This window comes from Vulpes lagopus, chromosome 6, assembly GCF_018345385.1.
Source record: "Vulpes lagopus strain Blue_001 chromosome 6, ASM1834538v1, whole genome shotgun sequence".
NCBI classification, from domain to species: Eukaryota; Metazoa; Chordata; class Mammalia; order Carnivora; family Canidae; genus Vulpes; species Vulpes lagopus.
Genome location: NC_054829.1, coordinates 16,062,983 through 16,207,161, shown reverse-complemented (window position 1 = coordinate 16,207,161; position 144,179 = coordinate 16,062,983). Strand labels below are relative to the sequence as shown.

The window sequence follows — 144,179 nt, the reverse complement described above, 5'->3', positions numbered from 1 at the left end:
GAACTATGTAATTTTGGGGGGAAATGGCTATTTTGTGCAATATTTTAATATCAAACTAATATCAAAACTGTAAACAGTAGAGGCTTTCAATAAATAAAATGGTATCATACACTCAAACACTGTATTTATTTATTTATTTATTTATTTATTTATTTATTTATTTATTTATTCATGAGAGACACAGAGAGAGAGGCAGAGGGAGAAGCAGGCTCCCTGCAGGGAGCCTGATGTGGGACTCCATCCCAGGATCCTGGGATCATGATCTGAGTCAAAGGCAGATGCTCAACCTCTGAGGCACTCAGGTGTCCCACACTTTGTTATTTCTTGTGTGTTACATCAGCATCCCCTGTAGCCTGTAGATGACAAGCTTCTTTGAGGACGGAAACATGCCTTACAGATCTTGGGTCTTCCAGAAAGCACTGCATAGGATAGTGACACGGTAAATACAATACAATAAAGTGTGTTTTAGGTTCAAGCAGTTTTACCTAGACTGACATAATAAGGAACTCTTGAGAGGGACTGTGAGTGGGTACTCAAGGGCCTGAGAAGGTGGCAGAAAGCAAAGAAGCACTTTGTCTTAGTCACTAGAACCATGTGCTGTCCAGTTCTCTCCTTCTATCTGAAAATGTGCTTTTGGGCTGACAGCACTCTTATTTGGAGAATGAAGAAGTTGAACAAAAGGATCCTAGAGAAGCATTGAAGATTCACGGAAAGAGCAAAGCTCTGCCCGGCTAAGCATGGGCCATGTGACTTTGGTTGAGTCATTTGTTTCTCTTTTATAAAGGCTTTGCTTTTCTTGTCTGGCAATAATGATAATCACTCCTGCAGTCCAGAGTCGTTAAGATGAAATGGTTTCTTCATTTCATTCAACAAATATATATTGAGTCTGTGGCATAGTCCACTGTTCTAGGGGGTACAGCACTGAACACCTCTACTTACAAAAATTTCTAGCCCTTATGGATTAAAGTTGGGGGAGGGACTACAATAACCAAAATAAGGAAGCTATCCAGAATAGCAGATGCTGGTATGTTTGGGTGAACCCAAGAACAGAGTAGGTGGATAAGAAGTACCCAGAACTAGAAAGATTCCATTTTATTTTTTTATAATAAATTATTTTTTTTTTCTTTTTTTTTTTTTTTAATTAACTTTTATTGGTGTTTAATTTACCAACATACAGAAAAACACCCAGTGCTCATCCCGTCAAGTGCCCCCCTCAGTGCCTGTCACCCATTCACCCTCACCCCCCGCCCTCCTCCTCTTCCACCACCCCTAGTTCGTTTCCCAGAGTTAGGAGTCTTTATGTTCTGTCTCACTTTCTGATATTTCCCACAAATTTCTTCTCCCTTCCCTTATATTCCATTTTAAACAGGATTGCTGGGAAAAGCCTGGCTGAGAACTTAAAGAGAGATCTGGAGAAAGTAAGGGAGCAAGCTGAGCAGACCAGGATGAGAAGGGCAGTCAGGCTTGGGGACCAGGAGGTGGAAGCTGGTCTGACACGTCCAGGAAGAGCAGAGGAGCAGTGTAATGGGAGAGTAAGGGGCAAAGGGCAAGCAGCAGAGGATGGGGGCTGGAGTTCACAGAGTCCAGAACACAAGGGTCTTGTGGGCCATTGTAATGACTTTGACCTCTGCTGGCTGGCGAGACAGGAAGCCCCTGAAGGGATATGAGCAGTGAGGGATATGACTTAACTTACTCTAAAAGAAAACATTCTCTCTGCTGTGTTGACACATACTGAAGTAGAGCAAGGATGGAAGACAGAGACCAGCTAGAAGGCGTTGCGGCTCTTGCAACAGGACATGGTGGTGGCTTGGCCTGATTTGTGGAGTGGAAAGAGCTGAAAGAGTCCAACTCGGGATCTGCTTTGAATATACTGACAGATCTGGATGTGGAAAAAATATCCAGAAGAGTGTGCACAAGTCATCTGGTTCAACAGCATCCAAAAGTCACCTCAAACGTTAGTTAACACCAGAACTCCGGGAGGGACTTGAAAAAGTGGAGACCTCATTCATTTGGGGAATATAAAAAATAGTGAAAGGGAAAGGTTAAAAAATGAGTGGGAAATATCAGAAAGGGAGACAGAACATGAGAGACTCCTCACTCTGGGAAACGAACTAGGGGTGGTGGAAGGGGAGCTGGGCGGAGGGTGGGGATGACAGGGTGATGGGCACTGAGGGGGGCACTTGATGGGATGAGCACTGGGTGTTATTCTATATGTTGGCAAATTGAAAACCAATAAAAAAATAAATTTATAAAAAAAAGAAAAGAAAAAGCAGGCACCTGATATCTATGCACAGAGATTTTCATGCAGTGTATTTGGGATGAGCCTTCTCTGAAATTTATATTTTTGGTAGGCATTTTAGATAATTCTGGCCCAAATGGTCAATACAACCATCCTTCAAGAAATCCTGATCCAGAAGGTGAATATTTTCAAAATTGTTAGCATTCTTGGAAGAAATGCAATTAAACTAGAAAAAGCCAATGAAAATCTTGAGGCAAATATTGCATTTTAATTGTAAGATGGGGAAAAATATGCAGTGACAACCATGGAGTGATTACAAGTCATGCTTTCTTCTTCTAGCGAATATAAGAGACAAAAGGACTGGGATGCCTAGGAAAATATATTTATTTGTCTTTATAAAAGGAATTAAAGGACAATATAAAAATTGAGGTAAAAGCAGAAACAAGACAAGGGGAGGGAGAAACTGACTCTTTGCCTATTCTCTTGCCATTATTTTGGGTTTAGGTTAAAATTACATCTGTATATCTGCTAAGTCAAAGTCAGATAAAATAAAAAGTGCCTGCTGAGGATTGTGAACTTGGAGAGTCAAGTTAGAAGGATAGAATATATTTTTGGAACTCTTTATTTCCTTTTAACTGATTTTAATTTTTCTTTTAAAAGTGCAAACTATTTAATACCTCCTGACCAAGGTCCCCTCATTTGCAGATTGAAGACTCTCAAGTGGATCCTCAATTAAGATTCTTTCTGGGTCCAAAGGGTATGTCATGGCTAAACAAAGCCAAGTGATAAAGTGTCTGTTGTAATTTTAATCAAATACCAGAGGCTGATGTACAGAATTTCTGTGCAGGTACCGATTCTCTCTGAATTAGCCAGTTTTCTTGAAACTAGGAAGCCTAGCGAGAGAGGTTGCTAATTTCTCAGAAATTCAGAAATTCAGGGTTTTAGAAAGCCCAGATCATTCAGATAAGGTTTAGATAAAGATCCTAACATATGGATGCAGTTGAGCCTTTAAAAGTCATCCTCTTGGGAGATGCCTGGGTGGCTAAGTGGTTGAGTGTCTCCCTTCGGGTCAGGGAGTGATCCCAGTCCGGGGAATCGAGTCCCACTAGGAGCGTGTTTCTCCCTCTGTCTAATTCTCTGCCTTTCTTTCTTTTTTTTTTTTTTTAAGATTTTATTTATTTATTCATGAGAAACACAGGGAGAGAGAGGCAGAGACAGTCAGAGGGAGAAACAGGCTCCACGCAGGGTGCCCAATGTGGGACTCGATCCCAGACTCTGGGATCATGCTCTGAGCCAAAGGCAGAGGTTCAACCACTGAGCCACCCAGACGTCCCAATTCTCTGCCTTTCTCTGTGTGTCTCTCATTGATAAATAAATAAATAAAATCTTAAAATAAATAAAGATAAAAATCATCCTCTCCACCTAAGTAGGAGTTGGGTATTTGTGAATAAAGCATAGAAATTGCCAGTGCAGATGGAGTATGTAGACAAACATCAAGGTTGATGACAAACAATATCTTTTAGCAATTTTTATAAATAAAATTTCAAATAGCATCTTTATAATTTTAGCCTAGGGACACAGCTAGGAGATTATAAACAACTTTGTTATGTAGCCAGGAAAAATTAAAGGCAGAGAGTGCCAAAGGTATCTTTTACTCACTAACAAATCATCTCAGATTGGTAAGTAACTTGGAAAAATGTGGTACCAATGCAGAAAGATGTGTGCCAGGCTCAAACGCTTACAGATGACAGACAGTTCAATGCAGACAAATGAAATGTAATTATGACTTTGATGAGTCTTCATGCCACAAGACAACTCTTTGTAAGAAATAAAATATGAGATTTTTTTTCCTAAAGGATAAAAAATAAAAGTCTCTGGAGACAAATCGCTATGTTTCATTAATGAAAGAGAAACAGAAAGAAAAAGACAAATCAATGCAGTTAATGAGTCTTAATGGCTCGATTGTGCATTCACTTCACCAAAACTGAATACTTGAGAGAGCACAAAACAAAAGATGGATTTTGAATAACAAAATCCTAGAAATGAGAAGCAGACTTCAAAAGTCTAGCTACTCTTTGAATGTGGAGAATAGGTCCTGCTAAATGGGGAACCCCTAAAATCAGGTTCAATTCTGAGAGACCCCAAACTAGAAACTAACAATGCTCACAAGATTCCCAAATGATGGCGTTTTTGGAATATCTTATTTCCTTTTCTTCTCTCCTTGTCAACTACAATTAAATCCTAAAGGGATATGAACATTCAATGATGTTGAATTCAGTGGCTATTTGATACGCAGAAGACTAAGCTAAAGAGATACACAAGTTTAGTCTAGAACAGTAGTTCCTAATTGTGGCAATTTTGCACACACACACACACACACACACACACACACACACACCCAGGAGACATTTGGCAACATCTCAGGAGATGGGTGCTACTGGTATCTGGTACGTAGAGGCCAGGGATTGCCTTAAATACACTGTTTATATACCATCCACACAACGGTTCTACACAATACAAAGTTATTCAGTGTAAAATGGCAAGAGTGCAAAGACTGAGATGTCTTGGACCAGTCCTTTAAAGAAGTTTCCATCAGGGATGTCTGGGTGGCTCAGTGGTTGAGCATCTGCCTTTGGCTCAGGTCATGATCCTGGGGTCCTGGGATTGAGTTCTGCATTGTGCTCCCTGCCTGGAGCCTGTTTCTCCCTCTGCCTGTGTCTCTACCTCTTCTCTCTCTGTGTGTCTCATGAATAAGTAAATAAAATATTTTTACAAAGTAAAGAAAGAAGTTTCCATCTACGTACAAGGAGTAAAACAGGGGAAGAAAGATAAAGTATGATGAGACTATATCTAACATTGTGACTAGTTTCTTTAGGGATATGGAGAAAGCAAAGGAAATTCTTCAAACCCACGGCGTTCATTAAGATGTGTATTAAAGAATTTTGGTTGACAGAGAAAAGGATATTCCAAAAGAGGGAATGAACTGATCCAAAGCAGAAAGGCATAAAAGTGAGTGAGAATGCTGATGCCTGCTGAATGGCAATCAGAAGGCCTGGAGCTGAAGAGAGGTAGATCCATTCATAAAGCACCTATCAGTGTTCAAAGAATTGTTGCCTACCTTGTCATTACAGCTGATAGAGATGAATTGCAGAAGAAACCTCGAGTCTTGAACACCATAATCAAGAGTTTGAATTTATTCTATCACTACTGTGAAGCCAGTAAAAGTCTTTGAACACAGGGATGATATGATCAGAGATGTAACGATAGAAAGATAATTATGGTGGCAGAAGTAAGATGGATTGAAGGGAGAAGTTTGAATAAAGAAACTGGTCAAGTTATTAGAGCACTTTTCAAAATGTGTTCCTGGACTTGTTAAAAACTGTCATTAAATAAAAGTTTTCTGTGGTCAAATAAGTTTGGGAAATTCTTGGTTAAACTAAATCAGACAGGTTTCTCCAATACAGTCCTCCTTGGACTCTTTCCTTAACTTTTATACATTGTTACTCTTCACAAGGGGTTATAGTATGTAACATTTTCCAAGTGTATTTGCCTCAGGAATATTTTTCATGGCATATACAATAGGAATCCTGTTCCAAAGAACACTTCTTAAGAAATGTAAGTTAATATTCAGAAAAAAAAAATTGTTGAGACTGGGTTAACATAAGAGCTATTGAGCTAGTGGAACTGACTTTCAGACTTGCAGTTTGAGACATTGGGCAGACAGTGATATCCTAAGGAAGAGTTTTAGGCAAGAAGATATTCTTGCACACAAATCATGATAGACCTGGAGCTGGAAGTAAGAAATTCTAAGAAAGGGCTAGAAGAGAGATGATGCACTGGATTAAACTAATGTGCTGATTACTAACCAATTATTGTAGCTATCTGATGTGCCAGTTGAGAAGGATCCTCAGGCTTTGTAGGGAATCAGTGAGGGGTTGCATGAGTACAGTGAAGCCTTCCATGGGACCAAGGAACATACTATGTAGTACTTATGTCATAGGTTGGCCATACGTGGACCAGAAAGTAGCTAGTTCAATGTGGCTTAAGAAATGGTTTTAAATATTCTTAGTTCATGACAATTTTCTTCAAAGGGAACCTCTTCTAGAAATGTAAGATGAACAGATAAAAGCAATACTGAATAAGGTCTAGAAACTCTACTATTCCCCCTATCGGTCTTCCTCCTCATGGACATAACTAGCCAGGATAGCTTCTAGAGCTAACTAACCAGTTGAACAGAGTAAGGCTCACAGGTACTAAGGGAAGCTAGCATCTTTTATCTCCTTGCGGGAGGGACTTCCTGTTTTCTTTTATTATCTAATTTAGTTCCAATTTGTTCTCCACTAATATTCAGGAAAGATTTAAGAACTTCCAAATTAATTCAGTTTTACCAACAGACAATCAAAGGGAGGGCTTTTCAGTTCACAAGTACCCATTAAGGGAAAAGGTTGGAGTTTACAGCTGAGGGACCCAATTGATGCTGGGGAGTACATTGGCAGCAGTAATGGAAAGTGAGAGAAGCCTATGAGAAAGATATCTCTTGACAGACAGAGTCCACCATCTCTTCCTGGCAATCACCCTTGCTTGATTTTAGAGGTTTTGAGATTTATTTAGTTACCAGAGAATGATTTCTTTGCAGTCCCAGTTGTTAACCTCATGGTTTTGTCCTGTAAACTCACAGCAGAGTGCAGAGCAAGGAAACATATTTTAAGACAATATTCTATCTTGGAATCAACAGAGAAGTACTGCAAGAATAATTTGTCACTTTGACAAGCTACAGATAGCCAATGAAATTACTAGATACCTCTTTATGACATATTAGATCTGGAACAAAAGCAAACCAATACTCTGTAGTTAGACGATAATTGATGGGTTTTATCTGATACATACACACGAGTCTTGTCAACTAAAGCAACTTCATGTCCTCTCTCTCCTCCAGTTTCAATCAAATAAACCCTGAAGGATCACAGCTAGGAGAACTTCCTATTCAGTTTTGCATCCCCAATACCTAATAGAGAAGTGTGGCACATTTGTGCTAAGTTCCCAGGTATTATTTGCTGACCAAAAGGTATGCTTTCTGAGTATCTCTCTAGATCATGTGCATGTTATTGGGAGACACTTGAACAAAAGGAGGCTAAAAAAATTCTAGTCTTCATTTTGGAGGCCTTGTAAATACCTCTGAGGGCATAAGATGTATGTACGAGTAGATGCAAAGTTGGAGGCACATGTGGATTCCTCTTTCTGCCAGTTTTTCAGCAATGAGCCTTCCCTTTGATTGTTGGTAAAATTGAATTAATTTGGAAGTTCTCAAATCTTTCCTGAATATTAGTAGAGAACAAATGGGAGCTATATTAGAAAATAAAACTGGAAGCCCCCCCCCCCCAAAGATAAAAGATGCTAGCTTCCCTTAGCACCTGCCAGCCTTACCCTGTTCAACTGGTTAATTAGCTCTAGAAGCTATCATGGCTAGTTATGTCCGTGAGGAGGAAGACCAATAAGGAGAATAGTGGAGTTTCTAGACCTTATTCAGTATTGCTTTTATCTGTTCATCTTACATTTCTAAAAGAGGTTCCCTTTGAAGAAAATTGTCATGAACTAAGAATGTGTTTCCATCAATACACTGGTCTACTTAGCAAACTTGACTGGGATGGAGTAATCCTGATACATTAAAAATCGCAACGTACAGGTTAGAAACGTCTTCATAAGCGTATTTCAACCAGTGAATCTCTGAACATTCCCCAATGACATGGGTAGTTACTTCCTGAGACAAGACTTTAAAGTGTTCTATCTTTTTTTAAGCTTTGTGTTTTGAATTATCTAAAATATATTCCTTGCACTGTGGCTATGAAATGTTGACGAGTTGCAATCTGGATCACCTTCTCTGGATTTGTTTCAGCCAAAGTAATAAGTTTTTACAACTAATTGTAAATATCACCTTTCAGTGGTTTTAATGAACCTAATAAAGAGATATGGTAATTTGCCTGCTCTCTGCAGGCACTTAGCTGTGAGAAAATTAAATTAGGATTAAGCCATATTAACCCTCATTACTTAGTTAGAGTAATGGATATATTAACATAACTTAAGACAATAAAACATTGTTATATATGAATCTTCAGAATTTTTCAAAAGAAACATACATTCATATATATGTGTATATGTGTGTATATATATATATCATATATATGATATATATATATATATATATATATATGAGATTTTTTTAAGCTGTTTTAGGTGTGGTAGAATGGAAATTTTCCTTACACTTTGAATACAGTGAACCACTTTCATGGGTACTTATAGTTACACCTGGATAGTCTCTGCCTCATACCAACAATATACTTGAATTGAAAGCTAGCATCATTTTTTTTCCTTTTCTTTATTTTTTATTTGTTTAAAGATTTTATTTATTTATTCATGAGAGACACAGACGGAGGGAGAAGCAGGCTCTCTGTGGGGAGCTGATATGGGACTCGATCCTAGGACCCAGGGATCATGCCCTGAGCCAAAGGCAGACACTCAACCACTGAGCTACCCATGTGCCCCTTTTCTTTTCTTTTTATTTTTAACCTATACGCTCTTTTATTAAAATGAACCACTTCCTTAAAGACAAATGCACAAGGATTTGTTGTTAGATGTGTTCTTATTTCCACATGACAGTGTAACCTAACCAAGAGGATTTTTCAAAGTTAATGAGAGTTTTTAAAATAGTAAACCTTAGGATCTGCTTCTGGAATTAAAGAATCCATGCATTTTAGTTTACCTTCTGGACAATGGATTTTTTTCCCTTCTGGAAACGTATACCATTATATATATAGAAAGTATATATATATAAACTCTAAATAAACAGCCTTCAATTGTATTCTTCCAAGTTCTTTTTTCTAAGTCAGTTAAACGAAACCTTATCCTCTTACATCTGGACATACTCAGGGCTTGTCATGTTGGGATTAAGAACTTGGGATGGCATCAACCTTGCTGTCATTGGTTTTTGACATTTGTATCCATGCCCTCCTTTAAAATGGGACATTTAGACAGTTCTGGGAGGGGTTCTTGAGATCTAAAGCACATTGACGTGACTCAATGTACATGAAAAGGAAATGTTTCATTGTTTGGTGGTGGTTTCCATGCCAAAAGTTTCCAGACACTGAAGACACTGACACCATGTTTTCAGAGAATGGGGATTGGCCAAGTGGCAAGAAGGAGGAGCGTGGGCAGGATATCTGGATTTTAGATGCTAAAACCAATGAAAAGTTGAAGTTCCAAGTTATATTTGCCAAGCATTTAAAAGCTACATCTTCTCCCATTGATGGCCTAACTGTGATAGCCCAAGAGAAGCATGCCAAAAAGGAGGGGTGAAGGGATTTCCTTTACTCATAGTATATAATATCTCCCAAATGTCTTGCAGAAACCAATAATTAGGAGTTGCCAAAATACTTTAACATCAAATTATGGTGCGACCTCACTGACTTCATGTTCATCTGCAGAATAGGAAGGATGGGAGTAAATATGGACATGGAGAAAGTAAGAAAAAAAATATAGCATGAGAAGCCTAGATCTTTAACATGACAGCAGTGACATTATACGGGAAATTGGTAAAATTCCCATCTTGAATAAAGATAAATTATGGATGAAACCACTCCCAAAAGGAAAGAAACGGAATACAAAATATAACCAATGTAACTTTTTGAGGAGAAAAGGCAGATTCTTCACTAGTCTTATCTCTTAAGAATGAGATATTGCACCATCTGCTCCCCAAACAGTTATTCCATTTCACTCTGGATTTCTCCTTGGTCTCCTCCCTATATTTCTCCTGCATTTTCAGATTGGCTCTCTTCCTGTGAGTCACATCCTTTCTTTAAATGTTTCCATATTTACCTTCTCTCTCTGCAGCTTATGTGTGACTCTTTGTTAAGTATTTCAAAATATTACATGTTACTGCATCGTAATACATTGCCTGTATCTAGCACCTTTTATTCTTAGAACTCAGTGGTGTTCAAACAAATAGTGTCTTCCTAATTACTATGTTTTGAAAAGTGATTATTCATTTTAGAGGTATAAAGCCATGTCATAATTTGTAAAAAAGAGAGAATGACTAGCTCACACAGATTCTACAGTGCTTCACCTAACTTGTGTTGGAACAGCCACTGAAAGATCTGCTCCAGGTTATAGTCACTCTTCTTACTGTGTCATTGCCTTCTTCAACACTATTCTACATGATACGTGAACACGTACACCTTTAACTTGGGGTCATCCATTGTAATTACCTCTCTCAAACTGACTGAGCCAGAAACTTGACATTTTCCTCTTTCTCCCTTCTAGTCAGTGACCAGACCCTTGCAATTTTACCTCATCATCAGCTTTGTAGTTTTGAAAACTGGCCTGGGGGTCAACTCCTGCCAGTTCTCTTGTTTTCTAAATGGAGTTTTATTGGAACACATCCACACTCATTTGTTTGTAGATTGTCTATGGCAGAGATAAGTAGCAAAAGCATTAATTGGTTCTTATCACTCCCCCATTTTAAAAACCTTCAGAGATTCCTTTCTTTGAGGATAAAGCTCAACTTCCTAACTACAACTTTCAAGTGCTATTACTATCTATGTCTCTTCTTTTTAGCCCTTCCTCAACAATAAATATTCCATCCAAAAGGAGCTTTAAGTTTCTGTAATATTCCATACCCAACCAGAAAGGACTCCTGATTCCAAAAGACTGAGTTAGTTGCCTCTTCTGTTTCGTAATAAAATGTTATATTTCTCCTAATCTAGCACTTGCTACAATCTTACTGTAGTTTCATTTACTTATCTGAATACTCTGCAATAATCTACTTCTTGCTGACACATTTACTAGCATAAATTACAGTGTCTTATGGAGTGTCAGAAATATTTAATTATGCAAAAAATAAAACATGGATGCCATGCACATGCTAAGGGAAAAAGAAACTTACCATGTGAAATTTGTAAAAGTACAAAGAGAACAACCAAATTTAGAGAGGCAGACAAGGCCCAAGAGTGGTAGAAAGAATATGGGTTTGTTGGGAAATTAGCTGAATTTGAGTTGGAAATATGGTATAACTATGAGAAAGCACGAGGCGATAACCAGACATATTTACTGGATTTTGATATGCAAGCACCAGGAAACAGTTTCATAGCTGTAGTTCACACTGCTTAGTCCATTGTTACAAGCATGTCGACATTATCACATCCATATGACCGTGTTATTAATGATTCTAACTTACTCGCTGCAATTATTTAGATACGCATTTTGATTAATTATTATTATTCTTAGTAATTGCTCAATTTGAATCACACTTATTTTGAAACATGTGTAAAATACTAGTATGAGAAAAGTAAACTTTTAGAAGATAAAAAGAGAAACAATAGGATCAACTTTGAATCTGAGGAAAAGTATTGCTATAGGTATAGGAAATACATGCTTCATTATCCATAAACATTGTATTAATTGTCACCCATCATCAGTATGTTCTATGACTTGAGTTGTTTATGTATAGATGGTTAAGGATTGTCTCTTATCCAGCCATATGTTCTTTTTCTGTGTATAAATGTCATCCTGCTGCGAGACTCATAAAGTTTTCCATTCTGTCTATACAGAAGAAAGATAGCTTGCTTTCATATAAACTTCAACATTTGCCTCATTAGATCACTGTCTAACCATCAAAGCCAGGGCTTTTCCTGAGGTGTAAAAGAATGGGAGGGGTCAAAAGGAAGAAAAGTGGCCAAAAAAATAATGTTTTTATTGTTTACTGTACCTATAACCTCCCAAAAAACTTTGAAACTGGGAATTAGTATTATCTTCTTCAACTAAATTATAAAATTAGTAATATGTGGCTTATGTATACAATGGAATATTACTCAGCAATTAGAAACGACAAATACCCACCATTTGCTTCAACGTGGATGGAACTGGAGGGTATTATGCTGAGTGAAATAAGTCAATAGGAGAAGGACAAACAGTGTATGTTCTCATTCATTTGGGGAATATGAATAATAGTGAAAGGGAATATAAAGGAAGGGAAAAGAAATGTTGGGAAATATCAGGAAGGGAGACAGAACATAAAGACTCCTAACTCGGGGGAAACGAACTAGGGGTGGTGGAAGGGGAGGAGGGCGGGTGTTGGAGGGGAATGGTTGACGGGCACTGAGGTGGACACTTGACGGGATGAGCACTGGGTGTTTTTCTGTATGTTGGTAAATGAACACCAATAAAAATTAATTAAAAAAAAATAAAATAAAATATACTTTGTTTCTGCACAAATTTCACCCAACAGCTATTTAAATGGTTTTGTTCGCATTAATTCTGTTGTGATCTTCCCTGTTACAGCTAAAAAGAACTACATTCCAACTGATAGATATGCTTTAAAACATTTCCATGAAGGAAACTATTAATAAATAAATAATAAAATATTTATAAATGAGAGGATTTTACAGACCTTGGAAGCTAAATGTAACCAAAATATCTAGAGGAACCTTGAGCAGATTAGTCCTTGTGGATACCAAACATACTCTGATCTATATCCCAAAGGTGGCCTGACTTCTTAACTGTCTCAAGTGGCCCATTCATACATAAAAAGACTTTGCCAACAGGACGTACAAATCTGTAAGCAATAACACTAGCCTTCTCATCTGCCTAAAGTATCCATAGGAAGTATTGTTAGTATTCTTTTTCTAACTATAAATTTATAGCATTAGTTTCCAAAGGCAAAAAAAAAAAAAAGGAATATTATGGGATTCACATAAATGATTTGACTTATCCTGAGAAAGGAAATCCCCCCTACTGTTCTTAATGGTTATGTGACTGGGACAAGCCATGTTTGTACTGTTTGAATACATATCCCCTTACTCCTCCCTGGTGGGATTCAGAGTCACCCACTAAGCAGGGTTAACTAATGACTGAAATGAAATCCAGTCAGTTAAGAAAATCTCAAAGGCTTCCTGGAGTTAGGTTGGAAAGATGTCACTAATAGAAGGGCTGTACTTTATGTTTTTGCAATGTTTACAGAACCTCTAACACAATGGAACGTGATTAATGAGGCTCTCCAAACTCTAGCGCAAGCATGGAACTTTGTACTTGTCATATCTAAAGATCAGCCTTTATCACCCTCATCAGAGAAGCAATGTAAACCAGAACCTGATCATTTCCTAGAGGAGTTACCCTGGTTTTCATCCTCAAGTAAGCTAAGGGGTTAAGGAGGAGACATTCACATTTTTTAAATAAGAATGACACTTTTGCTTAGGGAAATGTTTTTCTCATAGATAAAGAGATATTTCTACATTTACCATTTTATTCTATGCTTACAAAACGATGCAAAGCAAGTTTGCCAGAAATTATTATCACCTCTGAGAAGAGACATCTGGGGCCTAAGAAAATTGAGTGGCTTTCCTATATCTTCAGCTAGTTGGGAACATATTTGATAGCAGAACTCTGTCTGTTTCTATTCCAAATAGACTTCAACGTGCTCTTATACTTAAACACATCCTATAAGGCATTGATGAAGAAATTGGCCAATTAGCAAATTTCCTTAATATCTTCAAACTTAGTCTCTACTCTTTTTCTAAAGCCTGAGAGCAATGTTAAAAATGAAAAAAAAAATGTGATTTTTCTATGATAAAAGATTTTTCATTGTGTCAGTTCAAGACATTGATCTCAAAACCTTCAAAATTGTGTTTTTCTGACCATTCCAAGCTCACACCTCATTAAATGTGCTCCCCCTCATCTCTCTTCCATCTGGGATGCTGCTGTGAATGCATGATGGACAGCTCACAAGTCCAGTAGACCCAGCCCCACTTCCAACCTCCTTTATTCTATCACCAATTTCTGGAGGCCTGAAAAACAAGAACTTCCTGGATGTAGAAAAGTTATTAAAGAGTACATAAACTCGATTTCACCATGTGTAGTGGGCAAGCTCCTGTTGAAGAAAAATGAATGCTGAATACCAACCAGGGTCCATTTTCAACTGAGAACAGCTCTGTCAGTTGTCCTGAAGCTCCTCATGTAAGGATTATAAATCTGTACTTTGGATCCTTTTATACTGTTGAAGGTAGATGTAGATTATTCTTCCTAGACATTTTCATCAGCAGTACCCAGAAAAGCATGATACAGTTTCATCCCTTGGTAATAGACATGACATGGCCTTATTCTATTTTCTCCTTTTTTCTGGTCGGCTTTAGCCAATTTTTTTTTCAGATAATTCTCCTAGTAAAATGACATGTTTGTCTATTCTAGGCATTACAGTGGAAACCATGGAGAAACACCTTTGGTGGTTTTTGCTTTATTTATTTTCTGGTTGCTCATAGCTCTGGAGCTGTCATCGTTTGAGAAAAGAAAGACTCTTGATCTGAGCTCCTTGATGGACAAGATGTTGTCTTTATTTTTTTTCCTTTGGCAACTGATACTGTGTCTGACTTTCTTCTTAACCCATCTGTCTTACGCTTTCTTGTTTTGCCAGAAAAAAAGAAAAATGTGACATCCTCACAAAATGATAATTATATTGCCCTAACTGGACAGAAAGAAAGAAGATTCCTGATTGATGAGTATCTAAAGGAATGAAACTGTTCAAAGGATATATTAAAATAATTGATCATTTTGTTATCAAAGATAGATTTTTATTAGTAAAACATTATGTTTCCTTGAGCCATAGTAAACAAATGTACCATGTGTTGTAAAAATAGAAGAATCTTTTTTGGCAGAGGAGTCTGGTGAGCAGAGAACTTAATACAAAAGCAGACAATTTGTTTTCCCTCATTGACTCATGAACATTTTTTAGATATTACTTTTTTTTTTTCTTCAGAGAATGGAGTGGAAAGGATGGGTCCCCTGTATTCTGTTTATTATACTTTTGAATTTTTACAGATCACTTGGGTGGATTTAATCAGATTGCAAATGATCTGCTCTTTTGAAAGAGTAGAGAATATGAAGAATGTTTAGACTCATATATTAGTTATTATTTCTACTACTCTCTATATTCTTTATTTATTAGTCTTAAGATACTTCAAGTCCTATTTATTGATGATGTAAGAGGATCTAGCAAGACTATTACCAATATTAAATATTCATAGATGCTGACAATCCTCTTAGTTTCTAAAAATAATTTTATTTAGATATATTTTGCATATCATATAATTCACTCCTTTTGAGTGTAAAATTTAATTCTTATTTTTGGTAAATTTGCCAAGTTATGCATACATCACCATGAATCAGTTTTAAAACATTTTAATCACTGCATTATGATCTCTTATGCACATCTCTGTTCTTTCTTCTCCTGGCAGCTACTGATTTGCTGTCTTCAAAAACTTTGCTTTTCCTTAAGATTCTATAAATTAAGTCATGCAATATGTGATCTCTCGAGCTTTGCTTTTTTTTATGGAGCAAAATCATTTTGAGGTTCACCTATGCTTTACCATGAATCCCTGTTTTGTTCAAATAGTAGTCCATTGCATGAATACACCACAGTTTATCTACACATTCAGCAGCTGATAGACACTTAGGCTGTTTACAAGTCAAAAATACTGCTAAGAGCATTCATGTAGAAGTGTTTGTGTGGATGTATGTTTCCATTTTCTTGGGTAGATATACCTGAGAGTGTAATTTCTGGGTTATAGGGTAAATTTATGTTTAACTTTTTAAGAAATCTTCATACCAAAGTGGCTGAACTATTTTTTGATGCCAGCATTAATGTATGTGGATTCCAATTTCTCTGCTTTTTTACCAAGACTGGTTATTTGCTTCGGTCTTTTTTATTATACCCATTCTAGCAGGAGTGAACTGGTTTCACTGTGGTTTTGTTTCCCTAATGATGTTGAGGCTTCCTTAGCTTTCACAGGCTTACTTCTGTAATTTTTAAGTCTGGCTGCTTAGGCTAGAGATGAGAAAAACACGATCTTTTGAGGAAACTGTCTTAATTTATAGAGATTTAGAAGTAAATATAATTAACTTTGGTTTTATTCATAATGATAAGAAAAAAATATTTCCTGCTAATGAGGGAGTAAAATGGGCAGCCAGTTAGTGGCTAACTTCTGGACAGGTTTCTGGAAATTTGGCATATACTACTAGCTGGTTCACTGCTTTTGTGACCTGGACATGTGGGTGGAGGGTAGGGAGCTCTCAGATACAGTTATCCATTTGGGAATGGTCTAAGGGACAAACCACTCTACAAATAGAGGTATTCTGAAGGTTAAGTTCTTGTCTTTCTACTAACTCTGATCCGTAACCCATATTCTTGTATCTGTTACACTTAATCATCTAGCATGATTCCATTTATAAAGCATTAAAGTAAAAGGAAGAGGAAACTATAGTATTTAAACTCCAAACTGCAGCAGAATCCCTAGAAACAAAAATAAATACATAACCCAAGAACAGAATGATTCCGATATTTTCATGGTTTTATATTATGTTTGAGATTCATTAGCTACCTCTTCAAAACATCAAGGAAAGTGGGAAAGCCTTTGAAAATCAAGCTTTTGATGCCTTCTTCAGAGAAAGGAATGTCATGGCCTTTGTCAACCTAGAAACCAGACTGTGATCAACAACGGCCTTTCAGTGTTTAGGAAGAAGAATTTAATGTACGCCCTTTCACTATTGATAAAGAGTAGAAATCAAATGCAAATAAGCTCACTTAATTCATAGCATATGACTTTGTAATGTGTCAACAAAGTATGGTACTAATGGAAACTTTTGAAGGTAAGACAAAGACAGAGGAAGAGACATTACCTATGAGAAGCTACCTCTCTAGAATTTTTACTATTAAGTTTTAAAAACAACTTAATTTTTAAAAAATGTTTCAAGTGGAGAGAGGGAAAACATGAAATCCAGGTTGTTCTAACCGAGTAAGCAAATGAGATGACTAGATCCAGAAAATTCAAGCATGAAAATAATCTAACAATAAAATTAAATTAGATTTTAAAAACACAATAAAAGAATCACTTGGAAAACTTTAGTTGCTTCTAGTAGCTAAGTGGAGGAACTACAGAACAAAATTGGCCAATAGGAATTTATATGAGATTTTCAATGATACAGTGAGAAGAGATCTAAGAATTCCCTATGTTGGGGACATTTATTGTTTAGATAGTTCAAAACTTAGTTGAAGGGTTGGCACCTGAAACTTTGCAAGAACGAAGCAACTTTGTATCTTTGAGGCTCTGAAACTCTGTGTACAGCAGGTTCTCAGAAAAGCCAGGAATGGCAACACAAATAAAACCCATGTCTTAAGATTCTACAGAGTAAAATAGATCTCACATGAAATTATGTTCTGTAAACCACAGTAAGTAGATAACTAATAATGGTTTGTTCTTATTTTGAGCTTCAAAATAACCCATTTCACTTACTGTTTATATATTTACCCTGGCAGTAGTTTTGTTTCTCTTTTTTGGATAAAAGAGAAACTGAGGCCTTGGGCTGTTAAGAGATTTCTCTGATAAAGTGCAGAGTCTTGAAGTACCACCATTCAAGGCCAATTTCAGGCCCTTTGCAACTACACGTAGCTAAACTGATGGAGTATTTGTTCTTATGAAAGAGAGTTTTCAGGCTTGAAAACTCTCTCTGACCTTTTAAAGAATGCAATTTTATTTTTCTAATATATCAATAAACAGTAGGAATTGCATATGTACACACACACATATATATATACATAAATGTTTGTGCATATGTATGTATGTAATATAGTGGGAAATTATATATATGTATTAGATATATATTCTAATTCGGAATATTTTATACTCAATTAAGTATGTTTTCTCAGATTAAATGGCACTTCCTTCTTCATCAGAACTACAGTCAGGCTCAGAAACATGTACTACAATTGTAGCACCCAGATTCCAAAGATCTACTCTCTGGGTAGATCCTTCATCTCTTCTTAAAATGGCTTACATCTTTACATCAACCATATACCCTTTTTGAAAAGGGCATTTCCCTCACTTACTCTTCCCCAGTGCTGTTGGAGAATGTTCACTTCGAGTTTTTGCCAGCTTCCCTTTGGAACAGAGAGCAAGTGCTTGACAAATGGCAGGTTTATGTATGAGGAAATCTCCATGGTTTAACGTGCTTTTGTTTCCTGTCAGTGTGTACCTTCTGTTTTTGTTCACGCATAAGCGTCTTGTAACCAGCATGGAGAGGCAAAGTAACCAAGGCTTAAGGGAAATGGATATGCAAGCAATTACTTCTAACTGATTTTCCAATTCTTGGCCCAAAGAGATTTCCCTGAGACAGAGGTCTCAGGTTGGTTCCTGGGGTTGCTGTATGCAGAAGGCTGGAAGTAAAAATAATGTCACAATTCCCCTATAAAAATCAGTACATTATCAAGAAAGCCTCCTCATCACTTGGGAGAGATTTTCCCTCTATAGAGAATCTGTTTTAGGATACTAACGTGCTTTGCATGTATCCAAGGTGTTCAATTTACCTAATGAGTGTAAATTATTTAACAGTGTTTCTCTACTACACTGAGAGTTTTGATAGAATAGGGACTAAGTCTATTTATCAAGATTCTGCTACATATTTTGTGTTTCCTCAAACGTTTGTTGGATAAACTGTATCTTATGTCTCAAAACCAGAAGAGTATGTATTTCAGTGTCACAGAGTCACATGAATCACACCACACTCAGAAAAAAAAAGCATAAGGAATATTTTACACTCGTGAGAGAAATGAATAGCTGTCTATGCAGAGTGTCTTAACCGTGGATTTTCTTACAGTGGCTCTCATCTTAGAAGAAAGGTTGGGTTTCTAGTTGCTACAGAAGCTTATTAATGAAGTCAACTTGCATGCTTCAAATGTTTACCTAAAAGAAAGACAAGACCAACTAAATTATTTGAGACCCTTAGACTAATCCAGAGACAAACTAGTAGATCACTATTTTCCCTTAGAAGGCGAATGAAATGAACTCCAAACTATTAGAAAACTATGAAAAGGAGGAAAGGATCAGAAGTCATGGATGTCATCTTTTTGTAGGAAAGTTGGAATTCTAAACCAATCAGATGTGACAATGAGAACTAGAAAGATAGGGGACATCTCAGAAAAGAGTCAACAGGATTTGGAGACTGGGTTTGGGGACTGTAAGCATGGAGTAGTCAAGATGGGTTCATAATACACAGCCAGGAGGAGATGAACAATTTTCTAAGGTTATAGAATACGGAGGAATTTCCTGGGAGATTATTCCTGGGTGAGTTCAATATTTGGGCTGTTAATGAGTTGCACTAAGGGCTTATTCTGTGCATTTGAAAATCTAAATTCATAAGGGTCAGCAGGACTCAGTGACTCACTTCCAAAGAACAGAGTATGGAAAAGGACAGATAACTTTATAGTGGAGAAATCTTGCACACAATTCCTTAGAGAGTGATGATGTTTTAATCAGTGACATCATGCCAATATCATGCACCACCTGCTATGATGAGATGAGAACAGCACTCCACTTCCCTGGTATTTTTTCCCCAAGCCCGGAACTAGAGTCAAATCAGACAAACCCAAATGGAAAGACAAAATACATGACCATTATTCTTCAAAACTCCCAGGGTCATTAAAAACAAGGAAAGGTTGAGGAATCATCACAGAGCACAGGAGATATGATGACTAAAGGCAATGTGGTATCCTAGATGGGATCCTGAAACAGAAGAGGGATATTAGTGGAAAAACTGATGATATACCAATAAAGCCTAGAGTTTGGCTAATAGCCACGTAGCAATGTTGGTTTCTTTGTTTTGATAAATGTTCCAAGGCATTGTAAGATGATAGCATTAGGGGAAACTGTTCAGGTTGATGTAACTTTCCAATGTTTTGAAGGCTGGGACCGTGTGATGCAATGATAATATTGTTAGCAATAACTGAATAACAACTGAAATTTCTAAAGCACTTTCCCATGCACTGACTCATGATGTGACAATATTATGAGGCTGGTAGAACAGGTATTTTTATGCCCATTTTATTAACGAGTAAACAGTGGCTCAGAGCCAAACTTCCCCAAGATCAAAATTTTCAGGGCCTTGGGCTTAAGCCACGATCTTAAAAATCCAAATCCTGTGTTATCTTTACTTCCAAACAGTATTAGAAACACAGGCCAACGTACATGCCATGTATAGATGGGGGGAGTGTAAAAAAACATGGATAGGAGGCCCTAAAAGATTTGAGATGGCAGCCAAATTTCAGCTGACGTGAGAACTCTATAGAAGAATGAAGTCCAAAGAATAACAAAGGAACTAACTTCCTGTTTGTTTGTTTTTTAACTTTCTGGTATTTATGTATGTATGTATGTATCTATGTATGTATGTATTTATTTATTTATTTATTTATTTATTTATGTGAGAGAGAGAGAGCATGCACAAGTGGGGCAGGGGCTGAGGGAGAGAGAGTGAGTACCTCAAGCAGACTCCGCACTGAGCATGGAACCCCACAGGGGACCGTTTCTCAGGACCCTGAGATGATGGCCTGAGTGGAAATTAAGAGTCAGACACACAACTTGACTGAGCCATCCAGGTGCCTCATGACGTTCCATTTTCTGAAGGTCACAGATTTGCTTTTCATTTCTCTACTCTTCTAGCCTTTTGTCTTAGCGGTGGTGTCTTAATAAAAATAAAATAACAGTTTTGTGAATCTGCCAAATTCTTACACTCTGGAGCCCCTGTACCACATTTACTCCTTTTTTGCTTCCTAGGGCTACGCCATCCCACATTTCTAAAGCTGACTTACCCGTCATGTGGCTAAGAAAATTGTTACAGTTATTCTGTTCATACGTTTGATGTGATGTTTTTCTGTACTTAATTTTCCTTGTCCTGATTACAGTCATCCCATCACACACGGGAGTGTGTCCTTCTAATTTATAGACAGCAATAATCTAAAACACAAATTGTGTACATCTGCAGCCACCTCATCTCACTTTCTCAATCTCACTCACTTTCTGGTAGCATAAATCAGAAAGCAAAACCCGTGCAGAGTTCCATTTTCTATTAAACCGAAACGTATTCTTTCAGATGAAATCATGATACTGGCATCTCAGATCAAGATTTCAAAGAAAGAACCTCCTGTGGGTACTCAGGGACACTTACACACATGAAGATGACTATTTAAAAGCAGGTAGATGAGTGTTTGTCCTAAAATGTGGTCTTCAGTGTTTATTCTGCAGCTTGACAAGCTCTCCCTATGCTTTGCTGCCACCTTGGCAAACTAAAAGGATTTACAACGAAATTCTGCACCAGGCCGGCTGGAAACTGTTCCTACTGCCTCTGTGGACGGGCCTGGCTCGTGGAGGCGTTGGAAATGGCTTTTACAGATTCCCATTGGCTTGCGTATGCTGCAGAGAGAACTTAGAACATCTATCCCGTGGAGAAACACATTTTTTTTTTTAATAACTCAGTTTTCGCAAGATCCACGTGTTACCCTCTAAACGATTTTTAAAGACTTTTTTTTCTTTCTTTTCTTTCTTTCTTTCTTTCTTTCTTTCTTTCTTTCTTTCTTTCTTTCGTCCAGAGGGAGATGGAGGAAAAGGGAATCTGTTGAAGATTGTCTGAGTTTGCACTGTGGGCGAAGTTCTGGCTCATTAGGGTGTGACGATGACAGCAGAGGCGTCTGGCTGTCAGTTTCTCTGGTCGAAGCTTCCATTCCACGTCTACGGAGATGACTCGCCTCCAACTCCAGTTAACTTCTTGGGAGTCCTGAGCACTTCGACAAAGCTGTTTACAAAATGCAAAGCATCTGGGGAGCCAAGGCTGAGCCTTGAGCATTCACTTTCTCGTTCATTAAAAAAATTTTTTAAATCATTCATTCATCATTCATTCATTCATTCTGCTTTCAAAGGAGCTGGGGAATATTGTCGCTCAAAATCTAGGCACTTAAAGCTGACCTGCTCTTTTCAGTTTTGGGATTCAGATCTATTTTCTGCATCATCATTCTTGTCTGTGTTTCCCCTGTTTATCCCATTCTAAGGCGCTTTCTCTCTCTCTCTCTCTCTCTCTCTCTCTCTCTCTCTCCCATCTCCCCATTCACAGCTCAAACTCGCTCATAACCCGCCCCCTCCCTATCTTCCGGGCACGTCTTGGTCTTATCTGAATCTGTGGTCAATTGCCACTGCCCACACCGGGTGAGTGGGTGGGAGACAGCTTTCCCTGCGGTTTCGTCTCAATTTTGCATGGGTGGACGGGTCCCCTCCACCATCCGTCTGGCACACGCAAAAGAACGGTTATAAGCTAGATTTAGAAATGAGCCGAGAGTTCCACATCTTCAAAGCACCGCCAGGAAAGGAAATAATACCGGGGTGGGGAGGAGGGGGGGGGTAGGGGAAAGGGAGGGACGGGAGAGAGGAAGAAATAAAGGAATAGGACCCAACTTTGCTGGCAACTTCAATAAATCTGGTAACTGGAGGCAAAAAATAGATTTCGAGGGCTGGGTCTGGTCCGGATGAAACGCTAGCGAGGGCTCCTTCCCATGCCGGAGTCTGGCGCTGGAAGCCTGCCCCTGGCGTCTCGCCACGCGAATGCCCCCAGACAGCAACACGCCCGCTGGAAACGCACGTGAACAAAGCGCTCGCCCTGGGAGCCGCCGCGCGCGGTTTCCCAGCCGCTTCCAGCTTCGCCGGGGAGTGCAGGGCGCGCACAGGGTTAAATTAGTTCCCTCCCCGGTAGGAGGGAGACAAGGGGGAGGGGGCAGGCAGCTTACTGTCTGGGGCTGGGTACCTTGTAGTTAGTTGTACGTTCGAAACCTGTCGCTGTCACTTGGCGAGCTGGGCATCTCCGGTTGTGGCCGCGGAAGAAGGAGCGCTCAGAGCCCATCGGGGCCCCCGTCTCCGCGCCAAGGCGCTGCGCCGCCTCCGCCCGGGGTGTCTGAGCAGCTGCGCCCGCCGCCGTGTCCACCCAGACCCGGGATCAGGTTGGCGGTTCTCAACGATGGGCAGGAGGGACCTCGGCGGTGACCCCTAAAACAATACCATGCCCCGGGAGCCCCGCTGCTGCCGCGCCAGCTTCTTCCCTTTCCACCTCCCCGACCCGGTCGGATTCGGATGAACGCACTGCGAGGAGCCACGGCGGCCTCCAGGTAAAGGGACGGGGGTGCCAGGGGGCGTTTCCAGTAACCGCCGGGGCTGCTGCTACGCGGTTGGGGTCTGATAGACATTTTTTTTTTTTTTTTCTTGAATCAGCTTAAGGTGGTCATCGCGACGGGATGCTTTTGGCTTTTTCTTTCCTCCAGAAAGAGCATAGGCTGCTTAACTCTCCGCTGGACTTCAGGGAGGGCTGTCTGCAAGGAGAATTCACCTCTTCCCTCTAAAGAGTTTTGTGACTGAGCTCTGGGTCAAAACGCACAGTTGCCAGTCGGCTTGGGGGGGGGACGGGGGGGGATGGATCCCAAACTGGGGTTTCTTGAGCTTGCTGGTATTCAGCCTCTCACTTGCCCAGAATGAACACCGTAACTTCTAGGAGTGACACCCCCCTGTCCCCCACCCCCGCGCTCACTCCATCTGCCGATAATGTCACCGATGCTATCAAGCGGTTGCACCTAAAGCCACCAGCCCGCCTCCTGCCCGCAATCCGGGATCGATTCCTGGCTCAGGAGATGCGGGGGTGGGGGGGGATGCCCTTGCGTTTTCCTTCGAGTTGGGGAGGGGGCTACTTTTTCCAAAACCAAGTCTTTCTCCAGCCCTAGCTGGTCTTCGGGGGCCCTGCCCTGAGCCCCGGCCCGCGCGCCCTCCCCGCGCGCCCGCGGGGGCGAGGAAGGCGCAGCCGGCTCTTGGGGCTGGAGTTGGGCTGCGGCCGCGGAGCCGCGTGCGCCCGCCGCGGAGAGGGGGGCGGAAAGCTCCTGCCCCCCGCCCACCCGCGCCCCAGAGCCGGGGGCCTGGCGGCGGCGAGGAGGGCGGGAGCAGAGCTGCCATCCCGTCCCCGCGCGGGCCCCGAGTCGCCTGGAAAGATCCCTCCGCCGCGCTGACCAGTCCGGGGCTCGTCTCCGCGCCTTCAGCGCCAGCGCGGTCACTTCTCATTTCTAATCGGGCCGGAGATCAAGGTTGCGGGTCGGGGTCGGGGTGTTAACCGGGGATAATTAAGTATGGGGGGAAGAGGGTGACTGGGGCCGCCTGGACTCTCACTGGATGCCCTGGAAACTCTTGGATCGCGTGGGGCTCCGGCCAGCAGCAGCAGCTGCTGGTGGAGGTGGAGGCCACCGTGGCTGTGGTCGCTGGCGCCTCGCTCCTGGAACCTCCCAGCAAGATGGCACTGCACGTCTGTCCTAGTCCAATTAACTTCTCCCGCCGCGCGCCCCCTCCTCCTCTGGATGTCTGTTAGTCACGCACTGAGTTTGGGGGCAGGAGAGGCTCTGCATGTAGCTGTAAATCACAGTATTTTCCTGGCCACTTTGCCTAATGCACCAGGACCAGCGACCCGCGGGCACGAACCCAGGTCGTGTGTGTGTGTGTGTGCGCGCGTGTGCCAGCGCGTCCGGGCCGTGCGTCTGGGTGGATCCGTGCGTGGCTCGTGCTGGGGAGGCATCTGGGGCGTTTCTCCAAGTCGTTTTTGACACGACCAAGGCGCTCAAATACGCGAAGGTGGTAGACACAACAGGGATGCGAAGGAAATAAAAACAATTGGGAAAGTTGTGCCAAGTGACTCAGGCTTTGCACTGAGGACGGGGAAATCCTCCAGAGCCCCGTGCTGGGCACCGCCCCTGCCCAACCCTTGGACGGCGACGACGCCGCGTGTCCCCGGAGAGTTGGCCCCGGGCTGGTGTGGGGCTCGCCGTTTGCTTCTCGCGTGGCCTCGCCGACGGCGCGCCCGGGCGCAGCCTGGAGCTTGGCGCGAGCTCGCTCTCCCTCTTCTGTTCACACGCAGCCTCTCCGCAGACTTGTTAAAACATGACAGCAACTTACTGGAGGCAGGAGGCGCGGCAATGCAAGGAGAGGAGAAAACCAGAACCTCTTAAAATCTGGTTTCCAAGAAAGAGACGTGCACCTGGTTTTCTTGCATTGCTCTTTAACCTTTGCAAAGAGGTTGCGAAGTGGAAACGTTGCCTGTGTACAAACCAGCCTCCTTTGGCTGTCAAGTCTGGTTCCTGAATCTTTGAGGCTGAATTTAGTTGTTCCTTGTAATCTGGGGGGTGGGGGGGTGGGGGGGTGGTGGTGGTGGTGAACAACCTTTTCTTTCTTTTTCTTTCTTTCTTTCTTTCTTTCTTTCTTTTTTTTTTTCCAGCAGCCAGAGTGAAGGGAGAAAATAGGTGTTCAAAATAATCACGTGAAACTTCGGATTCTTTTTCCAATTAAAGTTATTTCATAAGGTCCGGGATCAGGGACTTAATGGGTGATATAGGGTGTGTGGGGAGATGCAGGGGGGGCGCAGATCACCAGGGTTGCCTCCATTTAAAATAACGCCATCTTGGGTTGAGAGACTTGCTGTATTTTGACTCTCTAAAATGCGCGTTTCGATCATTTCTCGGGGGTCTAAGTAATAGGTGCTGCGGAGCCGCGGCGGGCGGGGGGAAACCGACTTTCAGCGCTCGGCGGCGGCGCGGGCCCTAAGAGCGGGGGTGGGTGGCGCCGGCTGCAGAGGGCGGGCGCGCGCGGTCGGGGTGGCCTCCGCGGCGCTGGCCCGGGCCTCGGCAACGCCGCTCGGGGACGAGAGGGTTAAACACCGGAGTCTGACTTTGCCTCTTGGAAAGCTTAGGGTTGCAGCCGCGCCTCCCAAGCCTTCTTTAAACCAGAAATGTGGGAGGGACTCCGAGAGGGAGGGAGGGAGGGAGGGAAGGAGGGGGACAGAGAAAGAGCGCGCCAGAGCGCGGGGGACGGAGCGCGGGGAGGAGCGCGGGAGCCGCGCCGGGGACCCCGCGGATTCCTTACTGTAAACATCTCCCGGGGGTGTCAGCGGGGGTGGGGGTGGCGGTGGGGGCCGCGGCGTCTACATTAGCCCGGCCGCGTCCGACCCGGCAGCAGTGAGGTGGGAGCAGCCTCGGGACCCACGCCGGGCGGGCGCAGCCCTCGGAGCGAGCCCCGCGCCCGCCCCCGCGCACCCCCAGCGCAGCCCCCGCGCAGCCCCGCTCCGGGCTCCCGGCTCCGGGCTCCCCGCTCCGGGCTCCCCGCAGCGCCCCCGGCGCCCCAGGCGCGCCCGCCGGCCTCTCCGGCCGCCCCTCGAGGTCCTGCGCCCCTGGGGAGCCCCGGCGCTGCGGGTTCTCTCTCTCCGCTGCCTTCCCCGCTCGCTCCGCTGCTCCCGGGACTCGAGGCTCGGCGGAGGCGGAGGCGGAGGCGGAGGCGGAGGGGGAGGCAGGGGAGGCGGGCAGGCGGGGGCCGCGGGGCCGCAGCCGAGAGAGTGGCATGCCCGAGCGCTGGAGGCGGCGGTGGCGGAGGACGGGGGGGGACGATGCCGCGGCCCCGTAGCCGCCACCGGCGAGAGCGAGCTAGGCGAGCGGGGCGCAGGGGCTCCGGCCGCCCTGAGGCTCCGGCCTCCGCACCCCCGCGCCTCCACGCTGCGGGCGAGCAGCCCGGGCTCCGGCAGCCGCCACCGTCGCCGCCGCCGCCACCCGGAGGACCCGGCAAAAGTTTGGATCTGGGGGAGGACGCGGCGCTGAGCCAGAGGACCAGCGGGGCCCGGAGGAGACCTGGAGACTCTCCGCAGGTAACGCGCGCCCCCAACCCTCCGCCCCTTCCAAGCCCCGCCGCGGAGCTCCCGCGCCCCGGCGGCGCCTTCCAGCCGCTCGCCGGCTCCGAGCGAAAGTGGGAGGGAGGCGAAGTTGGGGATCCTGGGGCTGGGCACCTGGCGCGCGGAGCTCTCCAGGCAGGTCAGGGGACCCGTGGGGCGTCTCTGCTCTCGGCGGGCAGCTGGGCAGGGAGGTGGGGCTCCGCGGGGATGGAGGAGAACCCTCGGCCCCAGCTGGGGCCTCCTCCTGTAGCGGGCTGGAAACGGAGAATGTGGATTCAGGGGCTTTAGTGTTCCTCGGTGTGTGTGTGTGTGTGTGTGTGTGGGGGGGGGGGTGATGCATGGATTTCACTCACTCCCACCCTCACCTCCTCACCTTCACCCTCTCTCTCTCTCTCTCAGCCTTATTTTGCATCTTTTAAAAATGAGAGGAACTCACTCCCACTCGCCCACCTCGTTTAGGTGGTGCAGGAAAGCAAATCTGAATGTGTGTGTGTGTGTGTGAGAGAGAGAGAGAATTTCAAGTAAAGGGAAAATTTTGCCTTTCCTGCCTTTGACATCCGAAGCCTTCCCTTTCTCCCTCCTTCCTTTCACCTTCTGGCGTCATAAAATAAAAACTTTAGAAGTCACATTTTTTTTATTGCAGGATGAGATGAAATGCATTAGCCATGGGCGACGTGGATTTGCAGCGATTGTGTGTGTGTGTGTGTGTGCGTGTGTGTGTGTTAGGGGGTGGTTGGTGGTGTTGCGGAGAGAGGCCAGGTGTTCCTTGATGTTCCACCCGTGGTGTGTGTGGGGCAGTGAGTGGTCGCGTGCGTGCACTTGAGGCCAGGAGCAGCCGAGAGAGAACACGGTCACGTTTCCTAACAGCAGCCTTACTTAGGCTAACTAAGAAAATAGCTCCAGCTTTTCCCTCAGAGAGCTACAGAGAGATTCCAGCCCTAACTCTCCACGGTCCCCTGTCCCCCAGCCCAGTTTCAGAGCAGCTCAATGTTTGCTGCTGCTGTCATCATTATTAGGATCATTATTTATTCACCTGGAAGCTCATCTTGACTTCTCTAGTAAATGGAAAGCCTTCTCCAAGAGCTTTTGATTAATTTCGGTGGAGGGAATCTCTTGTAAAGCTTGCAGTAAGCTAATCAAGTGCAAGGCACAAATCCGTGTAAATGCTCGCGCAGGAGTGCAAGGTGCTGATTAGATTTCTTCACATGCTGCATTTGCTATGCAAAGCCCTATCTAAATGGGAGCTATTGCTTCCCACTCAGCTGGGAGGCTCTTAAATCACACAGGGTTTCAGGGAGCTTTGGGGCATGTCCCCTTTCGCACAGGCTTATTGCTAAATTTATTATGTCTAACTTCCCCCAGCCAAAAGCTAATATGTAGGCTAGCTTCCATATAGGAACCCCTATTGTCTGTGGATTTAAGCGATATGACCTTCCTAAGTCTCCAATGAAAGGATCCCCCAAACATTTTGAGGGAATAGAATGCAGGTTGGCATTCGTCCAGGGATGTATTTGGTTGTTGCAGTATGAATGCAAAATTTTAGGTCAGTGTCTAAAGTGTTAGAACGGGACTTTTTTTTTTTTTAATCACTAAACCATATGCACCAAGATATATAAGATCGACAGGCCACCATGATAGAAGAAAAGTTGCTTATTTCCCTGTGATGTTATTGCTCCCACAAATACAACTTTTCTTTCTCCCCTGCTCAAAACCCCCAAACAGGATAGGGTTAAACCATTTAAGAATCTGTGATAATCGCTGGTGTCGGTGTAGCGCCATACTGTCATGTTGAGTTGCAAATATCTGAGTGGAGGAGGTTGGAAGATGAAATTTTGAGCATTATTCCATGTCTCTGCCAGTAGGTACACGAAACTGTAGAAAGAATTGGGCTAGCTGTGTAGCAGAACCTATTACAAACCTAGCATGGAAAGAATGCTTTTTTTTTTTTTTTTTAAAGCCCATGTCTTAACACTTCAGTAGTTTCACTGCAGTTTTAGAAATTCCAGGGGATGCTTTTAACAGAAGAAAGTAGATTCCCAAATGACACCATGCTGGGCTGCCTTGAGGTCCCCTAGGCAGTCATGATTTTTCCCCAATATGCTAGGTTTCAGATGATGTGATCTTATCCGAGTTTGACTTTGACCGGCTGGATCTAATTTGAACCTCCTCTGATGCCCGTTACATTTATATTCTAGCCTGCTGGAGAGTTTGATTTAGGATTTAGACATATCTCCCTGAAGCAACCTTATATCATCCCAGTTTGAAGCTGTGGTTTCAAGAAAGGCTCAAGTATGTATGTCCAGAAGCCTTATCCTGTAGAGACTCAGTGCGAATATCTGATCTAGTTTGACTCCTCAGTCTCGTACCCTAAAAGGAAGAATTGCTGCTTCTGCGATCAGCAGTTTCTGAAGGAAAATTAAATAAATAATTAAATAAATAGACAAACAAACAGCAAAGGGCAGGGGGGCTCTTGGTTTTTCTCAGTGTTCAGAAGATTTAAAAAAAGGTCAAGGTGACAATTTTATTTCTATTCGGGTCAGACTTTTCTGAATAATCATCATCTTTAGGTATTTTCACTTTAATTTCAAGTTCATTTTTCTCTAGATCACTCTAATAACTTTGTGGTTGCTGCCACTGTGATTCAAATTCAGTCCATTAGTGACCTCTATCTGTGAGAAGTGGATACTCATTGTTTTTCTTTCTTCTCATCAGTTTGCAGGTTATGTGGTGAGTGTGTGTGGGGGGGGACCCCAACAGCTCTGTAGTTCTTTCTGAATATTGAGATTTTCAAACCTGATTTTTCTAATGTGGAATTCAGTATGGGTAATGATATTTAACAACAAGTAATAAAACGTTACAGGCTAATAGGCTACTAACTGGTTATTCCATAGAGCATCGACAATATGATCAATATAAATAAAATACCAGTGCTACCCACTGCCAGGAAAAGGATTGTACAGTCAGATAGACTAATGTTTTTAGACTCACAATGCTGCTGGATGTAAGTGAAATTTTATTGCCCCTAAGTGCTTACATAACAAGGGAAACGTGAGACAAGCTCAGAACATACATGTGATAACTAGACTTCATAGTAGCCGTGTGTGTATGTCTTTAAATTCAGCTGTGCTTCTGCTGTGAACTTATGGTACAGATCAAGGACGAGGTGGGATGTGAGAAGGGTGTCTATAAACAGATGGTCTTTTAAGGAGACTTTTAAAATCTGATTCCTAATCCCAGCTTTGTCTTCTGAGGGTTTTCAAATTGAAATTTCAATTTGAGTTGATTATTCTAAACGGTAATTGAAGACAAAGTTTACTGAATTTCTTAGGTGGGTGGATACCATTATCTGACGTTTTCCAGATGGTTTTTGATGTAGTGGTGTTCAGGGATGTGGAATTTTTAGGAGGTTTTCTTTCTTTTCCCTTGGGAAGGTTTTATGTAAAAGCCATTTTTAAAGACCAGTGATGATGATGATGATGATGGTGATGATGATGATTAAACAACCATTATAATACCTCAGCCAACTTTCTTTCCTTTCCCCACCTTCCAAATTGCTTGGCTTTTTAAAAATTATGTATTTTTTTTCTAGAACTACGTATTGGGGACAGGACTAAGACTGCCTGTATCTCTTTACTCTTTTTAGCAATACGAACTCCAATTAAGTATCTGTTTGTAGTAAAACGCATGCACTCACCTACACATCAAGAACCATTTTAAGACAGAGATTCTTTTCAAGATTTTAAATACGTTTCCTTTTAAAGAGCTATGACACAAATATTGTAATAAAAATATCCTGTGTTCCGATGAATACAGAGACTTATTTCAGCCACATGGAACAGTAAAACACTGTATTAGCAAAATAATCAGTGGTATTTTCAGTACATGCTCAAAATCTGTTAGAACCTTCATGTTTTTTTTTTTTTTTCTTGGCGAATTTTACATCTACTGGTCTTTTTGGTTTTCTTTGATTCCTTCTACTGAGGCTCTTTGAAGTGATTCAAAATTAAACAGTAGCTACTTTTTTTAGGGAAATTCATCATGCTATATTCAGGATTCCAGAAGAGTTAATGATGCAGAAAAAGTCCTGTAAAACATCTTTCTAAAAGAAGTCCTTCTCTTGTAGGCTTCCCACTTACTGGCCTCCTGTACCATTTGCAGTGAATTGGAACTCCGTTATTTATTTATTTTTCAAATACCACCTCTAACTTAATTTAATGTGGGATGTGTTTCTGCAGAAGCATGCAGCACCATGTGTCCCGAGTCTCCTGAACAAAGCAGTGTCGTTTTTATGGATCTGTAATAAGGGAAAGTCAAAAGAAAATATCCTTGTGTACTTTGGGAAGTCAAAAGGCCACATTCATGATCCTCAAACACTGGTCAGTTATTCTGCTGATGCCTAATAAGGCCACACATTTTCCGGCAGTTTAGTGGTTAAAGACCTCAGCCATTTTTTGAAGCATTCACAAAAATAAATCTCTGGTGCTCGTACCCATTAGGTGCTCATTAGAGCTGAGCAGTTTTTCTCACTTTCTTCCCAGGTTGCTTTTAAGGGAATGTGCAGGGAACTTGGCAAAAGGTCCCCTGTCCCCCTCAGTTCACGGGTCATGTGTTATATTTCAGTTCTTTTTATTAGAGCTTTCAAGACACAGATAAAAGCATCTTCCATCTGAACCTTTTAAGAACCTGAGGGCTTTTGGATTTAAACCCACCAAAAAGCATCAGCTCTCACAGTTCATAGATGCTATGAGGTCCTTGGAATATTGAAACCCTCTTCCACAGAGAGTGAAAGAACAGTGGCTCCCAAAGTCTGTTCACAAATATAGTGTCCCTTGAAGTCAACAGAGGTCATGAGCTGAATGGAAAACATTAGACTCATATCAATCCCGAAATAGGTCCATGTGCTGGTGTCACTCTCAGCCCCAGCTGCCTATGGGCATCACTTTTCATGAAAATCCAGTGTCAAAATAGCCTCTGTGATAGTTCCTCTCCCCCTTTGCTCCAGAACTTGGACTGAAATATTTTGAAGAAGGAAATAATGCAGGGAATTCTGATATCCCTCATAGCTAAAGAGGAATTGAAGGCAATGGGAGTAGAATGGATGGTTCTACTCCCTGGAGGTTCCAGGAAATTCTCTTTAGTCCCTGAAGGATGAAACTGATCCATACCCAGCCTTACTAGGCCTATCTCTCTTGCCTTTCCCAGTTATCATATGCAGGGTTTTATTGCTCACAACCACCTTTGTGAGTTGGTCTGAGAAAGCTTATTAGCCTAGCCTCTCATTGGATAAATAACTGGAAAACAATAATAATAACTGGAGCCAAACAAGTTGAAGGCTACCTATGGCTTTTGCTTGAGAAGTTCTCCTTGAGACCACTTGGCTTTGCACAAAATTATGAATATTATGCTTAGTCACCTAGATGTATTCTCCAGGTACAGTTTATAAGTTTCTTCTTTTACCAACCCACCCGAAATGATCAGTTGGATTTTTTTTTTATTGAGAGAGTAACAATTATTTCAATTACATAACTATGTAGTCGTAAAAAAAAATAGCATTTCATTATCCCCCCATCATTATAGTAGATACAAGTTTTCCTCTTATGGATGAGTATAATTTTCTGATGTAGGCCTTGTGATTTGGGACCTAAACTGTAGTGGGGAGTGAGCAGTAGGGAGGTTGTTTTGGAAGAAAGAAAATATGTGTTTATATAGAGAAAACTTGCATTCTCATGTCAGCACACTCCTTTGTACATTTCTGACCTTGGACAAATTACTTAATCTCCCAGAGACTTAATTTCCTTTCTGCAGGGTTCAACAGGGTCGTTGCAGGGTAAGAAGAGATTAATGTGTGGGAAAATACCTTGATAATCATACAGTGTTATATTCCTATAAAGATGCATTATTCAGATTGATAAAATTTATCCCTGCAGGACTGTCATATGCCAGGATAGTTTTAAGTCTTGTACTAAGACAGAGAGAGTGGCCTGGCCTCCAGGAACTTTGGCTTTTGTGAATACAGTGGGGTATTAGCCAAGCAGTAAAGTGTCTGGTGGCCCTCTACATCATTTCTTCCATCCATCTCATGGTGCCTTGTCTTCCTTTGTGAGTTTGCTCTGTTTTGATGAAGGTATTTTTTTCAAGGATCAAGAGTAATTAGGGTGAGATCTGTGCAGGGGCCAGACTTTCCATCCTTGACAGATTGGCTTGATGTTGGAAACTGAATTTATCACAAATGGATTCCACTGGGGCTCTTTTGAGGAGAAACCATCCACATTCCCTGCAGTAAGATTGTTTCTCTTTTTGGCTGGGTTTATACTCTAGCCATCCAAGTTACCTTTCACAAAAACACAAGCCCTTAATAGAATATAGGATGATGTTTAAAACGTTGGTTTTGCAACATGAGGCGGGCTGGTGCAAAAAACTGCCTTTTTAGTGTGGGAGACCTCCGGAGCTCATTCTTAATGAATGGAAAGCCTTGATTTATTATAAAACCGACATACCCCAAAGCTTGGCCTTATTTTGACATTGTTAGTATCACAAAACCCTTGTGGGGCCATATTTTACAACTTATTTTTCCATACTTTGTTCAGTTGCATTTTTCTAATTGTCCAATCTGAGGTGGTTTTAATTTTAAATGTTCCAAGAGTGAGCATGTTTATTTTACTTTCCTGATTTGTATACATGTAGGTCTTTGTAAAGGTTAATTTTTAATCATTTTATGGTTGCTTAAATGAAGCTTGCAGAAAACACATGCGTATGTGAAGTGTATTTATAAAATGTATGATTAGGTTGTGATTCTTGATCAGAAGGAATGTTTTTATCCGTTATTTGGATGTATGACCACGTGTATCTAATAGCATTCTTTTCCATTTCTGACTTACTATTTGCCAAAGTTCTGACACTTGCCCCCCCCCTTTTTTTAAGTTGATGAGAATTTTTGCAATACATTGTAAAGTACCTGGCCACATAACTCTATTTTTGCGTGACAAATTACTTTTGTAGTTTGGCAAAATTAATCTGAGTGCTTTTTATCCTGGCAGTGCTGAATGATACAGTAATAATACTTGAAGAAGAAAAATGCTTGCCTGAAACATACTGCTCTGAAGAGTTCTGCTAATAAAACAAGAAGAGTTTGGAGGTATATGTGTGGGGAGTCAGAAATGCACAAACAAATCTAAGTCTTGGATACCACGGGAGGGGGTACTTATTCTATTCCTAAGCTTGGTGGTGCTAATTTAGCCCATATGTTCCTAACAGAATAGAAGGATGAGATAGCCCAAGTTATTTTTAATTGGACATTTTCTTTTCCAGATAGGTCCTAAGGAAACTCTGAATAAAGAAAAGAACAAAATGCAAAGGGGGAATTTATTTTTGTGTGAATGGCTTGGAACTCATGAAGGAGACATGATTCTTTTCGAGGCAGAGGGTACACACCAGATGATAAAGTAAGCTTTTCCATTCATCCAAATCACCAAGAGGTGATTTTTAACGCTTACTGTATGCCAGGCACAGAGGGAGACTGGAGAGACAATGCAGGATCCCTCCACCTGGGATCGGTCTAGATCCTGGGATCTTTCTGGGATCTTTTCTGGGGCTGTCTAGGCTGAGAAGGAGAGAGGGAGATGCCAAACCTAACTGCATTTGGTTTGTACATGACAGAGGACGGTCAATCCTGATAAGTGTGCTGGGAATACATCGTGTTAAGGAAGAAAGTTTTATGTTTGGAGAGACTTTGTCTCAGGTTCTCGTGCTGGCTGTGTCACTTGTTAATTTGGTAAACTTCGACACATCTTTAAATGTCTTTTAATCTTTGTGTCTAGCCTAAAATGTCTGCCTGTCTGGTATACAGTAGAGGCTTAATAAATGCTGACCGCGGATCCTTCTGTCTCCGAAATGTTAATGATTCCACGATGTTACTTTCCCCTTCAGCAAACACCTTTGCCATTTCTCTGGAATCCCCAAAAAAAGGCTTTGGACCCCTTGAACCTCTTCACTAACAGGGTATAGCCTCTCCTGCTAAAGAAAATTTCGGTATTTATGCATGTAACAGAGCATGAAAAGGACAGCAAAGGAAATAAGCACCTCATACGGTGGCAGAATGAGCTCAGAGCTGGTAGTATATAGAGCAGGCTGCTGGGGTGATAGGAGATGGAAAAGGGAGTGAGAACAGAAAAGAGGACTCACTCAGTTTGGGGAAGCAGAAAGCGGTGTCAGCCGGGCCCTGTCTAAATTGTGGTTTGCTGTCGTTGTTGTCATTGTTGTTGTTCATTGAAAACATAGGCTCCGACGGTGTAGGAGTGCTTCTGCACACAATCCTGTTCACCCCTGTGCCCCTTTCCATGGGCGGCCAATGCCTGCAGCTTGCAACGAGTGCTGTGTCTACACTATGACAGGTGCACTGTGGTTATCACTGTCTTTGCCTGTGCACAGAGATTTTTATCAGAATGAATTTTAAATACTTGTTTCACGCAGTTCATCTCACACATGACTCTTGGCAGGGTCACGCAAGTATTTTACTGTAGGAGATGAACATGTAAATTATTGTCATGTTTATATAGCACTTAGTTTGCATTAGGGAATGATTGTACCTTGCTGGTACAATGCTCCATGTCTGAATCAGAATGATGCTACTGGATTATCAGTTTAATGTGGAAATACTTCTTTTTTTTAGATTTTATTTATTTATTTATTTATTTATTTATTTATTTATTTATTTATTCGTGAGAGACACACACAGAGAGAGAGAGAGTCAGAGAAGAGAGAAGCAGGCTCCCCAGGACCCTGGGATCTCCACATGAGCCAAAGGCAGACACTCAATCACGGAGCCACCCAGGTGCCCTGGAAATACTTCTTTTAGGAAGTAACTTTCAGTGAATTTAAGTAAAAGGATTTCTAACTACTTCTATGGAAGATACTCTGAACAAATGCAGCTCTCAAAGGCATTGGTCAAAATACACAGTGCTGGAATTATTTTTCCTTTATCATTGTAATTGGTTGAATACGTAGTATAATTTTTTTCCTTTGCTTTCTACTCAACAATTAAAATATAGGTTTTGCTTTCCACTATGAATCTGTACATTTTTTTGCTATTACGCAGTTATATTTAATAAGATGTTAGGCATGTCCCAGACTCCAAGTCCAGAAACACAGACAGGTTTTCCTGGTAAGATCACGTAATAGATAATGTAATATATATACATATAATTACCCAAATGGGAGCAGAGAGAAGCAGGCACTAGAGTATATTTTGTAAAGTGTTAGCATCTCAGTAAGTAGCTTCCGAACCAACATTCCACCCAGCGTAAAACAGTAAGACTTTGTTTTGCTACTTTAGAGCATGTAAGAGAGATTAAAATTCTTTGGAAAATAGTTTTTTAAAAAATTCTTTTGCTCAAATAGGTAAGGAACAAGTCCAAGAGTGCTGACAGCAGTGGAATTTAAAACTCAAGTCTAATAATCTCTGAGTCTCGAAGGAATGCACGACAGACATCCGTTCTAGTCACACGCTGGTAACCAAGGATTTGACAAAAGTTGAATCCTTACCATGTGCCAAGCACCATGCTGTTTTGGCATTTGGGATATTCTTTCAATGAAGACCACATCCTTGAGCATCAAGACATCTGATGGGTCGACCTAGAGACACCTTTGTCCAAACTTGACTCACCCGCCGAAATTAACTGGAGACGTTGGTTAAAAATCCAAGTTCCTGGGCCCTAGGCTGAGAGGTTCTGATTCCTTAAGCCCGTGATGAAGCCTGGGAAATATGGATGCACAAAACCTCCCAGGACTGGAGTTTACTGACCTCCATAATTTTTAGAAGTTTTTCTGACCCAGAGACTCTGTAGTTTTATAATCATCTCATGTATAGTCATTCATGAATTTCTGACATAATTTTTTTCTGTGTATTTTGTCACAGGAAATGTTGCTTCCTTTAGCCCAGCTGTTCTCGTAAAGAATCTTCTGAGAGGCCAGACATCAGGGCTGGCTTCTCTCTTGGTAGCCACGGTCTCCTGTGTGATGCTGCCACCATGCATCTGTGTCCTTTAAACTATTCACAATTCCTCTGCTACAAACCGAATTATACTACCGTAGTCATACCACTCAGATTCCCTGTGCCTCTGGATTATGCCCATCCAAACATGTCATCGCGACATGTGAGATCCATGACCGTCTGGGTCTCAAACCATCACTCAAGCCTCGTTCTCAAAGCACCCATCTCCTGCACCCACATTCATGACAAGGCATGGCCTCTTGATGCTTAGCTGCTTATCCTTTATGCAGAATATAACCTCTCACTCTCCATTTGGCCAACTCTTTTCCTTTAAGACCCGCACGAATGTCACCTTCTCTCCCAATGAAAATTACTCACTCCTTTCTCTGGGCTTCTACAGCATTTTGTGTACCTTTGTTATTTCTCTGCTCATGTTGTCCTATAATATGTCTATTTTAATGTCTGTCTTTTCACTGGATTCTAAGACCCGTGGCTTATTCATTCCATCTCCCTTGGGTTGACAGTAATGGCAGGTGTACTGGCTTCTGCACAAATGTAATTGAATGAATAGATGCATAATTGGGCTGGCCAATCCTGAAGACAATAAGATTCATAATCTAGTGATAGGCACTCCTTCCTCAGAAGTGTGTTTTCATTCCTATAGATTGGTTGCCCAATGGGGGGAAAATACAACCACCACCTTTCTACCTTCCTCTAAGCAGGCTTGTCAGGTCAGTGCCTGCTGGTTAACCCAATTTTGATCAGCATCAAGCACTCCAAACCACACATGAGGCAATTCAGTTGCCAAACAGGAAGATCTGTTTAGAGAAGAAATCATTCCACTTGAAGATAAATCTTCTGGCACTGAGTGGAACCATCACTTAAGTAGATGTGCGCTCAGATATGGTTAACCATAGAAGGAGACATTTAACTCATAGCATTAACTCTGTATCTTTCTTGGTATAATTAAAGAGGGCAAAGCAAAGAACGTGTGAAAATTTTGTGCGTTTGCACTTTCTTTCAGTTTTTTTTTTCTTCCCTTTGCCTTTATGCTGTTGATTTTATCTCAGGCACATTATTTCCTGATGGAGATATCTGAGGAGGCCAGGGCTCTCCAGAGAGAAGACAAGAAGACTAGAAATCAGAACTCCTTAATCCCTCTGTCTTCACAAAGTAGGATCCACCTTAGTCTTCATGATATGAGCACTGAAGAGTATTTGGAGGGTACAATGACTTCTAAACTTAGGTGGTTTCGTATGGCCATGATGGTGACAAAAGTTGGACCTTCGTCCTTCCTCTTGGCCAAAAGATGATACTAACAATACTTTGCTACTTTCATGGTGAATTATCAATGGATGGACAGGGATGACTTCATGCCTGTGGGCTGGATGTATGCAAAATTTCAGCAAAATTTCCAGTGGCTAAGTAGGTCGAAGATGGTGGAGTGTATTTTGATATGCTCCTACCTTACCCCTTGATTGCCTCTGGGCTGTCTATATGCTGGCAACACTTTCAATACCAGTAGGAGATGCATGAAATGATACCTGAGATGATTTTTGGTAAGCCACTCTGCTTTAATATAAGAGGCTTAGAACACTACCCAGAAGATCTTACAACGTTAATTTGTGGGACTGTTTAGAAACAGTGTTCTCTCCTTATTCTTGAATCACACTGAGAATCAACAAAGCCATGTTCTCATCTAGGGGATTAGCAGTAATAATGATGACAATAATAATAGTAGTAGTAAACAATAAATAAAGGTGTGGGTCATAGATAAGATTTACTTAGAGTTCTGCTTATACAATTTATATATATTTACACATTTAAATCTTCATAAAAACCTATAAGGTGGATTCTGTTTAGTAATACTGCTCATAATCCAATTGTACATACAGAGAAAAGCAGAGAGAATTGCCTCAGGTTGCTTAGCTTATTTTGTAGCTATTAATTATCTTTATAGGAGAGGTGAGCACTGGGTGATGTCCAAAATCAACTTGACATTTATGTTTCCATGCCTTGAACACTGAATTCAGAGGTGATTGCTCTTGTCCAGTAGATAATCTGTGATGCAGCATTTAGATTTAGATTTTTTTTTCTGAAGATCCCTAAGTAAGAAGTTATTATTTGCTCTTTGCCATTTTTGAGTGAAAAAGTTTCTTGGGTCTCTCAAAGTATTTCTGTAAAATGGGAAGAGGGAAGAATCACTACTTTGAAAATAAAGAATGACAACTGAGATCCTATTTTCTGTACTAATGCAAGTCTGTAGATAAGTGCCAGATTGTGAGGTACGTGTATGGCAGAGAACACTCTCCATTCTTTCCTTTACCAGCACTACTAATAAATAGTTAAATGAATTGATTTGAGGTTCACCTCTTTTTCCCTGTGGAGGTGATAATGGACAGTGGAATGACCAGAGGGCAGGTAATAGCGTAAAGCTAGTGGCCTCTGAGAGAGCCTGGGGATAATGGAGAATTGACTGTGTTATAAATAGGTCAGATTCTCTCCTTTTCCAGATCTATGTAATTGTTCGGGCAGTAGATTTTATTGGGGAAGAAGAATGACCCAGAGATGGGCTGGAAAAGGCTGTTCTACACTGATGGTTTGAAAAGAAGCATAGATATGTTTGAAAGTCTTCACCCTGTTGGCAATTACTCCTTTTTTTTTCCTTTGCCATCCCTCTCTTTGTGCCCTTTGTACCAATGCGCTCATATCTGCATATAGCAAAGTTGTGTTTTACGAATTCAGGGATTGCAGTGAAGACCTTCCAAACATCTGTCCTTCCTCATTCCATGTGAATATTATCCATGTTGCCTTAATTCCTCATTTCCCACTCCCTGATTCTCTGTTTCCCTTTAGACAGCTAGAACGGGCTATCAGTGTTTCTGTGTTCCTCTGTCCCTATATGCCCACTATCTGCCATGAGGCAACTGTGGGTGGGTGGCATTCTTGAGTCATTCTAGATGAGCTCATTGATGGAGTTGTGAAAGCAGGCTCTGCCCAGGAGTGGAAGCAGTTTGGTGGACGGCCCTATGGCCAGCCAACTCCATGACCACATGCAAACACCAGCTCTGTTTGGCCCTTCAGGGAATTCTGTGACGTTTCTATCTGTGATAGTTTGAATTTGGCTGAATTGGGTAGAACCAAACATTTGCTATCCAACTGAGAAGTTGCTATCAGGCCATGTGAACGAAATGTCAACATGCTCGTGTCGCTCCTATCAGGAATGACTGCCTGGTTTGTCCGGACCACATGCATCTGTAACACATCAGCCTATGACCCCGTGTCCCTCTTCCCTCTCCACTCGGAGTTATGAGCTGATTGGATTTTCTGCTGGACTTCAGTGTGGGGTGTGTGTCAGTGTGAACTGATTGCAACAAATTCCAACAAAAAATGTAACTCATATTTCCTTAGCACACAAGCCATGTTGTCTAGAACTGCTATTTTGAGCCATATTTGATTACTCCCTCTCATTCATTTTCAAGTATTCTGTCTCTGGCTTTATGCATCTTTTCAAAATCCTGTCCTTCTCACCTTGCACTTTGGTTTGACTGTGGCCCGTGTATGTCTTTCCTCCCCTGACTTGGCACACCGCAGTCACCTTACTCTCCCTCCTTCCAGTACTGATGACGTTACTTTCCATTGCTTCCAAGGTCAAGTCTGAACTTCTTAGCTCACTACTCAGGGCTGTTCTTTCTGCAGCTTTCCTTAATCTTCCCAAAGTAAGTTTATCTTCTCTTCTGAGCTACATTTAGAGTATGTCTTGACTTTTGTCTTTGTAGTAGTCTTATTGTGGTATGAAATTTCACCGAGTGCTTTGTCTCCACTATCTGTGAGCTCATCTAGGGCAAAAATCATGCCCAATAAATGTTTGAGGTGCTAAACTGAGCTCAGGTATCTGACCCCAACCCACCTCTGTGAAATTCCCAGACAGCACAAGTCTGTGTCTCCTTCTATCTGTACTGCTTTGCAGCAGATTTTAAATATGAGGCAAATTGATATCAGCAAAGTTTGCACAGATAACTCTTACATATTTGAGTTTTAAAAGTATTTAATGGGATAGGCTCCCTTTGTTCTGCCTGTGGAATTCTTTGTCAAAGCAGTGCACTCTTGCTTTGAAAACAGGAAGGTAGGACATTCCAACAGCATCATGAACCCTTTGTTTATATTTGTAAAACCTGTCGTCTTTCCAGCCCTCTAGGCAAGAGCAAATAGACATAATCAGAGGCATTAGAACTTGATTATGTTGAATTGGATTCTTATAACTGAGGCTTGATAGCCAAAATTAGTGGTGTGCTAGTTTATACTGAAAGAGATGCTTGCATTATTGCAAAACCATAGACTTCAGCTTGCTGGAATCTTTGACGACATCTGGATGTTTTGAAAAATACAGCAATCACATGTTTTTTATTATCTCCATAATTGTATTCTTTTTAAAAGGGAACTGCACAAAGACATAGGGTGGAGGGTAATGGAAGGCCATGGAGTTTGGATTCAGATGGATGGATTTGAATCCCGGTTCTGCCTCTGCCAGCTAGGGTAACTAGAGCATGGTGTTTTTGTTTTGTTTTTATCTTTGTATCTGCTTTCTCAATTGTTAAAGAAAGAAAAATGATATGCGTCTCATAGGATCACTGTGGCAAATAGATCAGGTGATACCTGACACACATCAAGTACTAGTAAGCGTTAGCTCCATTCCCCTTTGCCCTCCGACTTGAAATAATATGAATGCTGTGGCTTATATAAGTGGCTATTTTTTTCCTGCCCAGAGAAGACAGTTCTGTAATACTGTGTCACTTGTTCCCCAAAGGATCTCTGTAGGGACACAGTGCTTCCTACCCAGTTTCTCCATAACACTATTTATTTCCAGGGTCCAGAAGAGGATACGATACTCCAGAAATAGTCATTACTCTGTCTCAGTTAGGACACTCACTGCTGAAAAACTCTTAAAAATCACATGTTTTATGGGAAAAAAAATCCTTCCAGCAGTCTCATCGCTTCAGAAGCAGTAGGTATCATGGATTATTAGAAAGGAATTATCCAAAGAAAGTACTCTTAAAAACAACTGCCTGCAGAGGAGTCTGGCTTATCAACAGGCAAAAAATGGGATTTTTCTACTAAGTTTCAGCTTGTCTTTACAAACATGAAAATAGTAACATTCATAATATATTCTTTGGGGACAGTGCTGTGAATGTTTCCACTAGGTGAAATTCTCGACTAAGAGCTTTTAAGAATGAACATGATCTCTTCAAGAACCCCAGGGAATGTCTATTAGGAAACAGGTAAACAACAAAACGAAAGCCATGACAAAGAGGAAAGAAAGAGGCAAATTAAGTGAATAATTTCATTGTAGACCACATTGTGGAAAATATGATGTGATAGAGACACAGTTCATTTAGCCTGAATGACCAATGTAATTATAACTGGCTAATGAGTATTTTTTCTTTTTCTGCATAATATTAGTGTCATCCACAGTTATGAAGGTGTTTTTCGTATCAAAACACTACAGCCATACAAAATTTTATATTTATCAACTTCTTTCCTGGTGAAAAATCAGTATTGTTTTAGCCTTTACCTAGATTTCTATTTAGAGGCTTTTCCATAGTCTGGAAACACACTGTTAGAAGATAAAGAAAGATCTACACCATACAGCATGATTTAAAAAAAAAAAAAAAAAACCTTTAATAAACAGATATTGGAACTTACCCTTGATTTTACTTTCCTTTGTGTAGAGATATTAATCTCCTTATATAAAGCACTCTGGAAATCTGGAAGGCATCCATGGGAAAATTGTAGCATTCCCTTTATTAATCAATAGAAATAAGAATAGGGTAGCCCAAGTGGCTCAGTGGTTTAGTGCTGCCTTCAGCCCAGGCCCTGATCCTGGAGACTCGGGATCAAGTCCCATGTTGGGCTCCCTGCATGGAGCCTGCTTCTCCCACTGCCTGTGTTTCTGCCTCTCTCTCTCTCTCTCTCTCTCTGTGAGTGTCTCTCATGGATGGATAAATAAATAAATAAATAAATAAATTAATTAATTAAATAAATCTTTTTTAAACAAAGAATAATGAATCCTGATGAGTTAGCGTAGGTTTGGTCTTTTCATGATGGGCGTGGAAACAAGCTGACTTGCCATTGTTCCTCCTTTTCTGTGATTTTTTTATTTCCAAATCCTTACCAGAATTTCTATAAAAATGTATAGCTAATATCTTCCTGAAAAAAAAAAAAGAGTATCAGATACTTTGTCTTTAAATGACAGAGAGACCTGTAAATAATGAGATCCAGAGGAAATCTCTGATTTAACTGGTAGTTTAAGTTTGATTCTCACTCCACCTTCTCTCTGGAACTCCTAACAAGAGGATGAAAGGATTGGACTTCAAGCCCCATGCCCTTCCACTCTTCAAAATTAAGAGCATGTTGCACATGGAAGAGTGGTAGCTGGTTTCTGTGAACTGTGGTGAACAGGACCCTTTGGTCGTAATTGATAGAAGGAATAGGATTGTGTGGGAATGTTAGGAAATGAGGCCTGGGGGACAGAAGCTTAGAGATCCAGGCACATCACTGGTAAAGTCCCAGAACCTCTTTCTCTGCATACAGTAGCTCTTACCCTTCTCCAGTGGAGAGTTACTGGAACATTATAAAAACATGAAATGTTTGCTTTTTTCACGTCACTTCGTAATGTAACACTGTAAAGCCCAAATGACAGCAGTAGAGATTCCAGTGTTGCCCCCCCTTGTCCTGTTTAACAAGAAGGGATGGGAGGGGCAGCTCCCTGTGGTTAAGGACCCATCCAAGAACTGCCCCACACAGAGGGAATGTCAAGTATACCATGGTGGTTCCATGTGGAATCAGATGGATCTGAGTGTGAATCCAGGCTTTACTATTAACTGACTGTGAAATTGGGGGCAAATTATATATTTCATTGAGGCCTGTTCTGTAAAATGAAGATACTAATTTGTTTTTGTGTTCTTGTAAAATTTAAGTGACATAAGAGATGAAAAGCATTATACACAATAGGATCTTAGTGCATTGTTGGTTTTCTGTGTTTGACTAATTACTACTGTATCCTAAGTTCTTTAAAAAAAATGGATGAATGGATAGCTGCATGGACTGGATGGATATGTGTAGAGGTTATACCCTGAAATGTCTAAAAGATTTATTATATTTAAAATTGCAATGGACTACTGGAATACCTGAAGATTTGATTTAATCATCTCAAGAGAGAAAATATGGTATGAAGTGAGATACTTGCAGAAGGGAACCACTCTTCGTATTTCTGTCATCGTTGTAATTCATACTTCCCTTAAGTTTTAAAGTACTCAGTTTGGTCCTACTTCCCTATAGGTAGGGCATGTTTCATTATCCCTTTTTCATAGAATTGGCAAGAGGAGAATGAAATGCTGAAGGGCATGCCCCTCTCTCTTTTGTGTATCTATATGTTAGATGGTCATTCTGTCAACAGTCTGTGCTATGAGTTGAGTGGGACCGGCAGTGTGGGTTATTGAAATAACATTAGGTGGGTGGGCGGAGGGTCTGAGTTCTAGTTTTTATGCTGTCTCTAAAAATTCTTTTGATTTCTGTCAAGTTACTCAACATTCTTGAACCTCGGTTTCCTCATCTGTTTAACACTGGGTGGTTCCAGTAACTCTCTAATGGTCAGAATCTAGGAGGCTAGCATTAGTGATTAGGAGGTTGGCTCTGGATTTTGTCTGCTAGGACTTGGAGCTGCCTTCCCTACTTGACAGCTCTGGCACCTTAGCAAGAAACTTAATCTACACCAGCATCTTCTTTTTCTTCTTCTTCTTCTTCTTCTTCTTTTTTTTTTTTTTTTTTAATCAGTGCAGTGAAAAAAGCCAAATTAAAACCTCCTTAAAGAGTTGCCTTAGGATTAAATGAGGTAATACATGGAGAGCATTTAGTACCTGGTCAAATTATGTGCTCAATAAATATGGACAGGTTTTCCAACATGGCTTATTCAAAAAAAATAAATAAAGTATGGTAAATATCGCTGATATTTTCAAAAAGCAGCAGACAATAATGTGTCCCCGCATTACTGACCCAATGGCCTAGCTCATGCCCTTCCAAGCTACCAAGGCAGATGATCACAGAGGAACATCCCACTGGCCTGTGCAAAGAGAGATACAGTCCCTCTAGCTCCCTTTAGAAGCTTCGTACATGTTTGGCAGTGATAATGTTGATGACTGTCATAGCTTGGAGTTTCCTGGTGCAGACAGGTAAGACATGGGGACCTTTTGGTTTATGGCAGGATTTGGAAGGCTGATTGTGAAACCTTTGGTGTGAGGGAGCAATTTCAGTAATCGTTCCTAGAGGTCGAAACTCTACAAGTCTAACAAGTCTTGTTTTCTCTTTTATCTGATGTGTCTGCCATTCATTAAGTTCCTGGAAATTTACCAGTATAACCACCCGAATCTAGTTTGGGAGGACTACAGAGGTAAAGGCATTTTTTGATGCCAGGCTCAGGATTTGACTCTCATGTTTAATTTTTACTATGGTATTCTTTCAAATTAAAGGCGTCTAGCCTCAACACATACAGCAGATAAGGCAGAGAAAACTTAGAGAGTGGCCACCTTCCATCTGGTGGCTCTTTTCTTCTGATTCAAGTAAGCTTGTATGGGTGTCTGCCTTAGTCATTGCTATGAAATGCACACCGCTCTCCTTTGCAGCCCTCAGACAGAAAAAGAAAAAAAAAAAAAAAGGATGGAATGGATAATGAGGCTGTAAAAGTTTATTGGCCAAGAAACATGAAATCAGGACAAAATGTGATAACCAAATCGCCGTAGAATGCAAACAGTGTATTTAGTAGTGGCCAACTTTTAAATGCTTGCCCCCAATATTCCACATGTGCTCTCGCACTTGCTCACTCTGTCTGTCTGCCTCTCTTTCTCAGTGACACCAATAGGATCATCAAAGTGTCATTTCTCCTTGTTGAACCCCTTGGAACGACAACTGTCTAATTCATATTTTCACCCCAGTTCCAACACTAGTCGGCTATAAAGTTAGGGATTCAACACATTGTAGTGGAAGGCAAGAAGGAATCAGAGGAGGGGGGCGGGAAGAAAGAATGATAGAGGAAAAAGGGGGAGGGGGAAGCGAGAAGATTTTAGTTTACCTCCAACAGGTGATTATGAATAATTTTGTTGCTGGTGGTGGTTCTGCACTATAATTTTCAAAAAGGACAGAATCTTTTGTCCTATTGAAGAAGTTGTGTAGCAGATGACTTTTGGAGTGCATTGAAACTCAGCTCTACCCACGTGCTTGACGCGGTTATCCAAATTACTATACAAACAGAATAGATTCAGTTTTATATTCATCAGCTTATAGGGTAGGGCACATACTTTTCAAACATGATGTTGAGGGTTTAAATTGGAAAGAAAAGCTCATCAGAAGTAGAAAGGCCTCTCTTCTCTTTCCATTCTCATGTAGAAGAAAGGAGAACACATTTTATTTTATTCTTTTTCAAAGTACTTAACTTACCTATAAAAGGGCTTCATTTTACTCTGCAGGACACTACAAAAATTAGTTTAAAAAAGATGCATGATTGAGTCAGCAAAGAATAACTATTTTTTTGAAGTCCCAGATACCAGAAAGTTCCAAGTGCCAGTTTAGTTTGGTCTTCTTGAGGGATTTAAATAAACTGTCATCTTGCGAAAGGGAAAAAAAAATCACTGCAGAAGACAAACATTTGTCAGTGAGTGGTCACAGGCTGCAAATGCCCTTTCTACAGAATAGAAGTATTATGTGCTTCATTTCCTGAAATATTAGTGCAGCTAAGAAATACAGTCCAGGATGTACAATATTTTCATTTTTTTTCTGAAGCTTGCCGGCGGCCTACAGAGGTCTCTGAGGTCCTATCAGACTGCGTCTTTGCTGCTTGAATACCTTCTTGAATCCTCCACCCCATGCCTTAACTGAAAGCTGGCATTCCAATTAAAGCTGACAATGAATTCAGTGCATTTAATCGAGCTGAGAATCCCTCCCTTGTAAAAATTGTGGTATTTCTACTTGATCCATTATTTGTAAAATTCGACTCATTGGCTTTGACCAAAACAGTCAGCATTGTGAATAGGAGTGTCATGTTTGACCTGATCCAAGGAATGGTTATGTCTTTGTAGCCATTTCTTTCTGAATGTAAAAACAGAGAACTGCTGCTGTGAATTTCAATACATTTGGCCTGGTGAAGAGAACAGTACCGTGTCACTACAGGATGCTGGTAAGGTGATTCTGAGGTTCTTTTCCCCTGAAGGCAGCTGCCGAGCTGTATGGTGGTGTCAGAGGTGGCGCTGTCATGAGCCAGCCCCACAGGTCCTCACCCCCTGGGTATACATCACACCCTGCAGAAGGCACTGATGTAGAGTAAAGCCCTATAACATCATCTAATAATGCCTGTCTAATGGAGATAGGCATCATTCTGGTAATGTAATTGTGGTCCTTAGACACTTGCAAGTTAGAAATTTGATTTTACTCTTCGTGTAAAAGCTATCTTTATTGAAAGGGAAAGATGGAAAGTGTACAGGTGGCAAGGTATTGAAGGCTTTTCATATCGAAAGTCACAGTAGATTCAGATCCTGGTGGAGGGGTCCAAAGGAGGTGGGCAGCCCTCCTAATCTTGCTGTGCCTTCAGAAATGAACTAGTCACTGTGTGTTAGAATATGCCCAGACTCCTACAAGACACCCACAGATCGGGGACGTAACTATTTCTCCCCTAGGTGAAAATCTTAAAATGAACCTGGTAAGAAGAGGACAAAAGTGGAGGACGCCAGCTATTGAAAACTGGAAAAGAAATAGCTGTTTGAACATTTAACGATTAGAGGGAGAAAATAAGTGTTAAGATTTAGACATGTTGCTACTTTACATGTGAGATGTTAATACAATATGGATCAAAGGCATATAACTAAGAAATTGACCATGAAGTTGATAAATTCAGTCTTGTGAATATAGATACTTTGTACTTAAAAATGTCTGGAATATGCATATAATTGTCTTAAAATTAAAGCAAAAATATAGGCAGTGCTGTCTGGACATTTAAGATGTCCTCAAAGTTTGGTATTCTAGAGACATTTTTATAGATTTTATCTGCAATATTTGCCAGTTTGAGAGAAGGCCCACTGGGTTGTTGAAAATTAAGTATACAAGGGTAAGTGCAATGTGCAGAAATTTCATTGACAAGAGCTTTATTACAATAAAGCTTATTAACCTTTTGACAAGCTCTAGCCTACATCCCAAACACCCTGCTTTCTTACACTAATTTTTACCTACAAGTGGCACTCTACTCTTTGCAAAAAGCTGGTGATAAAATTCTACTGGGAAAATGTTTTAATTTAAAAATTGAATTGTAGCCTGAGCTTGGTCTGAGAACCACACGTCCTTTGGACAGAATCTTATTTTCAACCCAGTTACGTTGCACATACCTTCCTCTGCAGAGATGCCTTTCTACCTAGACAAAGGTAGTAGAAAATGGTTAAGCTAGCCCTGAGGCCAGACACCTTGGGTTCAAATCCCATCTCTTCTTTGTTACTTGATGCCTTAGACAAGCTACCATGTTGCTGTGCCTTAGTTTCCTTATGTGCAACAAGGAGATAATGTCTACCTTATAAGGTTGTTGAGGAGATGTTATGAGTTGATACTTAAAATGTGCTCAGAACGGGGCCTGGTGTGTAGTATTTGCACATTAAATATTAGCTATTTATATTACCTAAAAACAGTGCTTTACTAGTACAAATTTTGTACCAGTTGGAATCATCTAGCAAACAACTTTTTGAACTCTTATTTTCAAAGTGATAAACTTAAAAAAAAAAAAAAAAGCACAATACCCTGTTACTCAATTGGAAGCTAAAGTCATGACTAATTTACAGTGTTTTTTTTTTTTAAGCTCTTTTTAAATTAGGTAGCTATATTATTAGTTTCCAGCTACCTTGAGAGCAGTGTGTGTATCAGATTCCTCTTGAAATACCTCCATAGCTCCTAACCAAGTATTGAATGAAATCTGCTTTAGACTTACATTATGAATCTTAGGTTTTATGAGTAGAATACCTCGATTTTCTGAACAGAGATAGACTTGATCGTGTCCCTACACAGACCCAGAGATTTATAAAAACAACAGCAAACTAAAAAGAAACTTCTCTCTTTTTTTTTTTTTTTTTGTTTTGGTATAGTGCTAATTCATATTAGACGATGCTGATTGTACAAATAGTTAATCTGGGATGCGTTTTAGAAAGTTAAGCAGGTAATGGGCATCTATAAAAAAGTCTCTTGCGATGTTCTAAGCACAGAGCATAAGAATAATGAACCCTCCATGTAGTCTGTTTTGATCTTGGAATATATATGTCCTGTGCACGTATGTGTTTTCGTTTGGGTTATGAAATAGTTATTTTGCAAACAAGAGACAAAGGGTTCTCATTCCCCACGCCCCCTGAGTTATACTCAGGTTTTCCAGGGGAATTGTGTTTCCACTCTACATTATTTATCCTTGCTTAAAAAGTTAATTTTCAAAACAAGTAAATGAGAACAGGTAGAGAAAACAAAGTGGGGGATAGCCGGGGTGTGTGGAGGGGAAGTCAGAGTCATGGGCGGGTGCTTAGCTGATTTTAATGAGAAGCCAAGCAACGACCGATGTTCCTGGATAAATGTCGATATGCATTATTAAGTGAAACAGTGGTAAAATATAGACTGTCAGAAGCATTTTTCTTCTGGAGACATGGGGAGAATTGAAATGCACTTTCAAAGGAGACATCTCTTTCAGTGTTTCTTCAATCATTTTCTGTTTGAAGCTTTAATTACAGTGCTGCTTGCTACCTAATGCTTTCAGTTTAAAATCACATCACAAAAGGGGAAGATGCAACTGCTCAGAAGAACAGCAGCCATAGCAAAAGCTTCGAGGTGTTTATCCACCGGGGAGTTCCCTCTTCATGATTCCTTTAGAGATCCACATTGTGTTTTTGGAATGCTTTTGTATCCTGCATATCGGACACAAGGTTTCTTTAGAGTAATTGCTGTGATATTGCTATTGCCGGAGCAGATAATAACCTTCAGGAAATAATGTTTCCTGAAATAAAGGAACTGTTTATTCCCACACTCTCTTCTCAGGATAGGGTAATGCGGGTGGCTAGTGGCTTCCTAAGAGGGCAGTATCCTAATCAAAGGAGCCTGTATTTAAAATAGAGATCTAGACCTAGATATGGTCAGATGAATACACATAGGGGCACATACAGACACCCCGGATCTGTACTCAGACACCCGGATCTGTACTTATCTACACGTATCCCCACCTATTCGTGCATTTATAACTGTCATAATCACTCATGCTGAAGAATCTGTTATTCACCTGGTCAACTTATACTCAGAACATGTGTTCACCCTAGGGTGGCAGAGGCACAGAGGACTCAGCCTCTTCCCCAAGTTGCTCTTGGCCTGGAGGTGGACAGACAGGGGAGCAAGTATCATAACCTGAGACGGTAGGTGGGTGTAAGCAGTGGCTTAATAAGCAAGTAGAAGTGAGCTTCCTTTCCACTCTGGGTCCCTGGGAAGGCTCCAGGAGGAAGTGACCTTTGAGCTGATCCTTGATGAAAGAATATGGCTTAGCTAAGCAGATAAGCAGCAAACAGTCTAGCAGGAGCAGTGTCTAATCACTTCAGGGCTAAATTGACACCAAAATGAATATGAGCTTTTTTGTTTCCAAATAGTTCTGATGTTCTTTGAATACATCATTCTCACTGCCCAGAGGAAGGGGAGTCAGGGAGCCAGACCACCGTTGCTTGCAGTAAAGATTATAGCCAATTTGCATTATATGAAATATATATATGCCAATGACCTAAATAAAACCCTTTATAAAGCTCTTTTATGATCCCCCCCCCTTTTTTTTTTACCTCAGGGCAGTTTAGCACATTAGAGGAATCAGATCGTTATTTTTCAGGTAAAGAAAGGAAGATTCATAGTCGTGATCTCCCTTATGTGAGGTCACCTGGTTCAGTTTCCCTGCAGTGCTGTTCCTGGGACTCACAGCTGGAACCCAGGTCTGCGCTGCCCTGGCCACCCTGAGGATAGATGGCAGGTTCCAGGTTAGGTCCAAGATCCCGGGATCCCCTGCGTTGGCCGCATTTCCTCAGTGGTTTTCCTCAATCATTAGTCGCTAGTGATGAATAACAGGTTAGCATTAGTCAGCGGGCCTGTCTTGATCGCTCTCACTTCATGTAAAATTGGCAAGGCTTTCTATCTGTTTCAGGAAGCCCATAGGATTTGAGCAAAAAATGTTGACTTTCTCATAGCTCTGCCAGGTCCGGTTCCCTTCTTCCCCCAGGAATTTAAACAAATCTCTTAATACTGCATCATCATTTCCGTACTTCAAAGTATATCTGCCAGACAGACCTTGTCTGTTCTAGCTCTGACTCTTCAGGAATGGGTACGTTTCTTTCTTTCTTTCTTTCTTTCTTTCTTTCTTTCTTTCTTTCTTTCTTTCTTTCCTTCTTTCTTCTTTTATTGTTGATTGTCTACTACCTGTGGATTTACACCCACCTTGGGGGAACGATTTTGATTTTCCTCATTTGTGCAGGTGAGCCAGTGTGACTGTATAATTCATTGAAACTAAGTCTGGAATGAGAAAGTATTGAGGAAAAACAAGCAAACAACAACAACAAAAAAAACCCACCTTAACCTATAAAAATTAAAAATGATATCACACAAGAAGGGACTGCCTCCTAATAGACAGTCTTCACATGTAAAATCTGTGCTCTGGAACGAGGAATTTGTAACAGCTTAGAAAAAAAAAAAAGAGTTGCTCATAGGAAAAAAAAAAAAAAAGTTGAGAGATGCTATACGTACCAATGTGACTAGTCTCCCTGATTTTGGATTCTGTGACACTTGTGAGAAATCTTAAAAAAAAAAAAAAAAAGAATATTCTTTTCTCTCTTTTTTTCCCTACAATTAAGATCTTTTTGACTAAGAAAAAATGCAGAAGAGCAATTACTCCGTTACTTTAATTACTCTCCTAATTATAACGATAACCTTGTCACATTATCATAATTCCCCAAACAGAAAATGCAAGCTCCAAATTGCACCAATATTTGGTAATTTTACCTTGTTAACAGCTCACTGTCAGTTTGTAGAGCACTAAATTTTCCCCCATTACCTTTCAGTAGCATGGTGTCTATTTTTTCTTTCTTTTTTTTTCTTTGCCTCCGAAAATGATGTTACATTCTGTAGAGCACGTTTGTGTTCCACCACCCCATAATTTGAATGCAACTTTTTAACAGCTCCTCACAGCTTCCAAAGCTATCTCTGGAGCAGTCTGTAATTCTCCCCTGGCTGTTTGATGGTGACGGGAGCTGTGCATGTATCCGGAGAGAGGAGAGCACAGCCTGGGGTGAAAAGTAGCTATTTATCAAGGTATCTTACAATCTCGGTTTATGTTGTTATAAAACGTTACTGTGCATGTTCTATGAGATTATATCCACTAGAAATTTGTCAGCCGTTGTCAACATACTGTGAGGAATAAGGACATGCATTCTTCTAGTCGACTTAATTTTAGTCTGGGTTTCTTTGCCCTCATTTTCAAAGAGACGGACTATCAGGGACACTTGCTTGATGGGACCATCTGTTAGATTGTGAATTGTGCAGAGCAAATGCTGCAATTCTACTTGAACACTCACAGAACCCTGGCAGGTAGACAACTAGGCGTCCTGATGCATGAGTCTTGCCTGCGTGGACATTCTCCCTCCGTTATTACAGCAGGTGATATTACTGACAACCAATAAAGTAGCAGAATGGCCGCCTGGTTTATAATGATAATGTAGGGGTGAGATAAAATAGATTCATAACAGAAGTCTTTCCAAGTAGAATGGTAAATTTCCCTTATTTTAAAATGTATAATACTGTAGCCCTGAAAATCATTTGTTCTTTCAACAGCCTCAGCCTTTGGTGAAATTATGGAATCATGAGGGTGGCTGATATTGTTGTCTTTGTATTTTATTGTTGTCTGCCTTCAGTGCTCTTAAAATTCCAGAACTCCCCATTTTTACTTATCTGGGACACTTTGGTCGTCATCATTTTTTTTCCCCAGTTCTCAAGCTCCTACCAATAAAACCAGTCTTGAGATAAACTGAAAACTCATTCCCACTATAGGGAATATAACTGCCATCATTGCTAAAGGTTACTTTTTTAAAAAGTATTTACATTTTTAAAACTATGAGTAAAGCCTTGGGCTAAATATAAGTAGTTTCTGAAGTGGAATGTTTGGCAGCTTCTGAACAACTAACTGGGAAGAGGGTTCATGGGAGGAAAGGCGTTGTTTCCTATTGAAAGTTCACTGGACACCTGGTCAGCTTCTTAAATCCATCAGACTCAGGTCTTCAAAAGGATATTTCATTTCGCACAGATGTAGACATTTCTGAAATTCTAAGCCAACGTAATTGGAATGTTATGTCAAAAAAGTTAAACTTCTTTAATGATTCCTGTGTTTCCCAGGCAGTTGGTATCAAGAAAACCAGAGTTGAGTGCAATCTCTACCACTTTTTGGGTTTTGAGGATCTAATGCGGGTTATTTGGTTTTCTAGAAGTACAGTCTCCATCTCTGTTAACTGAAGTTCATAATACCCACTCATGGACTTGTTCTGAACATCAGTTGAGGTGCTATTAAGTAGTGGAGAGAGGAAGAGAATAGACGGGTATGAAACATCAGATAGTTTATAGCTGGTTACAACTTGACCCACTGTTCTTTTTTTTTTAAATCCAGATACAAGATATCTAATTTATTTCATAAATGTCTTGAAGACTATGATGCTCATGGACATCAATTATTTTCCTGTTCTTTAGGACATTTTTCAGGCAACAACAGTTCAATTACAGGAAAGAGTGGCATCACAGGATTGCATCATGTTCTTCAAAATGAAATCTATTGATGGTTGAACAGTATAAACAACAAGGAACATAAATGGTCAGAAGGACCCAAGGGAAACAGCCCAATGAAATTAAACAAAGGAAATTTTATACTGTGAGGAGAAATCAATGGGTTGCAACAGAACCCTGCATGAAGGGACAGAGCTCTTGAGTCCCAGACCTAGAGGCAGTTGAGAACCCTTGTGGACTAGAGCCTGAGCTTTTTGGTTTCCTTTTGTGAGGCTATTTTCACAGTGTTAAATATAAAAAGAAATAATAAATAAATGTATTTTAAATCTATTTTTTCTAACATAAAATTAGACATCCACTGGCATCTATACCACATCCACTCCTTAAAGAGAAGAAGCACATATCAGTTTTTGAGAATTACAGTTTTCTAGACACTGTTGCCTTACTCTATTTAATCTTTCCAGAAGGCTTATCAATTATGAATTATGATGGTTGTCCCCAATAATATCACACTGTCGCCAGGGCCACACAACGAGGAAGCGATGAGATTGGAATGGGACCAGCTGTACCTGACTCCAGAGTCTGTGCTATTTAACAAATAGCAGATGCATTGAATGCCATCTCCCCATCCAAGTCTTACTTTTTGTGACTGACGTGTTTCAGATCTTCTGTAATCTCCAGACCTCAATACTTAAATGTGACCCGAGAAAAGAAAACCAAAAAAAGAGCGGATTTCTCTTGAAAAAAAAAAAAAGTTAAATGGCTTAGGTGGAGAGTATGGATGTATCTGGTATTTATTTGTACATAACAGCTAATAATTGACTTTGAATCCCAGTAAAGACATTGGAGTTCAACTCTGCATTGGAGTTGAAAGGGAGATGGTGTAAAAATCTTAGCATAAAAAAGCCATGAAAAAAAGTAGTCCTACATGTGGTACTCAAAAGGGCAGCTGGAAGTCAGGGCACTGATACTCTTCCATAAGATGATATTTATCAGAGGAAGTAAAGGACGGGCACAAGCTTTTCGGTGACTCCATTTTCAATATTTATGTGACAGAAAACCAAAGTGGTACTTGGAAAACTACACTTCTCTGCCTGTACCTGTAGAATATTATAACCAAATGGCATTTTTTTCATGTCTCATGAATTGATTTGGTCAATGACTCTATATTAGTTGAGTTGGATGGATATATTTAGAAACTTTAGTGATTTTTTTAAAAAAAATTTACAGTGAGTAACAATTTGGCAATCTTAAAAGTGAGATGTTTTCCTCATTTAATACAAATGGATTAACTTAGAGAAATAGAGGAAAATAAAAAATTGAATAAACAATATCCATCACTGACAACCTGAGTTAGAAACATATTTAGGTAACTAGAATCCTAAATCATTACATCTCCACTGGGCCAATGAAGATCACTCCAAGTATATTTATGGAGGATCTGTGCAAAGACACTTTGTCTTTGGCAAGAAGGGCTGGGGTTCGGAGTGCACCATTGGACTCATAGATAATATAAAAATAAAGTATTTGAAAGTTGGTTTCTGTCATTTTCTCTGTCTTTTGTAGACCACAGAAAACTATTTTCTGTGTCTTTTGTAGACATAGGTAACACTATTACAGAAAAATATGACTCTACCTATCATGATGGAAACAAATGATATGTAATTTAATGTAATAGTTCTTAAACTGTGCAGCTCTGCATCATCCTGCAGATCAGCTTCTTCATCTATATGATGGGGATTATAATAGTGCTGATTTCAAAGGATTTTTTGGTAGTGATCAGATGTGAGACTATATCTAAAAGTGATTTGTAAGTTGAAGGGTACTATTCATGTGTAAGTCCTGGTGGTGATTATTATAGGGTAGTTCATACTTTAAGCGCTATTTCATGTGGCCTGTCGTGTCATAAGAAGTTTGTGCAATAATAGCAAATTTAAATGTATTTCCTCGTTTCACTAATTTCTTGTTTCATATTTCCTGTATAATCATGAGTTAGTTCTCACATGGAAACTTGGCTCTACCAAAAAGCAAACAATTTAATTTTATAATTCAGTCAAGGCTTGGAGATTTTTAAAATGTTACTTCCTCAATATTAAAGGGAATTCAAACTCCTGAATTAATGGGTACATAATTTATAGGATATTAAAAGAGAAGCTGTTGAACATACACCAGTCATTTTATAGTAAGAAGGAGAGATGAAATTAATCATAAGATCCCTGGTTTTATCTTATCTCTATCTTACCATTTATATGACAGTAAGAAGAGAGTAGTGGAGTTATTAACTATAGCAGTTAGTAGAAACACAATTAATAATATATATAAGAGTCAAGGTATAAAGCCATTGAAATCCTATAGTTTATTTTTTTTACAGTAAACTCTACCCCAACATGGGCTCGAACTCATGACTCTAAGATCGAGAGTCACATGCTCTACTGATTGAGCCAGCCAGGCACCCCTCCTGAGTTTTATTTTAAACTAGACTTCCATTTCTGTTACTTCTATCCCTTTCAGGGATCTTAGGAACATGTGAATGAAATATCCTGTTTTAAAAACTGCTTTTGTTTGTTTGTCTCTGGGGGCTTTTCTGGGGGGGATGGTACAGGATGAGGATAATGAAAATCTTCTTGACCCAAATGACATGCAGTCTGGAGTGTCCTATATTGTTTTTGCATAGAAAGAGTGATATTAATACCTCCAGTATGTATAGAGTCAAAAAATAGCTTTTGTCATAATATCTATTGCGTGCTGTTCCTTTTCTCATAAGAAATCTGTCACCTTCATTTTAAGTTACAATGTGAATATGAGACAAGTGGATTCTGCAGTTGTTTTAGTGGGCTGGATGTAAAAATAATGATCTTGATGGAGCTATTCAGAGTATTATGTAGCCTCTGGAACCCCAGTAGTTTCTTAATCCTATTAATAGGAATAGTACCAGCTCTCCAATACATACATGACCAGTGACCAAATTTCTTTATTTTTAAATTTTTCAAATGATTTCAGGAACCATGTACGTGGGGATGTATTAAGGTGTATATGCTTGAGAGTTCTTGTGCTCAGGTTATTGGTTTTAAAATACAGGTTGTTAGCTTTTTAAAAAGTTGCTATTTTGGGATTGTCATGCTTAAAAGACATTTGGAAATAGCATTAAAAAATACTCCTACATTGAAAGAGCTGTTGCAAGTCATGAGGGAAAATGTGCTTGACATGACACTGATATATTCGTACCTATTGAATCCATGGGTCCTTGGGAAGGTTTAGAGCCCATAATGGAATTTATTACAAAATACCAACCAACAAGCCATATCTTAGGGGGAAAAAATCTTTTTTTATTAGTCCTCCAGACAGAAACTTCACTGCTTGTGGAGTGCTTTTAATAGAGGATGAATAAGCAAAATGCACCAATTTGTGTAAGATTTTCTTCCACCTCCAACCATTAGAATAAGAAAGATGGGTCTTTGCCCCCTGCCAAATCTGGGCCATGCTGACAGGTGAACCAGAGTAGGAAAACCACAAATGGAGAGAAATTTGCAAATGCCACTGTGCCAATAGTTTCCTGATGAAGTATCTTGATTATTTACACGATGGAGACTGGAAGACAAGGGAGGGTATAATTGGCTAGAGATCCACTTTTATATTGGCACTTGCCTAATTCCTTCTGGTTGGAAGCCTTCAAGAGGGCGCATGAGCCAATTATAGTTTCTAGATGTGTTTGCCGCAGAGCGTTGGGGGGAGTCAGTGCTGTGGACTGAGCTCCCTGATGAGCCATGCATGGTCAGGGGAGATAGTATTCAGTGGATGATAACTGGGTAGGATTGTAGAAACTTTCAAGGGAAAGTTTCATTGAGAGATAAATGTAACAGATTCTTACTCCATTCAAGACTGAAATCAAAGTTTGCTCTCCAAGAATAAAATGGCTTTTTAAAAGAATCCAGGGATCATTATGATTTTCAACCCATAAGATAACACTTGGTAAATTCTCAAGGCGAATCCTACAGGAGTCATTCTTACCACTCTATGAATGTGTGTGTGTGTGTGTGTGTGTGTGTGTGTGTGTGTGTGTGTGTGAAAGAGAGAGAGAGTGAGAGGGGGAGAGAGAGAGAGAGAGAGAGAGAAATTTCTGGTGAAAACATTTTGGAAAATGCAGTATTTGGTATTGTTCAGTTAGCTGATCCAAATATGTAGTTAAAATACACAGGGTTTATATTCCTGGACTACTTGCATCCAAAGAAAATGTCATCTGGTGGCTGAAAAACAATCTCAGTATTGGGCCCTATCAAATCTTTGGCCTGAATAAAAAGGAACATAACCCTTCCATGTATAGGCTTCCCAGGAATGAAGCAAGTGTAAGTACTTTTCAATTAGGTAATTTGTGAATTAGTCATTATGAAACAACAACAACAACATAGTCTGTTTCTGCCAGATGAAAGGTAATCCAGTGCAGAACTTTCAAACGGTATTCATATTTGTGTTGTGACTGAAAAGTAATGAAAATAGTTTCCACAGGTCATGCAGAACTTCTCATGATTCAACCAGCATTGTTGAAAGTTGCAGGAAGGACACATTTATTGGAACCTATTTAAGTGAAAAATGTGATGAAGCCTGTGCTGAGGGGCCAATTTTTTTTCTTCCCACAGCAGCTGGGCCAGGGAAGGATTGTGCAAATACATCCAATAAATTGGGAGCAGAATTGTGGATTTGAGCTTTACAGAAGTAGTAGAACCATCCTAATTCAGCTCCCACATGGACATGTCCACTCAGAACTCTGTGGGCACCTGCACGGTGGTGTGAACATCACAGTAATCCGACCACTGGCATGGTGCCTGCACATAATAGACACTCCAAAGGTATTTAGAAGCTCTAAGTTTCCTTCTATACTGTTCCTGTTATACTAAAATGGTGGTTTCTAGGAAAACAGACACTATATGCCATGGGTGCGTTTGCCCTATTGCCATATTGTGTGGATTAAGAGTGTGAATTCTGGAGCCAGACTGTTTGGACTCAGACCTCAATTCTCTGCCACTGCAGAGAAGTATGTAGAAGACTGACTGGACAAGCTCCTTTATCACCCTGCCCCAGGATCCTGCCGTGTACAATGCACGTACTCATAGTACCTACTCATGGAGTTGCTGTTAGGATTGAATGTGTTAGTATCTGCAAAGAATGGAGCCTAGAACAAAGTAAATAACTTGTTCAGTGAATTTTGTTTTCCTCTAAAGATCAAGGGAATGCTTAGCTTTATCAACTTCTGTGAACAACGTGGGTTACCCTCCCCTCCGCCTCCCCAGCAGGTGATTAGAGAAGGCTTGAACCAGAGCTGCTATGCCAAGAGTCTTACCACTTATTTGGAAATTAGTCATCCATGTTCTCCTTGTGGTTGCTCCCTTGAGAATTTGGCCCCTTCCTCGTTTCATAATGGGATAAATAGGGATGGGATGGTGAAATCAGGACCTTGTTGACTTGGGAGAAGGAGGTGCGGGGGGAAGAACACGAGCCCGTGCGACAAGGCACACGGCTTCATTCTAGTTCCCTGCTAGGCAGGTCACTCTGTTTCTCATTGAGTAGGAAGGCCCTGCTTGGGCAATCGAAGGGGTTATGATATGCATGAGCACTGAAATTAAAAGATGATTGGAAAACCTTAATGACCGTGTGTGAGGCACTGATAGACCGAGACAACAGTCATCGCTAGGTGTATTTCCAAATTAATTTAACTTCCCTTGCCTTAGGTAATGTTAATGGGGATTTTCCTTAAACATGTGCTCATGTTCAGGAGACTTGGTGCAGCTCTGGACCAGAGGGGAGGAGCACAAAACAAAAAAAACAAAAACAAAAAACAAAAACAAAAAGGCTCTATACTCAGTTTCTTTTGTCTTTATACCCACTGTCTCCTTCGTCTTTTCTTCTTCCTTTCCATAAATCTTGTCTGGGACCCAGTGACCCTATCACGCCTCCTCTGCTCTCTGTGGAGCCCCACCTTGGCTGCTCTCACCTCTCATTCTGGGGCTACTCATCTTTCTCCTGTCAGTTACATAATCTCTTGAAACCCAGTTTCATGGTCTGTGAAATGGAGCAGAGGTCAAGGGACGTGGTATGTAAGTGCCTGGTGTACTTTAGCTGCCCCTCCCTGCCTCTTACTCTGTTAAAGATTAGCAGATCAGTCTTTTATCTTAAAAATTCCAACTATGATACCAACTGATCAGTAAACGCTTTTATGATAAATAGCTAACACTTTAACAGTAATTTCCTGGCAACTACACTCCTTCTTTGAAAAAGAGGGACTGTGTATCATGATGGGCCTGGGGGGACACTGTGGCAAATGAGTGAAGACTGTGGGGCACAGGGAGGCACTTTGGCCACTATTGGTGATGACTGTAGTGCCTTTGAGCACTGCTTTGGGATTTCTAGAAAGAGAAGAACTCTGCCCAAGGTGGCTCTGTCATGACCACGCATCCTTGGCAGCTGACTATCTTTCGTTAAGGCTACCAGTGACAGTCAGTACAGGCTTCCTTTTTCTAGTCTGGGATGGAGTGAAGGGGAGATGTGAGCCTCCCTGGTTCCCTGGGTTGACCAGAGACATAAATGACAGTAGGAGCAACAAGGAGCCCAGAACCCAGCGTGGAGTCCTCTGTGCTGGGACCATGGAACTGGGGCAGGGCAAGGACAGCACAGGCAAGAGATCATTCCCTGCACCAAACATCACACTGGAGGCATTCAGCTTGTCCCTTGGGGAGGAACGTTGGAGAGAGGGAGACATTAGGAGCCAGGCCATTGCCAGTGCGCTTGAGAGTTCTGATAAAAAAAGTCTGCAGACGGTCACAGTAGGAAATGTGTTTTAAGAATTTCAGATGAGGTTTGTTTTGTCCCCAAGCCCTCTGGTTACCATGGTTTGTTGGGGTTTTTATCAGAGCTACTGAAAAATACATTTCTGAAGTGATGTCATGAAAGCATTCTTTTTTTCTCGGCTTTTGGGGAGATTTTGCTTCAGCAATAAAAATGATCGCAAGTGCTGTCGGTACCAAGATGTTTTCTCTTAAAAGTTCTGGTCAGTTCAATTCGGGGATCGTGCTAATTAAATGTGACAGTGAATCTCTGTGGCTTTTATAAACTGCTGGGAGGTCCATCTCATCTACCACAGTATTCTTTAAACAGGTTTTCTCCACATGGGCGTATCATCTTTCAACCGAAGAGAAAAATCGAGAGCAGAAAGTGACAAGCTGCCTTCACGCCAAATAAGACACTACCTCTGCCATCCCCCTCTCTAGCTTTTGGGATTGACAGCCATCATCCAAGGGGGGCGAGTCGTCACGTTGACACATAAATGATACCTTGACTCCTTTAAAGACGTTCTCTTGTTCTTTTTGCCAACGTTGCATTGACCAGTAGAAGTGAAAGGCCTTCGTGTTCATAGGTTTCACATTTCAACTCTAGATTAGAATCTACGTGAGGCTGTTGTAAATACTCGGTAGGTACAAAAGTCGCACATGTGATAATTCAACTTCTTTTTCATTTCAGGTATTAGGACTCATGGTTGTACTTTCTTACCTCAAACTGGCCACAGTGTTGGAAGCAGCTAAATGAATTCACATTTAGAGGTCAATTATTTTTTATAGCATTGCATGGGTATGCTTTAATTTGTACTCTTGCTCAAAGAGCAAAGAGTGAAGTGTATGGTTTTAATGAATTCTTTATGTTTGTGTTTTCCCTTAAATTCTCATTATTTCTTTGAAAACAACTCCAGTAGTTTAATATATTCCATTTCACTTTTTAATTTTTTTTCATCACACTCTATACTGAGTCTAGAGTTTAGACTTTATTTATTTATTTTTTTTAAGATTTTTATTTATTTATTCATGAGAGACACAGAGAGAGAGAGAGAGAGAGAGAGAGGCAGAGACACAGGCAGAGGGAGAAGCAGGCTTCATGCAGGGAGCCCGATGCAGGACTTGATCCCGGGACTCCAGGATCACGCCCTGGGATGAAGGCAGGCGCTAAACCACTGAGCCACCCAGGGATCCCCAAGTTTAGATTTTAAAGCCTTGTTTTTTCAAGTTTTTGTAAGACGTATCTCTTGAAAGTGTGTCTGTTTAGGTTTCTCAGTGATTCTGTGTTTGGGTGGTATAAAGTAGTAACCGTGTGTCTTGGTCCCTGGTGATATCTGAAGGATTTGGAACCCAGAGCTTTCCTTCATCTATTTTGCTTTAGTCCAAAGTGGCAAAATGGATATATTTTATTTTAGTATGGGATGCTCTCTCTAATTTTTTTTTTTTTCCTTTGGACGAGTACATCATTTTAACAGTCACCGTGGTATTAGCTCAGGGTTGGCTATAATGTTTTTATATTTGGATCTGCTATAATATTTCTTATCTTCTAGAATTTCTTTTAAAATGGAGATCATCACACTCATATATTGGTTTCAGAAACTGTAACAGACTATAAGCAAAAAGAACAGTATGGGAGTATGGGATATGGAGAATGTTAAATGATTAGGGGACCAGGCAGTGCTTACTGTGACATTTTCATTTAATGGTGCCTACCTGGCAGTTGAAGAGTGTAATCCAGTGGATGGGCCGGTTGATGTAGGCATAAGAAGGAAGGAATAGTTTGCCTAAACTCTGAGCTCATCCCTTCCACTGACAGTTCCAAAAGGCTATGCCAAAGATTGATGCCAAAAAAAGGAAATCAAAGATAATTATCTGTTTGGTACTTTATTAACTTTCTTACCATGGTGGAAAGGGAAGTGAGTACCAAGATAGTGGAGTAACAAGGTGGACTGAGGCGAGTCCACTGGGGCAGAGCTATAGTGGACTCTCCTTCTCTGACTCTGCATTTGACATTTGAAGAATACAGTTAGCACCTTCTTTCTTTATCAAGTGTATCTTGATTGGGTTTGCCAAAGCTCTTCATGGCCCCTGTTTCCTATCATATAAACAGTTGATCAAGGAATACCATTGTTTTGTAGTCAGTGGAATGGAAATGCGCTGAGTGTGTGTGTGTGTGTGTGTGTGTTGGAGAAGGGACATGTTGTGCCAGTTTACTAAGACTGTATGTACTCTACAGCCAATCTTATCTAAGCAGCTCCAAAAATTTTTTGGGTGGAGTCTTGAAGATGATCCCTGTGATTATTTGACAGTTGTATGATGCTGAGACACACAGTACAATCTTGAGAACCACAGGCCTAAATAGCAATGGGCCATTTTTTGTGCCTGGCATTCAGTGCTGCAAATGACCTGGATAATGCACTATCAAAAAGTCATCACAGCCCTGTGCTTTCTCATTTCTGCAGCTTTACTTGTATCAGAGACCCAGGATTTCCTCTTTTCTGCTTATCTAAATCCCACTTCTTTTCCAAGGCCAGTTCCAAGTGGCTTATCTGCCTTGAAGAATCCAGCTGTGGTGGTTCCCTCTTCCTCTGAGCTCATAGATGTTATCAGTTATACCACTTCTCCCACTATTCATCAGCTATTCATCAACTGGCATTTGTACTTCTGTGTTGTCTTTTTGTGGTATATGACCTGTGTCACTTTTGTGTGCTTCTCAAGCAGATATGGGTCATCTCCTTAATCGAGATATGGGGAACCAGGGCAGCATGGCTTGAAATTTTTTGTATTAGCATTAATTAATCAGATCCCATGTTCACGGCAGGGGTTATGAAACATGTACTGGTTACTTGATTGTAAGACAATTATAAACGGACAGTGAGTAGATCTTGATGTTCTTTTATTGTTAATTTGTTCTGCACTTAGCCAGGCACAGAGCTGGTCCATTCCTCAGTATCAGGATGTATATGGTGACCCCATGGGCCCAGAGAACCACATACTCGTGCTTCTCATTCTTACCATTTAGTGACCCATGTGCCCTGCCCTGTGGTAGATACTTCACACATATTAATTTATTTAATCCTCATGGTAGCTTTTTCCGTTAGATGCTCTTATTTACATTTTACAGATAGATGGTGAAGGGTCTCAGAGGGTTTGAGTCACCTGCCCAAGGTCTCATGGCCCATCAGGGTGGAACTTGGATTTGAACCAAAGTCAGAATAACTCACAAGAGAGAGCTTTTATCACTCCTTTCCACTAAACCAAAGTTCTGTTGCACATAGTCCACGTTGCAGTATTAGCTCTCTAGTTTTTGGCCACTCAAAGCTGAGTAGCCACAGTTTCTATGCTACCATCTTGCCATGACTGAGTCATGTTTCTGGACATTTGAACTTCATAGTCAGCTACCTCGCATTGTCAGACATAGCCTTCATGGGAGGTAAGTTCTCATTAATTGTAAATGGGGGGATGTTGGGGAGTTGTAGCCAATGGCCAGAATATCGCAGAAAAAGAAATTCTGCCAATAGTAAGAGAAGGAAACACTTTCTCCTCCATCACTCATACCACAGACATCTCACACACACACACACACACACACACACACACACACACACTCCTCATATCCTTGGAAGCAAAAAAGTAATTGGGTTTTATATTCAGTAAAGTGCAATTAGATTTTCCTTTACTCACTTTTAATGCTATGTTAACATTTACTGATACAATGAAGAAACAGCTTACATCTGTTGAGATAATTCCTGATTCAAATGTGGATTTCTTTATGTTATATTGTGATTGGACAGTTACTTTTGTAGCTAAGGAGTTTACGCATTAGCTAAGGATAGAAAAATGTCTCAGCTCCTTCTGTTGGGTGTGCCAACTCTTTCAGCTGTTCAAGAAAGGATGTAAGGAGAAATTGTTTAGAAATGACAGCATGGGGTGAATGCTGGCATCAGGTGTCAGCGATGCTATTCTTGGTTGTGCTTCTGGATTGCTAATTTAAAGTGAATGATTTTCCCTCAGTGTCTTCAGCTGGTTAGTGAAGAAGTGCTCCATGATGATATTTTCCTAAGCAACATTTGGGTTTCCATGATCTCCTTTTGGCATTCTCAAGTTAACACTATCTTAAGATTTCAGACATCTATCTGATCCGCCTCCGAAGGCTTAATGGAGTGATTTGAACCATCAGAGAAACCAAGCTTATTGTGTCTTCATTTTTTTTTTTATTAGTCTGGATTAAAACAGTCATTCTCAAATGTATGTGTATCAGGACTCACCTGGGAGTAGATCAGTGTAGTGCTGTTTGGCCCATAGAAGGACAAATCTGTAGGGGAAAGTCTCAGGAGTCAGCATTTTCAAAGAGCTTCTTAGGAAACCACAAAGCACACTAGTGATTAATGACCTCTGGTTGCACCATTCACCAGATCAAAAACAGTTCATTCAAAAGTTGTTCATGACTGCTTGATCATATGGTTAATAGATTTAATAAATAAAAATATGAGATGCCCAGTTAAATTTGAATTCTTGATAAACAGTGATTTTTTTTTTTTTTTTTGTATACATATGTCCTATGCTCTGTTTGTATCCTATTTTATTTTACCTGGCAACTTCTCATGCTATAGAAATTCAAGGTAGTCTTGCTTGTTTCGCAACTGTTAATACTAAGAGGTCAGAAAGGGTCCTGATACAAAAAGAGGTGTGTGGAGGCTTTGGTACTGCTCGTTAACTAACATCTTAATCCTTTTGAAGGATATTAGAAGTTTCAAGATTCCTTTTTTTAAATATTTTATTCATTTTTGTGCCTTTATGCTATATTTTGCCAATGTTGCATTCACTTTTATTTCTTAAATAAATTGAAGAGTTTGTTTGTTTGTTTGTTTGTTTTTGAGTGCAAAGGAATTTAGCTACATGGCTCCTATTAAGCCATCACTTCATGTGGAAATTTGTTCCAAGGCTTCTCATGTGGGTACGACCACCTTCTCCTTAATTATAGAGCTCTATTTTGATGTGAGGCTTATGAGGAACCTGTTGAGCAATTTGTTATCTTCCCAAATCATTTTTCTTCCAAATGGAATATTTTCCACTGTTGAATTGCATCGCAATTTGGAAAAAATTCACCCAGGGCATAACTGGGTTCAACAGGCAACAAAGGCATTGGCCATCATTCAAGAGGAGACCGGGTCATTACCAACACAGCTAAGATTCATTTTCACTGAAATTGACCTCTGGATACTGCCCACCTGATTATAGACTTACTTGGCAGGAAAGGTCTTAGTCATTGGGTAAGCAAATATTTTTCCCTTTGGCTTTTATTTAATAAAGTTATCAGACATGATTTTTCATACACTTAATGGGTGCACTTGTCTTATAAATTGGGCAGATACTAGCACAGAGCCTGTAATAATAGGTGGTTGTGATTGCCAAGGGAGTGGTTCAGCTGGCTAAAACCCAAGCCTGAAGGTGGTTCATTCCCAACCTTTGCCCCTGGACTTTTACTGTCTCACTGAGATCTCAAAACCTGGACCCAGATCATCCCACACAGTCCTTATGTGTGAAACGGGCCCAGTGTTATACTGCAGGTAAATATTAATGTGTATATCTGATACTTTTGTGTGCCTTGGGGTGGAGTGTGGGTGGGTGGATCAAGGGACTTTGTGACTTACAACCCCATTTCTCATTTTCTGGAGCTGACGGCAATTTGATTAAGGGCTCACATAAATATTTCTTCAAACTCAAAAAATATTTACTAGTACCTCTGTCTGTTCCTCAAAACATTGTTTGAGAATGGGTTAAGGGCTTCTGCAGCTCAAGAAACAGAAGCTGGATGTCCCCAAATTGACTCACCACTTTTGTAAGTACAAGCTGGGTTGGAACGAGGGGAATGAGATAGTTCTCAGCTTTGGGAACAGGTGTGTGGGTCTCTCCAGAAGTAATCCCAGGCAAATGGCAGCTCACTGTCATCGGGGAGAGGAGCCTTTTGGATTCCCAAGGTCCCCAACCAACATTGCTTCCAGTGAAGCATTGAAAACCCTGCCTCGGACTGTCCTTCTCCCTTTGGGGCCATGTACTGTTGCAGGAGCGGGCTGTGGTAGCACTGTCCCTCCAGTGAGTGTATGCACAAGGGAGGACACAATGGGGCTGCCTTTGCGTCACCTCAGGCACCATCTCGCCTTCCTTCCAGTGCTTAGCGCCTTCACTGCCCAGTATCAAATTGTTCATCTGTAAAGAAGTGATAATACTACCCACTTGGCTGGGGTATCCAGCAGATTAAAGCAAGGAATATATGTTAAGTACTTAGTACCATGTCTGGGGGGACATAGCTTTTAAGGAGTTGAGTAAACCTTAATTCCTTCTTGCTGGTAAAACTCCATTTGTGAGCATATATTCTAGAATTGGACAGAATGCTTCTTGTACTAACTCTCTGAGAGATTATTCATTCAGGGCCTTGTTTATTTATCGTCTGCACTTTCTCTGACTAGTTACCTCCCATTGGGTTCACCAGTGACCAATGTTGAGATAAAATGATCCTCCTCTCTTTACAGTCTGTGCTGTTATTTGAAATTCCAGCCATCAGAGGCAGTCTCAGAAACTCACGACCAAAACCATAGTTATCTGGGTTTCTTTCAGATTCACTGCCATTTTAATTACGTGTGTTTTCTTATTTTCCTCTCAGGACAAGAGCTATGTATTTTATCACCATGGTTATCTTCTGATGCTTTAAAGTATTTGGCTGTTTTCCTCTATTTGGGCATAGAGGCAGGGATCCTGTACTTTGTTGAAAAGTATTTATATCTCCGAAGACTAGAGTGACTTACATTTATAAAGTGCTAAAACATTATCATTGTTTTGTGTTTGGTGCTTGCAAACTCAGAACTTTACATGTTGTTAAGAGTTTTCAACACCTTCTTTTCCTCCTTTGAAAAATAATCAGCAAATTGCCTCTAGCATTCTTCCAAGGAAAGCCAAAGATTTTGTTTTCCAGTTTCTCAGAGAATCTAATCTCTTAAGCAATGGCAGTACAAACTGCTTGTACCTTTTGGAGGTAAATTAATAACCCATTTGTCTTTTTTTTCTTATCAAACTCATTCAGATTTACAGCTCTCCATATTAAAACCCCTTGCTTGCTTCACGATGGTTATAGTCTATTACAGTGGAGGAAGGGCATTTGTAGACACAACTTGAAGGCATTCCAGATCCCCAAGAGCATGGACACCCTGTGCTCAGAAGGCACCAAACATTCTGATGGTCAACCCGAATCCTTGACCTGAAAGTCATAAAATGAGCACATAGTTTGTATTTCTGTTCAGAAGTGAAAAGCCAGCTCTGCCCCTGATCATAAATATTGTTATTCCTCTCTATATATAGCTCAGGACATTTGTCAGCGAACTATGACGCTCTTGTTTAAAAACAAAAAGGAAATTCAAATCTCACAATAAAGAAGGAGCGATTTGTAATGTGTTGCCACTTGAATTTTTCATTTTGGGTTGGCACATCTACAGCCCGTGGGATCCCATGGTGGGTGACCCTATTTAAATAATCATGCAAAGGCTATCAAGTCTTATCATTCTGATGCCTATGTCTGCTATTGGAGTAGAAAACTACAAAGCCGAATTGATTTTTTTAAAATGTAGTTTTATATTTTTCTCTGTATATGTGAAAATGGAGGAAGTGAAATGTGATTCATTTTAAATGACGTATGCATCCGTTTTTTTTTTTCTCCTGCAGTGCTGTTATAGAACTCCTGTTGACATTCTCCTCTTCACCAAGAGGAGAATTCTAGTCACAAGTCCACTGTTGCCGTCATTAAAAAAGAGGTGCACGGATTTTTATTAATTCCCTGCATCTGTGCTCCCCTTCAATATTCTGCTTTGTAGGCAGTATGCTTTTTATTAGTCAGCTTCTTAGCCTCCAAGGACCATCCCCTGCCTTCAATATGTGTGTTCTACTTCCTCTCCTGTCAATAGGACTTGAGCGAGGAGGTCAAGGACAGACATTGGGCCCTTTATTCAGCAAATGGCAATCACTGCCTTTGGAGAGTCTGTTAAGTTGTGAGTTGAGGGGGAAAGAGATATTTTTTTAATATTTCCTGGGGTGCTGCCTTTTTTGTTGTCAACCATGCACAAAAGGACACCCGATCTGTTGTGGTTTTTTTTTTTTTTTTGATACATTCACACACACACACACACACACACACACACACACACCCTGCATTTCCATGTGTAACTATTGAGAACGCTGCTAACCATTCCACGGCAGCAGCTTTTGTGACTTGCACCGGCAAGAAAATCACAGGCGCACTTTGTTAACTAGGCAGTGTAAAAGCATATTGCAAACATTATTATCAGATGAGAACATCTTTATAAGTCCATAACCATTTTGAATAATAATGGCAGCGGTAGCACCGCTCACTGATGGATGATAAACCAGGGCGAGATGGCTAAGTGGCTGACTCTGAGAAGTCACCTTCTAAGTCAGAGACAGAGCGGCAGGAAGGATGCGCTGGCCGGACTTCCAGGCAGTGCCTCCTACCCCTGACACCGGCAGGAAACATAGAGATGCCACCGCAGGGTAGGGCAGATGAAGATCGGGGGGGGGGGGGTGTCACAAACCTTTTGGAGGAACGTGTTGGTTGTTTCACATATTGACTTTACATAGCTCCATGTAGGAGTATTCGCTTACAAAAAAAAAAAAATGAGTATTGCTTCAAATTTAGAGACATGCACAAAGTCGCAGAGGAGATGCTCAAAAGGCACCCAAAGATGCTCGATTGCAGGGTAAAATACACCCGTCTTGTCACGGCAAAGGGGGTAAAGTCGAGTCTCGTTGAAACCTCGATGGCTGTCCCTGCTCCTTAAACCCAGACTGGCACTCAGCAACCTGCAGTCATCTTAGAAACCTCGGGAATATCAGCGCAGCAGAAACACATCCCTCCCAGTGGAAACCTCGTATCTTCTGATCCTCCCGGCAGCCCGGATAGAAACCAGCTTTTGGAAAAGACTGAATTCTTTCTTTGAGATCACTGACATCTGCAGTGAGTCTCCACTCCTTTTCTACTCTCCCCTAAGCGTGAGGTCCTTCTTCCAGCTGGCCCCGATGGATCTCATGCCCCCCTTCAGCCAAGAGCTGTCTTTGAACTGCAGTGGCTGGTGGGCGTGGGGGGCCAGCGGGGAGGAGTGGGAGTCAGTTAAAATTCGTGTGCTGCTCGGTGGGATTACAGGTTTCTCCTTCTCTCTCTCTCTCTCTCTCTCTCTCTCTCTCTCTCTTTAAATTTACTTTTATTCTGAAATATATGCCTTCTCTTGGCTGAAGTAAGAGAGAGTTGGTCTGGTTTTAAAGAACATCCCCAGAGCCATCCTGTTTATGCCTAGTTGACTGTGACAAGCAGCTGCCACCAAAGCCACCAGTGCCAGGATTTGGAAATTGGATGTAGACCCCTTTTATTTAGGCGCAGGTTATTTGAGGGGAGGGGAGGTTGGACAAGGGCTGGGAAGTGTCAGAAAATTTATAAATGCATCCTGATGCTCTCTCTTCCCCAGCGTCTCATTTTCCAGCTGCCCGGAGAAAGTTACTTTACCTCTCAGAACCTCAATATTTCTTATCTGTAGAATGGAAATCAAACTCTTTGCGCATCAGACTGTTTTGAAGATTAAAGGACACAGTCCTAAAAAAAATAATAATAATAAAAAATAAAGGACACAGTCCTTTTAAAGCAGTTTACATAGTTTCTGGTTTATATTAGGAGCTCAAGAACCTGAATCCTTTGTCATTATCAGGACCATGTTTATAGTGCAGCATATTTTTTTACTGAATATGTATAGGGATCTAGAGGGCAAGAATTGACGGGGTCTTCCTTAACAGCAACACCATTGGAATAATAATGAATACCCTTATGAATCTATGTGCCAATAGTCCAGACGGGGAGGGGATGGTCGTCCAATGCACAGGCTATTGGAATTACCTAAAATTAAGTAGTTGTCAAAAGGGGGTGCCCGGGCCGTTTGTAGATTTGTCCTTGAACGCTCAGCAGTCTGGTTTGGGTTGTCTCAATTTTGTCACTCAGATTTGCATCTTGTCTTTCTTTCTGTTTTTAGTTGTTTGGATTTCTCCCAAAGTATTTGTGGCTAAAATTCCTTTTGGACTCTGAGCTGCCTTTTTTACATAAGCCTTGGATTGGAATCAATAGAATGTCAAGATGCCAGGCACATTCAGCCTAATAGCAGGTGGGTGTCTGCTGGACAGTGTGCCTGACAGTAGCAAATTTAGGCCAGAATTAATGAGCGGGGAAGGTGCTGTTGATGTTGCAGGATTTTTGCAGAGTTTTCAGAAGTAATTTCGTTTTCTCCTTCAAACGGGATTCATGTTTGCTCAAGAAATTTGCGTTCATGTAGATGCCCATGCCTGTGTGTGTTGTGTGTGTACACGTTTACTGTGACATCAGGCTGATTTATGCTTGGAAAATAACCTTGAGACCACGCACCTAAAAATCGGGCTCATACACCTCAATACAGTTGAGTTTAAGTTAACAGTTTGTCTCAGACTGCTTAGTGTTCAAGGAGAAGAAAACAGACAAATGCTGAGTGAACCTCTGAGGCTTTTGTTTACTTATTAGGACACATTCCTGTTGTATGAAGAGCGGTGTCAGAAAACAACAGGTCAGCAGAAGGGAGGTCCCCTGGGTGAAGGCAAAGGAGCTACAGACAGGGACCACTGCGTTTCAGTCTTGCTGTTTAGAGGATGCTTAACATTGAGAAAACCACCTGTCTTTTGACTTTCTTTTCCTCTGGGTCTTTACTTATGTATCAGGGAGTAAAAAAAAAAAAAAAAAAAAAAGACTAATATGGAAATGTAAGTTAAGTAGCTGGCGTACCTCACTGCTACTGCCTCAGTGGTGGCTTTTTAGCTCATCCATAGAGAGAGAAGACCACGGCGATGGTTCTAGTTACTTCCCTGCTTATGTTTTCATTTATCTTTTTTTTGTGTGTGTGTTTGTGTGTTTTTCTTGCTCTGTATCTTGCGACAGGCTTTCTCTGGTAGGAGCTTTGGATTTCAGATGGACACTCAACTCTGGAACCTATGCTTTCTCATCCTTGACCAGGAATGCCCTTTCCATTCCTATGACCTCCCACAATGGGATGATATTAAACACCCCCCTGATCTAGATTTGGGCAGAGGATGAATAAAATGGAAATGAGGCTTATGCAAATTAGCTTTCCATTTGTTTGGAGATAGTCCTGGGGCCACGACCAGATTCTAGAATAGAGCAAGCAGTGCTCTGAATGACAAGCCTGCAGCTTCGCATGGCTCATTATAGGATGCCGCTTTCCCGAGAAGACCGGCCTCTATATTTAGTGGTCAAAGAAAGGAAAACAATGCTTTGACAGTGCCATTGAATCCTAGTTTACACGGTTTAGAAAATTCTACCACAACTCCACTTCTCGGAACAAATTGATGGTTGTTCCCTTCCTTTGGTTCAAAGCCCTGGTCCTCATGGACATTCATAGTGATGAGCGCAGTGATGTTAGCATTGGAGACTGATCCAGGATGAAGATTTGCATTTTCTTCTGGAACAAAAGGTTAAAGTCTTCCTTTGCAATGATGATAAAGTTTGTTTAATGCTATCAATTATTTTTAAGTTTATAGAAACCGATTTTATTTTTATTTTTTAAAGATCTATTTTTTTTTATTTATGAGAGAGAGAGAGAGGCAGAGGCAGAGGCAGAGGGAGAAGCAGGCTCCTTGCAAGGACCCCAATATGGGACTCGATCTCAGGTCCCAGGATCATGCCCTGAGCTGAAGGCAGACGCTCCACCACTGAGCCACCCAGGGGTCCCTAGAAACAAATTTTAGTAAGAAAATGGATTATTTTTATTCAGGAAAAAAAAGTAGTGTCTATCTAGGGGGAATAGGAAGATGGTGCCCAGAGTTCCTTTGCCACATTTCACTGGAATGGAAAAAAAAAAAAAAATCCAGTATTTGGGGTCATTGTACAGGGTTATTTCTTCGTATTACGCCATCTAGAGTTAGGATGTGTGATAAAAATAATCCTGTCATTTCATTTCAACTGGGGTTGTAGCCTTTGAAGCGATGACGCCTTGGCTGTGGATGACGGTGGTACCTGTGAGCATGGATGCAACCTGGCATTAAGTTATGTGTTTCTCTACAGTGAGGAGCATGGTTTTATTTTTGTGGAGTTCCTCATTTGTGTGGCTGTTTTTTTTTTTTCTCGGAGGGTTGGCAAATGGAGAATGTCATCAGTGCAGCAGCCTGTCAGTGGAAAGAACACAGGCTTTGGAAAGGAATAATTAATTTCATATATTTTTAATTTTTTTTAAGATTTTTATTTATTTGAGAGAGAGAGAGAAAGCATTTGAGAGCAAGCACGCACAAGCCTGGAGGAGGGGCAGAGGTAGGGGGAGAAGCAGACTCCCTGCTGTGCAGAGTCCCACAACACAGGACTCAATCTCAGGACCCTCGGATCATGACCTGAGCTGAAGGTGGACGCTTAACTGACTGAGCCATCTGGAGGCCCCAGAAGAACGAATTTTAAATATTTCTTTGACCATTATTTTTTTCTGAATCTCTCAGCTGTACATAAGAAGTCTTTCTGGAATGTTCTTAGGAAGTTTGATATTTATAGGGAACAGCACCTCTAAGGATGGAAGATATTTACTTAGTAACAGCTCCCACCTCATACTCAGTGTGATATATACCAGGCCTAAGTATAGTCAAGTCCTGCTCTTAAATGTGCTGGCTGGTGGTAAAGCAAAATGAGTGGAGGCTTGATATCATTCTATTCAATAGCTAGATCAGCATTTGTTTGATGTAATATGCCCCTACATCATATGGTGTGTGCGTGTGCGTGTGTGTGTGTGTGTGTGTGTGTGTGTGAATGTGAGGCATGAGAGGCAGGGCAGGTAATGGATTGTGTTGCTCTAGGAGCCTCTATGCGTGTCATAGAAAGCTTGAGTTTGGGAAACTAAGAAAGAAATAGAAATAATTTACTCAATTACTCTTGGAAATCTTTTTCAGCCCCACTTACCGATTTTCATTTGTATTTAGCATTTGTTTGAGACAGTAGAGCAAAGTGGTTAAGAAGTGTATGTTTGGGCCAATCCGGGTTGGAATTCCGGCATTTATTCGTGTTTATCTTGTGTAAGTTACTTATCCACTGTGGGCTCAGTTTCTTCATTGGTATAATGGTAATAACGAGAGAACTAACAATTATAATGCTATTGCACAGATTAACTGTGAAGACATTTGTAGTAAGGTGTCTGGCACATAGTTAGGCACCCAGTAAATAAATCATAGCTTCTGTTGTTGGAATCCTGAGTATGATGTGTAAAAAGGGGATGATAGTCCAATCGGATGCAGTCGTTGTGAGGATTGCATGAGATTGGTCGGTCGCGTGCAGATGTGTCCTGCAAAGAAAGTGCTGAGTAAAGTCTAGCTGTTTTTACTATTAACTCAGGATGAAAGCACCTAATTTTAAGAGATGTTAAGTAGTGGCTGTAGAAAAAAGAAAAAAAAAACATCGTTTTATATGGTTCTGTATATGTGAGATATATTTTAATTATTTGCTATAGGTTTCTACAATATTCTGCATAATTTTTCAGAATAAAAATTGCACATTGTGACACCGCACGACTTGGGAGGTTAAACTTAGGCTTCCTGCACACCCCCTTCCTCTGCACTTATCAAACACAGAAAACCATCTGAAAGAAAAGAACCTACAGACAATGCCCATTTGAGGAGTGAGATTGTCCTTGTGAAAGGTTAGGGCTCTAGCCCTTGTATGCAGAAAACCATCACATGGATGATCTCCACAAGATGCTGAAAATTACTCGGTGGTGTGGGGGTGGTGGAGGGATCGACCCTGAAGGTACGACTGCCTCTCTCAATATTTCCAGAAATAAACACTTGAGGGTCATTTGTTTGTGTGTGATTAATTTTAATTCATATAGTGTTTAAGCTATGCTATAATATTTAAAGAAACAGAGGTCATGAGAAAAAATATACCAGGTCCCCACTTTTTGTTATATTGGAAGGTAAGGCAACACTTTTAACCCTTTCAGAATCCTTGCTGTTGGTGAGCCGAAATGGGCAGATATCCCATTTCCCAAATGGTAGCAATCAAATAATTAATTATTTGAGTGACTGATGGGCACTCTTTGCTGTGAACAGAATTCAGATTGGGGTTAAAGCAATGCATTTTGGGAGCAGAACACTCCCATCTTGTCAGCAGTTACATGAGGCTCCAGATAAGCCCGGAAGAAGGGATTAGATGCCATGGGGAGGAGATCCAAGCCCATCCTAGAACTCTTCCAAGGAGGAAGTCAAGACCCAGGGTCGGCTTAAGGGATATCTCTCCAAGGCATTAGGCAAAGAAGAAAATATCACTTCCTTTATATGATATGAGCACTGCATGTTGATTGCAGCGCTCTGGAGAGAGCAAAAGTGGGAACCTCCTGACAAGTACCCAAGGAAGAGGAAGTGGACCTTTCTTCAGCTAATCAGAATCTGACAGTGGATACATGGATGTGTTAAGAATAGGCAGTGATTGCAGCAAGTGTCTTTTAGTATTGATCGACCCTTGTGGTGCACTGGACTGTCTTTATCCCTCGCAATAGGATTTATTTATTTATCCCTTTGAGAATATGGGGTCCCTGGCTCCCTGGAATCTGTGGGCGACCAATCCAGGGAGGCCTCCACAATTAAATTACTCTCTTGTCTCAACCTCTCTGTTTAAGCATCAGTGACCTTGGTCTCCTCAGCTACTTGCTTTACCAAATGCAAGAGTTGATTAGTCTTTGCACAGGACGAAGAAATGTCTTTGATGAATGGGACGTGCCCATGGCAGCTTGCACCGTACTGATTGGGGGCATTGCATTTACTTCCCTGATTAGGTAATTAGAAGAAATGACATGAACAAGAAATGCTGGAAACATAAATAAGAAAAATGTCGGGTCAGTGCAAGACATTTTTTTTTAAAGATTTTTATTTATTTATTCATGAGAGGCACACAGAGAGAGGCAGAGACATAGGCAGAGGGAGAAGCAGGCTCCCTGCGGGGAGCCTGATGTGGAACTCGATCCCAGAACCCCGGGATCATGCCCTGGGCCAAAGGCATGTGCTCAATCACTGAGTTACCCAGGTGTCCCCAAAGGCCTTTTATTATGGTGTCTTTGTTCTGTCTTTGTGTAAGGAAGTCGACATTCGAGGGCCTAGGTTGGGTCACTGGCCAGGGTGAGACTCGGAGAGTCTTCCTTCGCCCTTTCTGCAGCTCTTTGTTCCCTTCCTGTTTGGGGGGACGTGACAGTATGCCCTCCGGAGCCACAGAGGCCAGACGTTCTTCTCTGGGCTCCCGTGGCCACTCCTCTGCTCACACGGCAGGCCTGGCCGAGCAGAGAATTCCTCACTGTGCAGAGGCTGCCTGCAGATGCCCGCTCACACAGGCTTCTAAGTGGCCCTGAAAGCTGCTTTATGAGCCTCGCAGAGTCGGTGTGCATGTCTGCAGCTGCACGTCTGTGAGAACACTGGCGTGTCCGGGCATCGCTGGCCCTACCTTCCTCAGGCCCTCTGTGTGGGAGCTCTAGGAGGCCTTTGTGCCCCCACCCCTCACCTGTTACTTTTCATTGCAAATGGGGCATCATCCAAAAAGACAGGGAAGCATGGGCTGGACTTGGGGGAGGAGGAATGGGAAAGGCAATGAATAAAGCCATAAGAGGGCCGAGGAAAGGCGAGGGCCAGGAGAGGGCTTCTGTGGCATGGTGAAAGGATAGTTAACTTAGAGCCAGGAAATGGGGTTGGCCTTTGGGCGCTGCTGACTGGCCCTGTGACCTTGAACCCTCCTTTCCTTATTGGTAGAATGGTAGTCTAAACAGCTACCTGTAAGGTGGAGGTGAGATTCATGGAGATACTAGGCTTGGCAGGCCATCTGTCATCAACACCCAATAAGAGTCTCCAGCCCCTGAGCCTTCTGAAGCCATCCCTTCGCAGGTATGACTGAGTTCAGTGTCTCCCCGCTGGGTTGAAAGAGCAATACTGCTTGTTCAAATGTTTTCTTTCTCTTACTAATCTTTCTCCGATTTGGCTCATCCCAGACTATCGGTTTTCCAGGACAATATTTATATTATTGGTATGTGAATCCTGCCTTCTCCACTCAAAAGAGGCTTGATGGTGTTCGGTTATGATAGAAGTACTAAAATGATCCTTATTTTAGAAACATGAAACTTATTTATGATCACAAATATAAGACACATTTAATTGATGATAAAAAAAAACTGAAGTGAAAAAGTAAAATAACCAGCAGTTACAATCTCAGTATAGAGAATCATTCTGTGTGTGTACCTTATATATGTAGGAGACGATATGTGGTGGGCTTTTAATTACATATTGTATTACTTAATGTGTTATTTAGAGTTCTAGATTCCATAAAATATAGTTTTTTGAGATTAAGGATGGATGGATTTTATTCTCTTCATATTTAGATATATCTAAATCATAAGAGATTTGACGATGCCATCTGGTCCTGGAAGCGATGACAAGATTCAGGTGAAGAGCTGGGAAACAAAGGATGAACAGTTGAACAGTTAGTTCCCCTAACTTTACTGAGGAATAACTGACAATTACAGTTGTATATACTTTCTCCTTTCTTAAAGTTATACAGGAGTACCATTGCATCAGCAATAATAATAGCAAATATTTTTTTTATCATTTCCCTCTTTGGCATTGGTTCTACTTGTCACACACATATGAATATAATATAATATAATGTAATATAATATAATATAACATAATATAGTTAATATATATGTGTATCACACATACATATGATTTATATATAATTCTTTTTAGAGAAGACGTAAGTGAGGCACAGAGAGGTTAAGTAACTTGCCTGTAGGTCACACAGCCAGTGAAGAGAGGAGCCAGGCTTCAATCACAGGAGGTTGTGCAACTTGAGCCTTTATTAACTCCACTGACTTCACTGACAATGCTGGTATAAGAAATAATGCTTAACCAACAGGCATAACATTTACATTCTGCAAGATGAATAAGTTCTAGAGATCTGCTATATAACTTTTTGCCTATTAGTTTTATACACTAATTTTTTGTTGTTGTTAAGCGAGACCTTATTCATTGTTCTTATTGCAATACATTGAAATTTAAAAAAAGAAAAAAAAAGAAGCAATGCCCCAAATTGGTGTTTCATAATTCTGATAAAACTCACTTCCACTTAGGTGCCAATTCTTCCACAGTTTAGGAATTGAAAATAAGATGTTTTGTTCTATTTATTTCAAAGTAAAAAAGAAAAAGACATGAAGGAGTCTTTGTTTAATGTTTGTAAGCAATAAAGTTAGAACACCTGTCGGGCAAATTCTCCCGGGCATGGTAGACATGGAATCAATTTAGTAATGATCCTGTCATTTGTACAATGGGGCCATGATATTTCTCAAAGTCAGAAGGAAGAAGTTCACATCCAAAATGTCAACACAAGAAGGTAAGTTAACTGTCATGGAATTTAGGTGAATCAAAGTAATTCACAGGTAGCATGTAAATATTAAAGTTAGCAGATTTTTTTTTTTATTTTTGGAGTTGACTTTCCTCTATAAATCAGTATTCTCCAGTTTGACTATAGGGGAATCTCACTATTTATATTACCAATATCTTACTTGATATTTTGTCTTTGGTTATGTCTTAAGTAAGGTGTTATAATTTCTAGTTTTACCATCAAATAAGGGAGCTCAATATTATACTGTTTTCAAAATGATACTTAAAAAAACACATTTACATTCTTCCGGCCTTTCAGAAAATGGGAAGAAATAGATTTTAAGCTTGAAACTGCTTGGTCATCCAGTTTGTAGATGGCTAAGGAATGAAAAAAAAGGCAGAGCTCATCTTGGTCACTCTAATTGACCCAGACAGCAGATACCAGTGTGCCAACAGTTCCAAAGAATTCTAGTGGAAGAACTACTTCTGCTGTCTGAGATTTTCCTGATTTGTTTTGTTTGCTCATTTGATGTATAATCTTGTGGTTTCTGTCCCCCTTCACCATCTAAAGCAGAAAAACATACTTGCTTCTTAGGTCATTTTAATTGGAACTTGCTCTTCAAGTCCTAACTATTTCAACAAATTAAAGGACTTGACTGGATTGTGTGTGTGTGTGTGTGTGTGTGTACACTTTGCTGTTACTCAAACCCTACCACAGGTTCAGCAGTCAAATGCAAACTGTCTCTTTAGATGTGGTCACGGTTGACAGTTCAAAAGAACAAAATCAAAACACTTTGAGACTTGAAATTAAAACTCAACTTTGGAAGAAGAGCTCACATTTCAAAGATATTGAACTGATAATAATTTTTAACATCCCCTTTTACCATAAATTTTTCCTGATTAAACACTATCCACAAAGCTATATGTTGTCTTCATCATCCTTTGAGTGAGATCTCTGGAACCCTTGTGTGGTGAAGGATGAGGAAATATTTGAGGGGACTGCTTTTATTTTAGCTTCCTTTTTTATTATTGGGGAAGGGATTAGATTAAAATATTCTGGAATGAACCAAATTTGACTATTTGAGTACTGAATGTTATTTTTTAGTACTATTACAACTTGAAATGAGTGATTACTCTTGTGGCCTTTTATGTGTTCCTTTTCCTGTCTTCATGAGTTACTAAATGAAAGACACAAGCACTGTTACTAATAAAAATTAATTAAAAAAATACTTTCAATGCAGTTAACATTCCAGTACCTGGATGAAGTGCTTTGCTTGGATTATGTCTTACAATATCTTCACCCACCTTTCAAGATAGGTTCTGTTGCATTACTATTAGCTTTATGTGAATCAGATCTGGGCTTCCAGAAGGTCACTGACTTGTTCAGTGTCATATGATTAGTTCAAGATTTCTTAACAGCAGTGCAATCAACAGTTGGAATTGAATAGCTCTTTGTTGTGGAGTGTGTTGCTGTGTCCTGCAGGAGATTGAACAGCATCCATGGACCCCACCCACTAAATGCCAGTAGTACTCCCAGTCATGACTATTAAAAAGGTCTCCAACATTGCTAAATATCCTCGAGGGGAGGTGGATCAAAGTGGCCGCTGTTGAGAACCACTGCACTGGTTATGCGGCCAAGGTCGGGAATGTCTTAGGTTAATTCCCTTCCTCCTAGATCCTCCATTGTATTGCTTCTCTCTGTTCCTATAGCACATAGCTACAGCCCTCCATGCTTCTTGCCTTCTCTCTCCCCTTTCTTTTTTTCTCAACTTAACAGTTTTGGCCTTTAGTAAGTGGTCACTGACGTCTGTGTGTTCATCTCAGTGATGGGCTAAGTGCAGTGATAAACTCCTTCCTATTCTCCTTGTGGGTATAGTCCGGTAAAAATGGTGTAGGGTCTACACATCCCGAAGCAGCCTGCATGGAGAAACAGACAGTAAGCATTTTTTTTTTTTTAAGTTGCTCATGTCTCTTGCCTTGCTCAGTATGTGGTTGGGTTATGTAATCATGTGTTCACAGACTAGACTTCTAATCACTGTTTCCTATGGATTGCTGAGCGGCCTTGAGCAAGTCACTGAATCATCCATGTTTCCTCTTTTTTTGTTGTTTTGATGACATGAGAACCATCCTTCTATCACAATGCCTCTTACTTTTGACTTTGGAGAGTCATGTGCTGTTAACTGCAAAATGCTTTGAAAAGAATTCTGAGGCATCTTATTTATTGAAAACTAAGTATAATTTTTGAAAGATAGATCATTATTCCGGGGAATTGATTTTCCAAGATGAAATGGTCCATTTGTCGGCTGTCAATATATATAGTATAGAAGAAGGCCAGGAGGTAACGACACCAGGCTCTCCCAAGCTATCTTCATTTTGGTTTAGGTTTCTCTGGATTAGACACTTTTTCAGGCTTTATAGTCACTGAGGATTTGGACAAATATCATTTTGAAAAAAAGGAATGAAAGCACACGTCAGCGGTGTCTTGATGTTGGTGTCATCTGTTCATTTCACAGAAGCTGAGGACATCTCTTGCCCTCTTCCAAGTGTAGCGTATTTGAAGTGCTTTGTCCTGTGGGAATTCATTCTCTGCAGAAAGTCTGCTATCGAAAAAGAGTCTGAACTCTGAAAATCTGAAGATGCATAGGCAGGGGAAGGATCACAGCCCCACCTGTTGCTTGGTAGGTTATGAAGCAGGTTCTTAGGAGCGTTTGAAATGTAACTTAGGTGAATGCTTAGGTGATCAGCCTGCAAAATAGCCAGCACATTGTTCTTGTCAATTAGCATATAAAATAGCCTGGAATTAAAACAAATCTTCATATACCTAGGTTAGTAGGCAACTAAATGGTGCTTCTTAATTGCTTTTGATTTATTGAGTGGCAGGTGTACATGAGTACCTAATTTATAAATGAGGTTCAGTTTTGTCTACTAAATATATGGTGTTTTTATTGCTTAATAAATATTTCTTGAGCTAAGCCCTGACTCTTATGGATGTGAGGAATAAAGGGGCATTATGCTTACATAGAATGCTATATAAATTTAATGCACATTTATCTTGTAGTTTTAAACACATATAACAGTCAAGAAATGAATGACTCACTCCACTAAATTGAAATAACAAAGTAAATTACAAATTGATTTTTTAAGTGTCAAATTAAATATTTGTCTACATAGTAGTTGATTTCACCCTGCCTGAGATGGGCCATTAAAATAGATGGGACAGGAAGAAAACAAAAATCTTTTATAAGATTTTTTTTAAAAGAAAACACGTGATAGGATAAAATGGCTTTCTTATGTCTTAATGCTAATCAATATACCTGTGACAACGGAAGAGAAAATAGAAAAAGGAAATGACTCTAGAGAAGGAAGGCGGCAGCTCCTCCTTTGTTCTGCCATTTGCATCCCAGGGACCACATCCCTACTTTCTACCCCCATCTGGTAGCAGTTGGGCTGCAAATTGTGAGACACACAGTAAATAGTGACTGCCACCTTTCATTCCTTGCTTCTAATCCTCCAGATTAGAAGAATTGGTACACCCTTACCCCTTTGGTGATAAAAGTGCATCAACTCAGAATAAATGGGGTCTGGTATGTGCAAAGGAGTATTGACATTTTTTGCTCAGTCAAAAACTAACCCCGTGAATTCTGCACCTGTTCATGCAGGATGCCATGCAGAGTGCCCCGGGGGATCCAGACGTGGAGAATATGCTGCATAGCCAGTTCCATGAGCTCAGGGCTTTCTTGGTAGTCAATCCATAATATTTTAAAATCACATGAATATTTTGCATAATATTTTCAAATCAATGGATGGAAAATACACAAAATATGTCTTTGTCTACTATATACACTACCTGTTAATTCACATCTGGATACGAATAACATTTTCTTTTCCCATCCTGCTGTACAATTGCCACTGTGTTATGCTATGATTCATTAAGAACCTTGAGGTTAAAAAAAGGCAGAGGGCACCTGGGTGGCTCAGTGGTTGAGCGACTGCCTTCAACTCAGGGCATGATCCCGGGGTCCTGGGATTGAGTCCCGCATCAGAGTTCCCACAGGGAGCCTGCTTCTCCCTCTGCCTATATCTCTGCCTCTCCCTGTGTGTCTCTCATGAATAAATAAATAAAATCTAAAAAAAAAAAAAAAAACATTGAGGTTAACTTCAGAAGAAAAGTAGAAAAATGTCTATGTAAAATATCTAGATTAAGTTTTCATTTATTTGAGTTTAGCTTTCAAATGGTTAGCTAAAGAGTTTTTAGACTTTTCTCAAAACTTCTAGGTTTTGTTTTTTTTTTATGAGGTTTCTGAAGCTTTTGAGTCTGTGTTGCTTTTGAAATTCCATGAAGCTAACAGCTGCCTCTTCCTCATGATATTCAAACTCAGTTTCTCTACCTCATCTCCTGGCTGTATGTCCTGTAGGTTAATTTACGGTTTATCAAACTCTTCATATGATTTTTTTAAAAATACAATTGGGACTCTGTTGATTTGATAAGGTTGAAACATGTTGATTCAAAAATCAGTAGGTATAGTAGAATTTTAAATAGATTGTGCACTTTCTGGGGATTGGAAATATTGAAAGGATATTGTTGATTATTTATAGTCTACCTGGGAACCTATTAATAATGTTTTATAGATTTTGGTCTCTGCACCATTGGCAAACTTTAACTGTTTCTTTTGATAATTTAGCATTATTTACATGGCTCTGAGTCACCTTTCTTTCCCCTCACCCCTCTTTGAATTGAGATAATTTTATTCTTGGCTCTGAGCATTAAAGGTACTTAGCATCTGATTTTTAAAAACTGTATTTTTAAAATTCCTATTAACTGGGACACCTGGGTAGCTCAGCGGTTGAACATCTGCCTTTGGCTCAGGGTGTGATTGCAGAGTCCTGAGATCCAGTCCCATATCGGACTGCAAGCTGAGCCTTTTCCTATGGCTGAGAGCATGAAGCTCAGACTGATGGGAGGGGGCATGTAAGACTGAATAACCTGTCCCAAACCCCAGCCCCATATTGTCTAATTCCCGTTAGCATGGCTTCCTTTGGTTGGATCCCCAGCAGATAAGAATAGATTTTAAAATAAAAATTTATCGTGATTAGAAAAAGTCATCTAATACTAAAGAGCCCTTAAATTGGCTTCTAATTTAGAATAAGAATAAACTCAGGAAAGATGTCTGCAGAAAGGAGAGGCCAGTGGGAACAAACCATCTGACCCATAGGGACAGCAGTGAAAAATTAGAGAAGAAATTCCACAGACACACCCTAAGTATGTCAAGAGGCAGAGGCTTGACCCTAAGGAAAGTTGCAATTCTGTAAAGGGAAGTGACCTGTTAGCAGATGCTGTTTGAGAATGAGTGACCATATATGGTTGCAAGGGTCTTGCTCAGGTCCCATCTGTATTTTAAGTTGGCTTCAGGGAAGGGTGCAGGGCATGATACCTAACACTGAGGATGTGTGTTGTATGTAGAAGGTATGTGCATATGGGTCTTTTGCATATGATGTGTGCCTGAGCAGAGCTTCCTTGAACTGCTTCCCCTGGCATTCCTATACCCAGGTTCCCCCACCAGCGAATCTCAGCTCAGAGGTCCTCTTTAAAATGCGCACACTCAGAAAATGCACATACTCATTGACGCTAGGTGACTCAGTAGGTTGAGTGACTCTGACTCTTGGTTTTTGGCTCAGGTCATGATCTCTGTGTCCTAGGATGGAACCCTGAGGTGGGCCCCAGACTCAGCCAGGAGCTGGCTTGAGAATTCTTTCTCCCTCTGTGCCCCCCACTTCATACATGTATGTTCTCTCCCAAATAAATAAATAAATCTTAAAAAAAATAAATGCACCCACACAGCCCTTCATCACACACCCTAAATCCCTCTTACTGTAGTAGGTGCTCAATAAATAGTTGGGAATTTGCTCCCTGAGCTTTGAAAGAAGTTTGGCCTTTAGGGTTGCCCTAATTTCTGTCATTTCCAGTTGAGGAACATACCTGAGGCTTCTATGTTTTGGTACTTTTGATTCTAAGTCCCTATCCTGTTTAATTCACATAATCCTGAAAAAATTAAAGTTTTCTTTATAGTTCCTTACACATCCACACTGAATTACTTAGTAGAAGATGTGTGTGGTATGTCCAAATGACCCTGGGTTTTGGGAATCACGAAATCCTAGGTTCAAGGGTTGATGATTATAAATTCCATGAATTTGAGCACATTATTTCATTTTTCTTAAATTTAGTGAGTTTTTGTTTATTCCCAAAATTGAGTTAGTCATAATGACTTAAAAGTAATTTATGAGGATTAGTGCTAGGATGTGAAAAAAAAAATGCCTGAGAAGGTACTTGGCATTAAGAACATGCTCAGTAATTGGTAGGCACACATTTTGAATATATATATGCATGCTTATTTATTTTATGTTTGTGTATATGCACATAGCTATGAGAAATCATGGATTTCAAAGATACAGAAGAAAGAAGCCTTTGAAGTCTATATGAAAAGAGCTTAGGAATTAATGTCCTTCTTTTATCCAAGGTATAAGTGCCTACCATGTTCAAAGAGCATCAATAGGATTAATATTCAGGATTTTCTTTGAAGTCCTAATACAGAAGGGCCTGGAAATGAAACCCATAGCTATTCCTATAGGGGGATAACTTCTTAATATTAAGTAACAGGCCCAGCGGGAAAACTAGGCCATTTCTGGTTTGCTGTATTTTCCTGTCTCCACATACACATGCTCTTGGTGCCATGAAGAAGGCTCAGAGGGGTTCAGTTGACTGGCAAGAGATGAGCATGTTCCTTGCTTGGTCTGGGCTTAGAATACACTTCCACAAATCCCCCAAGGGCGGGCTTGGGGGCCTTTGAGAATTCTGTGCTTGGGATTGGGATCATTTTCATTCATCTTCAGACAGGCTTTAGGCCTGCATCTCTCAGGAAATTACAGTTCATTTTGTGATTGTTCAGGAGGGACCTCTTAAAATACCAGCGTCCAACAAACAAACCATCTCTATCTGCACAGGTCAGGGAGGCGGCATTCCCCCTCAGGGGACAGGAAGCAGGTTTCTCTGAAGTCCTGCAAAGGTTTCTTTTCACGTGCCATCTTTTCTTCCAGATCTGGAGAATGACAGAAAACCTATCCAGTTGGATTTAGGTGGGGTCAACTAAAGAATAATCACCCCCTTCACAAGACTGTTAAAATGAATCAAGCATTTCTGTAAATATTAAAACAGTCGGACACACGTTTTTCATGTAGTTTGTTGGTTCTTTTTCTTTTTGCTTTTTCCTCCTACTTTTTCAGATGCTTTAGCACATTTGCTCTCTGTCATGCTTCTGCCTAGTAGAATCAGATACCAAACAAGAGATTAGATACAAACACAAAACAGGCTTTTTTTTTTTTTTTTAAGTAACCTCTTCTTTTTCTTTCCTTTTTTATGTATTTATTTTTATTTTTTTAAGATTTTATTTTATTTATTCATGAGGGCACAGAGAGAGAGAGAGAAAGAGAAAGAGAGAGGCAGAGACACAGGCAGAGGGAGAAGCAGGCTTCATGCAGGGAGCCTGACACGGGACTCGATCCCAGGTCTCCAGGATCAGGCCCTGGGCTGAAGGCGACGCTAAACCGCTGGGCCACCAGGGCTGCCCTCTTTCCTTTTTATAATGTGGTAAAAGGACTTCAATGTGAGAATTTAGTTTTTGGATTTTTCCAGTGCACAAATAAATTTAAAAAAGAATTTCTGATTTAGAAATTCTGAAGTAACTGAACCCATCATCTTTTAGAAGGCTTATTTTTTTTAACATCTCCACTGTTTAAACTCTTTCTGCCTATCACCATGGTACCTGGGAGAATTTGGATATTTCATAGGCAAGCAGTTACCATGCAACTGCACAGATCAGAACACGCTAGCTGTGCCTTGCTTGTTATGTGATGTGTTGACTTTCAATTGATTTTAAGCACACTTTAAATGGTAATGAGAATGCTGAGCTGGGAGATAGCATATGGCTTTAACGATTTGATTCTAAGAAAGCAAGCAAACATTTAAAAATGATAGAGTTTCATGATAGCGGAAGTCAAGGTGAAATCTGAGTGTTTGAATGACAGAAACTATTTCTTCCCTCTCTATTATTTTTAGCTGGGCCTTTATTATATTTTATTGTGTTAATATGAAAAAATAAAGAGGAAAACCAGAATTTGCTATCGAACTTTGGATCAAATTAAATATGACATAAGGCTTTGCTCAAAAGGTATGACTCCTTTGGTGCTTTTGAACTCAAATCATCCTTTCAAGCAAAATTTAATATGAAAAGTCAATTAAAATATAATAAGGAAAAATGTAGTTCAAGGAGCTGGAAAATGAGAGAAAATGTGTTCAGGCCATGAAAGAAAGATGAAGAGAAATATTAGCTATTTAGGCATGAACTACATTTATATATATAGTGCTCAGTACATATTCTTTTATTAACTGAGAAAAATAAACGAGTAAATGAGAGTAGCCACTTGGAGATATTTGCTTTCCTCATGAGGAAAACCATCATGGTGGTGTCATTACTGAGGTTTTTTTCCCTTTATTTGTTCTACTGGATTTTCCTGACTGCTATTCCCAGCTAAATAGCAAAAGTCCATGAGGCTATATTCTTCTTAAACTGTTGTATTTTCATAGTCTAAACTTAATACTGGAAATGAAATGCTGTCGGTTTTTAAGAGTTTTCAGGGCTGAAACACTTTGTGAGAAATTTTGTCTGTTCACAGAGATGTGGAGGTATCGTGCTTCTACTTCTGCAGAAACCTAAAGTTACCGGTGAAATATATAGTCGGACGCGTGGCTTCAAATTATATGCTGATAGGATGTGACAGCTGAATGGGATCACAGAGAGGATATACTCTGGTGGCATTTTTGTATGCCAACAAAATTGACTTATTCACAACCATAAGTATAATTTCTGCAGTTGGGAAAGAACCCTTTGATCTCTGCTTTAGACTCATGTTGGTAGCCCTATACTTGTTAGTGTTTCACTGTAGTTGTTTCATTTGAAACTCCTAACTCTAGTTACTTCATGTAGAACAGTTTTACATCCAATGATGAAAGTCATGATAACCATTTATGGCGCCTTCAGTCCATTCAGGCCATTTGCTAAGTAAAGACTTTGTATAGATCCCCTCATTTAATCTTCACACCCATGTTGTAAGGAATTTTTGGATTAGAGGAGTTAAGTGATTTACTAAATGCCCACCGCTCATGGCAGAGCAGGTGTCTGGACATATAAGTATGTCTGATTGTATTTCATTTATCCTTGAATTGCACATATTTCTTAATTGAGTGAAGTCATTCTACTGAAATTCTCAACTTTGACTTTCAAGGGAGTTTTAGATTGCAGTGTGCAAGCCATACTTATCAACCCAGGTACTAGCAGCAGATTCAGGAAACCAAGTCTTCTCTGTCATCCTCATCAACCCATTATATTTGCTTTATTTATTGTAGGGCTTGGCTTCAGGTGGTAATATTCAGATGCTCAGTGAAATTCCTTTAAATTTCAAAGCTAATTCTCAGTTGGACCCAACAGGTGGCACTCCATCCTTGGGACTCATGGGATTTTCACGCTAATAGAGACCTTAGATTAGGCATTGTGAAAACCTTTTTTTTTTTTTCCTGTTATGGTTTTAATATTCAAGAGGAGAAATAAAATGATTCTCCTCAAGGCCACACATTTAGTTAGTGACAACACTAAGACAAAGATCCAAGTCTCTGGATTCTTTCTACTAATCAGACAGCCTTTGTTTAAAAAGTAATGTCAAGTAATAGATTTAATCTTATATGGCATATTTCATCCAGCTATACATTAGGATGAAATAGTGGAAGTGGGCTTTTTTTGTTTTAAATTCAGATGGCATATGCAAACCGCTTTTGGTCCCATGAAATACTCTTGCCTCAGTAGGCTAAAAATATTTTCCAGTATCAAAGATGACCATGTTTTGGCTGCTTCATTCCTAGACCATGAATAGTATTAATAACCACCATCAAGCTGGTAGCTATCATAAATACCCCATGTTGCTATTGCTAAATTTTAAAGTAACTCGGTAAGGCAGGTATCATTATTCCTCTTTACTGAGAGAGAACCATGACTCAGTGAAGTTAAATGATTTTTTACAATGTCATATAGCTACTTGTTAGAATATTCAGTAGTTGAACACTGGTTTCTCTAACTATAAAGCTTAAATGTTTCCCTCTGTACCACATTGGCCTAACAAAATGAAAGTTAATTAATATTGAAGAATTATCAAGTATGTCTAACAATGCCACTCACAACAAAATTAATTCCGGCTTTTTAAAAAAGATTTTATTTATTTATTCAGGAGAGACACACAGAGAGAGGCAGAGACACAGGCAGAGGGAGAAGCAGGTTCCCTCTGAGGAGCCTAATGTGGGACTCCATCCCAGAATCCCGGGATCATACCCTCAGCCAAAGGCAGATGCTCAACCACTGAGCCACCCAGGTGTCCCTAATTCCTGCTTCTTGAATTGCACCTTAGACATTCAGTTTCGTCATTCGTTCATCTATCTTTTTTCTCTCCTCAGTGAGTTAATGAAACCCTGTGCATTTTACAAGTGAGGAAATCAGGTCATAGCAAGATTAAGCAACTTGCCCAAGGTCATACAGCTAGAAAGTGGCAAATCTGGGATTTCAATCCAAGACCCAAATAAAAAAGATAGGCTATATCCAGCTCTGAAGATGTTTAAATGACAATATCCTCACAAGCAGTGGGAATAAACTTTTGAGTGGGGCAATACAATGATACTCTCAGGATATTCCTATAAGTAGAAAGTGGCTAGAGAGCCTGGGGACAAGATATGAGACAAATGTAGTTTAGCTCTGTTTGAGGGCAATAGCTAATATAGGAAGAGAAATCTGTAAAGTAAGAATTGCCCTCACTAGTGACTCATTTGGATGGTAAGTCAGGAGGAAGTAGGAAGAGTGGGTACCACTACTGTGGGTAACAGGGGATGTTGATGTCATTGGTTAAAATGAAGAAGTTGGAAGAAGAACTTAAGAGATTGAAGTTCCAGATGGATGGATGCATGACTGCTAATATCTGTGGGTTTGGGAATTAATTCAGATGTAACAATGTTGGAACTGGGTTGAAGATTTGGAATCCAGTTTTATACATTTAATCATGCATTGAAGAGGAGGCACATGGGGATAGAACTATAATGACTGTCCACATTTTGGGGTTGGGAGGAAAACAGATGTGGTCGGAAAAATAAGAGGGCTAACAGGATATCAGAGAAACTGATGGAAAGGAGAGTTTAGGGAAAGGAAACATGGTCAAGGGTAATAATCCTTGTAGAGAAGTTAAGGTGAAGGAAGATTGAAATACACCATTAGATTTTATATTTGGAAATCATACAGTGGACTTTTTAGGGAGTCATTTCAAATAGTGTAAATGGGATGAGAAGAAGCCAGAGAGTAAGACATAGAGATAATATAATTTACATAAATGCAAAGAGAAAGGCAAAGAGGGAGCTTATATTGAGACATGGGTTTTGGAATAGTGAAGATCTGATCAGCGTTGTCATCAAAGAAGACCTAGTTGGAGGTCAAGACTTTGTCTTATCCATTCCAGGTGCTTAGTAGGTAATTGTTGAGTATTGTCACTTAGCATTTTATGAAGACAGAAAGATGGGTATTACTCTCATTTTATTTATTAAGAACACCGTGGAATCAAATAAACAAATGGAAGCCATGTCCTCTGGCCTGCAGAAGGGAGAGGAGGAGGTTGGATGAAGAGCACAAGGTTAAGTTCACAAAGAAGGTTCACTTACAGCCAGTCAGGGATTACAGCTCAGGAAGATGGTGAAGATGTAGGGACAGAGGCTGATGTGATGAAAGGAGCACAGGATGAGATGTAAGGGAAGGAAAATGTGAAAGAAACCACTTAACAGAATGTGGCCCAGGGCAGGCAATAAACTGACAGTCCAAACCCATGAGGGCTGGGTTGAACGCTCCATGGATTCATAGACCATTGTCGAGCCATTTTGTCAGCATTGCTTACAAGACTCTTTGAACTTTAAATGACACAGCGTGATCCTAATAAAGAGGTCCTGGACCACAGCCAGGCTTCCAAGACTAAAATTATGCCTAACATCACCAATTCCCTAGAGAGAGTGTGGCCCTCTGGATAATGGAAGACAGCAGGCTGCCGTAGCAGCTGGTTATTGGCAAGCTGAAGTGGAGGGATGGCCTGGGGAGAAAAGCCCTAAAGATCTTTCTGCCCCAGAGTAAAGAGCGTAACCTTGGAATCAAAACACCTGGGTCTAAACCCAAACTGTACAACCCACTACCTAGATGAGATTGAACAAATTCCTGGAACTGCCTGAGCCTCAGTTTTGCCATTTATAAAATGACCCAGCCATAAGACTTGGCTTATAGAAATGGGAGGATCAAATGAGATGTATGGGGGAGTACTTTGTAAATTGCAAATTCTATGTGAATAACATTTCTTTCATAAATATCATTATTATTGGTAAAGCCACAGAGATGTGAATGGCTAACAAACAGTACTAGCAGGAGGAGTACCCTGTATCTGAGTACTGTATCTGGCATGCAGTATTTGTTTTTATGTCCACCACGGAATGTTCTGAATATGAGGCTCTACAAACAGTTGTTCCTAGAAGTCAAGTAGAAGACTTTAGTGTCTATGACGAATAGTGCTTCTTGGTCTATATGGAGGAAAATCCTTCACAATAGACATTTGATTTTTTTTAACCATATCTAAAATCTATCATTAAATACTAATTTCTAGGTGCGCCTGGCTGGTGCAGTTGGTTAAACGTCTAACTCTTGGTTTCAGCTCAGGACGTGATCTCATGGTGGTGATGCTGAGCCCTGAGTCAGGCTCTGTGCTCAGCATGGAATCTGCTTGAGATTCTCTCTCCTTCTCCTTCTGCCCCTCCCACTTGTGCACTCTCTCTCTCTCTCTCTCTCTATTTATTTATAGTAGGGGGTAGAGAAGTCTATTTTCTGGGTATAAATATATTTGCATATATATGCACACATACTGTATAAATATAAAAATTTACATGTATGCTACAGAAAATATACCTACCCGATTTTCTTTGCTCTAGCCTACAAAGCTGTCTTTTGAAGTGATGATACATTTTTTTCCAGTTTCTCAAAGTAAGCATCTTGCTATAACAACTTTGGAATAGTCCCTGTGCTCAGATTTGGAGTCACTGCTACAGAATCATTCCTGGTAGGTTCCTGGCTCTTCTCCCGCCCCAGCTCCTCTGTTGGAAGGCAAGATGGCACTCCCAATTTAATCAAAGCACCCTGTAGCTCAGAGAACAAATTGGAGAAATCAGGATTGATTACATTTCTGTGCTCTCTTTGTCTTCATCAGGAATTGTTCAAAGACAAGTTAGAGTTTTCAAAGTGAGAGTAGCTTAAGGGGGCTCTACCTTCAGCACAGAAGATTGTGATTTGATAAGAGCTGCAATTATTATGAAAAGCGAAATAGAAAAGTTGAGTGTAATTTTGCTTTAAGAACCATACCTTCACATCAATGACTTCTATTGCCCTGTGGCGGAATGCATCTGGCAATTTATTTATTAGGAAACAAGTTGCTACAGTGTCATAAATGGATGGCATACCCTTCAATGTGTGAGAATTCCGTGTAGGGAACCTTCATTCCTGTTGAAAATGAAACTAATAACCATTTGGAAGATATATATGCCATAACCCTAGATGAATGATCATCTCTGTTCTTTGGTTCATATTGAGGGGAGTCTTGAGGTGATTTTCTTCTTTACAACTAGATAGGGAGTTGGAAATGAAACTGGTCTCAAATGACACTTTCTTTCCAAGTCCTTCAGATATTCCCAAATATCCCTCTTTCTTTTCATCCTGTATATAATTTTGTTGATGTCTCTATTTACGGCAGTTATGACCTTCTGCCTTCAATTATTCATTTATCCATCTTCTCTCCTAAGTAACGTGCAGGCAAGAACTTGAACTGATTTATTTCTGAATTCCCTGAAGGCACTTAGTATAGAGCCCTCCACTTAGCTCTCGCTCACTTGGTAGCTGCTGCAGCTGTTCCAATGAGGTAAGCCCCAGAGAACAGTAGATAGAGGCCTCTTTGCTTGTGTCTGTAGGAAAGACGAAAGTCGAGGTTCTGGGCATCAATTATTATTAAGAGGAAAAAAAAGGACTTGTGTCATAATGCTTTCTAGAATAATGGCATTGACTGAATAACTGATAAGCTCAAAACCAGCATATAAAGAGTGACCCTGTCTTATTGTTCATTGATGACTGAAGCCCTCTGCTTGAGGACACGCTGTGGCCAGATAAATAACTTCTGATAGAAGATGAAGGAGTTCCTTTTTATTTTTCTTCTCTTGTCTTTTTGTCAGATCTTGGCAGGTAATTGAGACCTGGATTAAGAATGGAGAAAAGGTCAGAGATGTACATTGTACAGATTTCTGGGTAACAAAAAGAGTACCCCCACTGTTTTTGATGGGACCATTTTGACTTTGTTCTAGCCCACTGCTTTTGTTCAAGCTCACATTATTGCTTTCTTTAATATTATTTCTATGAACTCAAGAACTTTAAAAGCTATCTTACCTCAATTAATGCCACCCTGTTTTACTGGTTTAAAAAAAATTTGTGGAATTTTTGTTGTTGACTTTGAGGGGTGAAATGGGTTGAAAAAATTGTCACTTATTTTAACATTGGAAAGGAGCTTGAAGTCGAAGTGAGTCCAGTTCCTTTCATATGTGTGACACAATGTCTAGGAAAGTTAAGTGACATGCCTGTGTTAGCAGAACATGCAGAAGTAAAATCAGGATCTCCAAAAACTCTCCCAGGTCTTCCTTTAGTTTTACTTTATTTAATGTTCTCTCCACTGCGGTTTTCTGTTGCCTAGTACTCTTCTCTAACATGCATATTTATTTACCCAACCGAAAGTTGTGAACTTTTCAAGGACTCGGATCATATCTTTGACCTCTTTTGACCTTGCACAAGCAAGCCTGAGTTTTTGAACATTATTATTCACAGTAGGTCACCCTTCAAGGATTAATGGTGGCTGTGGACAGCATTTGTTTGCACAAATTGCTACGGATGAAGAAATTGAGGGAGAGTTGGAAAACAACAAAAGGGAAAAAATAATTACATGCAAGATAAAGAAACCTAAGGATTGTTAAAAAAAAAAAAACAGAGAAGGATTTCTTTTTGTTCTTATTGTTTTTGAAATTGGACTAATGGCAGAGGAAATAAAAAGATGCAGATAAAATAAATTGCTCTAAATCACTGCAGCTCAGAGCGGTGCTAGAGAAATACCTTCAAAGAGGGCTTAGTGAATGGGAACAAAATTAGTCTTTCCTGCTGTGTGTGTGTGCAGAGGGGTGGACCGTGGCGGAGAGTGGTTAGGAAAGAGAATGGGAAGACCACAGTAGCCCTCTTAGCCTAGGTCTGGCTGTCAATGCTGGTTAGCGAGGACGGGGCGCTTTGACACAGAGGGTTCAGAATCATCACAGATCACAAAAACACCAGTAAGGATTCATAGCCCTTTTGGTGCATAACTGCAGTGCACCTGATAAATAATTCAGGTAGTCAGAAGTGCTTGGTAGGGCGGACTTTAAGTGTGCTTTTTCATCTTTTCCTTTAATAACATCCCAGGTTTCCATCTGATTTAATTAAATTTACACTCCCCGCTTTCAGTTGCCTTTCTTTCTTTCTTTCTTTCTTTCTTTCTTTCTTTCTTTCTTTCTTTCTTTCTTTCTTTCTTCTTTCTTTCTTTTTCTTTTTCTTTTTCTTTTTCTTTTCCTTCCTTCCTTCCTTCCTTCCTTCCTTCCTTCCTTCCTTCCTTCCTTCCTTCCTTCCTTCCTTCCTTCCTTCTTCCTTCTTTCCTTCTTCTTCTTTTCTTTCTTTCTTTCTTTCTTTCTTTCTTTCTTTCTTTCTTTCTCTTTCTTTCTTTCTTCTTTCTTTCTTTCTTTCTTTCTTTCTTTCTTTCTTTCTTTCTTTCTTTCTTTCTTTTTCTTTCCCCTCCCTCCTTCTTCTTCTCCTTCTCTTCCTCTTCCTTCTCCCTCTCTTTCTCTTTTTTCTCTTTTTCATCAAGAAAGATCATTTAGAAAAAAAAAAAGAGGTCAAGTAGGGAACCCACTGTTTTGTTTTCTTTTAGCTACATTTGCCTTTCGAGAACTCACAACTCTAGTTGGAAATAGGGAGCAGTATTTACTTTGGCTATGGTAGCTGTCTCCATTGGATGGTGCTTATCAAGTTTGCTTAAGTTTTTGCCTCAATAATAACTTACAGGTTTCCTAGGTTTTAGGGCTGATAGAAGGATGATATGCTTTTGAAAATGTATATAGTGTACATGTTATTTATCTAAATCAGGCACAATCAGGACAGGTATTTCATTTTAATTTTAAAAATTGTAAAAATATTTAATAATAACTTATATGCACACAAAACAAAAGCATGTAAGTGGACAATAATTTGCCAAACCTTTGATGTAGGGTCCAGAGTTTCAGCTGCATATGGAACCTGATTGGATTAATATTGTTTTCTTCCCCAAATGCATCAACTCTGATTTCCAGGTTCCTTTCTTATATGGGAATTAAAGTGTTTAGGCACTAGGAGAGTAATCTGATTATGGAACCGTAACAGATTTTAAGAATTTGCTTTCTCCATTTTTGCCTTCCATAATGTGCTGACAACTTTAACTGACTTGCCATTAAAACAAACAAACAAACTAGTTTTTTCTAGACTGTTCAACCATGTTTTCATATGAGTAACTCCCTTTTTGTACTTCTGTTTTGTTGCTTTATTAAATAAAAAATATTCATTCTAACTCTATAATTACAGTACAAAAGCATAACTAACATAGTGTGGTTTGGAACTCTTGGTAGGCGTAGAACTCCTAACAAGTCAAGAGTAGGTGTAGAGGTGCTACAAGAATATCTGAGCAGCCACTAACACCCAGGATGCCACCGGTACAGTGAGTGAGGGTATGTTAACATAGTATTTTTGAGTATATTGATTAAGTGGAATATTGGTAAGGAGCTTTCTGCTATGTACATCCCAGCCATTATATATCTAAGATGTGTAACCTTCACAAAATTAAACAGTTAATGCCTCCAATCTATATCACTAGAATGGCAATAATAATAGTTCCTTCTTAGGTTGCCATGAGAACTAAATGAGTTGACAGATCTCTAGCATGTAGTGTGCATTTCACAGTTTTACATGCCACTCAGCACGTTACCTCTTATTCTTTGTACTTCCATGCTTGGTATTCTTACTTCCAGTCTATGAAAGTATCACTCAACTTTTTTTTAATTGCCCCCATTAAGAAATTTGCCCAAATATTTTCCTAAAGCTCCCCTTCCCTTGTGATGTTTTACTACTGCGGATATACAGTATGTCTGTTTGTATCCTGTGGTCACTTGAAAGGCCGTAAGCTGTCATAGTATCTAAGATTTTCTTCTCTTTTTCCTAAGACCCAGGTTTTACTCACCTTGGGGATTATATCGCCCTTGTAGAGAATGCATGGTCTATTGTATGTTGAGTGATCATGCTTCCCTCCACCCAAGGCTCTGGGCACTGCATGAGAGTGGGGCCAGCTCCTTATGTGACTGAGCAAGTGAATGTGGGAGTCATGCTCCCTTCCATTCTGGATGCTCTGAGACCAACACTTAGATTTGGCAGCTGTTGATGCAGAGAACCCGGTAAACGGTTGAAGCATATCAATGAATTTTAGAGCCTGAGAGAGCAATTGGAGATAGACAATATACTTTTCTTAAAAACCGCTTAGCAATTTTCATTTTTTTATTAATGATTATCATCAAAAGTACAAAGTCCTTATTCACTGGCCTGAAAAATAGGGAGTGGATGGATTCTTGGAACTGCTGGGGGTATGACCATGGCACTTGAGAAAAGAAGATTTTCATTCCAAAAGTAGGAAATGCTTAAGGCCTAGGAGCTGGATTCAGTTCAGAGTGGAGGTCCAGAGGGAGGACTTTTCAGGGGTACACAAATAAATCGCTTTACAGTCCTGCTCTTAGAGTGGGGCATAAGTGAGCTGTTTCTTCATCATCTTGTTTTATAACTGACTCTGGCATAGCTTTCTTTTCCACTGTATTGTGAACTATTGAAGTGAGCTATCTCTGTCAGTCTGCATGGGCTGCCATAGCAAAACACTGCAGACTGGATGGTTTCAACCACTGACATTTATTTTCTCACAATCCTGGAGGCTGGACATCTGAAATCAAGATGTCGGCGGGGTTCTGTGGCCTCTTCTCTCCTCGGCTTGTACATGGCCATCTTCTTTCTGTGTCTTCACATGGTTCTTTGCTGTGTAACTGTGTCCTGATCTCCTCTTCTTAGAAGGCACCAGTTGGATTGGATTAGGGCCACTCTAATGACCTACTACAAACCTAGTTACTCAGTTAAAGACTCTGCCTCCACATATGGTCACATTCTGAGGTTCAAGAAGGTAGGACTTTAACACATGGGCTTTGCAGGGCACAACTGTGTCCATGACAATCCACTACCTGTCATGTGTGGATTCCACAGTGAATGGATGAATGACTGAATGGATATTTATTTATTTATTTATTTATTTATTTATTTATTTATTGCCAAGTTTGAATTGGTAATTCTATCAATACTTGTGAGTTTTTAACAAGTTTCTTAAAACTTGTATATTTCTTTCACACTAAGAGAGATAACATACCGTGGCAGTATTTGTGTTTATTCAATGGCTATGCAGAGTTGCTCCCTCCATGGAAGCTGGTCCCCTAATCACCCGAAGAGCCACCGACACCAGCAGGGACCTTTGTAAATCTTATTAACAAATTGTTTTAAAAAGTGTGTACAATTCTCCTATGTGACTGAGCTGCCTCTTAGAATGTCCTGACCTTAGAATTCTCAAACTCCACCACATTCTGCATGGAAAGTGATACTATGGAGAGAACTGGTACCAAGCATATAGCATATTCTCTGCTCTCAGGGATTCCATCCTGAACCCCAAAGGGCCTTGCACACACACACACACACACACACACACACACACACACATACACACACCAGCTCTGCACTCCCTCCACCCAGATAAACAGACCTAGAAGTGCTGTAACCTTGGGAAGACAGACCCTTCTGAGAAGCCAGCCAAGGCCCTAGGAGAAGGTTTCTGCATCCTAGCTACTGAGAGTATAGCCTGGAAGGGGCCATATAGGCTTCAGATTGTCACGGCCTTTGGGCCTGTGCACATCTTGCCCTGGTGGGAGGGTGCAGGTCACAAATCTGATGGTGGTACTGTGGTCAGTCACAGTTCTTTCAGGAACTCTCACTGATTTTGATATTATTCTCATACTCTGACTCCCCTGAAGAGTGAGCAAGAGAGTCAGGGCACAGAACATTCTGAGGAAACATTATGATCAGGGCTTAGCAACAACCAAAGGAAGCTAACAGAGGTGGTTGTTTCACCAGAGACTCTCTCCATTAAGTCTTGACCCTAAATCTCCATTTTCTGGCCCCAGAAGTCCCACAAAAGGCTCCCTCATCCCTTGGGAAACAAAAAAGAAACAATTTGGCTGTAGAAACATATGAGCTTTCAGGTGGAAGCAGAAAATACCCAGGTTCCTGCCCACCTTGCGTGGTGCCCTTCGTCACCGCAAGTAGCCAGGCCTCAGTGCCCACCCTTCTCAGGTGAGAGAGAACAGCCTCTCTGGAAGGATGCACCCCTGCCCAACCCTGGACAGAACTGGCAAATTTTTTGTCACTAAGAACACTAAAAGCTGCTTTTTAAAATTATCTAAGGTTGTTTGCTACACCATGCTCATAGCTTCAGGAAAAAATAAAAAATAAAAAAAAAAATTAAAGAGTCAGTGCTTTTCCTCACCACATAGAATAATTTATACTAGGGACCAATTTACTTGCTAGGGAACAGCGGGTGGTCTGTGCCTTTCCCAGTGAAAGGGACATTATGCTAAACAGGGTGGCTGGCTTCAGTGCTCAGGATAGAAGGGGAGAGACCCTTCTAATTAATTATGTGGCTCTCTTTACCCAGCATGGGTACCTCACTTTGTCTTTAAAGTTCTTGTTTAGTCAAAGTTGTATTTCTTTTATTTATTTATTATTTATACTCCATCTATTTCCAAAGAGAATTTGAGACAGCTGAAAAATGTGGGGCTTATTTATCCCAAAACAGGACATTGAAGGAGAAAATTCTGCTAGAAGCATGGAGCTTACTTTTCCTCCCCAAGCTCCTCTTTCCATAACATTTTCTGTTCTACTCTATCCTTTTTCCCCTAAAACTTCTTTCAGCTCTTTGCTTTACAGATTCGGATTGTCTCTTTCGATCCTTACGTTCTCTCATCAAACCCTCCCTGCTCTAGTCCATTTAATCTTGGGCTTCCCATTGCCCTTAGAATAAAATCCAGATGGCTTGCCCGAGCCATGACGTTTTGTGTGACCAGGCCCATCAGTGTCCCTCTGTTCACTACACTCCTCACTAAATGCTATAGCCACATTGGTCTTTTAGTTCTAGAATGAGGTTAGGCTCTTCCTCCCTTGGGCCTTTGCACCTGCTCTTATTATGCCCAGACATTCTGTTGGCCTCTCTCTTCTCATGCACTGCCCTCCCTTGTCCCAGATCCCTCATTCATTACAACTCCTCATTTTTTTGGGAATCCCGTGTACCAAGGTGTCATCCGTGATGGCCATAGCTAAACCCACACTTGTCACCTTTATTTCCTTCATGACAACATTGCTCACAGTTTTATCATTCTCGTCTCATGTGTATAGTTTTTTTTTTCTTTTCTGTCTTGCTTTCTAAACATGCCACTTTCTTAATTGTAAAGACTTTATTTATCTTTTTCACCTTTGCATCACAAAGACCGCACACTGTCCCAGGCACATGGTAAGTAGCCTCTCAACAATTGTTTGATGAATGAATGAGTGAGAAATACTAGCTCTGGGCAAAGGTGAGATGCACTTCACTTGATTTAGAAGGTCTGCCAAGAATGTTTGGGTTTCTAGAGAGAGTAGCATTCTAATCCAAAGGAATTGGTTTATAATTATGACATTTTAGGCATCAGGGACTTGCAAGGAAAGGTTTTTGAGGAAACTGTATCATGTTAAGTGGCTACCCACTCAAAGTGCGTTTTCCCTTGACCTATTTCTTGAATGTTTTGTCTCAGACAGCAGACCTGCCATTTAGATGTAATCCCTTCGAAGATAAACCTTGTCAGACCAATCCTGATACTCCCTAAGGCCTGAGAAGTCTGTTTTTTAGTCAAGCGCGAGAATGTAGCTAAGCAAGCAGCAAGTAATCTGATCTCACTTCCTACAGATCATCAATCTCAATGTTTTAATCTGCTTTATCATCCCAAACATCATGTTTACCCTTGAATACTTGAGTTTTTAATTGTATTTAGTAGCGAAGAATGGAACTCTTTTCTGGACAACTATTAGGTAGCTGAGACAAAGATGAAAAAAACAGTCCAAACTATCTTCTTGCCTGAGGTGTGTGTGTGTGTGTGTGTGTGTGTGTGTGTGTGTGTTACTGGGAAACCTTCAGCTGTGTTGTTGCCCTCTTGTGGTAGCTTTGTGTACATGGCCCCAGGTGGCAGTGAGTCCTATAGTTTGCTTTCCCTAATGAAAAGAAAGAAAGGAAAAAAAAAAGTCATCATGATCATGTTCTGGTGTGTGTGTATGTATATGCTTGTCAGGGGTGTGGGGGAAGCATTTTTTTTTTAAACAAAGAATTAAGTGGTTAAAGTTGATTGACAACATATAATTAAAAAAACACAAACTTTCTGCATTGGGGATAAAGTTTGAAGCCCACAGTGTTCATAACTGAAAGGAGTGCTCTGACTGTGTATAAACCTGTAAAAGGATCTGCTTGTATGTTTAAATTCTCTTTTGTTTGGGAAATATCACTTAACATTTCGTTCAAATAAGAAAAGCTGCCCGTGTAGATTCTTTTCAAGATAGCTTTTAAAATCTGTTGTGTATTTTTAAAATTTTGCTTTGAATGATTCCTTTTGTGCAATGTGAAGCTTACCCTGGGCACGATACTAATGGCTCTCCTCTGGGGTTTGATTTTAAGTCTTGAAAAAAAACTCGATTTTATTTTACCCTATATCTGCATGCTGGAGCAGATGCCCTTGAGAAAAAGAAAAGGTCAAGGATAGGAAATAATCATCTTTCTTTTGTTTCTTTTTTCCCTCCCATCCCTCAAATCCAGAAATAGTCCCCCGAACATAGCCTGACACTTCAATGTGACAGGTGTTCTGAAGATGAGGAAGCGCACTGTGAAACCTGTTTATTCAGTGAGGAAATTTTGTACCATTTACATTCAGAGCCATCCCTATGATACCAAAAGAGGCTTACGCAATGAATTTTTCATTTTTTAAACTCAAAACCAGATAACTCACCTGCAAATACACACTATGTAATTTCATTTCATGTGCTGATCAATATCACTGACTGAAATGTATTCTCCTTGTGAAGGAGACAACGAGATTTTCTGTTTCATTATGCATATTACATATGTGGTGCAATATTTTGGTGGGAAAATGGGTCATGTTTATATTTTTGGATTCAGTTGATTTTTTTCTATGAGCTTTTTTATAGCTCTCAAAGTTCCCGGCCTGTTTTGTATGGATTCTATCTCTGCAGAATGGTAAAGAAGTATGCAATTAAAGCACAGTTGAGCTGTCACCCTGAAATTTGTATAAATATATATAAGTTACTGGCATTATATGGGAAGAAACACTTGAGATTTGTTGTTGCTTTGAGGTTTTCTTGTTTGTTTTGTTATTTATGTATTTATTTATTTACAGAGTTTTTGTAGTAGACCATAAGGACTTGCCTGAATTTCGGTCAAAATCATCATAGAACTAAAAAGTTAGGTATCTAGAGTGATCAGACGTGCCTTTCATCAAACCAAGTTTGTAATAATGGGTCAGACTGACCCCATTTCAGTCCATAAAAGCACCGAATTTGATGTTATTTTGCAAAACAAGTACAGTGCTGTGGCAATTACAATTGTTCTCTTGTTGCATGTTTTATGCCCTTTCCTAAGGTTATCTAGTTTCTTGGTCTTTGATGACTGTTCATCTATCTCTCTATCTATCCCTCCATCTCTCTGGGTAGGTTAGTGTTACTTAAAACCTTTGAAGCCTTTTCCGAAATATTAGCTTGGTGGTTCCTTATGGGACCTCAGGTTGAAGATGTCGAAGAGTTTTTACAGACTGCCTCTTCAAGCAAAGTAATCATCTGAAGGTCATTTTTGATTCATCTATTTATTCTATAAACACTTCTTGAATATCTGCCATTTGCTATTGTAGGCTCTGGGAAAAGAGTAGTGAGCAAAAGCAGTCCAGTCTCTGCCTATGTGGAGCTTACAGGGGACAAAGATAGGGGTCAGGAGCAAGGCCTTGCGGCTCGTGCATGAGTTCAAATTCTATTGCTGTCCCTGAGCTGCTGATCGGCTTTGGAGAAGCTGTATAACTCAGGGCTCCATTCTCTCTGTTGGGGTAATAACAGTATCAGATGTATTGCTTTATTATGAGTCAGCACATGGAAGGTTCTTAAAAGGTACCTGAAACTGCACATGCTAAGCCAGAAGTTCTCTTAAGACGTTGAAATGAGTAAGTCAAGTGGGTGTTTCGCTGTACAGGTAATGAGCTAAGAGGAGACGCTAGGATGGAGATTGTGGTTTGTGCTTTATTTGCATACACAGGGATCCCTGGGTGGCGCAGTGGTTTAGCGCCTGCCTTTGGCCCAGGGCGTGATCCTGGAGACCCGGGATTGAATCCCACGTCGGGCTCCCGGTGCATGGAGCCTGCTTCTCCCTCTGCCTATGTGTCTGCCTCTCTCTCTCTCTCTCTCTGTGTGACTATCATAAATAAATAAATAAATTTAAAAAATTTGCATACACAGATGATAATTTAAACTTGGGGCTTGGATGCCATGTCCTGCAGAAGAACGAGAAAAGCACCTGGATCCAAGCTTACTGGACTCACACTGAATGCCTAGATTGAGGAAGGGGAGCCTACAAATAGGAAATAGGAGGAGGAAGAGGAAAACCAGCAGACTGTGATGTCAGAGCGATCAGAGAATGAGAAGGTTTCAGAAAGGGCATGCACAGCAGTCTAACTGATGCTGTGAGATAAAGAAAGAAGACAGACATAAGCCCTTTGGATTTACCAACCCAGGGATGATTGCTGACGTCAGTGAGACATGCTTGTGTGAAAGCAGGGGCAGGAACCAGTGTAGAGATTGGTGGAGGGAGATGGGTGGGAGGTGAGAAAACAGAGATGTCGATTGTGAACCATTCTTTTGAGAAGTGTGGCTAAATGTTGGGAGAAAACTGCAGCAGCATCCGGAGGGGGGATTTTTTTTTTAATGGAAAATACCAGAGAATGTTTATTATTTTTAATGATATTAATCAATTAATTAATTATTTCAGAGAGAGAGTGCAAGCTAGGGAGGCCCAGAGAGAGAGGGACAAGCAGACTCTGCACTGAGGGTGAGGCTGCACATGGAGCTCCGTCTAACGATCCTGAGATCCTGACCTAAGCTGAAACCAAAGAGTTGGATGCCAAACCAACTGAACCACCCAGGTGCCCCCAGAGAATGTTTAAAAGTAGATGCCCTTTGAAACAGAGAGATTGCGTACACAGGGAGGGAGAACATAGAGGGTGTTATTCTAGAGAGGCCTGTAGGGCCAGAGCTCCACAGAGGTGATGGATTGGTCCAGCTCTAAGGGAAAGAAAGTGGATGCAGATGTAGGTGGGCTGAGGTTTCTGGCAGCAGGAAGACAGGGGAGATCCTGTCTGATGTCTTCTGCTTATCTTCACATTGAAGTCATGCTGTCTACTGAAAGTGAAAGAAGTTAGGGAACCTAAGGAGAGTGAAGACGGACTCCATCCTTGAGGAGACTGAGAAAGAAGTTTTCCAGAGAAGTAGAACAGGGTTGCTAGGCAGAGTGCAGGCTTATTGCAGGTTGGTGATTCCCTAGTTAAGGTAGGCCTTATCTGGGGGCAGCTCAGGTGGCTCAGCGGTTTAGCGCTGCCTTCGGCCCAGGGCACAATCCTGGAGACCCGGGATCGAGTCCCACATCAGGCTCCCTGCGTGGAGCCTGCTTCTCCCTCTGCCTGTGTCTCTGCCTCCCTCTCTCTCTCTCTCTCTCTCTGTGTCTCTCATGAATAAATAAATAAAACCTTAAAAAAAAGAAAAGGTAGGCCTTATCTGTGCTATTACATGACTTTCTCTGGTAAGAATCTGAAACTCAGGTAGGTACAGGGGAGATGGGGCTTGTGATGGGGTTTGTTTGTTTGCTTGATTGGTGCAATGATAAAACAGAGGGCAAGGGAACCTGGGGCGTTGGCAGAAGAATTTTTGATATACTAGATTGCACAACCTAAACCAATAATTCAAGGAGGAGAATGTAGTGGGAAGAGCACCACATTTTTCTTTCTTTTTCTTTCCTTTCTTGCCAGAAAAAACTGAGCTGGCATTCTGTGGCTAGGATTTATGACAACTTGAACTTGAGTAAGTCACAGATTTCTCCAAGCTTATCTCCTCATTTGCAAATTCAAGATAATAATGACTTCTTTCTCATGGCTCTGTGAGTATGGCACTGTCACTAGCAGTGGTCGGCACTCAAGAGGTATTTGACTATTTGGTGGAATTTGAACTCAAGTTAAAAATATATCAGAGCCTAGGGGTGCATACACTGGTCATACTCACCTGCTTATTTCTTCTGCTGAATAACCAAGGACAGTATAAACAGCAAGTTCAAAGCTCTGGTTCTATCCCAACATAGTTTGCTCCCTCCCCCCAAAAAAAAGAAAGGAAGGAGGAAAGAAAAGAAAATGATTTCTCATTCCTTCCTTCTGCACTCTAGGTGAATGCTGGAAGAATGTCTTGGGGGGCATGATGGCCTGGGAGACAGCATGGAAAGGGATACAAGTATTCAGAGTGAGCATTGCATGTTTGGGTTGTAGGGCAAAAGATAGAAGAAATCTTTCAGACTTTCTGGAGTCAAGTGTTCTTATGGGATTGATTAGAAACAGTCCCTTGCCAGGGGTCAGGGAGGGATTGGGGGAAGGGCAGATCTAGCAAGATCTTTCTTAAGATTACTGTTTGTTATATTACTGATCTCACTTTCTACAGATTTTTTCCCTTATAATTCAAGAAATCTTGATACCTAAGGCATCTCATCTCAAGCTACTAGTATACACAAGGTGGCCATGTGTTGGGCAGTTGTGACTAGCTTTACTACTCCAACAGCTTTTCCCACAGTGGCCGCCCCACATAAAGAGTTTCCCAAGCTGTAAAATGTGGTGACAGCCACCTTGGGGTTCTTTGAGATGAAGTAGGCAAGGAAGCTTTGCTGTCTGTTTTGCTAGCAGCCTGTCAGTGGCCATCAAGTCCTTCAGATTCCTCCAATCCTTGGCACCTTAATGCTGCCCATAAGCTGAACTGCTTGGTTTCTCACTCCTGCTGAGCCCTGGAGTCACCTGGGGGAGAACAGATAATGGGTTCCCTGGCATAATTATTCTTTATTTATGTACCAGTCCAGCTTGGACATTTTACTCACTTCAGGTGCCAGGCTACTACTGATGGTTTTGTATATTTAAGCAGTGGAGAGAGGCTTTAGTTTTTACAGGGAAGTGCATGTTGGTTTTAATACCATCATAACTGACACCATTCATAAAATCATACCAGTAGCTAGTATTTTCTTTTTTTTTATTTTTAAGATTTTATTTATTTATTCATGAGAGACACACACAGACAGAGAGAGAGAGAGAGATGCAAAGACACAGGCAGAGGGAGAAGCAGGTTCCATGCAGGGAGCCCGATGTGGGACTTGATCCCGGGACTCCAGGATCACACCCTGGGCCAAAGGCAGGCGCTAAACCGCTGGAGCCACCAAGAGATTCCCAGTAGCTAGTATTTTCTTATGGAAAATTTATACCATCCTCTGTTCATACCACCAATATGGCTTCAAGCAGATTACTTCATCTCTGTAGACTTCATCTGAGGTTGATATACATATCTCCTTCGGGTTGTTGTGGGATTACATTAAATGAAACATATTAAAATGCTTTTGAAATTGCAAAGAGCTTTATGCAAAGAGTTATTTTATCTGACATGAACTGGTACTCAAACATGGAGTCTGTGCCGTAGATATCTTTCTAGTAATCAGCCCTACACCTGGCAGGGAGTGGGCACTCTCCACTGTTTGCTGGGTCGTACTTGGTGCTGGTCGTGCACATGAGTCTTGTTCTCCATTCCGGGCAGCACATACTGAGAAAGAGAGGCATCCGCATTGCTGAGACTGTGAAGCAAATGAAAGATATGGGATATTTACATAGGAAAGGAGAAGATCTGAGAGACCCAGTAAATGTCTCCACATAGTCACAGTGTTGATTGATGGGAAGATGTATGTGTATATCTCCAAAGGAAATAACTATGATCAGTAAATGAAAGAGGGAGGTAAAATTTGATGAATTCAAAAGAACCAACTCTCTACTAATATGGGACAAAAGCTCCCTGTGGAAGAGGGTTTTGCTATTGTTGCTGTTTTTTAAAGCTAAAAATGGGAACGGCCAACACATAAGGGGCGTATGTTCTCCACATGTTCGATTAACACTTGAAATGATTTACAGCCCTACAACAACTGTGAGAGATTCATATTACCATTTTCTTCAATGGACAAATGAGTTAACTGGGGCCAAGGGAGGCGAAATGATGTACCCAAGTTAGCATAGCTGGCAAGTCAGAAAGCTATCCAGGTCACCTGTCGCCAGAGTCCAGCACAGTTTATTGGGAGCCTACGTGGTATTCTTAGTTACTTTACATCCACTATCTCTAGTGTTCCCAATAATTTTGTGAGCATGGCTTATTCTCCCCTCTTGAGATGAACGAAGAGTTTGAGCGATGTTGAGTCAAATGCCCATTGTCATGATTTTGAAGAGTAGCTGAGCTGAGGTCAAAACCAAATTCTAACTTACCCCAAACCCTTTGCTCTTGCCATACCACCACATGTACTGCTCCACCTGCCACAAATCAATTTGATCCCCCCCCAAAATAAAGAGAAAGACCAGTTGCCTCCATCCTGATGGTGGGTGTCTGGGTGATTGAGCCCTAAAGTGGCCCAAATGGTCGATCATCAGAACCACCTGGAAAGTATTGACAAAATGCACATGCACAGCCTTCTTCAAAGACCTATCAAACCAGGGTTCTAGGATCGAGTCTCACATCAGGCTCCCCACACGGAGCCTGCTTTTCCCTCTGCCTATGTCTCTCCCTCTCTCTGCGTATCTCTCATGAATAAATAAATAAAATCCTAAAAAAAAAAAAAAGACCTATCAAACCAAAAATCTGTATGCAGGGTGGCGCCTAGAAAACCCTCTTTTTTCATCTTCCCCTAGTGTTTTTGATGACCTTTGGGGTTGGAGAATCTCTGAATCAGATGATGGGGAAAAAGTCTCTCTCAGAGATAAAAGCCAAGGAAACCCACTATTTTCTATGCCTGAAACATGTGCTGCTCAGTATATATTTGTTTGACCAAGTGAATGGATGTCTAAATAAGTGAACTCTCTTTTGGAAATGGATTGAAAAGCATATAGATATGGGTTGAAGGGGGCCCATCCTTTATGCACTGTGTAGACTTATTTCTTTTCTTTAATCCTATCAGTGTTGTCTCAAGAAAATTCTTCTCTCTTCATGTCTGCTCACCACTGAGTTTAAAAACCATGAAGTCCCAGTCTTGCCTCCAGATACGCAGATTTTAATGGAACCAAAGAACGGTCGGTCAGTGGCAGCTCCCTAGTGGATGAAGAACAGCCAGTGACAGTAATGAATATGTCCTCAAAGTTTATGCTCTTGAGTTTTTGACATTGTTTGCTTGTTCTAAACTTATTATATGAACCAACTACACTGGAAACCATGTGGGAACAACTCTTCAAATGTGTTAGAGAATTTTATGTTTGCCAGGAGAATAGCTCCTTTTTAATTTTTTTTTTTTGGTCCAATTTTAATGTTTTCAATTCTAGACTGACTGGAGCCAGGAAATTGTCAACCGTTTATATAAAGTGTTTCCCTTCTTCCCTTCCCTCTTTTCCTCCTTTTCTCCCTCTTCCCTTCTTTCATTCTCTTTGTTTTAGCAAAGAAAAATATTTGTCTAATGAGAAACTTCAAGGGGTTTGGTTGAGGGTCAACGAATGAGATGGAAAAATGATTTCAAGTGAGGGGCTGACTATTGTTTTATTTTTCCCCAAATTCCTCTGCTAATCCCCACATCTTGGCCAGCTAACTATAGAACTCTCCTGACTGTTGTAAGAACTGTATTTATAACCTATCTTCAGGAATGTGGAAATGTGCACAAGATCTATAAATTGTTTTAGTGTTTCCAGATTGTAACAGAGACATTTGTAGTGTAGTTAGACCTCTGAATTCTGCACCTGCGTGTCTGATTTTAAGCACAAATTGTCTAACTCCAGAAGTGCTAAGTCCCAGGTACCCAGGGAAACTTTACGTAGAGAGTTCCTCTTCAGGTTGGCTTTCTCATTCGTAGCATTTCATGCGCTGTGCTGTCTTGTCACAGTCCAGCCAATGCTGCGACCATTAAGATTTTATAAGGTTTGTCCTGGTGTCATTATATTATGCGATCGGCAGTGCTTATTGACAATTCTTATTTTCTGTACTATGATTTTTATAGTCTGAGTTTATTAAGCGCTCCTGGAATACAGGCTCCTGGAATTAATTTTTTAAAGAAATTCTTCTTAGGCAGCACTGCGAGAGAAACACTTTGCTGAAAGCTTTTACATGATTTATGTGCTTTGAGTCTCAGTTCCTATGAAAAGAGTTAAATTAGGGTAAAGTAGTCTGAGTAACTGCTGCTTACAGGCAGCTTTCACAGACCGGCAGGGCCAGGTTCTTGGTGTCTCCAAAGAGCATTTGTTCCGTGTTGATTTATACGCAACCTTTTGAAACTGTGTTTTCTACTTGCAATGAAAATTCCTGTTTTTCCTTAGCACCTTCCATGAAACCGTTCTTCATAATCTCTAGTTTCCTGGAAAGGAAGCGTACTCAGTGCCGCATTCAAACAAATAGGAAAAGGGGAGGGGGCAACTATTGCTCTCAATATTTGAAATCATCTTGTAAAGCAAAATCTTTTATTCCCAATATTTAGCGACTTGTAAATGGAAATGGCTAGTGACCTTAAAACATGGGTTTGTTTATTACCTTCTGGAAACAGGACTCCCTGAAGTGGGAAGCGGGCAGATTTGGGGGAATGTGCTGTGCTGTCCAAGTTTTATTTCTTCTCTCAGTGGAGCTGAGTTTCACCTCCTGATCTTTATTATCACCAGCTTGGGTCCAGGTGCAACACTTCTGGAATCTCTTCTCTTGCTTGCACCTTCTTAGCCTTCAAATCATCAGAGGGACAGTCTTTGTCCTGCAGTGTTTTTCCTGATACCCCAGGGACTAGGTAGGTTAGAGCTCTTTACACACTACTGTAATTCTCAGATACGTTAAGCTTAGAACTCTTTACATAGTAACGTAATTCCATGCTTCCATTTCTCTCCCTTCACTGACTGGTCAAGCCAGTGAAGCCAAAATCCGTATCAGCTCTGCCTCAGACTGTATCCTCATTTTAGTGCCCAATAAATATTGCTTGAATAAAAGCATGTTACATTTTCATGCTTTTTTGGTGTCCATGGCAAGAAGTACTTTTAGGTTCTGTTTTTTAGAAACCTATGTTCGATTTCTTCTACAAAATTAGAATAATAATGCTAACCTTCTAAGGTACTTATAAGATGGTGTGGGTCAGTGGTTCATTACTGGGGGCGATTTCGTCATCCCAAGGGACATACGCATGACAGTGTCTGGAAACGTTTTTGTTTTTAAAGATTTTATTTATGTATTCATGAGAGACACAGAGAAAGAAGCTGAGACACAGGCAGAGGGAGAAGTGGGCTCTTCACAGGGAGCCCCATGCAGGACTCGATACCCAGACCTGGGATCATGCCGAAGGCGGAGACTCAACCAATGAGCCACCCAGGTGTCCCTGGAAATATTTTTGGATGCTCATGGGAGCCCCATACAGAATTATCCAGCCCAAATGCCAGTAGCACTGAGGTTGAGAAATTCTGGAGTATATTACAATGATGCACAGAACTTGGTAGGTTCAAGGTGGTTTTATTTTGCTGTATACATCGGAGTTTACCTCTTTGGACTACGTAAATCATAATAATTAGGTAGAGAATCACAGTTTATATTTATTATGTTCTCACGTGAGTCAGGCATCATGAAGGCTTTCCACAAATACTATCCTATTTAATTCTTTCCAGAATACTATGAGTTAGGAACTATTTTCATCTTCATTTTTCAGGTGAGGAAAGGAAGGCGTAAAAGGTCAAAATCCTGTGGCTACTCTGTGTCAGAGGTGGGATGAGAACTCGAGGGCTGTGCTTTTGACTATTATACTGTACTACTTTCTCTATGAATAGAGTCTCTCACTTAAAGTCTGAAAGGATTACTGCTCTTAGGATGCAGTAGGAATTAGCCCTGAAAATATAGAGGAAATTTTAGTGTCTTTAAATGAAAAAACAATGTTATTATTGCCTACATGTTTGTAATTTTCCACTTGTACTAATTTCAACAAAGATACTGTATATTGGCTGACATATTGAGGCTACCATTGATCCAAAGATTACAACAGATTTGCTATTTGCTGCAATTTTGTGGGACTTTCAAGAAGCTCAAAAAACAACAACAACAACAACAACAAAAAAAAAGAGTTTGTTTCCAATTCAGAATTGAGCTTGTCATAGCTGATCAACACATTGTGATCTCGATGAGACTTTTCTTCTGTTAAGGTGGATAAACAGTGACAGTTTGCCCTCATGTAATCCCATTAGAGGATTTCTTCAGGACAACATCCTCTTCTTACATAATTACGAAAGAAGCACTCATAAGTCGAGTACCTCGGCTAGAGAGCAAGGCCTGGGGCAAAGGACTGGCTGATGGGGCTTTCCCTCCTCCTAACAGAAGACACAGCACAGGCAAGTGGAAAATGTGCCATTGGGAAGCAATGATAGTCTCCAGGTCCCAAAACCTGAGTGCTGTGTTAGCTCCCAGTAATTATTGCTTTGAGATTTCTGGTTGATGAACTTTCTAAGTAACTTTTGTCATCCTCAAGTATTGGCTCATTGTTTCCAAGGCCTTAATACTTGGCTTGTAAACACAGTCAAGAAACATCTATTCTTTTTATTTAGGAACTTAGAGCCCTGGAGCAGCTGTTTTTCTCTCTTAGGAAAGTCTATTTATTGTGTGTTACTATTGCATGTGGAAGATTCCTGTGGAATACTCAAAACTGTGTTGGGTTCCATTCTTCCGGTCTCTCTTTCCTACCTCCTATGAAGAGTAAATGCTAATAGCACCAAACAAATGTTTGTTCTTAAGTAAATCCTGCTTCATAAAGTGGGATCTCATGATTACAAATAACTTTTGCACTCCTACTGAGCATTAGTGCTTGTCATTCAGACATAGATTTCCAAGGGTCTGTTGAGGCCAAGTGTATGTTATAGTCATTCCCCTACTCCACCTACAAGATGTCATTTATGTGTAAGATGTAATTTGAGACTATCTTCTAGGGACAAAAGGGATCAGTATGCTTTTACTCTTAGTTGAGTCCTTTGACATGCTCTCGAATTTGTTTTGTATTGAATACATGAAAACGTTTGAATGATTAAATAAGATGTTACTGTGTTTAGGGCAATGACTCTCAAATTTTAACAGGACACCCTAGGTTCTTGCTACTTTCCAACAACTTCGCAGCTCAAGCTCAGGCTACTGGACCAGGATCACCCTTGAAAATCAAACTATTAGGGAACACTGAGATGGTCTAAAAATTTGAAATCTGTGCTAAGGATGACGTCAGGCTGATGACACTGAACTCATTTTTCCTATTCTATCCCGGTTGTATTATAAATTATTCTTTAAGCAGATAGGAGGGTTTTTGCTGGGGTGGGGGGAAGGCTCCTGTCTAGTGGTAAAACGTATATTTTTAAGTTTTAACAAATTAAAAGTATCATATCTCAATCTGGTTTTGCCTGGAGAAAGATTCCCTATCTCTCCTCTCCCCTTTTTAAGGTCTCTGAACAATAAAACATGAATTTTACTGTTTCAGGTCATCAGAGGCATTTTTTTTAGGTGGTTCGCAATTTTTTTTTTTTAAGTCGTGGAACAAATTCACAATATCCTTGACACTTAAATAGCATTTACAATGCTTTGTTTTCTTTTTTTAATTATATTTCTAAGGATAGCTGAGGAAACAATTTCAAATACTTCCTCCGTGCTCTAGATATATAAGTTGTTTTAGTTTTTGTCTGTTGGTGAGAATTAAGAAATTCATAGCTTGCCATGTCCTGTCATGTTAGCTTATTTTGTAAGGAAATCAAATCTGGCACCTTTCAATTAACTGCTTTACCTCTCTGATCTAAAAACGGATGGAACATGTTGTAGAGCATGAAGGCATGATTACTATCTGTGGATTGCCTTTACTTCCTCAACTGGGTCCTCTGTCATTTCAAAGTCGGCTGAAGGTCCTTTAAAAGCAGGAAAAAAAATCCTCACGGATGGGAGGAAGGTGGTGGTGTTGAAAAATAACTTATTCCCAATCATGAGCTTGGCAGTTCTCAAAGAGATCACAATGGTGATCTCATCTGTACCTGGAAGCCCGGAAAGAAGGAATCAATAGAAATGTATCATGGACTGGAGTTTCGTCGTTCTTGGTAACTCGAGCGTAGGCTATTTTGGAGAAAGACAAAGATATGAAGAGGGGAAAAGTGGGGAAGAAAAGAGAAATCGTCTCTCTGCCTTCATGCGTGCTTCTGTGCATTACATTTATTCATCTCCTTTGCAGTATCAGATCAAAAGGACACATCTTTTTTTTTTTTAATTGAATTTATTTTTATTCGTTTCAGAGGTAGAATTTAGTGATTCATCAGGTGCATATCACACCGAGTGCTCATTCCATCACGTGCTCTCCTTAATGCCCATCACCCAGTTACCCTGTCCCCCCCAACTCCTCCCCTCCAGCGACCCTTGGTTTGTTCCCTATAATTAAGAGTTTCTTACAGTTTGCCTCTCTCTCAATTTTCCTCTTATTTTATTTTTCCTTCCTTTCTCCTATGTTCTTCTGTTTTGTTTCTTAAATTCCACATCTGAATGAAATCATACGGTATTTGTCTTTCTCTCTCCCATTTATTTTCGCTTAGCACCATACCAAATGGACTTACCTTTTTAAATAACTTTATCAGCCCCTATCTTGCATTTGTTTATTTATAACTAGAAAGGACTTCCCATTTTTTTCTCCTCCAGTTGTATTAGTCAGTCAGTCATGTCATCTTGAAACAAGGTGTGGCCAGTCAGATTTGTAGGTGATCATCGTTATTGATTCAGTGGGTTCAACAGTGTGTCCGGTGGGCTTTTCTATTGGATACGCGAATAGATATTTAAGAGAATATACTGATTGGGATGTAAAATTCACAGTACAATCACTGATGGTGAGGGGGAGCTGTCTGGTTTTCTTTTGCACGAATATAAGATAACCAAATCATGATCCTTTCTCAGTACCTTTTCAACTAAATTATTGTTCCTTAAAACATCACTTAATGCCAGCTCCCTTGTCTCTGGTGTTATTTGTCAGATAACATTGTTCTTGAAGGACATAGAGTCGGGTCAGCACTTCATCCATTACTCTCCCCTTAACTGACTTTTTTCTCTTTGCTTTCCTACAACAGATTGCAGATTGAGCTTAACCAAGAAGTTCAGAGTCTCATCAACGCTGACCTGATCTCCAGCACGAGAAGGGAGTTCTAGTTCTGCCTGCCTCGTTGGGTCCCTGTTGACCGCTGATAACTTGGCTTCACTCATCGCCTGTGTGGAAAATTCTCCCTATTGAAATTATTATTATTATTATTATTATTGTTATTATTATTATTATTATTTTTGCACATGGAGGACAGTAACAAAGAAGGCAACACAGGCTGATAAGACCAGAGACCGCAGGAGAATTCTTTTACCGCAGGCCTTCGAGACTTTTCCTCCACTTGGAGTTCTGGACTTTAACAGAACCCCGTCTAGTCATTTTGGTTTTGCTATATATATATATTTTTTTTTTCTTCCTTTTTACTTTCCCCACCACCTTGTATTTTGTTTCTGTACTTCAGAAATGGGCCTGCAGACCACACAGTGGCCCAGCCATGGGGCTTTTTTCCTGAAATCTTGGCTTCTCATTTCCCTGGGGCTCTACTCACAAGTGTCAAAAATCTTGGCATGCCCTAGCGTGTGCCGCTGCGATAGGAACTTTGTCTACTGTAATGAGCGAAGCTTGACCTCAGTGCCTCTTGGGATCCCGGAGGGCGTAACCGTACTCTACCTCCACAACAACCAAATTAATAATGCTGGATTTCCTGCGGAACTGCACAACGTACGGTCGGTGCACACGGTCTACCTTTATGGCAACCAGCTGGATGAATTCCCCATGAACCTTCCCAAGAACGTCAGGGTTCTCCATTTGCAGGAAAACAACATTCAGACCATTTCCCGGGCTGCTCTTGCCCAGCTCTTGAAGCTCGAGGAGCTTCACCTGGATGACAACTCGATATCCACAGTGGGGGTGGAAGACGGGGCCTTCCGGGAGGCCATCAGCCTCAAACTGTTGTTTCTGTCCAAGAATCACCTGAGCAGTGTGCCTGTGGGGCTGCCCGTGGATTTGCAAGAGCTGCGAGTGGACGAAAATCGAATTGCCATCATATCGGACATGGCCTTCCAGAACCTCACGAGCTTGGAGCGTCTGATCGTGGACGGCAACCTCCTGACCAACAAGGGCATCGCCGACGGCACCTTCAGCCATCTCACCAAGCTCAAGGAGTTCTCCATTGTTCGGAATTCCCTCTCCCACCCGCCCCCCGATCTCCCCGGCACACACCTGATCAGGCTCTACCTGCAGGACAACCAGATCAGCCACATCCCTCTGACGGCCTTCTCAAACCTGCGCAAGCTGGAACGGCTGGACATATCCAACAACCAGCTGCGCGTGTTGACCCAAGGGGTCTTCGATAACCTCTCCAACCTGAAGCAGCTCACCGCCCGGAACAACCCCTGGTTCTGCGACTGCAGCATTAAGTGGGTCACCGAGTGGCTCAAGTACATCCCCCCCTCTCTCAACGTGCGAGGTTTCATGTGCCAAGGGCCTGAGCAAGTCCGGGGCATGGCTGTCCGGGAGCTGAATATGAATCTGTTGTCGTGCCCCACCACGACCCCTGGGCTGCCCGTCTTTACCCCGGCCCCGAGTACGGCCCCCCCGACGACTCAGCCCCCCACGCTGTCTGTCCCGACCCCGGGCCGGAGCCACACACCGCAGACTCCCACCACTGCCAGGCTGCCCACCGTCCCGGCCTGGGATGGCAGGGACAGAGCGACCCCGCCTGTTTCCGAACGGATCCAGCTGTCTGTCCATTTCGTGAATGACACGTCCATCCAGGTCAGCTGGCTGTCCCTCTTCACGGTCATGGCGTACAAACTCACGTGGGTGAAAATGGGCCACAGCTTAGTCGGGGGCATCGTTCAGGAACGCATCGTCAGCGGCGAGAAGCAGCACTTGAGCCTGGTGAACCTGGAGCCCAGATCCACCTATCGGATTTGCCTAGTGCCCCTGGATGCTTTTAACTACCGCGCGGTGGAAGACACCGTTTGTTCCGAGGCCACCACGCACGCCTCCTATTTGAACAATGGCAGCAACACGGCCTCCAGCCACGAGCAGACGACCTCCCACAGCATGGGCTCCCCTTTTCTGCTGGCGGGCCTGATCGGGGGCGCCGTGATATTTGTGCTCGTGGTCTTGCTGAGCGTCTTCTGCTGGCACATGCACAAAAAGGGGCGCTACACGTCCCAGAAGTGGAAGTACAACCGAGGCCGGCGGAAAGATGACTATTGTGAGGCCGGCACCAAGAAGGACAATTCCATCCTGGAGATGACAGAGACCAGCTTTCAGATCGTCTCCTTAAATAACGATCAGCTCCTTAAAGGAGATTTCAGACTGCAGCCCATTTACACCCCGAATGGGGGCATTAATTATACAGACTGTCATATCTCCAACAACATGCGATACTGCAACAGCAGTGTGCCAGACCTGGAGCACTGCCACACGTGACGGCCAGGGGCCCGGCGTCAGGAAGGCGGACACTAGGACTCCCGAGAACACACACGTGTGTGCACAGAGAGACACGCGAATTACATTTGATAAATGTTACCCAGATGCATTTGTGCATTTGAATACTCTGTAATTTATACGGTGTACTATATAATGGGATTTAAAAAAAAAAGTGCTATCTTTTCTATTTCAAGTTAATTACAAACAGTTTTGTAACTCTTTGCTTTTTAAATCTTAAAAAAAAAAATAGTTGCTGAAGTACTGTACAGGGTTGTACAATGAGAACCCAACGCCAAGGCAAAAGAAGGAGTGATTCTTCCTCATGATGCACACTACCCATTTTGCCGTAGAAGCTGTCAGAATAAATTCCCTTCTTACGGTCGGTGGTCAGATGAGAGGGCAGATTACAGTGGCCTCATCAGGGCAGGCTAAATAATGTGGGTAAAACAAGAAATGGCCCAGATACCTTCGTGCTATTTCTGCACTTCCTGACCTGGAAGAAAAGTATAACATTTCGAAATACAAGAAAGGAGGTAGTTACCCCGATTTGACCCAGAGCAGGAAATGTATAGAAAGCATCACGAGGAAGCCCGTTCCCGTAAGATAAGTTAACCCAACTTGGCAAAACCCAGAAATCGACACGTTTGGAAAAGAACTTCAAACCCCAGGGGTCGGGGGTGGGGGGTTGGCTTTCTGATTGGGAGCTTAAAAAATCACTCCTCATGCTTCCCTGGCCCTATGTGATAACAGAGTTAGAGACTTGAGTGTGATTTCGGTCATCTGCAGGGACACGTAGGATGTTCCAGCGAGAAAACTCCCTTTACAAGTGTTACTATTCAAATTATATGTCAGGTTGAATCACATTCAACAGAGATATATTCTAGAATACTTTTGTAGAAGAGGCTAATAAAATAACGGGAAGAATTATATTGAATGGAATTATTTTTGATAATGAGACTTATTTGGGTAGATTCACTGAGGCTATGTCAACATGATATTTAGACCAACAAGAGATGAGTGTTTGGAATATACTAAAGTTGATATTTGAAAACCGTCGATACCATTTAGACAAAAACAAGTGATCAGTGGTTCTGCTCTACTTTATCAAATGACTGTATTAGTATCATGTTGAAATAGCTTGAATTAATAACTTTATCCCCTTGCAAATTTGTCTTCCAATCACCTCACATATATTTTCGTAATTAGCTATTTATGCTACATTTGTTTGGTTTTTTTCCCCCACTCTGCTTAAAATTTGAAAGAAAATTTTAGATGCCAGTCTTGGTTGCACAAATATCCATAAATACTTACACACTTTAAAATGTATACTGATTTTCAGTGCTAATAATTCTGTAAAGATACATCAAAACTGGCTGAAATAATGTTTGTTTGCTTTTTTTTTTTTTTATTTTAAAGCAATACGGAGTTTCCACCTTGGACTGAACTTGAATTCTATTCCATTTTTTGAATTTTCATTTATTCCTTTTCAGTCTTGAGTGCCCCTCTTCTTTGGGAATTGTGGAGGGATAATCAATCTTTTATTAAACCGGATAACACGAGAAATGAACAAGTCAGAGTGCGGGCTTGTTCCCCCAACCTTGGCAGAGTGGGACATAGAGCAGAGGGCTTAGAGAAGGGAGGGATGTCTGTGCTCACATATTTTCAAAGTAATGCCCATCTTCACAAAGTATGTATAACTTACTCCTTTTCATCCCTTAGATGTAGAAGGGCTATCGATCGCATACATTATCTAAAAAATACACACCCTTGGAAAAATTCCTTTTAAAATCAATTTTTACCCTGTGTTGCATATTTCCTTTACCACGGGCCACTTCTTAGGGACCTATGAAGTTAATGTCACAATCATTTTGTTTCCCTCTCTCTCTCTCTCTCTCAACAAAATAGAACTGTGATGTGTCTTCTTTGTAAGAGTTTAGGTATAAAATGCTATGCAAGTTTTTCTTTATAGTAAGAGCTTTATTTTCTTTAATAATGTACCCCCAACTTATATGTTTTAATCTCCCTTGTCCCTCACAATAAGCAGCAAATATAACTCAAGTTATAATGTTGTAGAAGCAAGAATCGAAACTGCAGTCAGTTGAGCTGAAATTAGCTACGAATTAATTTGAATTAATCCTAAAGTGACTTAGGTTTCCATTTTAGTCTATTAGCTAGTGAATTTTGGCTGTTGCTTTTTTAAAGCTAATTCCACACAGCGAAGGGACAAGACAGTCTGTGAAGGTGATCAGTGTAATAGTAAGCCATGTAACATTCAGGACAATGACATGGGGTTTTGTGTATTTTACTGGATAATTCCCTTCCACTGTCCTCTTCCCCTTGGCTGTGTAGATAAAACTATATGTTCAAATGATGGTACTTTGACTTTTGAGGGTTTTTTTCTCTTCTATCCACAAAATAATCATTCTCATGTATTTCTATTGTGCGTATAACCCCCCAGCGCGATATTTGGCAGCTGAAATGTTTTTGCTTTGGGCCAAGAAGATCAATGTTGGAAGGGTTTCTATGACGTCTTATGGGATTCACAGAATTATGACGAGATAGAAGGTAGATACAGGCTTCACTTTGATCTTGCACACAGTGTGACAGAGACTACTAAAATTGAGATCAAACTCCCACTTGTCGTAGCATAGCTAGGGCTCTCGCCTACACCAGGACAGAAAGCACATCATGGGATTTGTAATGTTTTGTATGTCTTAGGAAGACTGCTGAATAGCCAACCATCGATGTTGGATTGGGCTTTGACTGGCATTTTCAGTCATGGGGGTGTGTTTTGCTGATACATCTGCTCTGTATTGAGCCTCCTTTGCTGTCATTGTTTCTTATTTTGAGATGAGTCAGGAGTCACAGTTGAATGTACAGGCCAAGTCCATAAACAAAGCCATACATACCGACTGGCTTATAAAGAACTTGATGCTGTTTGACCAAACGAGGTGATCAGATCATATAGAGCTACATTCAGAGCTAGGTAACTATCACTGTGCAGAGGAAAGTCTAAAGGAAAAGGTACAACCATGATCACACAGATATTATTGATCGTCATTCACACCCATGGTTTTCATTAATACTTATTTGTTTGGGGAGATGTGTTTGAATAGGGAGAGGCTCTGTGTTTCCCTCAAAACTGTCAAATGCGTTAACAGCTCGTCGCAATGGACACCACAGGCAGAGACCAAAAGTGCGTTTCCCTGCTTAGTTTCCTTGTGTGAGAAGTGGAAAAATTTCTATCCCATTAGAAATAATGCAATTTCTAAATATCTGGATGTTTGTTGAAAATATTTTAGATGCATTCCAGAAGTAAAAACAAAAACAAAAACAAAAACAAAAACAAAAAAAACCTGTAATGTGACCAATCTGGCAAAAGTATTGATGACGGAGCTCATTTTGAGGCTCCATTTCCTATCAATGCAAATCACTTTGGTCTTCGTCATTTCACAAGATCACAGCTTACGTCCCCTCTGTGGAGAACCAGCTCTGTGTGCAGCCAGCCGGACATCCAATCCGAACATAAATTACTAGGGCTGCCCTAGTTCAGAGAACCTCAGCTGGAAGGCCCAGTGCAACTTTTGACAGTGAAGTGGTTAATTTCCACTGACATCTTTGTTTATAGCATTTTTTCTTTAAAAGCCACCATGAGGAGACATTAGAACATGAGAAGAATGGTTTTGCCCATGATTTACCTTTCCTGCTTAATGGGAAAGCAGAACAGTTTCCTTGTGCCCCAAAGGGCACAACACAAAAACTACTAGTTCTTAGTCTTTGTCAAAACTGGCCTGATGTCCTTTTTTTTTTTTTTTCCCAAAATACAAATGAAGAAAGCTATTGTTTACATCCTTCTCTGATTTCTTCAGCAGGGTCAAAAGACAAAAGACAATTGCTGGCAACAAGGGATGCTTGTCACAGATTGTGGGGAGAAAGATTTATACATGTATGATACCGCTGTTATAACAAACGAATCGGATTCTTGTGCTATAGTTTTCATTTTTTTCTTCTTCTAGTGGCACATCTATCAGAAGAGCACAAAGCAAGGCCATCGCAACAGGAATTTTTAAACTAGTATGAAACCCACACATGCTTGCACACACACACAAACACACACCGAGGTATTTATAAAGATAACCATGGGATGTAAAATTTATGACCTTTTTGAGGCAAGGTGAAGGTGTCTCCACCGTCTGTCCCTCATAGGACCAGTATATATTCACTGAAAGTTAATCCCGATGAGTTGTTATTGTTCGAACCATATGTTGATTTGCTTCTGGTTTATGTTTAGTGTGTCCTCACTGACAAGGGACTGCAAGGGGCTGGAAGATTCTGCATTACACATCCTCTGAGACCTACCATGTCACACACTTTGTTAACTACAAACTTCACTCTACACTATACAGTACCTTGTTGATATATTCAGTAAAGGCTTATTTTAAAAGAAAACCACACTGTGTTTAAGTTCATTGGGTTACAGCCAATACTTGCGTTGTTAATGTTAAAAAGAAATGTGGGATAATTCCTGATGATGTAAGAGGGTGGCAGGGGTGAAGGAAGTAGTAGGATTTTTCCTTTTCTCCTACTTTGAAGACAACTTGTATTTTTTAAGGCCGTTGGACCCTTTTCGTGGGAGGGGTTTACATGACATCTTCATGTTCTTTTCTGTTTCTCCACTAGATTGTGTGTTCCTATGAATATCTTTTTAGTATACACACACACATTAAGCATGTTGTTTTGTATTTGTGAAATCTGTGTTATTTGGCATAGAGATAGATACCAATGTAGTTATCCAATCGGAATAGTCTTTGCCCCTATTTCATAACATACGCTATTGGTTTTAAATGTCACTTTTCCTTTAGGATTCTTATGGTACGTTTCTACTTATGATTTGTTTATAGCTCATCCACCCATACTTCCAATGAGCACTCATGGAAAATGTTATCTATTCATATGCTCCAGTGCAACTCAGATTTATCTCAAGGTTTGCCAGAGCCCCTCTTTTACTCTCACTAATAATGTACTTGACATAGATTAAATCAGGAAATAAAATCACAACACTTCAGTTAACTAGTGTTAATTATTTATAGACTCTCTGTTGGAAAATTAAGATGAAAAGCAATGGTAACAGATGATTCATATTACATTTGGGTGATTTTACATCGAGAAATGTCCAGGCAACTCTTAGTTACTTTTACCAAGAATTACAGATCTTACTCTGTGAAGACCTTATTCAAGGAATACAATTCATTAAAAAAAAAAAAAAAAAAGTTTATTGAAATCCTTCTACATTGTTCCAGGCTCTCGGCTGAGTTCAGAAGTTTCAGAGAAGAATAAAATACAGTCTAAAGCAAATGAAGCATATCTTCTACTTCCTTTGTTCCTAAAGAAATCTATCCACCCAAAGTATTTACTCCTCATGTATTTTCTACAGAGTACTATGTTAGGTTCTTCTGGGAATTCGGAGAAAACTATGACTCTCCTGCTAAGGAGCTCATAGGTGCGATAAGCTCATTTTCTAACACATTCCAGAGTCTCAGAGACCATGTAACGACTTTACATTCTCTCAAACTTAGCAGAGTAACTAAGGTGACAAAAGAAACATATGTACTTCATGGTAAATTTGATGATGCATTTGTTGTATATATATTAGATGATCTTGATGTTTAATAGATGACACAAAGTGATAGTGCATTGATAAAATTAGGATTAAATTTGAATTAAAGTTTCAAACATATACTACGTACTTGAACATTTAGGAATTGTGTTTGGTAATTAGACACACAACCTTAAATTTCCATTTGGACTTGAATATAAATCAAAAACAATAATAAATAGCACCTGACAATTATTGAGCACCTATGTAAGACCATATTTAGGATGCTTTAATACACGTGGTCACATTTTGTCTTTAACCATATAAGGTACTTTATCTTTATTTTTCAGATTGTAAAACTCTGCTTCCCAAGAAGTATGGTGATTGGTCCATGATCACAAAACCTGTAAATGGCAAGAGTAATTACAGGGAATTAACCCTAAACATGACTCTTAAGACTCTTAACTATTTCTTGTCTCTTAATAAATTGACTAGCTTTAAGACTAACTAGCCTTCAGGACAACTTCTTTATCACTGGTTAAAATTTGTGATGATGGAGATATCACAACTTCGCTCAATGGATGCAATATATACTGATTATTGTTCGCGATAAGGGAACATTCTAAAAATCCTCAAAATACTTTTAAATCTCTTGGTTACCCATCTTTATTTTTTTAATAGAAATTCTGTGTTTGTTATTATCGGGTGGCTGCACATTTATCTGATCTGAAAGCTTCAGATGGAATCAAGATATGCGCAAACCCACAGGGTGAGCTGAAAGGACTATTAAAAGGACTTGAGTCAGATTATTTTTAGTAATGAATTTGTTTCATACTTGAAAGGTTGCTCGAAGTATTTTGTAGATCCTGTTGAAGATGCTCACATGTCAGAATCTATTAGGGCCTTAGCAAACGGGCTTCTGAATTTATGCTTTTTATTTTTTTTTCATAGCACAAATAGAAAATGTGTGCTTTAGAGGATATTATAGGAGCTTTATTTTCAGCAGTTATACTGACAGTTACAGATAAAGAATTGGTACACTCTAAAACAGATGCTTTTTTAGTGCACACTCCAACTGATGAGCCCATTTGTCCATTTTCTTGGTATGAAGTCTAAACTAAATGAAAAATAAATTACGTCCTTGAGGAGATTCTTATCAGCTCAGTGACATCATCAACTTCCATATTGGGCCAATGTATTCCTAATCAAATATAAAATCGTGCTGGTTGAGAGACCGCTGATTTGGGCAGTAAGAACCTCTTTTAGTTTCATTTTGTTCTTATTCCACAAATATTTGCTGAGGCCTGCTAAGTTTTGGTGCTGAATGAGGCTGTTTTCCAGGATGGTAAACTTTGCATCATTGAAAATCTTTCCTGGAAGTTCCTGGCATTTAACACACGGGCAAGGCTTTTCCTGCTTCTTTGCCTTCTTTGAGCTGGCTCACACTCCTACATTTACATAATCAGGTAGTGTTTCTACTTCCAAGACTTTTAAGATTTCTCAAATGTGTTTTCTTTTCTCAGTTTCCGAACTCTGACATGGTGAAAACCCTTCCTGTCGTCTCTAGTCCACTTCCACCCTTCCTACACACCGTGGGACAAAGGATACTAATCTACAAAGAAAGCCTGATTGTGACACTGTCTTGGTTTCAAAATATTCCATTACCATGACTTGAAGAGAGAATTCAAACTCTTTGTACGACACATATGTCATACATACGTTGCTCTCTGACATTCCTTCCCAGTATGTCTTCCTCATTCATTACCTGCTCTCGACTAGACACAGACTGGCTAGGAACAGAGTCTATCTCCAAGAGACCTCAAGCTCCTTCAGACTGCTGTAATTTTGTTCATCTTTTATCCTATGACATTCACTTTCTCTTTAGTTTAGTGACCTGTTCCTTCCTCAAGATACAACCCAAGTGTCCCCACCTTTAGGAAGCCTCTTAAATCACATATGTCAATTATCTGACCCCTCTGTGTGCAGTTAATAGAACTTTAAAATACTTGTATTTATGGCATCTGTATGTGGTTTTTCATGGATCTGTTACATGCCTATGCTCTGAGCCCCCTGGAGACAGAGGACATACTCTGTCAATTGTTGTGTCATGTCCAGTGCTGAGTACAGCGCCCAGCTTTTGGCAGGTGTTCAGGACATGATTTTAGGTAAAATGTGAACAGAGCACATGGGACTCTGCCATGATATCAGGCTCCTTCTGGGGTCAGGCTTCCCTGAACAGCAGCAGCTCAAACAATAGCTGCTTAGTCAATCCTCTATGGCTGGATGATTTTTTTAAAAGCCTCAGAATGATTTGTAGAATTCTGGATATGTAGAATTAGCCTTGCTCAAATGCCACAATATGCACTTTATAAGAATAAATAAAGCATACATTTTCTAAAAAAAAAAAATCTCTTGTTTACCCATGACAGCTTTTACGGAAATTTTTGTTTTCATGATTATTTGATGACCATACATTTACCTGACTTGGAAGCTTTATTATGAAATTAGGATATGTCTATACCCACAAGGAGGGCTGAGAGAACTATTCAAATGATTTGAAGAACATACCTTTTTTTATATATTTTACAGACAATCTCAAAGCTCTGAGCCAACTTGCAGAAAGACATACAAAGAGATATCTTGAAGAATTGTCTTACAACAAAATGTCATCATCATGAGACGTACCCAAAGTATGGATAGACATAAAGTCAAAGTAAAACATTTTGACAGTTTGCTAGTCAAGATGAATTTTTCACATGTAAAAACCAGAAGTACATTATTTTTTTTTTTTTTTGGTTTCCATCAGCAGTATCAAATGGGACATTCATTATTCACTGTGTCATATCTTATATCTAAAATATGACACGTATCATTTAGAGGTTCACATTGTATTGTCTTGGTTATTTGCTACAAGAATAAGTAGTTCTCTTCTAGAAATGATATTCCCATAAAGAAGAAGGCAGTAGAGGTGGTAGTTATTAAGAACTCAGAATTGAAACAGACTGACTTACTTTGGAAACCTGTCTCTGCCAATTCTCTCTGTTAATAAGTTACACTTTATGGTCATTAGTTTCTTTTACCTGAAATAGAGATAGTGAAGCTTGACACATATGGAGACTGTCAGAAGTGCAGGCATGGAAAGCAGTTGGCAGTGTCTCAGATTCAAGGGAGCATTGAATAAATGGCATTGAGTACCACGTATATTTGAGACAAACCCCATTTGCAAGCACAGGGTGACACATTGCCAACTTTATATGAAGAAACCAGACTATGTGAGTATTAAGATCAGAATTATATGTAAGAGTCATCTATTTAAAGGTAATTAGCATCCCAAATTCCACGTAACTGTGTACAACCATTATCAATACAAGTCTGACAGGGGTTTTTCCATTTCCCCCTATTCTTTTCTCTTTTTTTCCTGGAAAAATTGGGGTAAGGGAGAGTGCCATAAGGTAGCACAGAACCATACCAGGTCCTCTGTCGCATGATGGATGGGACCACTGACCAGCGCTGCTGAATGGAGAAAGAATAAACTTCTTTGTAGTGTAGCTAGCATATTTCCTATTGGATCTTCTGAACATGTATATGTGTGATTATTGCCGAAAATTAATTCAAGAGTATCTAATGTGCCCTAGAATGGAATATTCAGGAAAACATTAGAAAATTAAAACATTTAAAAAATCAAGAAAATAACTTTCTATTAAAAAGTGTGTAGTGTGAAATGGCATAGTTTTGTTTCATTTTACTATATGACCAACCATTAGGATCTATGGATCTAGGATCTTCCGAATCGAAGAACGTATTAATGGTTTTGCAATGCAGATGTGATAGTCTACCAGCTGTCACACACTTACTTTTTTACAGCCAATACCATTCTCAATTTTGTAATCTAGTTGTAATTAAGAGACATGCATCATCTTCAGATAGGTCATGTTGTTTCTTTCCTTCTGTACACTTTCTGTTGATGATAGTTAAAATAGTCTCAAAGCAGCTCACTCACTGGGAGTCCATATTAGCATTATTTTCCTTTCTATCCTGCCTCTCCTTGTTTAATAAATGCAGAAGTTGAGACATTCAGCTGCTAGGGGAAACAAATACTTTCTCTTCTAGTTCTTGACTGAAGGGTTTAATTGGGTTCAGGGCAGTTATTTGGCAGCTATAGATCAATACTGGCATTCCTGTGGTCTGTGGCCCGTTTTCTTTTCTCTTTGGGCTGGTGTCTGTTTGATAGTTTGCCCCCCAACTCTTTCTGTTGTTAAATGTTTTACATATTGGCTATCATTAGTTGGAATACAGTGCACTCCAAAAGTGTATGGGCAATAAGCAAGAACAAGTTGCTATGTAAGGAGGTCAATCACCTCTGGTAGAGAACTGCAGTTTTTCTTTTTCTTTTCTTTCTTTTTTTTTTTTTTTTAAGATTTTATTTAGTTACGAGACACAAACACAGAGAAGCACAGAGACACAGGCAGAGGGAGAAGCAGGCTCCATGCAGGAAGCCCGATGTGGACTCAATCCCGGATCTCCAGGATCGCACCCTGGGCTGAAGGCGGCGCTAAACCACTGGGCCCCTGGGCCGCCTGAGAACTACAGTTTCTATACAGACTATTGTATTGTATATGTCCAGAGCTTAAGTTACCCTTGCTCCAATCCATACTAACTTTGGGCCTTGAGCATATTTATGCTTCAGATTCCTTATTTGTCCCTGGGGTAATTACTTACTTTAACAGCAGCCATAGAGCACAGGACCATGTCAGGTACTTTCTGAAAATATATGGAATTAATGTCCAGAAATTGGATTACATGGCTTGGGTCTCCCTTGGCTCATGGGTACGACCATTATCTCTCAGCCTTGTTTCTTCTAGTCCAGAGCATAAGACTTTGGTTGATTTCTTAAGTTCTTTTGGACATTAAATTCCATTTGATTCTTGTAATTTTTCCATGAGGTTTAGCTGTATTGAATTGGGCTGATTTTTGTCATATGTTTTTATAAATTCAGGAAGAAGTATATGGGATGAAAAACAGGGAGCACGCAAACACTCAGTTTCATTGACTTTATTACAAAGACTTGCGTGTCCCCCATTACTGACAGCAACAGTAAACTCAGTATGTTTGGGAAGCAACATGCATAATTTTCAAAAGTGCTGTGGAATCACAGAGAACTCCCACTTTGTACCTGGGGGTTATTATTTAATGTTTCTAAGTCTCCCTTTCCTTATATGTGAAATGGGGTAACAGTACTTGTGAAGACTCAACAAGATAATTTATGTCAAGTGTTTGGTACAGTGACGGGTTCATTCAAACTCATTGTGGCTAAAAAATTACAAATGAATAGAAAGAGAAGCAAGTGGAAACAAAACTCATTCTTATTATCTCAATTATCTTTCTCTCAAAAGAGGGGAGTTCAAACTATGTTACTAAGTAGACATATTTATAAAATACTTTATTTCAATAAAAATTATTAAAGATAGATTTCCTTACAATAAAACTTGTATAAAGCAAGATTGTTTCTTAAAATATTGAGTGCATCTTCTATCTTTGTAAGCCTTTTATGTAATAGCTATTAAACTTTAAATATTCAACAAAAAAGAAATTATGAGAAGAATATCCAGGAAAATGCTGAATGATAAATGTGCTTTATTTTTGATGAAATAGAACAGATTTTAACACTGACTGTGCTACTTCTTATCTTTGAAACTTGAAGAAGTATACAATTATGATCTTAAAAATAAACTGAATTTTTAGAATAATCAGAAAATACTTCTTTCCAGGACATTCAATATGTTTATAAAATTGCTGCTTACCAGGTAGCAATGGATGTTAATATTTAGCTTTAAAGTGGTTGCCTAAGAATCCTACCAGTAAATAATAGCTTCAATTGATTACATGATACATCTGAATTTAATAATGAAACATTACTTTTTAAGGATATTTATGTAATTCAGACTTTGCCACTCTAGGGATGGATACTTTAAATGAATGGCTTTTAGCTGTGTAGTTAGAAAATTATCCTTGGAACGCAGATTGAGGTATCATTATCTATCCAGTTTTACAAGCTCATTCCTTTTTGTGTAATTTTTAAAAGATCCTTGTTATGTAATTTTTAAAAGTTTGTTAATTCTATAAAGAGAATTTAATAAAATATAACCAAATTAGTAAAATAATTATTTTCAAAAGTTAGCTAAGTATTATGCTACCTCTATAAAGGACCAAAATGGCATTTAACAAGGAATTTATTAGAGCAAATATTACAAAATTATTTAATAATTTTCTTCCCAAACATTAAGATTCTACCTGGCAATTTAAGAATTTACAAGTAAATCAAAGATGAAACCATCTGGAGGAAAAAGCACATTATTGTTAATTTTAATTTAATTTTGCATAGTGAAGGAGATTCAAAACTTCAGAGGCGTATTTTTGAAATAATTTATTGTGACAAAGATAGCTTTCCCTAATGAAAGATTTACTGTAAAGTGAGTCTGTATTAAAAAAGTCAGTGTAACCTGATAAGTAAAAAAACAAACAAACCAGTATAAGGAAAAAAACAAATAAAATGTTTATGTAAAATTACCAATATTTTAAAAGTGACAACAACAAAAAGCCAACAAAAACACATAAAAATATATTTTACGGAAGAGTGATTAAATATGGGCAAATGCATTGTGGTGTGACATCCATTTTTAAGGAAAGATAAACAGCATGTTTCAGGGAAGTCTGAATAAACACACCTAAACAGGCAAATCATGTGTGGCCTGAGTACAGGTTATTCAGGTTTAGTTTAGAAAATATCATCATCATCATCATCATCATCATCATCGTCTAGAACATGAAGTAATCAAAAGGATTAACCCTTAGGTTAGAGTATTAACCATCCAAGTACTAGAACTGAACTCCTTTTATAAAAAGTTATTCCAGAATCCGTGGCATACGAGATGATGGAAATTGCACTGGCTTTGGAGTTCAAATAGTGGCTCATTGACTTACTAGCTGTATCCCTAGCCAAATAATGAACCTCTTTAATATTTGGTTTCGGATCTTGAAAGTGGTATAATAAAAACCCCTACCATAGTGATGGCGTGAGAATTCATTTAAAGTTACCTGCAAAGGGGCACCTGGGTGGCTCAGGTGGTTAAATGCCTGCCTTTGACCCTGAGATCAAGCCCCGCATCAAGCTCCCCACTCAGCAGGAAGTCTGCGTGTCCCTCTTCCTCTCCCTCTGCCCCTCCCTTCACTCATGCTGTCATTCTTTCTGTCAAATAAATAAATAAAATCATAAAAAATAAAGTTACCAGCACAGCACCTAGTACATAGTGGTTGCTTAGTTGTGTTAACTCCATCCAGCTCCTTCCTGTCATTTCCTGTCTCCTTCCTTTACTATGACCCTTGATAGAACAAAATTCATTCTTATGCTCCTGTAATAAGTACAAACATCTCACAGTCCATTGTTTCATGAGATCCTCAGAGAGAGATGTTATCTCATGTGACCAGGAGTGACATGCTTTGAGCATCAATCTACCATTCCTGCCATACTTGGGCATGCTCATGTACTGTTTGATTTAGATGAAATTTCAAAACATAGCAGTTGCCTTTTGAGCTTCTGGGGGCATCTGTGGGAGAGCCAGTGAGGCACGCACTTTTGCAAACTTTTCATGATGCAATCACCCCACAGTAGTAACAGTAGAGTTAACCATATGCATCCATGTAACTGCGTCATTTTTTAAGAAGTTTAAATTACCTGTAGCTCTCCCCCTTTGCTCTGTCATCCTCCACCCTGCTTGAAATACCCACTAGTTTCCTCACTCCTTTGATTCCAAGCATCTTCATCAAAATGGATACACGTTACCTAGATTTTCAAGAAGTGGAATGTCTACTAGCCATTATGATGGGGGCTGGGAATATGTCTTACCCAAATATAGCAACTAGCAGTAGAAGATGGGACAAAAGATGGATTGGAGAAAGGAGAAATGGAATAGTTTGGAGCACAGGCCACGAGGATGGACAGCCACTGAAAAGTGTCCCAAATCTGGGGGCAGCTTTAAGGGAAGCAAACTGTGCCTGTGTGTTTGGTATTCCGTGCAGTGCTCTAATGCTACTGGTAGAAAGCTTGAGGATGTCGAGAGTATCCACTATGATTCTAGCCTCTTCTCCACCACCCTTAACTGTTGACAGTCAGGCACCTTGGCTCACAAAAGGGCTGCCGGTTCAATTTCAGATTTACTTGAGATTTTATCTTGGGTTCACTTCTCCCTCTACCCTGTCCTTCCTCTTTATGCATCGCTTTCACAGCTGTCACTGCAAGAGCCTTCTCTAATAATGCCTGCTAATCTCTGTATGAGTCTACTTCCCTGACAACCCAACCTGCCACAGCCTGCTTCACACTTCTGCTCAAGACTCAGTTTCACCAGACATAGGGCTATAGTTATATGAAGGTGTAAGACTGAGCCCAAAGGTGTTCCTCATCTATTGAACAATATGAAATAAAATTAACTTCATGTCCTAAACACTGATTGTTTAGTTCTACGAATTTGGATGAGACACATGAACATATACACGGGGCCCTAGTTTTACCACATGCTAATTTGTGGCAAACCTAGTTTAGTTAATCAGTATTTAACCTTTCCTCTTCTCTGATGATTGTCAAATCTCTGGGAAAACAACCCAAATATGCCCTAAAACTTAAAAATTAAAATATATATCAGCTACAAATACCCACAAAATAAAGTAAGTATTAAATTCTTTTTAGATTTTACTTATTCATTTGAGAGAGAGAGGGAGAAAGAGAGACTGTAAATGGTGGGGGGAGGTAGAGGGAGAGGGAGACTCCTCGCTGAGCAGGGAGCCGGATATGGGGCTCAATCCCAGGACTCCGGGATCTTTCTTTTTTTAAGATTTTATTTATGTATTCATGAGAAACACACACACACACACACAGAAAGAGAGAGAGAGAGAAAGAGAGAGGCAGAGACACAGGCAGAGGGAGAAGCAGGCTCCATGCACGGAGTCTGACATGGGACTCGATCCTGGGTCTCCAGGATCACCCCTGGGCTGAAGGTGGCACTAACCCACTGAGCCACCCAGGTTTCCCGGACCCCAGGATCTTGACCTGAGCTGACGGCAGAGGCTTAACCATCTGAGCCCCCCAGGTGCCCCAACATTCAATTCTTTGAAGCCAAGTGAAACCAAACTTTCTCAACTCTATATGAAAACAAAAGGTGTAAGGAAAAGACCATCAAAGTCATTGGTGCTTTAGTGTAACTAAATCCAAGTTTGCCTGCTGGATGCAGAGCAAAGATAATCACCGAGACATGGAATGCGGGAATGTGGATGGCAGCCAGCGGAGGAGCCCGGAGAGCAGACTTCATATCTGCTTCCCAGAAGGAGGAGAGGCAGGGAAATTTGAAGGTAAAGGAAAAAGATCAGGCTAAAAATGTTGCAGCTGCACTCATAATTCTGTAGCCGAGATTAGTCCCAAGACCCTTTGGTTACCAGTTTCATTAGACCAAGTGTTTTCCATGGAGAGAGAAAAACTAAAGTGACAAGAGAAGAATTTCTAGAGCGGTCAGTCTTCACTCTGTAACAACGTTCCCTCATAATCCAATTATTTCAACTCTCCCTGCAAGATCCCAGAAATGTTCTTACTCGTTGGCCGACCGCTGGCGAAATGGGTGACTCTCACTTTTACTGTGGCTCAGTTTCCTTCTTCCAGCCATAAATGCAGTTAACAGACGGCAAGTTGTTTGTGAACATGCCTTCTTGTCATGTTGAACAAAATCTTGCCAGGACTTTAAGAGAGCCGAATTCTCTTTTTGGACCTGTGCATGATTTTACAATAAGCAGCTTTTCTTGAAAGCAGTTGCCCACATGGGCAAAGAGAGGGTGAATATTAAAGGCTAGTGGGTATTCAGGGCACCAAATGTACTTTCTATAATGCGAGTAGACTTCTGGGACTGCATCAGAAATTCTACTTTGTTCTGCTGGGTTTTCAATATGCCCAAAGAATGACAGCAGTAAATGAGTTGTGTCAACCATGTTGGAGAGCAGCTGAATTTTCCTTTATGATTTTGGCTAGGATTAGAGTGCTTGATAATCAAATTTATATTTATAGACTCTGTTGCTATCATTAAATGTATCATCCATGGGATATGGATCTATCTCAGACATGGGGTAATGGAAGCCCCCTGAAAGAATTGGTGAAGATCTGACCGTAAGTGATAGGGTAAGCTCTGAAGCTTTGGAGCACAGGGCTTAGTATTTCAAACCAGGTGCTTCCCCTCACTGCATTGTGCTACCTTGCTAGTAGGTTTTCTTGCTCACATTGTCATCACCAAATGACCTAACTGTGCCAACTCTGCTATGAGCCTGCGATGGGCCATCCTGTAGATGAAGCCAAAGAGATCTGGAAAAGACCAGTCTGAGCACTGTATTCCTCACACTGTATATTTTATCAGACAGCAAGGTACTTCGTGGATTAATGACCCAACCAACCTTCTGACTCCATTTAGAATCATGCAATTACTAGATTTTAATGCAGATCATGACCCGGCTTTCCTCGGCAAGTAAAATGTAAAATTTGGTCACCGAAGTCTATAGAGCATATACACTATCTATCTATCTATCTATCTATCTATCTATGATATCCTTGAGAATTATTTCATTATTTTCTTTCATCTTTGGGAAAATCATTGACAGCCTTCTCTACAGGGGCAAATTAGAAGAGACAGAGTTAATTAATAATAATAATAATGATAATGATAATAATGACTGAGTTCTTTCATTAAGACCTCTGCCATTACACTACCATTTGCTGCCACAAATTTCCTGTTTTTTTAATAAATGTGCCTTGGGAATATCACTGTATTTATATGCATGTGCTAGATTCTCACTGGTCTCACTCTGTCTCTTCTGTTGGAGTCTAGCATCTCTGCAAAGAGCTTCGATCCCCTTGATTAGAACACAGCAAGCGACGCGAACAACCTGGTAAACACATCATTAGAAGCCAATTCCTATTACCACTTCCTATTCTCTCTCCCAAATAGCTTGAGAGAATTAGTAGGAATATTCCTAAAAGTATAGATCCTACATTGGGCTTTTCGACAGCACAGCTGGCCTGGGTGGAAATCTTGACCTGGTTTTTTACTTATCAAGTGACATATGGCTTCAGCTGTAGCTATAATTTCCTCATAGACTTGGTGTAAGAACTAAATGAGTTTAAATGCATATAAAGCATGTCCTACATCCAGTGCTCTATAATGTGGGTAGCAATATTCTAATCCCTCCCATGGTGCACTTGGTCTATGACTTATTTGTAGTACCTTGTTATCCTGGTAAAATACATCTCTGCTAAAAGTAAATAAACCTAAGGTGAAAACTAATGATAGGGCTTTTCAAAGCATAACAATCTCCAAAGATAAAGGCAGGGAATGCAGTACTTAATGCTGGAGTGCAAGGTTTAAGAGTTAGCTTTTTTGACAAATCCCTAGGTATGGCTGATTGGTATTTGTCATTCCTAATTCCTTCCATATACTTTTTCCCCCCTCTGGGAAGAAATCTATCACACACATAGGACACCTTTGCAGGCAGGATTCTATATGTCAGTTGGGCTTTGCCAATTATATGTACATGCACAATATTTTCAAGACAATCATGAAGTGGAGGCTGTCTGACTATTAATGTTTGGGCTTAGGTATAAAGGCAGCTAGACAATGTAGCTATAATTGGTGTCCCAATGGCTGGTCACTAACATCTCTGGTGTCAAGAAGCAGAGCAAGAGATCCCTGATTTCTGGATAAAGGCTACAGTGAAATGTCATTGCATACAATAGTTTAAGGGGTGACTCCAGATTTCTCTCCTCTTAGCCATTTCGTACTCTTCTTCTGGGGCTAATGTCAGCGTCTATAGACAAGAGATTATTTTTTTAATAGATTATTTTTAATCATCTTTTTTAAATCATTTTTAAAATAGGCAATGGAAATAAAAATGTTTGCATGGGTGACATAGTAATAATTTAAAACTAGTGTTTCTTCTGATTGTTGGTAGACCATGGCTTTGTTACAATGAAACCTGGAAGTGAATACATTAAATAAAATAAATTTTAAGCAGTCCCAAAATTATGCACCTAATATGTTGTGCACATCTAATATTTGTATTGAATCTTCTCCTGTTTAAAATGACTGGAATCGGGCAGCCCGGGTGGCTCAGTGGTTTAGCGCTGCCTTCAGCCCAGGGCGTGATCCTGGAAACCCGGGATTGAGTCGCAAGTCAGGCTCCCTGCATGGAGCCTGTTTCTCCCTCTGCCTGTGTCTCTGCCTCTCTCTCTCTTTCTCTCTCTCTCTCTCTCTCTGTGTGTGTGTGTGTCTGTGTCGCTCATGAATAAATAAATAAAATCTTAAAAAAAATAAAATAAAATGACTGGAATCATTTCCATCTCCAGCATTTTATTCTTGTTGGATGAAGTATTTGGTACCCAAATTGGCTGCAAGTCTATTTACACAAGGATATAAATTTGGTATTGGTCTCCTAACCTGGTTATAAAAGAGGAGACAATTCTATTAGTGAGTAATGGAACATTGGCAATTCTTGGCTTGTAGTGAAAAAAAAAAAATCAGCTACTGAAATTATTACCTGAGGTCACTTGGACTGAAATACCCATTAAGCCAAAGTTTTGGTGAGCTATGTGATTTCAATAGAATTTTATGATAGGAATATAAATATAATAATTGTGGGATAGGCTAGCTCTTTCTGACTGGACTGAAATATGCAGAGAAAGAAAACAACAGCTCAGGATTTTTTATTTTTATTTTATTTTTTTAATTTTTTTACAGCTCAGGGTTTTAAATACTTTGCTCAAGGCAAGTCAGAGGCCTAGGGAGTGTCCATGACTACTTCCCACAGTCTTTTATATCTTGTAGCTGCAGGGCTGCTGTTGGCAAAAAAAAAAAAAAAAAAAAGTACATGGTGTCTCATCCTGTTTATTGCTGAATTATAATGTGGGCTGAATCACAGCCTCTCCAAGTCTCCTCTGTGGAAGTTATGGCATTGATTGGGAAAGTTTCAGAAACCAGAAAATTCAGATGGAAATATTAGTTGGATATAGATTAGTGTGACTATACCGAATGTCCAAATCTAATGAAACTTCCTTGCCAGTAGCAGCCCCTTATCCCTGTTGTAGGAGGTTGGTTTTTCCTTTCTTGGGGAACTAACTTGGCTTAGGTAATTAATGTATAAGGAATGCCATTTATCCTCATGGCCCGTCCTTACCACCTTACTGCCCTCAGACCTAGAGTTAGAATTAGTTCCCAGGGTGCTAGTAGAGGACAAAGAGTGAGCCAAGAGGAACAGGCTGAAATATGAAAAAAATGCCAAGTGTTTGTTGGTTTTTATCAACAAAAATCTGGGGAATATGTGTGGCAATAGATTTAAAGGAAGCTTCACCGGGTAGGAAAAATCATAAACATCTTGGTCGAAATTCCCCAATATGGATGACACCACCAGAATCTGCATCTAATGTGCTTGCCCAAACAGCCCAGAGAGATTATGACTGTCGACTGGGTTGGTCTCCTGAAACGTGGACTCGATGGCTCACACCAAATGAAGGTGCACGGCAAGGAATTCTTTGATATGTGGTAGAATCTGAGACTTGGAAGGGTGTGAACAGAGGAGTGATTTATCATCGGACTCATTTTAACTTCTAATTCTGTCTCCTAAGAGATTCCAAGTGTATTTCCTTCACTAAGACATTTAACAGTACATTGATGAGGCCGTCCTCTCTTGGAAAGAGATGAAGGTATGGATGCTGCCCTTGAAATGGGCTCCATGTTTAAGGGGAAGGATGGAATCCTGGAATGGGAGAGGTCAAATGACAACATTTATTACCAGGTATAGGGCAGACATGATTATAATAGGCATCTGGAGTAGAGTAGTAGGTAAATTGTTTAACCCATTCTCTAGGAGTAGATAATTGCTCATCATAACTTTATGAATAAAATAGATGTCCAGCCACCTTAACTCAGATTAAACCGTACAACTGAAGAAATTACCCAAGTGTGACAAATGGAAGCCCGGCTTTAATTATCACAATGGAGTGTCACAGCCATTTACCAATTCCAAGAGTTAAATTGTAGGGGTAGTGATTCCTATGTTATCCTCATTTCACTTGCTTCTTTCACCCATGAAGAAGTTGGCTATATTTTGGAGAAAAGCAGATCAATGTACATTTCATCAAGTGGCAACTTCAGTTGCTATGGTTGTAGAAGATGTAATATCTTGATTTCAACTATTAATCTAGAAATGGTTACACATTTTTTTGTTTTATCTCAATAAATGAAGAGCACTAGAGTGGTTTGCTTTCACCTTAATTAACATTTCTCAAAAACAACAACAACAACAAAAAAAAAAAAAAACATTTCTCATGGTGATATCAAAAATTACTTCCAGAGACCTTGATGGTCTCACCATACCAGAGGATATTACACAGGTCTACTATTTAATGACATCAAATGACTGAAACTGGAGAGCTGGGGATACACGATATCTGAGCTAACTGTGTAATTTACACACATGCCAGAAAGTAGGAGAAAACCTCCCATGAAAATTTAGGAACTACTGTCTTTTTCATATTTCTGAAAGTTCAGTGGGACATGTCTGAAAATCCCTTCCAAAGGGATAGTCCTAGTTCTTGGCGAGCTTCCTGGATGTTTGAAAGCAACGTATACCCTTTTGGATGTGCTGTTTCAATACTTTTACCAAGTAATTGCTACATCTGTGAATTTTCTGTTTGTTTCAGAATAAGAGTAGACTCTCCTGCTTATCCAGTCTATAGTGCAAGCTGTTTTCTCTGCCACTTGGTCATAACAGTTCAGCAAATTCAGTAGTTCCTCTATTGTCTGAAGCAGCTGGCCTTGTAGTTTGAAAAATCTTGCAAATCTGATAAGAGATTAATAATGTAGATATTTAGAGTACTCAGAGAAAACCAGTCCTTTTTCCTGAGATTGATGATTAATATCCTTTTGAGAAAAAGATCCTACTGTGCTAAGAGATGCGAAGAGAGGCCAAACACTCGACCATTGGACTCCCAAGTGGCCATGCAACCATGATCACCATTTTTTTTTTTTAATTACCTAACCATAAAGTTGAGCTTGGGCAACAAAAGACCTAAACAAAGTAGAAATAGTATATGTAAGATTGGCTCAATGGTCAAATTTGTTGCTTGAACAAATGTATACCCTACCAATGGATTTTATGTTCCTGCACTGCCACTTCTTTAATCTATGCCTAGTCCCTAGAGAAACTATAGAAAACAAATATCTTTCAAGTGTGCAAATCATTGAGTGGTGCATCTGTTTGCTCACTTTGCTTGAAAATGAAGGTTGCCAGAGCATGAATACAATTTAGAGGATTGGTAATAAGGAGATATAGGGAAGAGAAATGTGGAAAGACGTTTCAGAACTGGTAGAGTCTCTGTGGATATTAATGTCCCATCTGATTTCTCTTCAGAAGACATTCCTAGCTGAAAAACCTCTCAATAATTATGTAAATACAATGACCCATTTTGCAAATATTAAGCAGTTACTTTTTTAAAGATTTTATTTATTTTTTCATGAGACACACACACACACACACACACACACACACACACACACACACAAAGAGGCATAGACACACAGGCAGAGGGAGAAGCAGGCCCTAAGCAAGGAGCCTGAGGTGGGACTCAATCCCTGATCCAGGGATCACGCCCTGACCCTAAGGCAGACGCTCAACCGCTGAGCCCCCCAGGCATCCCAAGCAGTTACTTTCAATAGCCAGCCCCCTTGCTTGCTAAATGAATTCATAAATAAAGAATATATAACAGCAAGAGGATAGGTTAAAACATAGACTCAACAACATGGATTATTTGAATCAGCCGGTACTGAGTACCCAAGCTGCCAACCTCAGAAACAAGCGATGACACTCACAATTCACCATCCACTAGGGGGCCAGCCATCTATCTGATGACAGATAATGACACTGGATGCCTTCCATTATGGAAAGGGCACCTATTTATCCAAATTGGAATAGGCAATTATTCTGCATATGGATTTGCCTTTTTTTTGTGACCATGCCTCTGCATCTGTTGACTTACTTAATGGGACAGCATCAGAGTGACCCACATAACATTGTTTTTGAACAATGCATTCATTTATAAAACAAAGGTTGAAGAAATGGACTCAAGTCAATTGGATTCATTTGTGTTATCATGTGCCACAAGCTGCCTGAAGCAACTGGCCTTTTAAAACAGTATAATGTACTATTGAAGACTCAGTTATGGCAGCGCTTGGGAGAAACACTGTTGGAAGATGAAGGCATTGTCTTTTCAGAATAAGAAATATGATCTGAATCCCTGACCAATACATGGCACTTTTTGTTTATAGTTAAATTTCACGTGGGAATGATCTTAAGCTATCCTAGAGATCATTGAATACAGAGAGGCTCACAGTCCAAATTAAGATGCCCAGATCTCACATGGCTAACTCAATTTAAAACACATGATAGGAACTAAGGGGAAAGGGCTATCCTTAAAATAAGGTGCAAGTAGGCTTAAGGTTTAAGGAAATGTCTTTAATAGATAGACCTTTTCTGGGGCCCAATATACCCTATCCAAGAAGCATAGGACCATATACACCTGGCCAAAGCTGTAGCCGGTCAATTACTGCACTAACATCCGTGAATTTTATTTGCATTTATGGGACACAGGGCATATGAGTTCAGGAGGAGTTTCACGAATGTGTGGCAAATCCTTGACCTCACAAATTTTGAGGACTTCATATCCTTTATATATTTAAAAATATACTGATATATATTTAAATATATAAATATAGTGTATGTGTGTCAAGAATATTTGGTGCCTCAGATACCTCATGGATATTAGCATATTATGAATGTTTGGTGGCTCTTGGTCTTCCCATCCCTTTATATTATCTATGTTCAACATACACAAGACACACTTACTTTATACTTAACGCGGTTCATAAGTTACTAACATAGGAAAACATCTTATGAGTTTTGTTTTTGTGTTTTGTATAGCAGAACTGAATGCTGTCTAACAGTACACCAAGGTAACTCATACAAAGTATATGTCTGGAAACCAAGAGATAAACTGAGAGAGGAAACATTTATCTTTCATCTAAAGACTACTCACAATATTCAGCTTTCCATTCATTTGACCTTGGGCTGTGATGGTTTATAGGTCTTAGTACTCAAAAGAAGAATGTCTCTCTTCTAAGAAGACACCCAGTGATTCCTGTGAACTCTAGGATCACTGCTGAGTAATTTGATGTTTGCATGCCACTTACCCAATAAGCAAAGAGGTTGACCACTTTGGCTGGCACAATTGATCCTGATTATTAAGGAAAAATAAAGATGTTGCTACACAAAAAATGGAGCCTAGGCAATTCTATAAGATCACCTGTTAATGCTTCCATACTTTTTGGTCAATATATAAGTGGGAGTCTGTAACAACCCAATACAGGCAGAACCACCAAGAATAAAGAACACTCAGGAAATGAAGGTTTCATCCCCCTACTGGGTAAAAAACTCTGACCAATTTCAGTGCTGGCAGAGGAACTCAAAAGAAAGGGAATGGGATGAGCATAAAAGCTGTCATCAACAACAGTTGTGATCTTGTGATCACTTGCAGAATAAGGAATCTATAATCAGTCCTCTTTTCTTCCTCACTTTGTTATGTATGTACTGACTTTCTTTTTCGCTACTTTCCTTTTCCCCTATAATTTTATATAAATTGTAATGTTTGTAGTTTGCTCCTCTAATTATAGACTATCAAGTTAGGATTATGACTGGAGTTGAAGGATGATGATAAACCAGCGTTGGATACAGTGACAAAGAAATTTGGGGGGAAATACAAATATTTCTATTTGTATAAAGAATGTTATACAATATGTTATATTATATGTTAGGCAGGTGCATGCTGAAACTGCTTTTTTTCTTTAAGTATAAGTAATCAGTCTTGAGTTGCCAAAGGGTGTACTCTACAGGATACAGTCAATTGGCACCCAGCATCCATCCTCATATCCTTCTGGATGCCATCCTGTATTGAATAAGCTGTGAGCCTAAAAATGCATTTCCAGACCCTCCTGTCACTAGTGGTCTAGATGGGAATTGGGTACCATCATGAGATGCACATTTTTGAAAGATAATATGAGGCAGTGACCATGCTTATGTTGCTGTTTCAGTTAGCATGTTCATTGAGATGTAAGTGCCAAGAGCAGCTGAAATGGATTAGTGGTGGTGCCCAAGCAGCAGTTCCCCTAATTCCCAGAGGACAATCACAGACGAACTCTGGAACTTATGGCCATTACTTGCATTGGCAGTCCCCTTTCTCTGCTCCTGCAATTCTCCCTAAAATTTCCTATGTATCTAATTTTCTTTCTTGCCTAAATAGCTAGGTAGATTTTATTTCTTAAACTGTACTTCTGACTAGGTATTACTATTAAGTTCTGTGCACCTCCTTAACTATCCAAGGAACTACATCAAGGACACCAGCCTTAAGGGGTCATCTGTCTCTGTGACTGAGTGTTTAATGCCCATCTCCTATTTTGCTGCAAGATCCACAAAAGTAAGGACAACAGTTGTTTTGCTCAGAACTTAACATAATGCTTCACATTGCAAAGAGAGCCAGAAGCATCAGACAGCAGTGTGGTAAAAATAGATTTTATTTAGAAACTGTTGCAACAAGGGAAAAGAGAGCTTAGTGTAGGATTGACCTCAAGGGTGAATACCAAGGACAGGTGGGGATTTTTAGCCAAGGACTGAGGTGAGGTGTCCATAATAGACAGTTACTAAGAAGAAATATCAAGTGCAAGGGTACAGTTACCAAGAAGAAATGTCGAGGGCAAGGGTATTCTCTTTAAACAGATTTAGGATTCTTCCCTTAGGCAGACCAAGATCATCACATATCAGGTGTGGAAGATTCTTACTGACATGACTTAGCAGGATGCTTACTATAAGTGAGCTAGGTGGGCTCAAGGACAAGGCTCAAGGATGCGGCTTTATTGAAACAAGGGCTCAGGGGAAACTCTCTAGAGCTGACTCAGGAGAGACACACACACAGGAGACCTAAAAAAAATATTTTTTGAATGCATAGATTTTAAGCCATGTGTAGGAGGTACAAAATTTATATATTTTTCTTTTTTTGTTAAGTTTTTTTCTTTAATTCCAGTATAGTTAGCATACAGTGTTAGATTAGTTTCAGGACCACAATATAGTGATTCAACAATTCTATAGATTACCTATGCTCATCATGATGAATGTGTTCTTTAATCCCTATCACTTATTTCATCCATTCCCCACCCACCAGAATTTGTATTTCTATTTTATAATTGACAAGTTTATTTGGGCTAATAGGACTTGTAGAGTATTTTGCCCAAAGACAGTGCTCCATAACTAATGTGGACAGAAATTCCACATCTCTGAGGGGGAGGGGGGCGGATTTTGGTACTGTCCCTATCATTATGTGCAGTATCTCAATGGAAATTAAGATTGCCCTGAAGTCTGACTCCAGAATCATAGCTGTAAATTTATTCATTTTAAGCATGATGTTAAGAATCTGAAAATATACTAATTATTAATTTTCTATTCTACAGTTTCCTCCAGAAAGCTCTGATGTATTTATTTTGGGTAACAATTTATTTGAGCAGAAATCACTTGACCCAAATTTTGATGATTTAATAGCTCATTGAAAGAACTAGCCTGAAGCTGATAACAAAATCTGTTGCAGATGCTGTAACTCCTATTTGCATCCATTGGTCTTTTGGTTTATGTGCTTTAATAATTTGAAAAACAAGAGGATAATCAGGAACCAAGATAGATATGTATGTCTCGAGGCAGAATTTAATTCAAAATTGTACAAAATGTTTTGTCAGATGAACTCCTTAACCACATTTGTTATCAGTGGCACAAAATATATTAGATTAAGTTTTGAATAATGTGCAAGGATGGTGTCAGATTGATCCTAACAAACTGATGAAGACTGGCATCAAAACCAGAACTTTGTTTCTATCATACTAATTTTAGGTAAAAGATTTTAAGATGAATTCTTCCAAAATGCTATTTCTGATAGTATCTACACTTTTCATATTTATAAAATTTAATGAACCTTGTATCATTGATATTTTTATGTCATCCTTGAATTCTTCAAATATTTATATATTATTTCACTTTTTATTGGGAAATTATTATTATTTAACCAGACAGGAAGATAAAGAGTAATAATAACAACAAACATGTACACATCAACTATCTTTGTCTGATCTTAAAATTATTCCACATTTGCTTCAGATCTTTTATTTATTTTTTTAAAATTACAAGTATAGTTGAAAGCTTTGTGCCCCCTACCTACAACACTTGTCTCTTTCCTTTTCTCAAATATTTACTATATTCACATGAATCAATAAACAGTATATAGCGCTATTTTACATTTTAAATTTATACATCAATGGTTTCAAACTCTATGAATCATTCTGCATCTGCCTTTTTTGTACTTAGTATGTTTGTGAAACGTGCCTATGTGGTTTTCATTCATCCATTCACAATACACTATAATATTTTATTATATAAATCTATCATTTTACAATTATATAAAAATTTGAATTTTACTTTCGCAGGTTGATGAACATTTAAGTCATTTTACATTTTGGGGGGATCATAAAATCTTCTTCATTAAACATTCTTTTAACATCATATATGAGATCATATATACCTAGGATTTGAATTGCTAGATTGAAGATTCAATTTTCATTTGTAGCTCTACCTAATATTACCAAATTGCTATCCAAAGTGTTTGTACAAATTTTTTTTTGTTTGTTTGTTTGTACAAATTTTAATTATCACCAGTTATACATGAGAGTTCTCATTTCTACATCCTTGTTATTTACTGTTGTAAAACATTTAAATATTTGTCTTAGGAACAGAGACAGTGTCATTCTGGTTTGAATTTGCATTTCCCTGATTCCACTTGTTGTTTAAGCTTCTTTTCATTATATTTTATTTTTATCTGTCTGGATATTTTGTTCATTTTCTTCTTTATTGGTTCAAGTCTTCTATATATGCTGAATAGTAATTGTTAGCTCTTTATATTCTCTGCAGTAGTTTTACATTTTGTTTCTCTTAATATAAGACTATAAAATTATTTTTTTAAGATTTATTTATTTATTTATTTAAGAGAGAGAGTATGTGTAAGGTGGGGAGGGGCAGAGGGAGAGAGAAACTCTAGCAGCATCTGTGCTCAGCACAGAACCCCATTCAGGGCTCAATCTCAGGACTCAGATTCTGACTCTGAAATCATGACCCTGAGGTCAAGACCTGAGCCAAAGCTAAGGCTCAAACACAACTGTGCCACCCAGGAGCCCCAAGACTATAAATTTCCAAATACTGTTAGCTACCTCTCTCAACTTTTAGTGTGTAAGTTTAATTTAATTATCAGCTCTAAATTTTTCTAATTTGGGGCAGCCCCGGTGGCTCAGCGGTTTAGTGTCTCCTTCAGCCTGGGGTGTGATCCTGGAGACCCGGGATCGAGTCCCACATCAGGCTCCCTGCATGGAACCTGCTTCTCCCTCTACCTTTGTCTCTGCCTCTCTCTGTGTCTCTCATGAATAAATAAATAAAAATTTAAAAAATAAATAAATAAATAAATAAATAAATAAATAAATAAATAAATAAATTTTTCTAATTTGATTGATAAATCTTCTTTTATCCATAAATTATTTGGAATGTTTCCATTTTTTTTGTTTGTTTTATAGGTAGGTACTTTTAATTACTTACTCCTCACTATTTTCATTTAAGTCAGAGAACATGGCCTGAAAAAATATCCATTTGTTGCCAATTGTTGTAATATGTTTTATGGCTTAGTAAAATTCGGTCATTGCCTACAACAAGTGTTTTTTCCCTAGTTGTTGTTTACAGAATTCTATGTAACTACATTAGATTGAGCTAAGATAACTCATTTTATTTTTTCAGATTTTTTTTACCTGCTTCTGTCAATTGTGGTGATGTGTTAAATGATTGTGCATATGTCAGTTTATGTCAATTGTGTCATATTCTGACTCTGTTATTCAATGGGTAGATTTTAGAATAGTTCTGTCTTTTTGGTAAGCTCTTCCTTTTATAAACGTGTATGATCCACTTAATTTTTCAGACAGACATTTTATTTTATTGCCTTAAACTCTATTTTGTTGTTAGTATAGTTATACCAGCTTTATTTTAGCTGATATTTTCTTCTTAGTAGTATGAATTTCTTTCTTATTTTTAGGCTTTTTATATCCTATGCTTAAATTGTCTCTTATGAGGAAGGTTGTTTTTTTTTTTTTTCCTTTCGACTGATTTGGATGATGCATGTTCTATTTTTATTTCTTTTAAGTGGTTTCCTGACAATCTCAGCATGCCTATTTGACTTAAAGTCCAGATTAATCAATACTTTCTTATTTCTCCTGAATAATAAGAGGAATTTCAAATATGTTACTCTCCTTCATCACTTGTCTACTTACATATGCTTTCCCACAAGGGCTGGGAGCACATGTATGCATACAACTGAAAAAGACTTCTATTTAAATAGGGGCTTCAAAACAATAGCAAGAAAATCATCTCGGTTAGCTAAATCTCCTTAAATGAACTGTTTATAAGTAAAGCAATGAACAAAGAATATCAAATATTTCTTAGGCCTGAAGCAGAATAAAGTATTATTAGAAGTATGTTTGATGTTGCTGAAGATTCTTTCACAAACATATTATTTAAAGTCAAGCAGAGTTGTTTTTAATGACCTTATTAGCTCAGATGATGTTTTCATGATTCGTGCTGATATCATTTGGAGAATCTTTAAATAACACACTGCTAGTTGCTCTGATAGACAAGAGCATCTACACTAAGAAGCAACTGTTTCTCTAACTGTGTGGGAAAGACTTTTATTTCCTGACATGCTTCCTTTTCATTGAAGAGTCCCCAAGATAGCAAGTTTTCTTTTAGAAGCAATGTGCAGGGATCCCTGGGTGGCCCAGCGGTTTGGCGCCTGCCTTTGGCGCCTGCCTTTGGCGATCCTGGAGACTCGGGATCGAATCCCACATCAGGCTCCCGGTGCATGGAGCCTGCTTCTCCCTCCGCCTGTGTCTCTGCCTCTCTCTCTCTCTCTCTCTGTGACTATCATAAATAAATAAAAAAAAATTAAAAAAAAAAAGAAGCAATGTGCATTTTCCATCTTGAAGTGGGTTTACATTTTGTTTGTTACTACAGAAGATGTTTTGTGAGATTTTTATTCTTGCCGTGCTTTTCATCTGATAAATCAACAAACAAAAAAGACATCTTGGTTTTTAGACTAAAAATCCCCTAAGAAAATTTAAAACTTTTACACAATTGAAAAAGAGA

General features: G+C 40.1%; 1 protein-coding gene across 4 annotated transcripts; it reads left to right on the top strand.

Annotated features, from left to right (window-relative positions):
• The first annotated feature begins 22,722 nt into the window (after nt 1-22,722).
• FLRT2 (fibronectin leucine rich transmembrane protein 2) lies at nt 22,723-120,251 on the top strand. Of its 4 annotated transcripts, none has more exons than XM_041758937.1 (2): nt 22,723-23,252; nt 112,770-120,251. In XM_041758937.1, the coding sequence occupies exon 2, from the start codon at nt 113,201-113,203 to the stop codon at nt 115,181-115,183; it is 1,983 nt and encodes a 660-aa protein (XP_041614871.1). In that variant the 5' UTR covers nt 22,723-23,252; nt 112,770-113,200; the 3' UTR covers nt 115,184-120,251. The 4 variants fall into 4 exon arrangements, with proteins under 4 accessions (XP_041614871.1, XP_041614870.1, XP_041614872.1 ...); XM_041758936.1 differs by lacking the exon at nt 22,723-23,252 and adding an exon at nt 26,676-26,806; XM_041758938.1 differs by lacking the exon at nt 22,723-23,252 and adding an exon at nt 66,183-66,329.
• The last annotated feature ends 23,928 nt before the right edge of the window (nt 120,252-144,179 follow it).

Excerpts from the sequence above, each read along its gene's own strand:
- FLRT2 (XM_041758937.1), top strand. The coding sequence starts at position 113,201 with ATGGGCCTGCAGACCACACAGTGGCCCAGCCATGGGGCTTTTTTCCTG.